The sequence below is a fragment of the Bombina bombina genome, chromosome 3, assembly GCF_027579735.1.
Source record: "Bombina bombina isolate aBomBom1 chromosome 3, aBomBom1.pri, whole genome shotgun sequence".
Lineage (NCBI taxonomy): Eukaryota > Metazoa > Chordata > Amphibia > Anura > Bombinatoridae > Bombina > Bombina bombina.
This window is the reverse complement of record NC_069501.1, coordinates 250,173,524-250,317,702: the sequence shown is the minus strand read 5'-3', so window position 1 is coordinate 250,317,702 and position 144,179 is coordinate 250,173,524. Positions and strand designations below refer to the sequence as shown.

At 38.3% G+C, this 144,179-nt stretch overlaps 3 protein-coding genes across 4 annotated transcripts; 2 read left to right on the top strand and 1 right to left on the bottom strand.

The window, feature by feature from the left end:
- Window positions 1-29,864: 29,864 nt before the first annotated feature.
- On the top strand, window positions 29,865-41,590 carry PRKRIP1 (PRKR interacting protein 1). Of its 2 annotated transcripts, none has more exons than XM_053706254.1 (6): window positions 29,865-29,994; window positions 31,941-32,019; window positions 33,174-33,274; window positions 38,732-38,817; window positions 39,252-39,301; window positions 40,909-41,590. In XM_053706254.1, exons 1-6 carry the CDS (start codon window positions 29,869-29,871, stop codon window positions 40,986-40,988), a joined length of 522 nt encoding a protein of 173 aa, XP_053562229.1. In that variant the 5' UTR covers window positions 29,865-29,868; the 3' UTR covers window positions 40,989-41,590. The 2 variants fall into 2 exon arrangements, with proteins under 2 accessions (XP_053562229.1, XP_053562228.1); XM_053706253.1 differs by having other exon boundaries at window positions 40,906-41,590.
- Window positions 41,591-66,192: 24,602 nt separating this feature from the next.
- ALKBH4 (alkB homolog 4, lysine demethylase) lies at window positions 66,193-77,462 on the bottom strand. The gene is made up of 3 exons (XM_053706252.1): window positions 77,251-77,462; window positions 72,546-72,740; window positions 66,193-71,385 (listed from the first exon to the last, which is right to left on the bottom strand). Exons 1-3 carry the CDS (start codon window positions 77,368-77,370, stop codon window positions 70,738-70,740), a joined length of 963 nt encoding a protein of 320 aa, XP_053562227.1. The 5' UTR covers window positions 77,371-77,462; the 3' UTR covers window positions 66,193-70,737.
- A 59-nt stretch (window positions 77,463-77,521) lies between these two features.
- Window positions 77,522-122,296, top strand: LRWD1 (leucine rich repeats and WD repeat domain containing 1). Its single transcript, XM_053704597.1, has 16 exons — window positions 77,522-77,625; window positions 80,298-80,430; window positions 81,735-81,969; window positions 85,162-85,281; window positions 87,291-87,440; window positions 89,017-89,121; window positions 91,587-91,883; window positions 93,398-93,524; window positions 96,192-96,277; window positions 99,260-99,467; window positions 99,579-99,651; window positions 106,850-106,990; window positions 107,616-107,719; window positions 108,068-108,229; window positions 110,134-110,252; window positions 121,904-122,296. Exons 2-16 carry the CDS (start codon window positions 80,351-80,353, stop codon window positions 122,042-122,044), a joined length of 2,148 nt encoding a protein of 715 aa, XP_053560572.1. The 5' UTR covers window positions 77,522-77,625; window positions 80,298-80,350; the 3' UTR covers window positions 122,045-122,296.
- Window positions 122,297-144,179: the final 21,883 nt, after the last annotated feature.

Below are 144,179 nucleotides of genomic sequence, written 5' to 3'. Positions count from 1 at the left end.
GTCAGCGTCTAATCTGAAGACAGTATTTGAGAGCTAAGCAATACTTGAATCTATCAGAAACAGCGTAGGACATTTTATAACATTGTCTGCTGATGACAAAACATTGCTCGCCAAGTTAAATGTATACCGGCCTTTTAAACCTTATAATAGTGCATGCACCATATCCATAAACAACAAAAAAGTGTGCAAGGGGGTTTATGTACAGTCCCTTAGCTGGATCAAGCTCGGAGTCTAGGTTCATATGTAAACGTTTGCAGAGCCAGCTTAACAGCATCATTTTGGTGAGGGTCTCAGGTTGTGGATTAAAAGTTGTAAAGTCTATAAAAGCTGGAGTAGATAGTTCAATCTGAAGAATAAAGATCAGGGCAATTCCGGTCATGTATACTAAGGGACTACTAATGGGGTCTACGGTAAAAGTCAGCCAACACCTGTCTTGCTGCTGATCTCACTTCTGAAAGGCAGCCCGGACTCCGGCACTATCCACTCTGTGTTGAGATCATTGGCAATAACGGCAGTACTGGGTAAGCATGGGGCCCCGGTGTGAAGCTCCTCTGCTTGTGTTGGTCTCCAGTAGATAAAGGTTTGAGGTCTCCCGGCTCTGTCATATAGCTCCCATATACTCACTGCCTTGTGGTTTGGTTTGTTTGCTTTAGGAAGTGTCCGCACCGCACCCAAAGGGCGCCTTCTTGGGGCCGCAGCAGAATCTCTCCTTGGCTTAGCTGACATCCCATGGAATGAGGGGCCATGTAGGAGGGGGCCACTTCCTCTGGAATTGTCCACCTTTGGGTTTTGTAAGGGTCGTGCTGTCTGCAGTGTCTGGTGTCTCCTGCGAGGTAGCGGCAGCGCCAACTTCATGCGCCTCCCGGTATCCACAGACCCAGCGCTCTGAGATTGTCGACCTTCATCAGCCCTCTCAGAAATCAGTAGGCTTTTGGAAACTAATCTGTAGAGCTGAGACAGGCTGTGCGTAAGAGCTGCTAAGGATCGGTCAGATGGATCGAGTGTCATGTCTGTTTCCAGGTCAGTCATGGCCATTTTAATAACCTGAGGTCGGGCCTAGCGTTCCGTAGTGTCAGCAGATTTGTTAGATGCTCAGGAGGTCCAGGTATACTTGAAATATCACAGTACTGGCCGCACATGTGGCCCCCTCTGGGAGTTTGTAGCATTCTGGAGTGAAGTACGTAGTCAGCTCATGGCCAGCAGGACCATCTGATGCCTGGGAGGGGATGCTGGATCAACATTGAAAGGCGGCCTTCTGGTGACAAGCCGATCAACTCTGGGCCTTGTAGCATTTAGCGTAGGATAGTTAGGATCGTTTGGTACCCCATCACTTGCTCTACTCAATTTGTGATAGTATGTGGCAGAGAAGTGTAAGATTGAGCAGATAATTGGTCGATTATAGTTCACACATGAAGAGCCTCAGATAATGTGACTGATCATGGCCGCTACTTGGACACGCCCCATGTGTAAAATCAGGATTATAAATATTTTATTATAAAATATATATTCACTTTTAAAAAATAATTATTATGTGGTTTTACTTGTAAACTGATATATTTTTGATTGCAATATTCTTATAGTCTGAAATTCACCATCACTTTAAGTTTTCACGTGCGTTTGTATGTATTCCCCCATAGAGATCAATGGAGAAAAACAAAAAAACTAACACCCGAGATTGCGCAAGCGCCATCACCTTTTCACATTCCCCATAAAAGTCAATGGAATAAAAAATTGTGAACTATGAAGTTTTCATGTAGCAGACTTTTAAGGGATGGAATGAAGGCCATAATGTTAAATAGTTAAAAAATATCAAGTAAAATGTGTAGAACATTTAACCGTGTTCTTTTGCTCAGTATACTGCCTTATCCGTTGTACAAAATGATACTCTTTTGAGTTATCGCAGGTGTTTGAACTGAGGACTGTTTTGGTCCAGGCACTGCTATAATGCAGATGGAATTGCAAACATCACAAATCATTTAGGCCTAGATTTAGAGTTCGGCGGTAGCCGTCAAAACCAGCGTTAGAGGCTCCTAATGCTGGTTTTGGGCGCCCGCTGGTATTTGGAGTCAGTGATTAAAGGGTCTAACGCTCACTTTTCAGCCGCGACTTTTCCATACCGCAGATCCCCCTACGCCATTTGCGTAGCCTATCTTTTCAATGGGATCTTCCTAACGCCGGTATTTAGAGTCGTTTCTGCAGTGAGCGTTAGAGCTCTAACGACAAGATTCCAGCCGCCTGAAAATAGCAGGAGTTAAGAGCTTTCTGGCTAACGCCGGTTTATAAAGCTCTTAACTACTGTACCCTAAAGTACACTAACACCCATAAACTACCTATGTACCCCTAAACCGAGCTCCCCCCACATCGCCGCCACTCGATTAAAATTTTTAACCCCTAATCTGCCGACCGCCACCTACGTTATACTTATGTACCCCTAATCTGCTGCCCCTAACACCGCCGACCCCTGTATTATATCTATTAACCCCTAACTTGCCCCCCACAACGTCGCCGCAACCTACTTAAAATAATTAACCCCTAATCTTCCGACCGCAAATCGCCGCCACCTACGTTATCCCTATGTACCCCTAATCTGCTACCCCTAACATCGCCGACCCCTATGTTATATTTATTAACCCCTAATCTGCCCCCCACAACGTCGCCGACACCTACCTACACTTATTAACCCCTAATCTGCCGACCGGAGCTCACCGCTATTCTAATAAATGGATTAACCCCTAAAGCTAAGTCTAACCCTAACACTAACACCCCCCTAAGTTAAATATAATTTTTATCTAACGAAATAAATTAACTCTTATTAAATAAATGATTCCTATTTAAAGCTAAATACTTACCTGTAAAATAAATCCTAATATAGCTACAATATAAATTATAATTATATTATAGCTATTTTAGGATTAATATTTATTTTACAGGCAACTTTGTAATTATTTTAACCAGGTACAATAGCTATTAAATAGTTAAGAACTATTTAATAGTTACCTAGTTAAAATAATAACAAATTTACCTGTAAAATAAATCATAACCTAAGATATAATTAAACCTAACACTACCCTATCAATAAAATAATTAAATAAACTACCTACAATTACCTACAATTAACCTAACACTACACTATCAATAAATTAATTAAACACAATTGCTACAAATAAATAAAATTAAATAAACTATCTAAAGTACAAAAAATAAAAAAGAACTAAGTTACAGAAAATAATAAAATATTTACAAACATAATAAAAATATTACAACAATTTTAAACTAATTACACCTACTCTAAGCCCCCTAATAAAATAACAAAGCCCCCCAAAATAAAAAATTCCCTACCCTATTCTAAAATACAAATATTACAAGCTCTTTTACCTTACCAGCCCTGAACAGGGCCCTTTGCGGGGCATGCCCCAAGAATTTCAGCTCTTTTGCCTGTAAAAAAAAACATACAATACCCCCCCCCAACATTACAACCCACCACCCACATACCCCTAATCTAACCCAAACCCCCCTTAAATAAACCTAACACTACCCCCCTGATGATCTTCCTACCTTGTCTTCACCATGCCAGGTTCACCGATCCGTCCTGGCTCCAAGATCTTCATCCAACCCAAGCGTGGGCTAGACATCCACTGAAGAAGTCCAGAAGAGGGTCCAAAGTCTTCCTCCTATCCGGCAAGAAGAGGACATCCGGACCGGCAAACATCTTCTCCAAGCGGCATCTTCTATCTTCTTCCATCCGATGACGACCGGCTCCATCTTGAAGACCTCCAGCGCGGATCCATCCTCTTCTTCCGACGACTAGACGACGAATGACGGTTCCTTTAAGGGACGTCATCCAAGATGGCGTCCCTCGAATTCCGATTGGCTGATAGGATTCTATCAGCCAATCGGAATTAAGGTAGGAATTTTCTGATTGGCTGATGGAATCAGCCAATCAGAATATAGTTCAATCCGATTGGCTGATCCAATCAGCCAATCAGATTGAGCTCGCATTCTATTGGCTGTTCCGATCAGCCAATAGAATGCGAGCTCAATCTGATTGGCTGATTGGATCAGCCAATCGGATTGAACTATATTCTGATTGGCTGATTCCATCAGCCAATCAGAAAATTCCTACCTTAATTCCGATTGGCTGATAGAATCCTATCAGCCAATCGGAATTCGAGGGACGCCATCTTGGATGACGTCCCTTAAAGGAACCGTCATTCGTCGTCTAGTCGTCGGAAGAAGAGGATGGATCCGCGCTGGAGGTCTTCAAGATGGAGCCGGTCGTCATCGGATGGAAGAAGATAGAAGATGCCGCTTGGAGAAGATGTTTGCCGGTCCGGATGTCCTCTTCTTGCCGGATAGGAGGAAGACTTTGGACCCTCTTCTGGACTTCTTCAGTGGATGTCTAGCCCACGCTTGGGTTGGATGAAGATCTTGGAGCCAGGACGGATCGGTGAACCTGGCATGGTGAAGACAAGGTAGGAAGATCATCAGGGGGGTAGTGTTAGGTTTATTTAAGGGGGGTTTGGGTTAGATTAGGGGTATGTGGGTGGTGGGTTGTAATGTTGGGGGGGGGTATTGTATGTTTTTTTTTACAGGCAAAAGAGCTGAAATTCTTGGGGCATGCCCCGCAAAGGGCCCTGTTCAGGGCTGGTAAGGTAAAAGAGCTTGTAATATTTGTATTTTAGAATAGGGTAGGGAATTTTTTATTGTGGGGGGCTTTGTTATTTTATTAGGGGGCTTAGAGTAGGTGTAATTAGTTTAAAATTGTTGTAATATTTTTATTATGTTTGTAAATATTTTATTATTTTCTGTAACTTAGTTCTTTTTTATTTTTTGTACTTTAGATAGTTTATTTAATTTTATTTATTTGTAGCAATTGTGTTTAATTAATTTATTGATAGTGTAGTGTTAGGTTAATTGTAGGTAATTGTAGGTAGTTTATTTAATTATTTTATTGATAGGGTAGTGTTAGGTTTAATTATATCTTAGGTTATGATTTATTTTACAGGTAAATTTGTTATTATTTTAACTAGGTAACTATTAAATAGTTCTTAACTATTTAATAGCTATTGTACCTGGTTAAAATAATTACAAAGTTGCCTGTAAAATAAATATTAATCCTAAAATAGCTATAATATAATTATAATTTATATTGTAGCTATATTAGGATTTATTTTACAGGTAAGTATTTAGCTTTAAATAGGAATCATTTATTTAATAAGAGTTAATTTATTTTGTTAGATAAAAATTATATTTAACTTAGGGGGGTGTTAGTGTTAGGGTTAGACTTAGCTTTAGGGGTTAATCCATTTATTAGAATAGCGGTGAGCTCCGGTCGGCAGATTAGGGGTTAATAATTGAAGGTAGGTGTCGGCGATGTTAGGGAGGGCAGATTAGGGGTTAATACTATTTATGATAGGGTTAGTGAGGCGGATTAGGGGTTAATAACTTTATTATAGTAGCGGTGCGGTCCGCTCGGCAGATTAGGGGTTAATAAGTGTAGGCAGGTGTCGGCGACGATGTGGGGGGCAGATTAGGGGTTAATAAATATAACATAGGGGTCGGCGATGTTAGGGCAGCAGATTAGGGGTACATAGGGATAACGTAGGTGGCGGCGGTTTACGGAGCGGCAGATTAGGGGTTAAAAGTGTAATGCAGGGGTCAGCGATAGCGGGGGCGGCAGATTAGGAGTTAATAAGTGTAAGGTTAGGGGTGTTTAGACTCGGGGTACATGTTAGGGTGTTAGGTGCAGACTTAGGAGGTGTTTCCCCATAGGAAACAATGGGGCTGCGTTAGGAGCTGAACGCTGCTTTTTTGCAGGTGTTAGGTTTTTTTTCAGCTCAAACAGCCCCATTGTTTCCTATGGGAGAATCGTGCACGAGCACGTTTTTGATGCCGGCCGCGTCCGTAAGCAACTCTGGTATCGAGAGTTGCATTTGCGGTATAAATGCTCTACGCTCCTTTTTTGGAGCCTAACGCAGCATTTGTTTGAACTCTCGATACCAGAGTTAAATTTATGGTGCGGCCAGAAAAAAACCCGCGGAGCGTTAACAGCCCTTTTACCGCCGAACTCTAAATCTAGGCCTTAATTTGGTATTTTGGTGCATTCTCTTTCAATTGCTGCACTTTAAGATACATTTCCTTTTCTCAAAGCTTAATCTTGCTTCTTCCATTATTTCAAACTAGTGTTAAAGCCTGTGTACACGGGCCAAAATGTGTAAGGAAAGACATATACCTCTTAGGAGGCATTGTGCATTTTTGCACTTTCATCTCTTTGTGACTGCCCAACTCTCTCCCCCCCTCCCTCATTTACCTACCTCTCCCTCCAAGAACCTTTTCCTACCCTCTGATCCCCCATCCACTCGGATCCCCTCTCCCTCATACCCCCTCCCTCCTTCCCCCTCCCTGCCGCTCTCAACATTTTTTTTTTCTGCCGCAATGTGGTCCCACCCGCTCCCGCACCCCTCCAGCAATGGACCACCTACCCGCCTCCCTCCTACGCCACCAACGATCGGCACCACCAATGCCCGATGCAGAGAGGGAAACAGAGTGTCCCTCCTTGCTTCGGTACCTCTGCCCAGAGAGAGGCCCAGGACAGCAGCGTCGTACATGGGTACAGCGCTGGTCGGTATGTTTGTCTCAAGCTTGTCTCGCACAGTCTCAACTGCAAATGACTGCGTCGGACAAACATACCTGGCCTTTTATTATATAGGATAAGTTGCACCTGTAATAAAAGAAAGTTTGAGTAATAATAATTACAAGTGTGTACACATTTTTGACACCCTGTAGATATACAGTACAATGTCATTTTTACTAGCATATGATTTTTTTTGTCACTTTAAGGAAAATGGCTTTGTCGAGTGCAGAATTGATCAAACCAGGATTTTACTCTTCCAGGATTACTCAGCAGAGACGGCAGCTAAAAGGAAGGAAATGGCTTTATTCTGCACTTGTTTAATCAATGCTAATTTTAATGCTAAACTACTCTACCCGGGTAAAATTCTACTCTCAATAAATGGGGTCCCGAAAACTGTAAATAATATTAGTGAGGCACATCTACTGTTTAAAGAACTGAAAATGTAATAAAGAGAAGGGGTAAAGAAAACATGAGTCAGATAGAGAAATTCCTCTAAAATTAGTAATAATGTTGCTCAGGAGAAATCCTCTCGCCTAGATTTAGAGTTCTGCGTTAGCCGTCAAAAGCAGCGTTAAGGGGTCCTAACGCTGCTTTTGGCCGCCCGCAGGTATTTAGAGTTAGGTAGGTAAAGGTGTACCGCTCACTTTCAAGCTGCGACTTTTCCATACCGCAGATCCCCTTACGCCAATTGCGTATCCTATCTTTTCAATGGGATCTTCCTAACGCTGGTATTTAGAGTCTTGGCTGAAGTGAGCGTTACAACTCTACCGACAAAACTCCTACCGCCCATGGAAAGGCTGTAGTTAAGAGCTTTCTGGGCTAACGCCGGTTTATAAAGCTCTTAACTACAGTGCTCTAAAGTACACTAACACCCATAAACTACCTATGTACCCCTAAACCGAGGTCTCCCAACATCGCCGCCACTATAATAAACATTTTAACCCCTAATCTGCCGACCGCACACCGCCGCCACTACATTATCCCTATGAACCCCTAATCTGCTGCCCTAACACCGCCGACACCTACATAATATTTATTAACCCCTAATCTGCCCCCCCCAACGTCGCAGCCACCTAACTACACTTATTAACCCCTAATCTGCTGACCGGACCTCGCCGCTACTATAATAAAGTTATTAACCCCTAAACCGCCGCACTCCTGCCCCGCAAACCCTATAATAAACAGTATTAACCCCTAATCCCCCCCCCCCCAACGTCGCCGCCACCTAACTTCAAGTATTAACCCCTAATCTGCCGACCGGACCTCGCCGCTACTCTAATAAATGTATTAACCCCTAAAGCTAAGTCTAACCCTAACACCCCCCTAAATTAAATATAATTTTAATCTAACTAAATAAATTAAATCTTATTAACTAAAGTATTCCTATTTAAAACTAAATACTTACCTGTAAAATAAACCCTAAACTAGCTACAATATAACGAATAATTATATTGTATCTATTTTAGGATTTATATTTATTTTACAGGCAACTTTATTTTAACTAGGTACAATAGCTATTAAATAGTTATTTACTATTTAATAGCTACCTAGTTAAAATAATTATAAAATTACCTGTAAAATAAATCCTAATGTCAGATATGAAGAAAAAACTTGTAAGCGAGTCAGCCAGTGTAAAAGTTAAAACATAACTTTTATTAGAAAATAATAAAAATAAACATCAAACTGTCCTGAGGCTAGTGCAACACCAGTCTTACATGTTTCAGCATTACGCCTTCCTCATAGACTGTCTATGAGAAAGGCGTAATGCTGAAACATGCAAGACTGGTGTTGCACTAGCCTCAGGACACTTTGATGTTTATTTTTATTATTTTCTAATAAAAGTTATATTTTAACTTTTACACTGGCTGACTCGCTTACAAGTTTTTTCTTCATATCTGACAAGCGGATTGGGAATCCTCCTTGCGGTTTGCAGCACAGTGTTTTCTTTGATACTAGTAGGAGAGCGGGCGGAGCAAATTTCAGTGTGAGACACTGACTGAATAGTGTGCAGCAGTTTGGAGCTCAGAAGTGCCTACGTACCCTATCAAGCAGGAGACCAACACTACACTATCAATAAATTAATTAAATAAATTAACTACAATTACCTACAATTAAATAAACTAAACTAAATTACAAAAACAAAAAAACACTAAATTACAGAAAATAAAAAAATATTACTAGAATTTTAAACTAATTACACCTACTCTAAGCCCCCTAATAAAATAAAAAAAAACAAAATAATAAAGGTCCCTACCCTATTCTAAATGAAAAAGTAATCAGCTCTTTTACCAGCCCTTAAAAGGGCTTTTTGTGGGAAATGCCCCAAAGTAATCAGCTCTTTTGCCTGTAAAAAAAAATACATCCCCCCCAACATTAAAACCCACCACCCACATACCCCTACTCTAACCCACCCAAACCCCCCTTAAATAAACCTAACACTACCCCCCTGAAGATCTCCCTACCTTGAGTCGTGTTCACCCAGCCGGGCAGAAGTCATCATCCAAGGGGCGCTGAAGATGTCTTCCTTCCGATAGAAGTCTTCATCCAAGGGGCGCTGAAGAGGTCTTCCATCCGATAGAAGTCTTCATCCAGGCGGCATCTTCAATCTTCATCCATCCGGAGCGGAGCCATCTTCAAAGCAGCCGACGCGGAGCCATCCTCTTCCACCGACGCCTACTCGCCGAATGAATATTCCTTTAAGTGACGTAATCCAAGATGGTGTCCCTCGAATTCCGATTGGCTGATAGGATTCTATCAGCCAATCGGAATTAAGGTAGGAAAAATCTGATTGGCTGATTCAATCAGCCAATCAGATTGATCTCGCATTCTATTGGCTGATCGGAACAGCCAATAGAATGCGAGCTCAATCTGATTGGCTGATTGGATCAAACAATCGGATTGAACTTCAATCTGATTGGCTGATTGAATCAGCCAATCAGATTTTTCCTACCTTAATTCCAATTGGCTGATAGAATCCTATCAGCCAATCGGAATTCGAGGGACGCCATCTTGGATGACGTCACTTAAAGGAATATTTATTTGGCTAGTAGGCGTCGGTGGAAGAGGATGGCTCCACGTCGGCTGCTTTGAAGATGGCTCCGCTCCGGATGGATGAAGATTGAAGACGCCGCCTGGATGAAGACTTCTATCGGATGGAAGACCTCTTCAGCGCCCCTTGGATGAAGACTTCTCTCGGATGGAAGACATCTTCAGCGCCCCTTGGATGATGACTTCGGCCCGGCTGGGTGAACATGACTCAAGGTAGGGAGATCTTCAGGGGGTAGTGTTAGGTTATTTAAGGGGGGTTTGGGTGGGTTAGAGTAGGGGTGGTGGGTTTTAATGTTGGGGGGGTTGTATTTTTTTTTACAGGCAAAAGAGCTGATTACTTTGGGGCATGCCCCGCAAAAAACCCTTTTAAGGGCTGGTAAAAGAGCTGATTACTTTTTAATTTAGAATAAGGTAGGGACCTTTATTATTTTTTTTATTTTTTATTTTATTAGTGGGCTTAAAGTAGGTGTAATTAGTTTAAAATTCTTGTAATATTTTTTTATTTTCTGTAATTTAGTGGGGGGGGTTTGTAATTTATTTTAGTTTATTTAATTGTAGGTAATTGTAGTTAATTTATTTAATTAATTTATTGAGAGTGTAGTGTTAGGTTTAATTGTAACTTAGGTTAGGATTTATTTTACAGGGAATTTTGTAATTATTTTAACTAGGTAGCTATTAAATAGTTAATAACTATTTAATAGCTATTGTACCTAGTTAAAATAAATACAAAGTTGCCTGTAAAATAAATATAAATCCTAAAATAGATACAATTTAATTATTTGTTATATTGTAGCTAGTTTAGGGTTTATTTTACAGGTAAGTATTTAGTTTTAAATCGGAATATTTTAGTTAATAAGATTTAATTTATTTCGTTAGATTAAAATTATATTTAATTTAGGGGGGTGTTAGGGTTAGGTTTAGACTTAGCTTTAGGGGTTAATACATTTATTAGAGTAGTGGCGAGGTCCGGTCGGCAGATTAGGGGTTAATACTTGAAGTTAGGTGGCGGCGATGTTGGGGGGGCAGATTAGGGGTTAATACTATTTATTATAGGGTTTGCGAGTGTGGCGGTTTAGGGGTTAATAACTTTATTATAGTAGCGGTGAGGTCCGGTCGGCAGATTAGGGGTTAATAAGTGTAGTTAGGTGGCGGCGACGTTGGGGGGGCAGATTAGGGGTTAATAAATATTATGTAGGTGTCGGCGATGTTAGGGGCAGCAGATTAGGGGTACATAGGGATAATGTATCTTGCGGCGGTGTCCGGAGCGGCAGATTAGGGGTTAATAATATAATGCAGGTGTCAGCGATAGCGGGGGCGGCAGATTAGGGGTTAATAAGTGTAAGGTTAGGGGTGTTTAGACTGGGGGTTCATGTTAGGGTGTTAGGTGCAGACTTAGAAAGTGTTTCCCCATAGGAAACAATGGGGCTGCGTTGGGAGCTTAACGCTGCTTTTTTGCAGGTGTTAGGTTTTTTTTAATCCCAAACTGCCCCATTGTTTCCTATGGAGGAATCGTGCACGAGCACGTTTTGCCAGCTTACCGCTACTGTAAGCAACTCTGGTATTGAGGGTTGAAGTGGCGGTAAATTCGGCTCAACGCACCCTTTTTGGAGCCTAACGTAGCCCTTCAGACAACTCTAAATACCAGCGTTGTTTGGGAGCAGCGGTAGGAAAAAAAGCTGCGTTAGCTACGCGGGTCTTTACCAACAAAACTCTAAATCTAGCCGTCTGTTTTTAACAAAGTTTTATTTTTTTTCTCTCTCCTCCTTCACCGAAGCCAACACACTATTTGTTATGGATAACTGCAATATGGCTGTACAACTTTTTATCATTTCTTAGATATGACAGGAAACAAAAACCTGAATATTTTATCTTGGAATGTGGGGGTGATCACATCCCCGATAAAACGGAAGAGGATATTAAAACATTTAAACAAGTTTAACCCCCAGATAGCATTAATTCAGGAGACACATCTGAAACTTTCCGAAATTGCCAAACTTAAAACGTCTTGGGTGGGAGAAGTTGTTTCCACTCCCTATTGTGGGCAGAAAAAGGGCGTTAGCATTCTATTCCATAAGAAATTAAACTTTAATATAATTTCACAAGATATAGATCCCCACGCCAGATTCATAATTTTAGAGATTGACATCCAAGGATTAAAGCTGGTGCTCTGCAATGTATATAGCCCAAATAAACTAGACTCATTATTTTGGGAGAAATTAAAGTGAATGTAAATTTTGATGATAAAGTGCCCGGTTTTTAAAAATTCAATTAAAAACAGGGGCACTTTAATTCATCAAAATTTACATTTCACTTGTGTTGTGAAAATACTTACCTTTTAAACTTGACAGCCGTTTCAGCTTCCTGCCGTCGTCGCAAGCCTCTTCCTACGTCAGAAATGACGGATTGGTCATCCTCAAATTACGGCTCCCCCCCCCCCCCCAGGGGAATCACTGTCTGATTCAACGCTGTGATTGGAAGAAGCCGGATTCCTCATTTTAGACCCAGGAAGAGGTTTTTGCGATGGGCGGAGGAAGGGATGCAGCGGCTGTCAAGATTAAAAGGTAAGTATTTTCACAACACGAGTGAAATGTAAATTTTGATGAATTAAAGTGCCCCTGTTTTTAATCTAATTTTTTAAAACCGGGCACTTTATCATCAAAATTTACATTCACTTTAAGAACAAAACTCATTAATTTAACGGGAAAAAGATTATAGTGGCAGGAGACTTTAATATGGCTGCGAGTCCAATTTTAGACAGGTTTTCAACATCGCAAAAGTACACTAGACTCAGACGGCTAGATTTGGAGTTTTGTCGGTAACGACCCGAAAAACTAACGCCGGCTTTTTTCTGGCCGCACCATAAAAATAACTCTGGTATTGAGAGTCCACAGAATGGCTGCGTTAGGCTCCAAAAAAGGAGCGTAGAGCATTTTTAACGCAGCTTCAACTCTCGATACCAGCGTTGCTTACGCAAGCGGCCAGCCTCAAAAACGTGCTTGTGCACGATTCCCCCTTCCTACGTCTGCACTTAACACTCTAACATGTACCCCGAGTCTAAACACCCCTAACCTTACACTTATTAACCCCTAATCTGCCACCCCCGCTATCGCTGACCCCTGCATATTATTATTAACCCCTAATCTGCCGCTCCGTAAACCGCCGCTACTTACATTATCCCTATGTACCCCTAATCTGCTTCCCTAACATCGCCGACCCCTATATTATATTTATTAACCCCTAATCTGCCCCCCACAACGTCGCCTCCACCTGCCTACACTTATTAACCCCTAATCTGCCGAGCGGACCTGAGCGCTACTATAATAAAGTTATTAACCCCTAATCCGCCTCACTAACCCTATAATAAATAGTATTAACCCCTAATCTGCCCTCCCTAACATCGCCGACACCTAACTTCAATTATTAACCCCTAATCTGCCGACCGGAGCTCACCGCTATTCTAATAAATGGATTAACCCCTAAAGCTAAGTCTAACCCTAACACTAACACCCCCCTAAATTAAATATAATTTTCATCTAACGAAATTAATTAACTCTTATTAAATAAATTATTCCTATTTAAAGCTAAATACTTACCTGTAAAATAAACCCTAATATAGCTACAATATAAATTATAATTACATTGTAGCTATTTTAGGATTAATATTTATTTTACAGGCAACTTTGTAATTATTTTAACCAGGTACAATAGCTATTAAATAGTTAAGAACTATTTAATAGTTACCTAGTTAAAATAATTACAAAATTACCTGTAAAATAAATCCTAACCTAAGTTACAATTAAACCTAACACTATACTATCATTAAATGAATTAAATAAACTACATACAATTACCTACAATTAAACCTAACACTACACTATCAATACATTAATTAAATACAATATCTACAAATAACTACAATGAAATAAACTAACTAAAGTACAAAAAATAAAAAAGAACTAAGTTACAAAAAATAAAAAAATATCTACAAACATAAGAAAAATCTTACAACAATTTTAAACTAATTACACCTACTCTAAGCCCCCTAATAAAACAACAAAGCCCCCCAAAATAAAAAATGCCCTACCCTATTCTAAATTACTAAAGTTAAAAGCTCTTTTACCTTACCAGCCCTGAACAGGGCCCTTTGCGGGGCATGCCCCAAGAAGTTCAGCTCTTTTGCCTGTAAAAAAAAACATACAATACCCCCCCCCCAACATTACAACCCACCACCTACATACCCCTAATCTAACCCAAACCCCCTTAAATAAACCTAACACTAAGCCCCTGAAGATCATCCTACCTTGTCTTCACCTCACCAGGTATCACCGATCCGTCCTGGCTCCAAAATCTTCATCCAACCCAAGCGGGGGTTGGCGATCCATCATCTGGTGGCTGAAGAGGTCCAGAAGAGGCTCCAAAGTCTTCATCCTATCCGGGAAGAAGAGGCGATCCGGATTCTATCAGCCAATCGGAATTAAGGTAGGAAGATTCTGATTGGCTGATGGAATCAGCCAATCAGAATCAAGTTCAATCCGATTGGCTGATCCAATCAGCCAATTAGATTGAGCTCGCATTCTATTGGCTGTTCCGATCAGCCAATAGAATGCGAGCTCAATCTGATTGGCTGATTGGATCAGCCAATTGGATTGAACTTGATTCTGATTGGCTGATTCCATCAGCCAATCAGAATATTCCTACCTTAATTCCGATTGGCTGATAGAATCCTATCAGCCAATCGGAATTCGAGGGACGCCATCTTGGATGACGTCCTTTAAAGGAACCGTCATTCTGCAGTTGGACGTCGCCGGAAGAAGATGGGTCCGCGGTGGAGGTCTTCAGGATGGAGCCGGTCGTCATCGGATGAAGATAGAAGATGCCGCTTGGATCAAGATGGTTGCCGGTCCGGATCGCCTCTTCTTCCCGGATAGGATGAAGACTTTGGAGCCTCTTCTGGACCTCTTCAGCCACCAGATGATGGATCGACAATCCCCGCTTGGGTTGGATGAAGATTTTGGAGCCAGGACGGATCAGTGATACCTGGTGAGGTGAAGACAAGGTAGGATGATCTTCAGGGGCTTAGTGTTAGGTTTATTTAAGGGGGGTTTGGGTTAGATTAGGGGTATGTGGGTGGTGGGTTGTAATGTTGGGGGGGGGTATTGTATGTTTTTTTTTTACAGGCAAAAGAGCTGAACTTCTTGGGGCATGCCCCGCAAAGGGCCCTGTTCAGGGCTGGTAAGGTAAAAGAGCTTTTAACTTTAGTAATTTAGAATAGGGTAGGGCATTTTTTATTTTGGGGGGCTTTGTTGTTTTATTAGGGGGCTTAGAGTAGGTGTAATTAGTTTAAAATTGTTGTAAGATTTTTCTTATGTTTGTAGATATTTTTTTATTTTTTGTAACTTAGTTCTTTTTTATTTTTTGTACTTTAGTTAGTTTATTTCATTGTAGTTATTTGTAGATATTGTATTTAATTAATGTATTGATAGTGTAGTGTTAGGTTTAATTGTAGGTAGTTTATTTAATTAATTTAATGATAGTATAGTGTTAGGTTTAATTGTAACTTAGGTTAGGATTTATTTTACAGGTAATTTTGTAATTATTTTAACTAGGTAACTATTAAATAGTTCTTAACTATTTAATAGCTATTGTACCTGGTTAAAATAATTACAAAGTTGCCTGTAAAATAAATATTAATCCTAAAATAGCTACAATGTAATTATAATTTATATTGTAGCTATATTAGGGTTTATTTTACAGGTAAGTATTTAGCTTTAAATAGGAATAATTTATTTAATAAGAGTTAATTAATTTCGTTAGATTAAAATTATATTTAATTTAGGGGGGTGTTAGTGTTAGGGTTAGACTTAGCTTTAGGGGTTAATCCATTTATTAGAATAGCGGTGAGCTCCGGTCGGCAGATTAGGGGTTAATAATTGAAGTTAGGTGTCGGCGATGTTAGGGAGGGCAGATTAGGGGTTAGTACTATTTATTATAGGGTTAGTGAGGCGGATTAGGGGTTAATAACTTTATTATAGTAGCGCTCAGGTCCGCTCGGCAGATAAGGGGTTAATAAGTGTAGGCAGGTGGAGGCGACATTGTGGGGGGCAGATTAGGGGTTAATAAATATAATATAGGGGTCGGCGGTGTTAGGGGCAGCAGATTAGGGGTACATAAGGATAACGTAGGTGGCGGCGCTTTGCGGTCGGCAGATTAGGGGTTAATAAGTGTAGGCAGATGGAGGCGACGTTGAGGGGGGCAGATTAGGGGTTAATAAATATAATACAGGGGTCGGTGGTGTTAGGGGGAGCAGATTAGGGGTACATAAGGATAACGTAGGTGGTGGTCGGCAGATTAGGGGTTAAAAAAATGTATTCAAGTGTCGGCGATGTGGGGGGACCTCGGTTTAGGGGTACATAGGTAGTTTATGGGTGTTAGTGTACTTTAGAGTACAGTAGTTAAGAGCTTTAGAAACCGGCGTTAGCCCAGAAAGCTCTTAACTACTGACTTTTTTCCTGCGGCTGGAGTTTTGTCGTTAGATGTCTAACGCTCACTTCAGAAACGACTGTAAATACCGGAGTTAGAAAAATCCCATTGAAAAGATAGGATACGCAATTGACGTAAGGGGATCTGCGGTATGGAAAAGTCGCGGCTGAAAAGTGAGCGTTAGACCCTATTTTGAGTGACTCCAAATACCGGCGGTAGCCTAAAACCAGCGTTAGGAGCCTCTAATGCTGGTTTTCACGGCTAACGCCAAACTCCAAATCTAGGTCAGAATGAATAAAAACTATAAATATCTTACACGAGATTTAAAATTACAAGATATCTGGTGCCTCCAAAATCCTGACAAAAAAGAGTATACACATGTGAGTCAAAGACACACAGGGCTTTTTCCCGGATAGAACTCTTCTTGATTTCTGATAATTTAATGGGAAATACTATAAAAACAGATATCAAAGAAATCCTTATTTCAGACCACTCTATGATTTCTTTACAAATACAAGGTCATTCATTTACATCTCCCAAATTCTCAAGTTTTTTCTTTCCTAGATATCTATCAGATAATTTCCATTTTAATAACTGGCTTAAAGAAAAATGGAAAGAATTGTCCTACAATAATAGAGAAGCCCTAGATAAACCGGAACTATTCTGGGAGACCTTTAAGGTGTTCATTGAAGGAGAAATCTTAGCCTATCTTTGTAAATGTAAAAAGAAATTTAAACTAAGGGATACACCGCTGGCAAAACAGGTCAAAAATAGCTATGAAAGATATATTGCATCTCCAACGAAAGCTACATGGGAGAAATATTCTACCAGTAGACAAGAGAGAGAAGATCAGCCAAATTCTTATCTACACTAATTAAAAATAACACTGATTATAATTCTATCCTGACACTTTGAGAAAATGGCCAGAGAATTTTGTATCAAAAGATGATAAGAGAGGGCTTTCTTAAAGGGACACTGTAGTCAGAATTGTAATGCTTATCTCACACTTGTATACATGTTAAATAAGCTTTTTGTAATGTGGATGCTGTATGAAATATGTGCCGTTTTCACAATATAGAATTTTAAAATAATTACTTTTTCCAAACCCACTGTTTTGTCTGCCGTTACGGATTCCCAATCGGGGCTGACAACTGCAGTTGTAAGATGGCGACTCCAAGACACATTGCACATGCGCGAGTTAGTGCAATGTCATAGGATACGTCACCATCTTATGTGTAAGAAGACACAGACAATCAATAGTGCACCAGAAGACTGAGTTGCGCAGTAGACGTAAGTACTTAGCGTTTGAGAGCTTTGAAAATCGCCCTAGAATAAACGGAAAAAAAAATATATACTTTGCTACATTATAGAATACAATAATTTTGTGGCCATATAACTTTAATAATCATTAATTATCTTTGTCAAAATAGAATCTCCCTAGGATGGACGAGCAAAATAACAAATTATTTAAAACAAATTTATTCTTTATAATGCATAAACAATAAAGCTAATAAAATAGCATACGGATCTATATAATTAATTCCTAATAATGAAAAGCACAATACTTTGATTGAATAAATATATAAAGCACATAACCTAAATAATTAATAGTATAGTATGATTTAAGAATAATATATATTAAATAATAGAGATGTTCATAATTGATCCAAAACCTATTGGAATATATATATATATATATATATATATATATAGTATTAGGAAGAAGAAAAACAAGGTACTGCAAACTCTGGTTCCAAAGTGGTTATTTTAATGAACAGTTAAGTGAGATACACAGTCACAGTGTGCAGGGTTGGATCTGACGCGTTTCCCGCATGCTCACATGCGCTTCATCAGAAAGCTGTCTATATATATATGTTATTTTTTTAATAAATAACACAATGTAATTATTTTTAAACGTTTAATAAAAATGTTTTTCCTATTTCTTATAGAGACTTAGACATATATAGAGTTTCATACAACACTTCTAGTTTATGTCTAGATGTTTGCAAGACGATATTGCGTTTAGTGATGCAAAAAAGGAGCACTAGCATTGAAGTATATTGTAGAGTGGAATGGCTTGAATACTGATGTAATCGATCTGAATTTGAAATGCGCATGTGTTTTATTTCCTGTTAGCTATCATGTCGGCTTGAGTACCTTAATATGCGCATGCGAGAGGAATTAAACGTTTTTGCGCATGCGTTGAATACAGATAATATATTTTAATGATATGCAAAAACAACACATCCGATTGGCTAGTTTCTTAGCCCTTAGACGGCCCACATTTGAGGGCTGGATAACAAGACATCATGAGGATAAAATTAAATATGATTTTAATGCAAAAGGGAGCTTTGTTTCAAAGAATAGCAAGCTACATTACATTGCTATTATATTTTAAAGGTAAATTCTTTGTTCCGTTTTACACTGAAAACAAAAAGTTAGTAATCCTTTAAGTATTACCAAGGAATATACACAAAAATAAAGCTAAATCTACAGAATAAAGAGAAGTTCTGGCACAGTTGTGGTACACCTAAACTTAAACCACAAGAACTTTTAGAACTAAATCTACCCATTTCTCTAGATGAAGTACTTGTGCATATACAATCGGCTAAGGGAGGCAAATCTTCAGGACCCATTTTTATTCCGGCAAAACTTTACAAATGCTTAAAGGATGAGATTTCCCCCACTTTAGTTAATCTCTATAATCAATATTTTATTGAAAACAAAATGAATTCAAATTACTTCACAGCCTCCACAATCACGTTCATTCTCAAAACAAATAAATATCCCGAAAACACAAGTTCTTATAGGCCGATAGCGCTGCTCATTAATGACTACAAAATCTTTATGTCTATCTTGGCAGACAGACTCAAAAAACACCTTGGGGTCTTGATTCACGAAGATCAAGTCTGGTTTATGAAAGGTAGAAACATTTCTAAAATTATTCGTAGGGTCCTCACAATTATGGAATATTATTGGAACAAAGAGGGTAAAAATAGAAAGACAAATAGACCTGACTTAGCAATACTTTTAGTTGATGCCGAAAAGGCATTCAACTTAATTTCTGGGACCATCTCGCTATAGCTCTGAACATATTTGAATTCCAGGGTAACTTTCAAACCTTATACAACTATTCTATCAACATCCTGTATCCAACCTGAAAATAAACAATTGTCCTACTGATAATTTTGTATTGGAGAGAGGGACACGTCAGGAATGCCCGCTGTCACCACTGCTATTCAATATATCTCTGGAACCCTTGGCAATTTTCTTACGCCAGGAGATGTCGGGTATCACTGTTGGACAAACTAAATCTGTACTGACGCCTTTTGCAGATGATCTGCTATTGTTTCTAAGCAAAACAGAGTCCTCTATAAAACAATTCATATATTTGGCAGATCTATTTGGATCATTTTCTGGATAAAAAAATTAATCCGGATAAATCAGAGCTCTAATGGATTAGACCCCCCAAGCTCAAGTAACTATCAGGGCCCTTTTAAAATAGTGGACTCAATTAATTATCTGGGAATTAAAATCTGCAGAGATCCAGTTAGGTGGTATAACTTGAACTTTGCTCCTCTATTTGCCAAATTAGAAGAAGATCTTAAAAGATGGGCCCAACTACCAATCTCTCTATCAGACAGAATAAATTTAATATTAGAAAATAAAAAAATTGTGAGTTACAACCACACATTTTTTTTGGTTCAAAGTAGACAGTAAAGTTTTTAACACTACTAGCCTAGGCCCTTGTTATCCAGCACAGTGCGATTAAAATTGATATTATATTGTTAATATACATATAATTTATGGTAAATATTTTTACCTTTGAGGAGCACTCACAGACTAAAATAGATCGGTGTGGATCCCACGGCCTGGGCAGCACTCTCTTGTTTGACTGAGCGCGCAAATATTCTCCTCGCCTCGACCGGAATCTTCCCCCCTCCCACACAAACTGAGTCTAGCCCCATCTCTCATCCCGGGCTAAGAGCTCCCCTGGGCGGGCCTATCTATGCTGTCAGCTGAGCACTGTGACTACTGACTGCGGCGGCTGAGGCTCAGCTGTGAATGAGTCAGTAACTGTGGCTGTCTGAGCCTGACAGCCTGGTGCTGGCGGCTCCGACTGCCACTGCGCTCCCTCACACAACTCAAGTACTCAACTGTGCTAATTGCTTGCTGCGCTCTCTCTCCACTGCAGCTGTCTGAGCAGCCTCTGCCTGCGGGCGGCCTACCAGGATTTTTCCCGGTATCCCAGCGGCCCAATCCGACCCTGCTTCTTTGCCTATCTTCAAAAGGGAATTTTTTTTATCAAACTACTAAGAACAATGAATCAAAATGGGATTTAGGTAACTTAGTTCCAGCAATCAATCTTTACAATCAGGGTTTATACTCTATATCTTTTCTATATAATATTTTAATCAATAATCTAGGTCAATCACATCTGAATGGTCTACAAGTAAAATGGAAAAAGGACTATCCATCCATAACTCTGGGCGAGATTAAAAAAAGTTTTGAAATAACAAATAGATCCCCTTTTATAGAATCCTGGAGAGAATCACAATGTAAGATAATAAATAGGACCTACGTAACACCAGCACAATTAGGCAAATGGGCTATAAATAATATCTCAAATTGTTCCAGATGCAATAAGGTATTGGCTGATCTTACTCATTGTTTCTGGTTCTGTCCAAAGATCAGACAATTCTGGAATAAAATTAATTACTGGCTCAGTAGGACTCTAGATAGAGACTTTTGTATTGACCCAAAAATATCTTCTTTTTACTGCGTACCAGATAGACACAGACATTACAAACTGATAAATACAGTCATACTTCTAGGAAGAAATCTTATTTTTTGAAATATTTTATTTTTATTGAGGGAAATAAAAAACAAACAGACAGTTTTGCTCGTAAAGCAAACATTCACAAATATAACAGTAAATTGCTAATTACAATCTGCGGGATACATTGTTCAAGAAGCAAACCCATACTTCCCTCTTTATTGCCCCGCTCGACAATCGAGACAGCAGCGGCCACTTTTGGGACCCAATGAAACCTTCTAAGCTAGGGGCTTTAGATACTATACATTCGCCCTGCAACGTCACAAGGACCGCGGGTGGGTCCAGGAAAGTAATACTGCACTAAGGGGGGGCATATGGGTGCAAGGAATCAAAGTTCACTATAGAAAGGCTCAAAGTACAGCAGTAGTACTCTGAGCAGGGCAGAGACTGCTTAACTCTGCCAAAAATACAGAGGTCGGAGAAGGGAAAGGGAGCATAAAACACTATGGGTGTGTATGTACGTCGTCTCGTTTCCACACAAGTTTTATCACTAGGTTTTCATGAGCGCAGGAGATCTATTATAAACTAGAGCAGTTTCAGTGTTATTAACTCCAAGCCTATATCTCAATCATCAGACATTGAAGTGTATTGATCTACCTATCACAGACCCCAGGGGATCCACATCTCACTCATTAGCATTTTAGATAGGCTACTATATCACCATAGGAGCTTAATAAGCCCTCAGGCTACATTTACGGATATAAATCCCCCAGAAACTACAGCAGGCAATTGTTCAAATACTATCCTATATCTATGAAAAAAACAGGGATGAGCTGTTTGATATGGATCAAGTGAGTGTCTCATGAACCAACCCCTCTTCCACATATAACTTACATGGTAATAATCACACATACAATGGTATAGATTAGGGTGCAGCAGCGGGGGACCACTGTGGTTGATCTAAATATCATCAGTTTGCATTATAAATAGTCTGTCATACCAAACACATGTAAGATACGCCATCAGACAGTAACGTCGTCATGAAACAGGGAGAAAGAGGATGTTCAATTAATTGTTTAAGACTGCACATGAGTTTGAGTAATACATAGTTAAAGGAGCTGCTGCTCAGTACACCGGGGTAGTCAAATCCACAAAAGGGTGTATCACACAGGTCCTCACAGGATTCACATTTCTAACCCACTCCGACTTTCTCCATTTGCACAACATAATTGACATTCAAACCTCTTTTTGCAGTTGGAGCCCGTATACCGTTCCATGTGCAAACCAGATCAGCGAGGTACAGCCTACACAGGGAATCCAACAGCCCTGAAGGCGCAGAGGTAAGTGATCCCCAAAACCTTCTCTGACTCAAAGGTGACCGGGGCTTCCCCTGACCTGATCGTCATGTGATTCTGGGACGGTCCAATTGCTTAGTGGACCTTTTTCCTGTTAGAGCTTCAGTTTCCCTACGCTGCAGGGGAGTCACTTTTGTGTACACTCGTCTGCTGCTTGTCTTAGCCAGAACGGTCCGCCTCTCAGCTACATCCACGATGTCCGGCAAGGTAATATCAGTAGAACATGGGGTTGCATTTATAGTGCCGCAGCTCTTATCTTTTATGCCTTCTAAAAGGTTGCGACTCTGAATGATTGCCTCTATGCGCTCCTCTAGCCTGCCATAATGATCCTTTAATAGTTTCTCTAGAGTCCCTCACGTCACTCCGGGGACCCGGTCCATTACTATTAGGTAGGGTTGGGAAATAGTCTATGGTAGGATGCTACTGAAGTATGCGATAGGAGCTTTCCCTTAATACTCTGTATGCGGCTCCTTAACCCAGGCAGCCGGGGGGGGGGGAGCGCCAAGTTCATGTAAGTAGGCCGCAGCCCTCCAAGTTTAGATATAATGACTTTAATATGGCTTAAAGTAGGTTTCCTCAGCTCGCCCTGAGCTCATGCAACGTTTAATAAGAGTTCTTGCTGTAGATGAAATCCTCAGATACCAGGATTCAATGGTTTATTAGTCAATTCTTGACGAGCTGCTGAATATGCGTCTTTCTGTAGCTGCTGCTTGGCCACGCCCCCAAGAAATCTTATTTTAGCAAACTGGAAAGCAAATAAGCCCCCTCCCCTTCTGTATGTTCTTAAAAGAAATAAGAAACCTTATAATTATGGAACAGCACCTTATCTCATCTAACATTGAGAAATCGTTAAATAATTATCTTGGGAAGTGGTTATGACCAATAAAAACATACCATTTAGAGCAGGGGTGGGCAAGAGGTAGATAGCGGTCTACCAGTGGACCGCTAGTGAATTTTGAGGTGACCCTCTGTAAGATTTTCAAAAGTCTGCATAATAAGAGAAAGATTTCTCACACATCTACGGCGGCGAGGCTCTTTACTCAGACTCTAGATTCTGAGTGAAGAGCCTTGCCACCGTAGATGTGTGAGAAATTTTTCTCTGTTATGCAGACTTTTGAAATCGGCTATGACTCTGAGTGTAGGACGGTGGTATGGGCACAGTACTTTAGCATGCGCGACCGAGCTGTAGCTGAACTCGCTGACCCCGCAGGACCTGCCCCATAATCAATCTGACATGGCGTCCAGCCAATAAAGCTACTTTGTAGAATGAGTCTCAAGCCGTCTTGATTGTGAGACTACTTATCATATGCAGGCGCGGAACACAGATAAGGTTGCTTGACGGTCCCAGCGTGATGTAAAGAGAGTAAAGACAGACATTTTTAACCCTTTATATAGCTGCTTCAATTGCTATTAAATATAAAAAGAAATACTCACTGGATAATACGGACTACTCCCACCACTCTATTGTCAGGCAATCAAAAACTTCCTCAAACTTTAAAACCAGAGTCATTTTAAACAGCACATGGACATGTTATTTTTCTTTTTAAATGGATGTTGTAATCACAATTAAACGTCTATGGTTCTATTTTTACAAACACACCAATTTACTTCTTTAGCTCCTTTCCACTGTAAACTGAGATGCGCTCATGTGTCTTGAGTACTATATGCATTATATTGTTGCTGCCATATGACTTGCAAGACACATGCACATTCAGGGCAAGATTACAAGTCGCGCGGCAAATCAGTTGCGAAAACCCCCACTCGTTATGGCTTGTGCGCAGCTATTACAAGTTGCAAAAAAAACTTATTTTGCGGGCCGTTAAGCCGCGTAATCCAAACAGCCAAATTGCGTGCGCGTTCACGTATTTCCCATGGAAGTCAATGGAGAAGACAAATAGAAAGAAAATCACACTAAAACCGTCATTTGTTGCGCAAAGCCGATGACGTATTCTCCTCGAAGTTTACATGAAAATGCGAATATTTCATATTGCGAAAATGTTTTAGTAACGGAATATGTTCTATTTATTTATTAATATATATTTACAGGGAGTGCAGAATTATTAGGCAAGTTGTATTTTTGAGGATTAATTTTATTATTGAACAACAACCATGTTCTCAATGAACCCAAAAAACTCATTAATATCAAAGCTGAATAGTTTTGGAAGTAGTTTTTAGTTTGTTTTTAGTTATAGCTATTTTAGGGGGATATCTGTGTGTGCAGGTGACTATTACTGTGCATAATTATTAGGCAACTTAACAAAAAACAAATATATACCCATTTCAATTATTTATTTTTACCAGTGAAACCAATATAACATCTCAACATTCACAAATATACATTTCTGACATTCAAAAACAAAACAAAAACAAATCAGTGACCAATATAGCCACCTTTCTTTGCAAGGACACTCAAAAGCCTGCCATCTGTTCACCATCAACATTGCGTGCAGCAGCAACCACAGCCTCCCAGACACTGTTCAGAGAGGTGTACTGTTTTCCCTCCTTGTAAATCTCACATTTGATGATGGACCACAGGTTCTCAATGGGGTTCAGATCAGGTGAACAAGGAGGCCATGTCATTAGATTTTCTTCTTTTATACCCTTTCTTACCAGCCACGCTGTGGAGTACTTGGACGCGTGTGATGGAGCATTGTCCTGCATGAAAATCATGTTTTTCTTGAAGGATGCAGACTTCTTCCTGTACCACTGCTTGAAGAAGGTGTCTTCCAGAAACTGGCAGTAGGACTGGGAGTTGAGCTTGACTCCATCCTCAACCCGAAAAGGCCCCACAAGCTCATCTTTGATGATACCAGCCCAAACCAGTACTCCACCTCCACCTTGCTGGCGTCTGAGTCGGACTGGAGCTCTCTGCCCTTTACCAATCCAGCCACGGGCCCATCCATCTGGCCCATCAAGACTCACTCTCATTTCATCAGTCCATAAAACCTTAGAAAAATCAGTCTTGAGATATTTCTTGGCCCAGTCTTGACGTTTCAGCTTGTGTGTCTTGTTCAGTGGTGGTCGTCTTTCAGCCTTTCTTACCTTGGTCATGTCTCTGAGTATTGCACACCTTGTGCTTTTGGGCACTCCACTGATGTTGCAGCTCTGAAATATGGCCAAACTGGTGGCAAGTGGCATCTTGGCAGCTGCACGCTTGACTTTTCTCAGTTCATGGGCAGTTATTTTGCGCCTTGGTTTTTTCACACGCTTCTTGCGACCCTGTTGACTATTTTGAATGAAACGCTTGATTGTTCGATGATCACGCTTCAGAAGCTTTGCAATTTTAAGAGTGCTGCATCCCTCTGCAAGATATCTCACTATTTTTTACTTTTCTGAGCCTGTCAAGTCCTTCTTTTGACCCATTTTGCCAAAGGAAAGGAAGTTGCCTAATAATTATGCACACCTGATATAGGGTGTTGATGTCATCAGACCACACCCCTTCTCATTACAGAGATGCACATCACCTAATATGCTTAATTGGTAGTAGGCTTTCGAGCCTATACAGCTTGGAGTAAGACAACATGCATAAAGAGGATGATGTGGTCAAAATACTCATTTGCCTAATAATTCTGCACTCCCTGTATATATGTGATGATTTTTGGACTGATATATCTATTTATAGAGCGATATGTATATGAATATTTATATATGTCTAGATATCTCGAGATCTATATGCGAATATCTCTTTGAAAATCACTCTGAGATATTGTTTAATGTGCATAAGATTGTAATGTAAAATCTTTTTATTATCTCCATAGCTAAACATATCTCTATACATATAAATCCATGTTTCTCTATGTATGTGTATGTTTATCAATGTAAAATCCCTGCTTCTGCTTTTTTTTTTCTAACACCCGCAATCTTGTATCGTTGAGCCCTTATAACTTTTGTGTGCAATATTTGTTTTAAATAATTTTTATTACACAGTGTTAATATGAGTGCTGTGTAACTGTACTTTGTAATGTATTTTTGAAGTGTTTTGAAACTTTTATGTTGTGCAAAACTGTTAACTACAGCTCTTCGAGCGCGGAAAGGATTGTTGCGTACAAGGCGAATGCGCGTGCAATCGCGATTTTTCAAGATTTGTGATAGCTGTATAATGGATATTGATTGCGAAAAAAACATATCGCACTCGGAAAACTCATAACACGCAACTTGTAATCTTGCCCACAGTATGTTCTCGTGGCAGGGAGATAAGTTTCAACAAGTAAGCTCTGAAAGGTCTTTAGGCATATTTAAAATGTTCTTGCAGGTCTGAGAAGAAAGTTGTGCAACGGTACAATGTTCTAATGCTCTATACCTTTTTACTATTGCACTAAGATGTTATGCAGCTCATGGGCGGAAGTGCATTGTTTAAACAAAGTTACAGGCAATCAGAACTGCACTCAAAGGGATAGTAAACACCAAAAATGGTATTGTTTAAAAAGATAGTCCCTTTATTTACCATTCCCCAGTTTTGCATAACCAACACTTTTATAGAAATATAATTGTTACCTCTGTAATTACCTTGTATCTAAGCTTTTGCTGACTGCCTCCTTATCTGAGATCTTTTGACAGACTTGCATTTTAGGCAATTAGTGCTGACTCTTAAATAACTTCACGTGTGTTAGCACAGTGTTATCTATATGAAACACATGAACTAACTCCCTCTAGCTGTGAAAAAAATGTCAAATGCATTTAGATGAGAGGCGGCCTTCAAGGGCTTAGAAATGAGAATACTAGGTACTAGGAGACTACCTAGGTTTAGCTTTCAACTAAGAATAACAAGTGAACAAAGCAAATTTGATGATAAAAGTAAATTAGAAAGTTGTTTAAATTTACATGCCCTAACTGAATCATGAATTTTAATTGGACTTTACTATCCCTTTAATAAAACAATATCACATTTTTTAATTTCTACCATAAATTTCCTCTTAAAATTGTGCTTTCCAACTGTTCCACTTCCACTCATGTCCACAGGGACATTAAACATAACACTATTCTTTAATGAATGGGATATAGAATACAATTTTAAACAATTTTGCTATTTACTTCTATTGTTAAATCTTCATTCTTCTGGTATCACTTGTTGAAGGTGCTCAATGCACTACTGAGGGCTAGCTGAGCATGAGGGGAGAGTCAATGACAAGAGGCATATATGTGCAGCCACCAATCAGAAGTTAGCTCCAAGTAGTGCACTGATGCTCTTTAGACTAACAATTATAAGATAAACATACTAAGTAACCTGGATTGTCACAACGTTTCTTCCTGGAGTGCTCTAATATAGTAAAATTCTTAATTTTGTGCTAGCAAAGTGACAATTTAAACGGACATTGTAGTGCAAAAATAATATGCTCTAAATTGTTAGACCCATGAAGGAATTAACGGCACATTGAACCCAAATTTTTTATTTTGTGATTCTGATAGAGCATGAAATTTTAAGCAACTTTCTAATTTACTCCTATTATCAAATTGCCTTCATTCTCTTTGTATCTTTATTTGAAATACAAGAATGTAAGTTTAGATGACGGCCCATTTTTGGTGAACAACCTGGGTTGTCCTTGTTGATTGGTGAATAAATTCCTCCACAGATAAAAAAAAGTGCTGTCCAGAGTCCTGAACAAAATAAAAAGCTTACATGCCTTCTTTTTCAAATAAAGATATCAAGAGAACGAAGAAAAATTGATAATAGGAGTAAATTAGAAAGTTGCTTAAAATTGCATGCTCTATCTGAATCATGAAAGAAAAAAATTGGGTTGTGTCCCTTTAACTGCATAAAGTCACACTCGAGATCCACAAAAAACTGCTGGTCCTGAACTGACATGGACAGCAAACCAATCACCAGCCATGCCTGCTCAGGATCAGCAGTTCTCTGTGGCTCCCAAACAGTATTTTAACTATGTGTTTAAACCATCTTCTATGGTTAACCACATAGAATGCAGGCTCTAACCAATTTAGAGCAGGTAAATGTTCCACTTTATTTTAAACGATACTTTCTAGGTAGACCTTTTCTAATTCAGTTGATATATGCTGGGAGCAAAATGTATCATAATTGCAGGTGGACAGGTTTGCAAGTAGAGAACCTACCCATCCTGCAAACGGTACTCATGATGCTGCATCACGTGGCACAATTTAACATAGTACAAGAGCTTTCTTGTGCAATGCCGCTCCCTTCTCACGCTCAACCAAATGCGTGAGAGCAGGGCATGTCAATCACCCTGAATGAGTAAGTGTGAAGGATGAGGGCAGAGAGAAAAAAGGCAGTTTCTGTTTCTAGCTCATGCTCAGCAAAATGTACCCCTATATGTGTGTATGAGACTTTAATGTCACTTTTAAGTTGTTTCTGTTTAAAATATTTTTAATCCAAAGTCATCATCCACAGTCCTCCGACCTAGAACATAGATTAATGCCTTCTGTATTCTCACAGCCCCACTATCAGGATATATTCCACACACCCAGAAAGTGCCAGTTTCACTGTAAAATATACAGGTTATACTTTTTTTCCCAATAAACACATATTTCAAACAATAAAGAACATTATCCTGAGTAAAAAAAAGATTGTTTGTATAAATGTTTTATGTGCCATCAATAGAATTATAAAATGTAATTCACTGGTCGTGCAAGCAAAAGAAATTAAACCAATCAAGAAATACTGAAATATAACATCGCTTCTCTTCTGAAAAAAAAAGAACATATCTTGGATTACCCATTTAGCCTTTGTATGTACGTACAAAACTTTCAAAAAAGCCAGCGAACCTCAAGGCAATCTAAAATACATTTATTCTTGAAAAACACAGGAAAACATGGGATCAAAAGCCATAAAAAACAACAGCACTCTGCCAGTCTATGTATGTACGTACGTTGTTTATTTGTATGTACGTACATTACTTTTCTTTTACATATACAGAATACAATTTTAAACAACTTTCCAATTTACTTATTTTATCTAATTTGCTTTGCTCTGTTGGTATCCTTTGTTGAAAAGCATCCCTAGGTATGCTCGGGAGCTGGTCGCCGATTGGTGGTTGCACTTATATGCCTCTTGTGATTGGCTTAGTACTGATGTGTTTAGCTATCTCCCAGTGGTTCATTGCTGCTTCTTCAAGAAAAGATACCATTACTAGTATTAAGCAAAACTGATACAAGTAAACAGGAAAGTTGTATAGAAATGTATGTTCCGTATGAATAATGAAGAAAAAAAAAAAAAAAAGTGGGGTTTCATGTCCTCGCTCAAAAGCTGTTGGGCAGGTGTTCTATCAGATTTTACTACTATCTAAATATTTATGGAAGAAAACGTTATCCTATCATTTAGGTTTGTATTATTTAGAGACTAGACAGACCAAGCAAACAGATCCCTAACAAACTACTTAATCGCCACTACAGATCCCTAACAAACTACTTAATCGCCACTACAGATCCCTAACAAACTACTTAATCGCCACTAAATAAACAGTCTAATGACCGCCAGCACCAACCCCAGCCCCATCTGATTTACAACTCCTTTTTCACTACAAAGCCCAATTGCAACAACAAGCTTTATTGATATGAACAGAAGCAGATTCGTGTCGTCATTATTGTGCGTCGATGTAAACAACATGGAGAAAGAGAAAGGTGGTGTTTCAAAGGATGTGCGGCCGAAAAAAGAGCCGCAGCCGTTGGTGATACCGAAAAATGCCACCGATGAACAGAGGCTAAAGTTGGAGAGGCTAATGAGAAACCCGGTAACTTTTTTTCTTTAAATATTAGCGGTGGGGAGATGTAATAGACCTTACTTTACCAGAGAGCACCAAGTCACAGAGTTTCGTGGGTCAGATAATGTTTGTGATGCCGTATATTAAACCCGAAATACCATAAATGTGTAATCTGAAAACATATCCAATGTTTCATTTATTTGAATGGAACAACCATAAAAGATCAGCATCCAGTTTAGTGTGGTAAACATGGTTGGTTGTTGTTTTAAAATTAATATTTTAAATAGGAGACTATGGTAAAGCGCCTGGCTTATGACACTATACTTAAAGGGACAGTCAACACTTACTTTAACATGTTTTTATATTGAAAATAACAAAACGGAGGTCCGCCTACACTATACCCCTCCTGCCTTGCCGCCTTGCTTCTGTCCTAATCAGCGGCGCTAACTACTCTAATAAGCAAATCAGAATCCAGTCCTCGGACTGAAATTGCACGCGCTTGCAATTTCTGTCCGATGCCTGGATTCTGATTTGCTTATCAGTTGAAGAAGAAGGCAGCTACGTAATGGTGGGGGGAGTCCGGCATCCATATTTACCGGGTATTAGAGTAGTTAGCGCCGCTGATTAGGACAGAAGCAAGGCGGCAAGGCAGGAGGGGTATAGTGTAGGCGGACCTCCGTTTTGTTATTTTCAATATAAAAACATGTTAAAGTAAGTGTTGACTGTCCCTTTAATACGCGCCACTAGACTCTTACACTAACGTTTTTTTAGCTACATACCAGAATAAGAATTAAAATATATACAGAACATCCGGCATACAGAGACCCAAACTGTCCCACAAGGTCGAACACGTATACATAAATCCGACCTATGCTAAAAAAATGGTATACATTTGACTAACAAGTTATAAACAACTGCGTTGAAACAATCCCCTGAGGTAATAACTAACTTGCAGACCTTGATGTCTACAAAATAAAATATAAAAGGGAGACTCCCCTGCCAAAAATATTAATACATTGCATGCAGTTAAGGTTGTTGGGACATGAAACACAATTTTTTTCTCTTTCATGATTCAGAAAGAGCATGCAATTTTGAACAACTTTCCAATTTACTTCTATTGTTTCATTTGCTTCCTTCTCTTGTTATCCTTCGCTGAAAGGTTTTATCTAGGTAAGCTTAGGAGCAGCAAAGAGGCTGATTGGTGGCTGTGTATATATATATATATATATATATATATATATATATATATATATATATATATATATATATATATATATATATATACTGATTGTCATTGGCTCACCTATCCCATGTGTTCAGTTAGCAGCCAGTAGTGCATTGCTGCTCCTTCAACAAATGATACCAAGAGAATTAAGCAAATTTTATAATAGAAGTAAACTGGAAAGTTGTTTAAAATTGTATGTTCTAGCTAAACCATGAGATGTCTCATTACAAATGTTGCTCATTTCTGTGTGAGCTCTAATGCATAAGGAAAAAAAAGATAAAACCAACAAAAACCTAGCCAATTCTCTGTAATTCCTAAGTGGGACTTTAACCCCTGCAAAAGGGGTTAAATACACAGGTAAACATACAGAGTTTTTGAGGATCAGTAGTGCCGGAATGACATGTTCTAATACATAAGAGTATGCTATTTTTGCCCTACATTATCCCTTTAACACAGAATCACCAAACTTACATAATACCTATACTACCTTTTCCTGCCATAATGCATAAATATAAATGTATTTTCTCATTCATATGTTTTTATTGTCCTTTATGGTTTGAAAAATTCTATAAGACGTTGTATGTCTGTAGGCATAAATCTTTCCTTAGCTCCCCAATATATGTATTTGATTGCTAGGTTTACTAACATTTTTCAAAACCTTTTGTATGGCCCCGTTCCATAGCAGTAACTATAATAATATATTATTTTTAATATAGATGAATCTCGCTAATTTTTTTTTTTTTCATTAAAGGACAAGGTAGCTCCTATACCTGATAGGCTAAAGGAATGGACTCCAAGATCTGCTCCAGAATTTGTCCGAGATGTTATGGGTAAAACAACACTTTGTTTTTATGTTTGTGGGGCATGTCACTGTCCACTAGTAGAACAATGGGCGTTGTTGCTGTCTTTTGAGTGGAAGTCTCTCACAACATGAATTGTGCAAAAATAAGCACTTCCTTTCTGTTTAAATATCAGTTTAAGGGACAGTAAACACCTTGTAATTATTAGACATTGCTGTTTTCTTGCTATAGACTAACATCAGTCCGGTCTAAATATTTTTTTAACAAAATAATGCCTTGTTTGCTGCAGTTGTTTTACAGCAGTCTTGCCTACAACAAGGTCACTCATTAAAGGACAACTAAATACAGAATAATGAAATAATTGACAAATACACAATAAAAGACAATGCAAAAGCCTTCTTTGAATTTGAAATAAGCAGTAGAATATTTTCTGTCAAATTTCAAAGTTAATCCAATTTTGCCTCCCCCTGTATCATGTGACAGCCAACCACAAAATGTATATACTGTGCACTTTTGCACATGCTCAATAGAAGCTGGAGCCTTAGAAAGTTTACTTATAAAAATAATGTGCACATTTTGATAATGGAAGTATATTGTCAATGTTTTACCCAGGACCTTTTTAGTGGGTGCACCACACGGCTGATTTTACTGACCACCCGGTTAAAATATTAGCCAACATGAAGTAAAAATGAGCTAATATTAAAAATGTTGAATTTTTATTGCACAAATTATCATTAAATTATGCCATTAATTTGTGGTTTGCAAAACAGTAAATTATATAATATTAGAAATATTATACCTTCCCCACCCTGCTGACAAAAAAAATCTTTGGTTAACATTGATTGTAATCCTACAATTTTAGAAGTAGATTAAATGAAGAGGGGCAAAATAAAAACTGAAAGTATATTTCAAAGTTGTTTTATTACACATAATTAAACATTTTATAATAAAATCTGTTTACTGTCCCTTTAACTTTTTACTCAATGTGTTTACTGTCTCTTCTCTAGTTATACTGTTAGTAGGTCAGTCTTTATTGTACAAGCATCAAGGTAGGGATAGCATTTATATCTTCCTTTTTTTGTAGTAAAACATGTTTTAATTAGAACAGGCTATGCTCAGCTAGCTTTCCAGATGTTTCTACTGGTAAATGCATTCTTGATTATCTCTGTACTTGATTATTTCAGGTTCTAGTGCTGGTGCTGGAAGTGGAGAGTTTCATGTATATCGACATCTTCGTCGCAGAGAGTACCAAAGACAGGAATTTATGGATTTAATGTCTGACAAGGTTATTTTTTTATGACTTTTTGTCTAATGGTAACTTATAGTTGACAATGTTCCCAAACCATTTAAACTTTCAAATTTAATGGACATAAAAATGCAAAAAGAAAATGTCCTAATGTGGTAAAGTAGGGGTCGACAAATCTGTTTAAAATTTAGGAGCCAATAAGAATATTTAGGAGCCAGATAGTGGTATTTGCATTCAGATATAATCCAAAAAGTTATGAGCCAGGAGTAAAATTCTAGGAGTCAGTGGCTTCCTGGCTCCAAGGTTTGTCGAGCCCTGTGTAGAGCAATGTATTATTACTGTTGCCTGCATCTGATTAGGTGTTTAAAGGGACATGACACCCCAAAATTTTCTTTCATGATTTAGACAGAGCATTCAATTTTAAACAACTTTCCAATTTACTTCTATTATTTAATTTGCTGTCTTCTCTTGTTATCCTTTGCTGAAAGGTTTATCTAGGTAAGCTCAGAAGCAGTAGAGAATCTAGGTTCTAGCTGTTGATTGGTGGCTGGAGATATATATAATAGGGCATTACTGCTCCTTCAACAAATTATACCAAGAGAATGAAGCAAATTAGATAATAGCAGTAAATTAAAAAGCTGTTTAAAATGGTATGTTCTACCTAAATCATGAAAGAAAAATACTGAGTTTCATGTCCCTTTAATTCCTGCATAGCTTAAAGGGACACTGAACCCACATTTTTTCTTTCGTGATTCAGACAGAGCATGCAATTTTAAGCAACTTTCTAATTTACTCCTATTATCACATTTTCTTCATTCTCTTGGTATCTTTATTTGAAATGCAAGAATGTAAGTTTAGATGCCGGCCCATTTTTGGTGAACACACTGTGTTGTTCTTGCTGATTGGTGGATAAATTCACCCACCAATAAACAAGTGCTTTCCATGGTCCTGGACCAAAAAAATAGCTTAGATGCCTTCGTTTCAAATAAAGAAAGCAAGAAAAGGAAGAAAATTTGATAATAGGAGTAAATTAGAAAGTTGCTTAAATTTGCATGCTGTATCTGAATCATGAAAGAAACAAAATGGGGTTCAGTGTCCCTTTAAGTCCGCCGCAAAACAGCTGTGCACTACTGAGTCAGCTGAACACATCTGGTAAGCCAATGGCAAGAGGCATATTTGCATAGCGACCAATCGGCAGCTAGCTCCCAGTAGTTTATTGCTGCTCCCGAACCTACATAGGTATGCTTTTCAACAAAGGATACTAAGAAAAAAATAAATTTGATAATAAAGGTAAATGGAAATGTCTCTTAGAATTGCATGTTCCACCTGCACCATTAAAGTTTTTAATATTGACTTTTATGTCCCTTTTAAGACGTTAAAGACTTAAAGGGACATTAAACACATAATGCTTTTGTGTAAACATTGTGTTTTGTCCCATGTTCCTTAGACTCTGAGACCAAAAAACAAAATTATGCAAATTGAAAAAAAAAAAAACAGCTGTTTTATTTGCAGCACTTGTTGGTTACAGAATGTTTTTTGGCCTCTCTAGAGTGTGGATAAGCACATTTTTTACACAAACACAAGAGATGTTTAATGCAGGGCCCAATTATCCAGGGTGGCTAAAAAAAATCGGCCCTGGGGCCCAAAAAGTGGCCTGGTATTACCCTTTGCTTGGTGTGTTTCCTTCACAATCTTGGCCTCCATTACATATGCATTGTCGCCCGCAAAATCCCCCGCCGCCAGATTTTACGCGATTTTGGTATTACATATACGGTGTAGCATACAAGTTACGTGCGGATATTTCACCCGTCGCCCGCAATTATTACACCCATAGGCTAACATAGAACCGCGTCGCAAATCGGTATCCAATATCCAGCGCAAGGACTTACGTGGTGAAAATGGAGAAATCTTACTCCATTTTTACCTCGCCATAAAAGGCAGCCGTAGCAAGCCTTGCGCTGAGTATGGGAGCACCGTAACTCCCTAAAATGCCTGCAAAAATCAACTAACACCTAACACATGCGCAATGTCTATCTACCTGTCAACCGCAGTCCCCCACTGTAATAACTAATAAAGTGTATTAACCCCTATATCCTCCATCAAACTCACACCGCAAGTAATAACTAAAACATTTTTTATTAACCCCTAAATCCGCCAACCCCAACATCGCAAACTACCTCTTAAAGCTATTACCCCTAAACCGCCATAGCCCACATAGCCTATTAAATGTATTAACCCCTAATCTGCCGCCGCCAACGTCGCCGCCACTATAATAAAGTTATTAACCCCTAAACCTAAGTCAAACCCTAACACCCCCCTAACTTAAATATTATTTAAATAAATTTACTATTATTAACTCAATTATTCCTATTTAAAACTAAATACTTACCTATAAAATAAACCCTAAGATAGCTACAATATAATTAATAATTACATTGTAGCTATTTTAGGATTTATTTTTATTTTACAGGCAACTTTGTATTTATTTTAACTAGGTAGAATAGTTATTAAATAGTTATTAACTATTTAATAGCTACCTAGTTAAAATAAAGACAAATTTATCTGTAAAATAAATCCTAACCTAAGTTACCCTAACACCTAACATTACACAATCATTAAATAAATTAAATTAATTAACTACAATTAGCTAAAATTAAATACAATTAAATAAAAAAAAACTAAAGTACAAAAACAAACCAACACTTAATTACAGAAAATAAAAAAAATATTACAAGAAGTTTAAACTAATTACACCTGATCTAAGCCCCCTAATAAAATAAAAAAGCCGCCCAAAATAATAAAAGTACCTACCCTATACTAAATTACAAATAGCCCTTAAAAGGGCTTTTTTGCAGGGCATTGCCCCAAAGTAATCAGCTCTTTTACCTGTAAAACAAGAAATGCAACCCACCTCCCACACACCCAACCTTACTCTAAAACCCACCCAATCCCCCCTTAAAAAAACCTAACACTAACCCCTTGAAGATCACCCTACCTTGAGCCGTCTTCACCCAGCCGGGCAGAAGTCTTCATCGAATCCGGGCAGAAGAGGTCCTCCAGCCGGGCAGAAGTCTTCATCCAAGCGACATCTTCTATCTTCTTCCATCCGACGAGGAGCGGCTCTATCTTGAAGACATCCGATGCGGAGCATCCTCTTCGTTCGACGTCCAACTGAAGAATGAAGGTTCCTTTAAATGACGTCATCCAAGATGGCGTCCCTTCAATTCCGATTGGCTGATAGAATTCTATCAACCAATCGGAATTAAGGTAGGAAAAATCCTATTGGCTGATGCAATCAGCCAATCGGATTGAAGTTCAATCCGATTGGCTGATCCAATCAGTCAATAGGATTGACCTCACATTCTGTTCCAATCAGCCAATAGAATGTGAGCTCAATCCGATTGGCTGATTGCATCAGCCAATAGGATTTTTCCTACCTTAATTCCGATTGGTTGATAGAATTCTATCAGCCAATCGGAATTGAAGGGACGCCATCTTGGATTACGTCATTTATAGGAACCTTCATTCTTCAGTTGGACGTCGAACGAAGAGGATGCTCCGCATCGGATGTCTTCAAGATGGAGCCGCTCCTCGTCGGATGGAAGAAGATAGAAGATGCCGCTTGGATGAAGACTTCTGCCCGGCTGGAAGACCTCTTCTGCCCGGATTCGATGAAGACGGCTCAAGGTAGGGTGATCTTCAAGGGGTTAGTGTTAGGTTTTTTAAGGGGGGATTGGGTGGGTTTTAGAGTTAGGTTGGGTGTGTGGGTGGTGGGTTTTAATGTTGGGGGGGGTTGTATTTCTTTTTTTACAGGTAAAAGAGCTTATTACTTTGGGGCAATGGCTCGCAAAAAGCCCTTTTAAGGGCTATTTGTAATTTTGTATAGGGTAGGGAATTTTATTATTTTGTGGGGCTTTTTTATTTTATTAGGTGTAATTAGTTTAAACTTCTTGTAATATTTTTTTTATTTTCTGTAATTTAGTGTTGTTTTTTTTGTACTTTAGTTTATTTAATTGTATTTAATTTTAGCTAATTGTAGTTAATTTAATTTATTTAATGATCGTGTAGTGTTAGGTGTTAGGGTAACTTAGGTTAGGATTTATTTTACCGGTAAATTTGTCTTTATTTTAACTAGGTAGCTATTAAATAGTTAATAACTATTCTACCTAGTTAAAATAAATACAAAGTTGCCTGTAAAATAAAAATAAATCCTAAAATAGCTACAATGTAATTATTAATTATATTGTAGCTATCTTAGGGTTTATTTTATAGGTAAGTATTTAGTTTTAAATAGGAATAATTGAGTTAATAATAGTAAATTTATTTAAATAATATTTAAGTTAGGGGGGTGTTGGGGTTAGACTTAGGTTTAGGGATTAATAACTTTATTATAGTGGCGGTGACGTTGGCTGCAGCAGATTAGGGGTTAATACATTTAAAAGGCTATGTGGGCTATAGCGGTTTAGGGGTTAAAAATTGAGTTATTACTTGCGGTGTGGGTTTGATGGCGGATACAGGGGTTAATAGTTTAAATTGGCATATTGCGTTGTGGGGGGTTGTCGGTCTATGGGTTAATACATTTAATATTAGTAATGAGAGGGGAGGTTGCAGACATAGGGGTTTTATGTGTCGGGCTTATTTTTGGGAGGCGTGTTAGACTTTTACGGGAGATTTGTTATTTTATTTACTTGTCTTAGGCGTCTGCAGTTTCTAAAGTGCTGTAAGTCACTGGTGACTCCAGAAATTTGTATTTATGCTCATTTCTGGACATCGCTAGTTTATCCGACTTACGGCACTTTATGACTTGCCGGTGGGGTTTATGTAATACCCCATGTGCGAGGTGAAATTACGGGCGGCGCAGGTTCCCACGCTTGCGCCGAAACCTGCTCCATATATTTGATCGCGCCTCTTGAGTCACTTCCTCCCCCACCTCTGCAGTTTCCCACCGTGTATAGCTCTGTAACTTATACTTTTTAAACTTCCATCTCTCCCACCCTTTAGAGAACAAATTAGGGCTGCAGTGTCTTTCTTTGCAATACATTGCAGCCACTTTGGAAGCCAGTGGGTTCACATTATCTACTTTATCTAGTAGCAGTGCAGAAGATACCAATGCAAATGATTTATTTCTCTCTCACAATACACTGAGTTGTGATACTTTGTAAAGCCAATCTGAACACTGGAAATGTAAACTATAAATACACCATTAAATATTACTTACAAACATTCTTGTGGCAGTGTATCTTTGAATATCATAAACTGTCTCAATATAAAAACAATACAATTTACTAACCTAATTGGTATAACTAAATTTAAAGCAGAAGGGTACAGTGTGCAGAGTAATTTTATACAATAAATACATATTTTTGCTCTCACTCATAGAAGAGCATTGATTTCAGCCTTATCCTGTACATTTTTTGTGATGCCATAATTGTGCTACTGATTACCAGCCGCATTATAAGACACTGTATATTAAAATTACAAAATTTGTAACTGCAGCAAAAATTAGATGTGGAATTTCAGAGAAAGCTGAAAGAAAACCAAATGAAATCAGAGGAGCGGACAGCAAAGCGTCGTTTGAAAAGGTGAGGGTGTTTTACCCACATAAAAATATTAGGGGGAAATAAGGCACATGCCTATAAAAATCAAATACATATTTATAAGTAATAATAATAAAAAATATTTATAATATGTATAGTTTCTGAAGACATCTAAAGTTTCTTTACCCAATTAAATCTGATCTTTTCCAGTATGCTCATTTAGATGTAACTAAGGCAAAAAAAAATAAAAAAAATTTGGCCCTTTTAGGATATTTTTTTTTGCGTATCATATGGTCATCCTTGCTTGATTTAGCTAAATGCTTTCAGTTCAGGGTGTTTGCATCAGGAAAAAAACATGCTGCAGAATCTGTTGACTCTACGAATAAATTATAATAATATATATGTGAATGTTTAATCACTTGGTGGTGTTGTAGGTGTGTTTTTCCCATTTTTACATTTTATTTTTTTTCCTTTTGTAGGCAAAAATTAAAAGAGAAGCAGAAAATGGCGAAAAAACCTAAAGCAGGAGGTTTGGATCCTATTAATAGCAAAATATTATTTTGCAAATATTTGATTGCAACAGTTTTATATTGTTAGGCGTATCAATAAAGTGGTTTAGAGGGACATCAGTGTATTTTAGATACAGGTATGATGCAAAAAAATACTTCTTTTAAAAGTTATCTAATCCTTGACCTGCCTTCTGCAATTATAGCAGTTGGTCACATGCATTTGTACTTTGCTTGTGCAGAATGCTGGTGATGTCACAGTACTAGCTTTCACAGTAAACTCCAGAAAAAAACAGGGGCAGATACTAGAGAAATAAGTGAGAGCGCTACAGAAGCTGAAGATATAAACATTACATTTATTAAAACAATTCATAGGGGAAAAAAATTAAATATAAAATAGGGACATCTCCCTTCAAAAAATAAACTATATTGAGCTGTAAAAAATATATCAAGCAATTTGACTTCAAATCTGCAATATAAGTAACAGTCCCAATTGATATTTGTGTATATAAAATAAGCTTCTATGAAGCATACCACTGTGGGCTCTGCCACCTTAAATTACAGTCCAGGTATCCAAACTCCCATCTTCTATTGATATAGTGAAGAAAGTATGAGATCCGTATAATCTAGACTAGTTTAAAGAAGTTGTAGTAAGCAGCGTGTTTTTAAATAGGCAACATAAGTAACTGTCTCAATCGATAATGAAATTTGAATATAAAGCTTCTTGGAAGCGTACCACCATGGACGCCCACGATATTTAAACAATACAAACAATAAAAGGTGATAACATGCGACAAGTTTCAATTATTTTGTTGACATGAAGAATAACAGATTTCTTCTTACATGAGTTACATAGGTCAGGTTGCTTACATAAGTTTTTGGTTAATAAAAAAGTGATGTTATAATTAAAAAAAAAAATTTTTTTTACCATAATGGTTAGTAGTGCTAATCTTAATTTGCATTTTACTTGGGTGAATTTATTGAAAAGGGAAAAACCAGATGTTACAGATAGAATTTTCTCAATTTCAGTTTTAACTGCTGCACAATAAGTTTGGGCGATGGGGCATGTCCACCATATGTGTGTATGGGTGCCTTCTGCCTTACAGCCCCTCAGATATATATATATATATATATATATATATATAAGGTAAAGCTTTGTAGGGTTAAGGTAGTGACAATTTCTTTCTCCCATTTCTGTGTATAGGAAGGGAGAGATGAGGTATATGTTTGCATGAGTAATTGATGTGTGAATGATAGGAGACCTTTGAGTGTCATGGAAGCATAAGCTTTCGAAGCTGGTTAGATTGCGTGAGAGTTGAGCTTTTTGGGATGTTTTGTGAGGAAATCAGAGAGTTGATTATATCTAAAACAATTAACATAGTATCGCTTTTTTTTGTTCAGTTACTACAACTGAAATTGGGAAATATAATTTTTTTTCCAGCCATTCTTGCTTGTGCTCAATATAATAAATACAATATATAGCCCTCAGATGACTAATCCATCACTTCCATATCATATTAACATATTCAGGCATGAGTGATAGAATAGTGATGCTGTTTTCTAGGTAACTTTTATTTTGCACATTTTTCTCAAATTAGATATAATTATAGTACATTTCTTTTCTAAGCAGAAAAACATACAGAACCTGAAAGTCCTCCTACTCCAGAGTCAAGCGATGGTGACCAATCAGATTCTGAAGACAGAAAATAGGCTGTGCAATGACCTTCACATCTGGCGTGAAGTAATCTGACTCATGATGGCAAATACAGACTATTTCCATTATTCCTTGTTTTAATTAAAAAAAAATAAATGATGTTGCATAGAACTTGTTAATGCAAAAAAATGTTAAGATACAATTTATAGTATTTTTTTTTTGTAAAGGTTAACTATGCACAATGTAAAGTATTCTTTTTAGAGTTGTTTTCTTTTTGTCCTATTTAAATGAAGTCTTTAAAATAATGTATGAAGGTCCAGAGGCAGGAATTTTACAGCATACATAGGTAGTGTTTTAATCCTGTTACAATAATTGAGTATTGTCTGTTATAAATGTGTTATTAATTTAGCTGCCATTTGCAATTTATAAATGGACTTGTCATATAAAGTCTGTAAACTGTTCCCTGCTGTCTCTCTGTAATCACTGGACCTCTGTGACAACCATGTCTAAAATGCACGTCTGTGTTCAGGTTATAGTCTGACTACTAATCATCTTTTATTCAACATCACCTGCAACTGTAACATTAAAGGGACACTTGACACCTGATAAAAATCATTAAAAGGATGTTTTCTTATGAATTAAAATCACGTAATCGCTACTGTCTGCTTTATTTGTTTAGCTTACCCCAAAGTGTTGAAAAAAAATTGATTTGAAGATGAATGCTAATAAGGTACTTGATGCTCCCAAGTAAGGTGCCATGTTGTAACATACATTACACTGGGGCACAGCAGTCATGTGACTCAATGCAGAGTCCACATGACACGCACTTCATATCTCCCTGCAATGTATGCATATAAGAAATACAGCAGCAGCAGCACTCAATATTATGCAGACAGAGCTTGTGCTACAGTTTATGTTACAAAGGTGTGTGAATGCATGGCACTTGGCAGGGTTATAAATGTAAATCTGACAAGGTCTGGAGAGGGAGGGGGTAGAGACGGAGAGAAGAAGGGGGAGAGAGACTCCAGTCCGTGGGAGGAAATACTGTATACTGAATAACTCATGCTGCAAATACTTTTTCCTGGAGAATTGTTCAATACAATATTTTATTTTCATACATCTACATTACAAATATACAGTAATATGTGTATATATGTAAGGTAGATGTATGAAAATAAAACTAAAAATTGTATTGAACAAATCTCCAGGAAAAAGTATTTGCAACATGAGTTATTCAGTCAATTTTCTTCCACGGACTGGAGTCCCTCTCCAGACTGGAGCTTGTCAGATTTACATTTATAACCCTGACGAGTATTCACACACCTTAGGAATGTCAGAGTGGTAAAGTTTGAAAAGTAAGCTCAGTATTTTATTATTAAAAGTTAGTTTGAATGATTTTTAGCAGTCGAGTGTTTAATGTCCCTTTATTTTATGGTTTTTGATAATGCTGCCCAAATCCTAAAAAGAAAAACGTAACGTCTTCAGGAACATTAGTTTAATTATTGAAAATATAATAAAAGCTTACACTGTATATGTTCAGACAGCCTTGTTTAGATGTAAATAGTAAATAATTATATTTTTATTTTCTGTTTACTAATAAAATTAATTGTAAAGGCAATTTCTAAATATTTTACGTAGTGATAATGTCTAAGATGTTAAATGAATTACAATTTAAGAAAGTGAGTTTGCATAGTTCAGTGTTTGGGCACTTTGTATAGCTTGTTGTAATACTCCTGGGATTCAAGTGATGGCCACTAGGAGGAGGCTGACAGGCCCATTTATCAAGCTCCGTACGGAGCTTGAAGGGCCGTGTTTCTGGCGAGTCTTCAGACTCGCCAGAAACACAACTTATGAAGCAGCGGTCTAAAGACCGCTGCTCCATAACCCTGTCCGCCTGCTCTGAACAGGCGGACAGGAATCGCCGGACATCAACCCGATCGAATACGATCGGGTTGATTGACAGCTCCCTGCTGGCGGCCGATTGGCCGCGAGTCAGCAGGGGGCGGCGTTGCACCAGCAGCTCTTGTGAGCTGCTGGTGCAATGTTAAATGCGGAGAGAGTATTGCTCTCCGCATTTAGCGAGGTCTTGCGGACCTGATCCGCAGTGTCGGATCAGGTCCGCAAGCCCTTTGATAAATGAGCCTGAAAGACCCAATATTCCAGCCGAGGAAAGGACAAAGCAGGGTAAAAAGTGCAAACTAAAGCAGCTGCCAATTGAAATGAATCATAAAATTAAAGATTTTTAAATCCTCTAATTGACATAAGACGAAGAAAATGAACTAGAATGTCCTGACTGAAATCATTCAATGGGGCCTATTTATGAAAGGCCTGTCGGACATGATCCGACATTGCAATACGCTCTCCCTATTCAGCATTGCATCAGTAGCTCTTGTGAACTGCTGGTGCAACGCCGCCCCCTGCAGATTTGCGGCCAATAGGCCTCTAGCAGGGAGGTGTCAATCAACCCGATCGTATTTGATCTGGCTGAATTGTGGCGATGTCTGTCCGCCTCCTCAGAGCATGCGGAAAGGTTATGGAGCAGCCGTCTTTAGACTCGCTGCTTCATAATTGGTGTTTATGGCGAGCTTGAATGCTCGCCAGAAACACGAGGCTTTAAGCTCCATACGGAGCTTGATAGATAGGCCCCAAAGAGAATACATTATCCTAATAGAAGGTAAGATAAGAAAGCTAACAAACCAGACACACTGCTGGGGCAAATATCGTATAACCCTAAAACCAATGTGGTTTTCAGGAAGAGAAAATCTCTAAAAGGGATATTAAACAGTAAATACATGCTAGATATAATGCTGTATTCAGAGCAAAGATCAGCCTTAGAATAATATGTAGATGCATTTTACAATTATAGGTTTAGTTTCTATAAAGTAATGAGCACCTCCATGTTTGAACTAGTTTCCTATTTATCTCTGCTTTTGCAAACAATGCTTTCTGGATTCCTTTTTCCGACAGTCTCTTTTATTGCCGGTTTTATATCTGTTCCTAATTGTCTTATGCAGGAGAAACAGATATGGATCAACTTAAGGCGCTCATTGCTTAAAATACTTTTAACCTCTGTAATTACCTTGTATCTAAGCCGCTTGACAGCCCCCTGATCACATGGCTATTTATTTATTATTATCTATTGACTTGCATTTTAGCCAATTAGTGCAGTGCCATGCACAACTCCATGGGAGAGAGCACAAAGTTATCTATATGACCCACATTGATTAGCAGTCTCTTGTAAAAAGCAAATGAAAAAGTATGTGATAAAGAGGCTGTGTGTAGTGGCTTAGAAACAGGCAGAAATGTAAATGTTATAAAGTTTATTAATATAACAATGTTAGTTGTGCAAAGCTGGGGAATGGGTAGTAAAGTTGCTATCTATCTTTTTAAACAATAACAATTTTGGTGTTGACTCTCCCTTTAAAGGGGCATTCCACTCAAAATTTAAATGCACATAGATGAAACATATTTGCAATATACATGCATTAGCAAAAATGCTTCTAGTAAAAGTTATCACTGTTTTAGAGTTAGTATTTTTCTCTGCATGTGCTGCATAGCTAGATATAGTCACTGCACCCACATTTTAAATAATGCAGCTGCTCAGATCATCACTGTTGCTTGTATCATGTGAACAATTAACAAATTGAGTCATTACTAGATGGTACAAGCACCTTTAGGCTCTCTGAGCAAGTGCTGTATTTAAAATGCTGGTGCACTGTGCATACTTAAATACACTTTTGAAACAGCTAAAGCTTTTATTAGAAGCATTTTTGCTAATGTATGTATATTACAAGATTGCTTCTGTTCAATACCGAAATGCACCCATGTGGTTTCCAATTTTGACTGGAATATCCCTTTAATATAACCATGTTGGCTGTGCAAATGGGGAATGGGTAATAAAGGGATGATCAATCATTATAAACAAACATTTTGGAGTAGACTGTCCCTTTAAGACACTAAGTGGAATTTAGAAAACCAACAATTTTCAAAGTTAAAGGACCAGTAAATACAGTAGATTTGCATAATTAACATATGCATAACAAGACAATGCAATACCACTTAGTCTGAACTTCAAATTAATAGTATTTTTTTTTTCTGAAAAATGTCAGGTATGTCTATTTCCACTTTACCTGTATCATGTGACAGCCATCAGCCAATCATAAATGCATATACGTATATGCTGTGAATTCTTGCACATGCTCAGTAGGAGCTAGTGACTCAAAGTGTAAATATAAAAATAATGTGCACATTTTGTTAATGGAAGTAAATTGGAAAGTTATTTAAAATTGCTGCTCTATCTGAAAGTTTAATTTTTTAAATTACAGAAAAGGGAACAAAATAAATAAGGTATATTGCAATTTTTTTTTTTAACTGCAAGTAAACATTTTATATTACAATTTCATACTGTTTAAGATCCCTTTAACAATTACACTTACTTTGATTAGATCTTGAACAAAAATCTGAATGACAAACTTGCTAGGGCTGCATTGCCTGAATAAGGTCTCAACTATATTGTTTAAAAACTTAGTTATGAGGGGGCTTTGTTTAAAGATGGCCGCAAAACTGGAAGCTCGAATGTAGTAACTTACATTCCACTGTGTAACTCAGCATTTGTAAGACATCCGGCATTAAGTTTACCAGTGTGTGATAGTGGCTATTCGGCTGGATTTGGACTTATCAATATTTTTACAATCCAGGACTTTCCAGGCCGAACCAATGAGGTCTTTGGTGGTCCAAAATGGGTAAGGCATCAGCATCCCCCTGGAAAATGGATATGGAGTGGATAGTAAGTAATACTCTGATATGCATTAATCTTGAAAATACTTAAAGGGACAGTCAACTTGAATTTTTTTATTGTTTTAAAAGATAGATAATCCCTTTATTACCCATTCCCCAGTTTTGCATAGAAAACATGGCTATATTAATACACCTTTTACCTCTGTGATTATTTGTTTTTAAGCATCTTCTGACGGCTTCCTGATCACAATACTTTATCTATTGACTTGCATTTAAGCCATTTAGTGCTGTGTTGTTAGAATTTAAGGCCCCGCTGCTAGGAAAAAAGCTGTTAGGAAAAAAGCTGATTACCAGCAGAAACCTGTATTCACAACAATGTATAGTAAGGAATTTAATGATATCTGTCATATTATCAAAAAGTCTCTCCCCATTCTTAGAGTTGATGAGACTATGGATAAAATAATTGAGGGAGGGTGTAAATATGTGACACGTAAATCAAGAACGTTGGCTAACATTCTTTCCCCATCCATGCTACCTACAAGTACTACAGGTAATTGGCTTACACCAAGAAATGTTTTTTTTCCACTGTGGAAGTAGGAAATGTACATCATGTTCTTATGCTCAATTGGGGGATACCTTCAAGTCCACGGGTGATGAAAAGTCTTTTAAAATTAAAGAGTACATAAATTGTAACACCTCGTACGTGATATATTTACTCACGTGCAAACTTTGCAATATTAAATATGTTGGTCAAACGATCAGAACTCTAAAAACGAGATTTTTGGAGCACCTGAGGTCAGTTGGAGATGAGGACTCAGATACCCCAGTTGCCTTACATTTTAAGAACGAACATAATGGGAACAAAAATTTATTGAGTTTCCAGGGTATACAACATGTAAGAAGACCCAAAAGAGGAGGAAACAGGCTTAAACTTCTAAGCCAGAAGGAAGTATATTGGATTTTCCAACAAAATACAAGGGTCCCTATGGGACTAAATTCTGACTGGGACATTAAACTTTATGTAGAGTAATTGGACTTAGACTTGGGTGGGAAATATGCACGCATTTATACTATATTAGAAAGCATTATGAATTTTGGTATGTACTTCCTTTGTTTGGGAGTCTTTAGTGCATATTTTGTTACTCATACCTAGTCACAAATATATGTAATAACTTAATCCATAAAGTATTGATGATGATATTGATTGGAAAAATTGGGAAGTTTCTAGGTTTTTAAGAATCTGATCTAGCAATATTCCTTCCTGCAATAAGGTGATAATCATATACATTTCAAAAATAAAAATTATTTAGCCCTTAAGCATGAGGATCTGTCATATCACATTTTCACTTGAGTAATACCTTTTAGTAAATGGTTATTTGTACTTAGTTCATATGATATAATTATAAGGTAGCTCTAGGTATTTAATATTATGGATGACTTTGATTTAGTTATTAATTTGGTATATACTAATAGAAATAAGGTTATGCCCCAGATATCAGTTAAATAAAAGACGTTTCAATAAACAAATGCTTTCACTTTAAAATGAAACTACATTTCATTTTACACTCTGTAACTATGTAAATATGATTATCTGTTAGAAATTATATATTGCATGTGTTGAATAAGATTGCCCTCCTTTTCTGATTCACCTGTACTATGATTTGCACCTGTAATGGGGGAGTGGTTAATACCTTTATTAAGGATGAGATTTCAGGTGTTGTTATAGGTCACTGAAGAAGTTACAACTATGAAACGCGTTTGACCTTGTTACCTTGCTGGCGTGTATGCCTTTTACGTGTATTTCTAAATAAAGGAGCTTTTTATTTTTAAGCCATTGGACTGGCGGTACGTTATTTACATTCACCCTATTTTCATAACCCTTATGTGTGCGGGGATTCAGCTGATCTAATAATTGTTCTCTTGAGGGAAAAAGGTGAAGTTCCCTGTACATATCCCTTTCTGCACCAGTCGGACCGGAACCTTTGTTTTAGCTACAGCTCCCGTGGGGAGCGCTGAAGAGGAGAGACGGAGCGGTGCTGCAGAGGCAGTGAAGACACAGCATAGCACGGCATTGAGAGAGGCGAATGGAATTGCCAAACAATTGAGCGCTTACTCACGGATTCTGGCACAGAATCCAAGGCATCAGCACAATATTATCTATATGACTCACATGAACTAGCTTCCCCTGATGTGAAAAGCAAATACAAAAGCATGTGATCTTGGGGCTGTCTTTAGGGGCTTAGAAACAGACAGATATTTAGAGGTTTAAACGTTATAAAGTATGTTATGTATAACCATGGTGGTTCTGCAAAGCTGGGGAATGGGTAGTAAAGGCATTATCTCTCTTTTTAAACAATAATAATTTTTGTATTGACTGTCCCTTTAACCCCTTAATGACCGATGACGTACAGGGTACGCCCTACAAAAAACGGTCCTTAACGACCAACGATGTACCCTGTACGTCTTCAGGGGTTTCAAGCGGTGGAAGCGATCCTGATCAATGGTTTGGAAATAGCAAAGTGCTACTTGTATTTATTGCCCTATAACTTGCAAAAAAAAGCAAAGAACATGTAAACATTGGGTATTTCTAAACTCAGGACAAAAGTATTCAGTCTCTGCTTACAGCGTTAAAGTGAAGGTCAATTTTTTCTGCTCTCAATACATCATGTTAAAGCTTATGTTATAAACATTAAAGTCGCTAACTTTATATGTATAAATTATGATTCCTTTTCGAATAAAATTAATATATAATGTACGTTCGTTATCACGCGTTGCTCCGCCCATTGTTTATTGCAAGCGGACTACGCTCGTGCACCCTTGTTTTGATTTGCAGTGCGCATGAGTATAGTTAGCTCAATAGCGCATGCGTTTCTTTCACGGCCGTAAGTTTGTATGCTATTGACCAAAGAAATAACTAATTGATATGTTAGCCCCAATCGAGAATAAAAAAATAATGCCATAAAGAGTAATAGATAGATTGTAAGGTTGCCCAATTCGTTAGTTATCTGCTCTGCCTCTTCAATCTTACAAGTTGTTATATATAACACAGCTAATTGCCGAGTATGCGAGTGAGCGATGCTGTGGATTCCAAGTGACAAGAATTCTGCGAGCGTACAACGCATGCGCGTAACATGGACGAGCATGCCGATGATGACGCAATATTTCCTTACACGCATGCGCGGAAGCTCTCAATGACGAAAATGAAAAGGGGCTGGACGCCACGGGGGTAGACAATAGATTGGAGTTAAACTCTGTCAATCAATAGAGGGTCGATGACGGGCGGAATATACCGCATAAACGGAGCGCATTCAACAGATCAAATTTACTACTTTTGATTTGATTTACTAAGTATTTGATGAATGAACATCATATTGAATTTTAAAAACATATTAGAAACTGATAAGCAGAAGCGCAGACTTGACCTTCACTTTAAAGGGACACGGAACACAATTTTTTTCTTTCATGATTCAGATAGAGCATGCAATTTTAAGCCACTTTCTAATTATCTCCTATTATCAATTTTTCTTTGTTCTCTTGCTATCTTTATTTGAAAAAGAAAGCATCTAAGCTAAGAAGCCAGCCAGCCAATTTTTGATTCAGAACACTGGACAGCACTTGTTTATTTGTGGGTGAATTTTTCCACCAATCAGCAAGAACAACCCAGGTTGTTCACCAAAAATGGGCCGGCATCTAAACTTACATTTGTGTTTTTCAAATAAAGATACCAAGATAATGTAGAACATTCAGTGTCCTTTTAAGGAGAGCCTTTTGGTCCTGCATACAGGAGCAATTATTTGGACTGGTCTATTTTTTTCAGGCCTGGCATTGGTTAAGCTGCATTAATTGAAGTGTGGGAACTGGACAGTAGAAACACCCCTTGCCCTTTGGGGTCTCTACTCCCTCTTGATAGTTAAGTTCCCCAGGTAGAACTAATAATAGACTGATGTTTTCATAAACTTGTGAACACATTTTATTTTTTTGTGCCTGACACAAATGATTTAAAGGGACAGTCTACAGCACTGGTTTTCAAACCTGTCCTCAGGCCTCCCCAACAGTTCAGGTTTTCTGGATTACCTTGAATGAGAGCAGGTAAAATTACCATGTTTACTAATCAGCTGATTGTTTCACCTGTGCTCCAGTTCAGATATACTCAAAATGTGGCCTGTTAGGGAGGTCTGAAGTCAGGTTTGAAAACCAGTGGTCTACACCTAAGTCATCTTAAAGTCTTACCTTAGATTAAGCTGCAAATAGCCTCCAGCACCCATTTTATATCACGCAGCAGTAACAGTAAAAAAGTTATTTTAAAATGACTATGGTTTCTGGTCAGTTGGAAATGGCTGCCAAGCCCAGCCCATCAATGACATCACGATCTGGGCTGCATCTAGACACTCTGCTGAGTAGCATTGACAGTCTGTTGAATCCAACTAGTAAGCCTTTTGTGATTGGATGCCATATGCAGCCCAGATCATGATGTCATCAGTGGGCTGAGCTTGGCAGCCATTTTAAAATAGCAAGAAACACTATTCATTTTAAAATCACTGTTTTACTGTTCCTGCTGCATGATATAGAAAGGCTGCAGAATACTTTTTGCAGCTTAATCTAAGGTAAGTTTAAGATGACTAAAGGTGTAGACCAGGGGTGTCAAACTCATTTGAGTCGCGGGCCATTTTCCATACAAGTACAACTCACGTGGGCCGTACACTACCTATATATCTTGTGATTGCTAAACATAGCAGTGGCATTTGCTATAACTGTATACACTTAAAAATATTGTGTTCTGTAACTCCTAATTAACTTACTCTAGCTTGATAAAAAGCACTCTAATGCTTTTAAGAAGGTGACACACACACACTATCGGGTTGCTCTCCCACAGAGTCTGTGCTATTTTTTCTATAGCAGCCCTGTTCCGGGCACACTCACAGTTTAGCATACGCATGTGCATAGTATAACATTTCTTCTGCATTATAAATGGTGGATCACAGTGCTGTCGGCATAGGACCAACTGTTTAAATAGTGATAGACATATACCTGTTGTATATAATATAAAATAAATACATATAAAATATATATTTATCAAAAATCAGATTTTAGTTAAAGAGAAAATTATGGAAAGGAATAGACAAAAATGATGCGTGAAATTAGTGCTGCCATAGTAAAGAACACCTATATAAATGTGTCAAATAAATCATTATGAACTTATATGTGTTTGTATTTGCCTTTTACTTTTTAATAACAATATTACTCGTTAAAGACTGAGGGGTTTTAATGTATGCGCATCCCTAACAGTAAGTGCACTCGCTCTTTAAGTAATTAGCATATTATAATTATTATTTTTCATGGAGGTGGTGTGGGCCACACAAAATTAGGTTAAGGGCCGCATGAGGCCCGCGGGCCGCTAGTTTGACACCCCTGGTGTAGACTGTCCCTTTAAAGTGTTGTTTTTTTTTTTGTCCTAATATTTAAACCAGATGTGAGGCATTCCCCTATATTATTTTCTATTACCCATAGTCAGCTATAGCTCTCGGGGTCACTTTATAAACCTGTTAAACTCTAGGGCATAAAAACAAGTATAATAGCAGTGTAAGTTTAGTAATTCATTACTGGGTATACAGTACAATGTGATTGTATTACAAGACCAGAGACTTCATATTTACTACTCAATGCAGCAGTTTAAATGCATTAAACTTAGTGAGAATATTATAGAATAAGATGAAACAAAGAACAGACATAAATAGCCAATGAAAAGGCTTAAAGGGACAGTCAAGTCCAAAATATACTTTCATGATTCAGATAGGGCATGTCATTTCAAACAACTTTCCAATTTACTTTTATCACCAATTTTGCTTTGTTCTCTTGGTATTCTTAGTTGAAAGCTAAACCTACGTAGGCTCATATGCTAATTTCTTATATGAATGCATTTTGACAGTTTTTCAATACTAGAGGGCGTTTGAGCAGTGTTATCTATATGACACACATGAACTCACATGTTGGATTACCTAGGAGTCAGCACTGATTGGCTAAAATGCAAGTCTGTCAAAAGAACTGAAATAAGGGGGCAGTTTGCAGAGGCTTAGATACAGGGTAATCACAGAAGTAAAAAGTGTATGATTATAACTGTTGGTTATGCAAAACTGGGGAATGGATAATAAAGGGATTATCTATTTTTTAAACAACAACAATTCTGGTGTGGACTGTCCTTTTAATTTGAACAAGCTGAAAATAATGACCAATCAGGGTAGCCGGAATTACCATATACTGACCATTTAGCACCACAACCACCTCTTTTGTTTTTGATGCTCATAGAAGAGAACTTTAAAACAAGGGGAACGAAACAATACAATCCTAAGAATAAAAGTCCAATGCAGGAAATCCAGAGGAAAACGTAGAGAACTTGACACGACAAAAGGTTCTTCCAGTTCACAGAAAAGAGTTTGATGGATCTTGACTGAAGAACAGACGAATAGATCAACATTGTTGGAACAAAGCCTGAAAGTTTGAATCCTGGAGCCAAATCTGTAGAACTCCCTTGAACAATGGAAACAAAGGGAGTACATAATTCTTTAGAGGAAAAACAGCATTAGTTAGAATTCATAAAAAGATCTATACAGAATTGCAAAGCTAAACTGTAAATCATAGAATAAGCTTGCAAATACACACTTAACCCCTTAACGACCGAGGACGTGCAGGGTACGTCCTCAAAAAAAAGTCAGTTAACGCCTGAGAACGTACCCTGCACGTCCTCGGTGTGGAAAGCAGCTGGAAGCGATCCTGCTCGCTTCCAGCTGCTTTCCGGTTATTGCAGTGATGCCTCGATATGGAGGCATCCTGCAATAACCTTTTGAAGCCATCCGATGCAGAGAGAGCCACTCTGTGGCCCTCTCTGCACCGGAGATCGGTGGCTTCCTTCGTTGGTGGGTGGGAGCAGTACCGGGAGGCGGGTGGCGGCCATCGATGGCCCTGGAGATGTGGAGGGGGGCGGGGATGCCCGGGGGCGTGCACGGACGTGCGCGCGTGCACGGGAGGGCGGGGGCGGGCGCGTGCACTGGAGGGAGCGGGTGGGAACCGCTACACTACAGAAAAAGGTTTAAAATAAATCGGTTAAAAAAGTGAAAAAACAAAAACGATAAACGATCAATGAGGTGGTGGTGGTGGGGGGGGGGGGTTTGGGGAAGCTACACTACAGAAAAAAAAAAACCTAAGAAAAAAAAGCCCTTTTTTGTGCAAGCTGGGTACTGGCAGACAGCTGCCAGTACCCAAGATGGCCCCCAATAAGTCAAATGGGGAAGGTTACAGAGCTGTTTTGGGGGGGATCAGGGAGGTTGGAGGCTAAGGGGGGTCCTACACAGCAGAAGAATTTTTTTGATTTTTTTTTTAAAAAACCTGAACCCCCCAAAAAGCTTTTATTTTAGTACTGGCAGACTTTCTGCCAGTACTTAAGATGGCAGGGACAATTGTGGGGTGGGGGAGGGAAGGGAGCTGTTTGGGAGGGATCAGGGGGTCTGATGTGTCAGGTGGGAGGCTGATCTCTACACTAAAGCTAAAATTAACCCTGCAAGCTCCCTACAAACTTCCTAATTAACCCCTTCACTGCTAGCCATAATACACGTGTGATGCGCAGCAGCATTTTGCGGCCTTCTAATTACCAGAAAGCAACGCCAAAGTCATATATATCTGCTATTTCTGAACAAAGGGGATCCCAGAGAAGCATTTACAACCATTTGTGCCATAATTGCACAAGCTGCTTGTAAATAATTTCAGTGAGAAACCTAAAATTGTGAAAAATTTAACGTTTTTTTTTTATTTGATCGCATTTGGCGGTGAAATGGTGGCATGAAATATACCAAAATGGGCCTAGATCAATACTTTGGGTTGTCTACTACACTACACTAAAGCTAAAATTAACCATACAAGCTCTCTACAAGCTCCCTAATTAACCCCTGCACTGCTGGGCATAATACACGTGTGATGCGCAGCGGCATTTAGCGGCCTTCTAATTACCAAAAAGCAATGCCAAAGCCATATATGTCTGCTATTTCTGAACAAAGGGGATCCCAGAGAAGCATTTACAACCATTTGTGCCATAATTGCACAAGCTGTTTTGTAAATAATTTCAGTGAGAAACCGAAAGTTTGTGAAAAAATTTGTGAAAAAGTGAACGATTTTTTGTATTTGATCGCATTTGGCGGTGAAATGGTGGCATGAAATATACCAAAATTGGCCTAGATCAATACTTTGGGATGTCTTCTAAAAAAAAATATATACATGTCAATGGATATTCAGAGATTCCTGAAAGATATTAGTGTTCTAATGTAACTAGCGCTAATTTTGAAAAAAAGTAGTTTGGAAATAGCAAAATGCTACTTGTATTTATGGCCCTATAACTTACAAAAAAAAGCAAAGAACTTGTAAACATTGGGTATTTCTAAACTCAGGACAAAATTTAGAAACTATTTAGCATGGGTGTTTTTTTCCATTTCTCCAACATAGGTGTGTCCGGTCCACGGCGTCATCCTTACTTGTGGGATATTCTCTTCCCCAACAGGAAATGGCAAAGAGCCCAGCAAAGCTGGTCACATGATCCCTCCTAGGCTCCGCCTTCCCCAGTCATTCTCTTTGCCTTTGTACAGGCAACATCTCCACGGAGATGGCTTAGAGTTTTTTGGTGTTTAACTGTAGTTTTTATTCTTCAATCAAGAGTTTGTTATTTTAAAATAGTGCTGGTATGTACTATTTACTCTGAAACAGAAAAGTGATGAAGATTTCTGTTTGTAAGAGGAAAATGATTTTAGCAACCGTTACTAAAATCGATGGCTGTTTCCACACAGGACTGTTGAGAGGAATTAACTTCAGTTGGGGGAAACAGTGAGCAGACTTTTGCTGCTTGAGGTATGACACATTTCTAACAAGACGATGTAATGCTGGAAGCTGTCATTTTCCCTATGGGATCCGGTAAGCCATTTTTATTACATAAGAATAAAGGGCTTCACAAGGGCTTTTAAGACTGGTAGACATTTTCTGGGCTAAAACGATTGATATATAAGCATTTTTAATACTTCATAGCTTTGAGGAATTATTTTATTCTTGGGAATTATGTAAAATAACCGGCAGGCACTGTATTGGACACCTTATTCTCTAGGGGCTTTCCCTAATCATAGGCAGAGCCTCATTTTCGCGCCTGTATTGCGCACTTGTTTTTGGGAAGCATGACATGCAGATGCATGTGTGAGGAGCTCTGATACATAGAAAAGGCTTTCTGAAGGCGTCATTTGGTATCGTATTCCCCTTTGGGCTTGGTTGGGTCTCAGCAAAGCAGATACCAGGGACTGTATAGGGGTTAAATATAAAAACGGCTCCGGTTCCGTTATTTTAAGAGTTAAAGCTTTCAAATTTGGTGTGCAATACTTTTAAGGCTTTAAGACACTGTGGTGAAATTTTTGAACAATTCCTTCATACTTTTTCACATTTGCAGTAATAAAGTGTGTTCAGTTTAAAATTTAAAGTGACAGTAACGGTTTTATTTTAAAACGTTTTTTGTACTTTGTTATCAAGTTTATGCCTGTTTAACATGTCTGAACTACCAGATAGACTGTGTTCTGTATGTGGGGAAGCCAAGGTTCCTTCTCATTTAAATAGATGTGATTTATGTGACACAAAATTTAGAGAAAATGATGCCCAAGATGATTCCTCAAGTGAGGGGAGTAAGCATGGTACTGCATCATCCCCTCCTTCGTCTACGCCAGTCTTGCCCACACAGGAGGCCCCTAGTACATCTAGTGCGCCAATACTCCTTACTATGCAACAATTAACGGCTGTAATGGATAATTCTATCAAAAACATTTTAGCCAAAATGCCCACTTATCAGCGAAAGCGCGACTGCTCTGTTTTAGAAAATACGGAAGAGCATGAGGACGCTGATGATATTGGTTCTGAAGTGCCCCTACACCAGTCTGAGGGGGCCAGGGAGGTTTTGTCTGAGGGAGAAATTTCAGATTCAGGGAAAATTTCTCAACAAGCTGAACCTGATGTGATTACATTCAAATTTAAATTGGAACATCTCCGCGCTCTGCTTAAGGAGGTGTTATCTACTCTGGATGATTGTGAGAATTTGGTCATTCCAGAGAAATTATGTAAGATGGACAAGTTCCTAGAGGTCCCGGGGCCCCCCGAAGCTTTTCCTATACCCAAGCGGGTGGCGGATATTGTAAACAAAGAATGGGAAAGGCCCGGCATACCTTTCGTCCCTCCCCCTATATTCAAGAAATTGTTTCCTATGGTCGACCCCAGAAAGGACTTATGGCAGACAGTCCCCAAGGTCGAGGGGGCGGTTTCTACTCTAAACAAACGCACCACTATACCCATAGAAGATAGTTGTGCTTTCAAAGATCCTATGGATAAAAAATTAGAGGGTTTGCTTAAAAAGATGTTTGTTCAGCAAGGTTACCTTCTACAACCAATTTCATGCATTGTTCCTGTCACTACAGCAGCGTGTTTCTGGTTCGATGAACTAGAAAAGGCGCTCAATAAAGATTCTTCTTATGAGGAGATTTTGGACAGAATTCATGCTCTCAAATTGGCTAACTCTTTCACCTTAGACGCCACTTTGCAATTGGCTAGATTAGCGGCGAAAAATTCTGGGTTTGCTATTGTAGCGCTCAGAGCGCTTTGGCTAAAATCTTGGTCAGCGGATGCGTCTTCCAAGAATAAATTGCTTAACATTCCTTTCAAGGGGAAAACGCTGTTTGGCCCTGACTTGAAAGAGATTATTTCTGATATCACTGGGGGTAAGGGCCACGCCCTTCCTCAGGATAGGTCTTTCAAGGCTAAAAATAAACCAAATTTTCGTCCCTTTCGCAGAAACGGACCAGCCACAAGTGCTACATCCTCTAAGCAAGAGGGTAATACTTCTCAAGCCAAGCCAGCCTGGAGGCCAATGCAAGGCTGGAACAAAGGTAAGCAGGCCAAGAAACCTGCCACTGCTACCAAGACAGCATGAGATGTTGGCCCCCGATCCGGGACCGGATCTGGTGGGGGGCAGACTCTCTCTCTTCGCTCAGGCTTGGGCAAGAGATGTTCTGGATCCTTGGGCGCTGGAAATAGTCTCCCAAGGTTATCTTCTGGAATTCAAGGGGCTTCCCCCAAGGGGGAGGTTCCACAGGTCTCAATTGTCTTCAGACCACATAAAAAAACAGGCATTCTTACATTGTGTAGAAGACCTGTTAAAAATGGGAGTGATTCATCCTGTTCCATTAGGAGAACAAGGGATGGGGTTCTACTCCAATCTGTTCATAGTTCCCAAAAAAGAGGGAACATTCAGACCAATCTTAGATCTCAAGATCCTAAACAAGTTTCTCAAGGTTCCATCGTTCAAAATGGAAACCATTCGAACAATTCTTCCTTCCATCCAGGAAGGTCAATTCATGACCACGGTGGATTTAAAGGATGCGTATCTACATATTCCTATCCACAAGGAACATCATCGGTTCCTAAGGTTCGCCTTTCTGGACAAGCATTACCAGTTTGTGGCACTTCCGTTCGGATTAGCCACTGCTCCAAGAATTTTCACAAAGGTACTGGGGTCCCTTCTAGCGGTGCTAAGACCAAGGGGCATTGCAGTAGTACCTTACTTGGACGACATTCTGATTCAAGCATCGTCCCTTCCACAAGCAAAGGCTCACACGGACATCGTCCTGGCCTTTCTCAGATCTCACGGGTGGAAAGTGAACGTAGAAAAAAGTTCTCTATCTCCGTCAACAAGAGTTCCCTTCTTGGGAACAATAATAGACTCCTTAGAAATGAGGATTTTTCTGACAGAGGCCAGAAAATCAAAACTTCTAAACTCTTGTCAAGTACTTCATTCCGTTCCTCTTCCTTCCATAGCGCAGTGCATGGAAGTAATAGGTTTGATGGTCGCGGCAATGGACATAGTTCCTTTTGCGCGAATTCATCTGAGACCATTACAACTGTGCATGCTCAGTCAGTGGAATGGGGATTATACAGACTTGTCTCCGACGATACAAGTAGATCAGAGGACCAGAGATTCACTCCGTTGGTGGCTGTCCCTGGACAACCTGTCACAGGGGATGAGCTTCCGCAGACCAGAGTGGGTCATTGTCACGACCGACGCCAGTCTGGTGGGTTGGGGCGCGGTCTGGGGACTCCTGAAAGCTCAGGGTCTTTGGTCTCGGGAAGAATCTCTTCTCCCAATAAATATTCTGGAACTAAGAGCGATATTCAATGCTCTCAAGGCTTGGCCTCAGCTAGCAAAGGCCAAATTCATACGGTTTCAATCGGACAACATGACGACTGTTGCGTACATCAACCATCAGGGGGGAACAAGGAGTTCCCTGGCGATGGAAGAAGTGACCAAAATCATTCATTGGGCGGAGTCTCACTCCTGCCACTTGTCTGCAATCCACATTCCAGGAGTGGAAAATTGGGAAGCGGATTTTCTGAGTCGTCAGTCATTTCATCCGGGGGAGTGGGAACTCCATCCGGAAATCTTTGCCCAAATTACTCAGTTGTGGGGCAGTCCAGACATGGATCTGATGGCCTCTCGTCAGAACTTCAAGGTTCCTTGCTGCGGGTCCAGATCCAGGGATCCCAAGGCGACTCTAGTAGATGCACTAGTAGCACCTTGGACCTTCAAACTAGCGTATGTATTCCCACCGTTTCCTCTCATCCCCAGGCTGGTAGCCAGGATCTATCAGGAGAGGGCATCGGTGATCTTGATAGCTCCTGCGTGGCCACGCAGGACTTGGTATGCAGACCTGGTGAATATGTCATCGGCTCCACCATGGAAGCTACCTTTGAGACGGGACCTTCTTGTTCAAGGTCCGTTCGAACATCCGAATCTGGTCTCACTCCAACTGACTGCTTGGAGATTGAACGCTTGATTTTATCAAAGCGAGGGTTCTCAGATTCTGTCATTGATACTCTTGTTCAGGCCAGAAAGCCTGTAACTAGAAAAATTTACCATAAAATATGGAAAAAATATATCTGTTGGTGTGAATCTAAAGGATTCCCATGGAACAAGATAAAAATTCCTAAGATTCTATCCTTTCTACAAGAGGGTTTGGAGAAAGGATTATCTGCAAGTTCTTTGAAGGGACAGATTTCTGCTTTATCTGTTTTACTTCACAAAAAGCTGGCGGCTGTGCCAGATGTTCAAGCTTTTGTTCAGGCTCTGGTTAGAATCAAGCCTGTTTACAAACCTTTGACTCCTCCTTGGAGTCTCAATTTAGTTCTTTCAGTTCTTCAGGGGGTTCCGTTTGAACCCTTACATTCCGTTGACATTAAGTTATTATCTTGGAAAGTTTTGTTTTTGGTTGCAATTTCTTCTGCTAGAAGAGTTTCAGAGTTATCTGCTCTGCAGTGTTCTCCTCCTTATCTGGTGTTCCATGCAGATAAGGTGGTTTTGCGTACTAAACCTGGTTTTCTTCCGAAAGTTGTTTCTAACAAAAACATTAACCAGGAGATAGTCGTGCCTTCTTTGTGTCCGAATCCAGTTTCAAAGAAGGAACGTTTGTTGCACAATTTGGATGTAGTTCGTGCTCTAAAATTCTATTTAGATGCTACAAAGGATTTTAGACAAACATCTTCCTTGTTTGTTGTTTATTCTGGTAAAAGGAGAGGTCAAAAAGCAACTTCTACCTCTCTCTCTTTTTGGCTTAAAAGCATCATCAGATTGGCTTATGAGACTGCCGGACGGCAGCCTCCTGAAAGAATCACAGCTCATTCCACTAGGGCCGTGGCTTCCACATGGGCCTTCAAGAACGAGGCTTCTGTTGATCAGATATGTAAGGCAGCGACTTGGTCTTCACTGCACACTTTTACTAAATTTTACAAATTTGATACTTTTGCTTCTTCTGAGGCTATTTTTGGGAGAAAGGTTTTGCAAGCCGTGGTGCCTTCCATCTAGGTGACCTGATTTGCTCCCTCCCTTCATCCGTGTCCTAAAGCTTTGGTATTGGTTCCCACAAGTAAGGATGACGCCGTGGACCGGACACACCTATGTTGGAGAAAACAGAATTTATGTTTACCTGATAAATTACTTTCTCCAACGGTGTGTCCGGTCCACGGCCCGCCCTGGTTTTTTAATCAGGTCTGATAATTTATTTTCTTTAACTACAGTCACCACGGTATCATATGATTTCTCCTATGCAAATATTCCTCCTTTACGTCGGTCGAATGACTGGGGAAGGCGGAGCCTAGGAGGGATCATGTGACCAGCTTTGCTGGGCTCTTTGCCATTTCCTGTTGGGGAAGAGAATATCCCACAAGTAAGGATGACGCCGTGGACCGGACACACCGTTGGAGAAAGTAATTTATCAGGTAAACATAAATTCTGTTTTTTTCCTCATATTTTATAAAAAATTTTATAGTAAATTATAAGATATGATGAAAATAATGGTATTTTTGGAAAGTTAATTTAATGGCGAGAAAAACGGTATATAATATGTGTGGGTACAGTAAATGAGTAAGAGGAAAATTACAGCTAAACACAAACACCGCAAAAATGTAAAAATAGCCTTGGTTCCAAACGGACAGAAAATGGAAAAGTGCTGTGGTCATTAAGGGGTTAAAGGGACACTGAACTCAAATTTTTTCTTTGACGATTCAGATAGAGCATGCAATTTTAAGCAACTTTCTAATTTTCTACTATTATCAATTTTTCTTCATTCTCTTGCTATCTTTATTTGAAAAAGAATGCATCTAAGCTTTTTTTTGTTCAGTGCTCTGGACAGCACTTTTTTTTATTAGTGAATGAATTTATCCACCAATCAGCAAGAACAACCCAGGTTGTTCACCAAAAAATGGGCCGGCATCTAAACTTACATTCTTGCATTTCAAATAAAGATACCAAGAGAATGAAGAAAATTTGATAATAGGAGTAAATTAGAAAGTTACTTAAAGGGACACTGAACCCAAAATTTTTCTTTCATTATTCAGATAGAGCATGCAATTTTAAGCAACTTTCTAATTTACTACTATTATCAAATTTTCTTTGTTCTCTTGCTATCTTTATATGAAAAAGAAGGCATATAAGCTTTTTTCTTGGTTCAGTACTCTGGACAGCAGTTTTTGATTGGTGGATGAATTTATTCACCAATCAGCAAGGACAACCTAGGTTGTTCACCAAAAATGGGCCGGCATCTAAACTTACATTCTTGCATTTCAAATAAAGATACCAAGAGAACAAAGAACATTTGATAATAGGAATAAATTAGAAAGTTGCTTAAAATTTCATGCTCTATCTGAATCACAAAAGAAAAAATTTGGGTTCAGTGTCCCTGTAAAATTTCATGCTCTATCTGAATCACGAAAGAAAAAATTTGGGTTCAGTGTCCCTTTAAATAAAGAGTTAATGGACCAACAAGGGGTTGTATAGGGTCGCTGACTTTGTCGCTAACTCTCGGATTCTCTCATTCAATCAATTGCAAGAAAAACTGCACCCACACAAATTACACTGGTTCTTGTACCTTCAAATCCTTTCAGCACTTAATAAATATGATATATCCTGGGGGAAAAATCCACTTACAGCGATAGAAAGAGTGTGCTTGACTCCGCATAGGGAAAAACAACTCATATCGAAACTATATATAGCACTTCAAGACATACATCACACCCATAAATCACCTATAGTTATGAAATGGGAGGAAGATGGGGCGGACCAGCTCTCTAAGAGTGAGTGGGATCAGGTATACTTTGACTCTTGTAAAGGCTTAATTAGCGCAGACCTGAGGGAGAACACCATAAAAACAACATTTAGGTGGTACCTCACACCAGTGCGGACTTCACACTACTCTCTCAACAAATCTAAATTATGCTATAGGGGCTGTAAGGAGCAAGGTTCATATAGGCACATGTGGTTGGACTGTAGACTTATTAAATGTATCTGGCAACAGGTTAATGACTTGCTTAGTAAGGTCTTAGATGAGAGGATATCATTAACGATTACCCAGGCACTTTTGAACAGATATCTAACTTCAACTCGACAATCAATAAATTTATTAAGATAATATGTACAACCACTAGAATCTGTATAGCGAGGCATTGGAAGGAAGGGCCTCCTAGTTGGAAAGAAGTTCTAGATAAGATACAGGATATATATGATATGTCTGAGAAAGTAGCCTGGATACAAGGGGATACGGAACAATTTAATAAAATTTGGTTTTACTGGATAATGAACTACTCACAATCGAGAGGTAATGGGCAGCAACGGTGAGGGACCCAGGTGGAAGATTTCCTTACATTGATACACTGGATATGATTAAGATAGTTGAAAACTGTAGATGCTGTGATACTTAGGAATAACTTCAATCACGAACACTGATCTTAAATTGTTGTTTCTTTTTGTTTTATTTTATTGTTGGTTCCATGATTTTGGGTTTTTCTTTTAAAAAAAAAAAAAAAAAAAAAAAGTTCATTGCAAGCTTTTCTTTGATATTTACTGTATATTGCCTGTTTCTGTATCACTTAAAGATGAAACATTGTCTGGGACACTAGGTTATTGTTCCCAGGATGTAGTGAATGATGTAAAACTGCTTTACGGAGACAAATAAAAGAATTTTCAACATAAATAAAGAGTTAAGTGATAAGTGGATCTACTTTCTAAAACAACTAAATGTATATAAATGGGGTCAGTTCCAGCATGTTTCATGATGTATACAGATAAAAAGACAAATAAATACAAGACCATCAAAACAACTTTACTGTACAAATTTGAATATACACAACAGTAAATAAACTATTTTGCAATATAAAAAAATAATAATATTACCCTCTCCACATCATTGATAGGTAGAGCACAGGTAAAGGGTCTCAGGTGAATTAGTAACAATAGCGAGATTGCGCTATTTCTGCATGCCCCACGAGTAGGGCACTGCAGAAATAGATTTGCAGAGTTGTCGATGCAGAGAGGCTTTTATTTTCATACTGGCAGACTTTCTGCCGGTACTCAAGATGGCGGTGACAATTGTAAGATTGGGGGAGGGAATAGAACTGTTTGAGTGGGGTCAGGGAGGGTTCAGACGATGGGATGTGTCAGGTGGGAGGCTGATCTCTACACTAAAGCTAAAATTAACCCTACAAGCTGTAAGCACAAGAAAAGAACAGAGCGCAACCGCGACTCAAGGTAAAAGTTTTTAATTACTTCTTATGCGCTAAAAACAAATTGCACTTACAAGATAATAAAATATTCAAGCCTTTGTTTAAATGTTCAATGGACCGCAATCCAACCGACAGCTCTCCAAGCTGAATTTCGGAATAGCGTCTCTGTGAAATCCAAAGGCACAGGTAATGATGACCCCAGATTGCGACTATACTTGTAACCGCAATGGATGAAAAAGTCTGCAATAATGTCCCTCTTTATGTCGGTCTACGCGTTTCGTCCTTTTCCACAGGACTTTGCCCTACAAGCTACCTAATTAACTCCTTCACTGCTGGGCATAATACAAGTGTGGTGCGCAGCGGCATTTAGCGGACTTCTAATTACCAAAAAGCAACGCCAAAGCATATATGTCTGACCAAAGGGGATTCCAGGGAAGCATTTACAACCATTTGTGCCATAATTGCACAAGCTGTTTATAAATGATTTCAGTGAAAAACCTAAAATTATGAAAAAGTTAACTTTTTTTTTTTTTGGATCGCATTTAGCGGTGAAATGGTGGCATGAAATATACCAAAATGGGCCTAGATCAATACTTTGGGTTGTCTGCTAAAAAAATTATATATAGTTTTGATAGGTAAATATAAAAAAGGCTCTATTTCTGTTTAAATGTAGTGATGGCAAAAATGCTTGTCTTTTAGGGAAGTTTTTGTCTGAAATGCTCGGTCCTTAAGGGGTTAAATAAAAAAAACAGTGGAGTAAAAACTGCTACAGAGCCCGCAGTCTTTACATAACATTTATCAACAACTAAGATAAAGCAGAAAAGAGCTTTAGCTGTCTCACTACTCTAGAATAGTTATTAACCCTTCTGACTTCAATGAAAAACAGACGGGGAAACAAATAATTTTCTTTATTCAGAAAAATAAAACTTAAAATGGACACCACTCGCAGAAGAAATAAAAGGGCGGAAGAACGGAAAGAGCGTGGTGGGAAATAATTAACTATAGTACCACCGACTCTAAGAGCAGTTCACAAATACACTAATAGAAAATATAAGGTGCGCTACCAGAACCAGAGTGTGTTTCGGTAATGTGCTAATAGCCATAATGCACTATTGATTACCATCTGCGCAATGTATATACGGAAAAAATAAAGCTGCTGAGAAAAATCTTTAAAAACGACTAATATATATATAGCAAAAATAAATATATACAAGTGTTCCCTCACTCAAATGTTGTACTGTATATGATGGCAAGTGTATATAGAAAATGTAGGTCCCCTGGCTATGATATGCATACTTGTATAGGTGGCCCTCGGTTTACAACGGTTCAATTTGCACTGTTTCAGAATAACAACCTTTTTTTTCAGTCATGTGACTGCTATTGAAAAGCATTGAGAAGCAGTGCATTGATTAAAATAGCCAGTAGGTGGACCTGTCCGCTTGTGTTGCAGCAAAGATATGCAAGCTGAAATCAGTTTAACCAGACCTGAGCTATCAAACAGCTTGCAAAGGAACAAGATCTTCCTGTCTATAAATCAGTCCAGATTGGAATGCATAGAAAGAACGGTTTGCAGAAAAATGCAAGTAAAGTCTGTGTTGTATGATTATTTTATTAGGTTTATAATGCTGTTTAGCAAATGTTTTTGTTCATTTAACTTAGTTTAATTATAAATGTTGTGTTGTGTGATTATTTTATTAGGTTTATAATGCTGTTTAGCATTTAAAGTCTTCATTTCAAAGCTTTAAAAATAATGTATTAGGTGTTACTTATGCCATGATGGGCCTGGAACCTAACTCCCTCACTTCCCATTGACTTACATTATAAACTGGGTTTCAATTTACAACGGTTTCGATTTACAACCATTCCTTCTGGAACCTAACCCCAGCGTAAACTGAGGGCTACCTGCTAATAACCCGCAGGCTATGCGATTGCCTGAGGTACGTACCTGAGAAGCATCCAATCTACCCTGCTTTCAGTAGAGAGCCCATCCAGTGGTGTGCCAGCAAGAGCGGAAGATATCACAAAGCGCACGATGACAAGCCAACAGAAGACAAACCCAACAGAAGGAGACTAAGGGACAAAATTACCCAGACACCTGTGGCAGACTAACCCAACAGGAGGAGGCTAAGGGACAAATTAACCAGACACCTGTGGCAGGCTAACCCAACAGGAGGAGGCTAAGAGACAAATTACCCAGACACCTGTGGCAGGCTAACCCAACAGGAGGAGGCTAAGGGACAAATTAACCAGACACCTGTGGCAGGCTAACCCAACAGGAGGAGGCTAAGAGACAAATTACCCAGACACCTGTGGCAGGCTAACCCAACAGGAGGAGGCTAAGGGACAAATTAACCAGACACCTGTGGCAGGCTAACCCAACAGGAGGAGGCTAAGAGACAAATTACCCAGACACCTGTGGCAGGCTAACCCAACAGGAGGAGGCTAAGAGACAAATTACCCAGACACATGTGGCAGGCTAACCCAACAGGAGGAGGCTAAGGGACCAGTCCCCACGACACTTGTGGCAGACTAACCCAACAGTAGGAGGCTAAGAGACAAGTCATCCAGACACCTGTGGCAGAGTAACCCAACAGGAGGAGGCTAAGGGACCAGTCCCCACGACACTTGTGGCAGACTTACCCAACAGTAGGAGGCTAAGAGACAAGTCATCCAGACACCTGTGGCAGAGTAACCCAACAGGAGGAGGCTACAGGACCAGTCCTCACTACACCTGTGGTAGGCTTGTGATAAACTCCTGCAGGGGAATTACATTCACTGCCTAAGTATAATATTACTCCTTTCTATGTAAAGCCAGTGTTTGAGGGAGAGAATGGGTCTCACATAGATCTAAGAACCCCTGTTCACAAAGAAAAGAGCATCTAATTTTTTCAACTTCCTCCTGTAAAGCCAAATAAATGACTGGGATACCAGAGAGGTGAGAAGGATTAAAAGTTCATGGAATATTGGGTGTGGCAATGGTTGAATCTGAGGAGTAATGTCTTGTGGACTTTCACCACCTTGTGAAAGAAAGATTTAAGTGGAAACCTAGGTTTCAATATGGCGGCACCCTTTGCTATATAGAAAAAGTGAAATTGGAGAGCTCGCAAATTTCAGTTAAGTTGCAGGGAAAGGGGAGAAAACACATTCCTTTAACGGTTATTCATATTTAATAAAATACTGAAGAACATAAATTATAGTAAAAATACACAACAAAAGTACTATTTTAAATATATTTAGTGAAGTATTAGCGTGTTTGAAAACATTTCTATCAGGGTAAAATTTTTAATACGTAGAAGTAACCTGGTATATAACGTACACAGACATCATACATACACACACACCACGTATACAAACAAATACCAGAGATATCAGTTTTCATTATTTCATACTTAAAATAGAAAAAGCTTTTAAATATTTAAAAAATGAAAATCAAAAGTTATTTATTGTAATTAATTGGAAAACAATATACATGAATGAATAAAAACTGTATCCTTTAGCCAACAGTGTTAGGCTTATTATTCAATTCCTTAGGTTCTATTATTGAAAACAAACATTCTTTCAAACAGATAATCTTGTGTTTCAAAATGAAGAGATGTAAAATGACATAATAATAAAGTGCTTTATGTTCGCAAACAACCTCAAGAGAATCTGTGACTCACTTTAGATACCATCCTACTATTCTGTGTGCAATATGATCTAATTAAAATTACATTCAAATGTGTTATCACAAATCCTCTGACATTTCTTAGATTAAAGTGAATGTAAACTTTAATGAATAAGTGCCAGTTATCTAAAAACACGGGCACTTTCATTCATTGAAGGGACATGAAACCCAAAAGTTTTCTTTCATGATGTAGTAAGAACATACAATTTTAAAAAAAACTTTCCAGTTTACTTCTTTTATTAAATTTGCAACATTCTCTTGGTATCATTTGTTGAAGGAGCAGCAATGCACTACTGGTTTCTAACTGAACACATGGGTGAGCCAATGACAGTTGGTATATATATATATATATATATGCAGCCAACAATCAGCAGCTAGAAGCTAGGTTCTTTGCTGCTCCTGAGCTTACCTAGATTAACCTTTCAGCAAAGGATAACAAAAGAAGGAAGCAAATTAAATAATAGAAGTCAATTGGAAAGTTGTTTAAAATTATATGCTCTGCTTAAATCATGAATGTTTGATTATGACTTAACTGTCTCTTTAAATCCGGCTTCCTCATCGATCTGCTAACTACAGCAGGAGCTGCGGGCGGGGGATCGCCAATCAGTTTTCCATAAAGAAAAGGTATTTTAAAAAAGAAACTTCAATGTAAAGTTTAATGAATGAAAGTGCCCATATTTTTAGATACCGGGCACTTATTTATTAAACTTTACATTCACTTTAATAATACATGAAGGGAAGACTTTTTTGCTAGTCTGTATTACAAACCTAGAATAAAGCAGTAAGAGGGACAGTAAAGAATAAAGGGGCAGTGTACTGTAAAATTGGTTTCCGCCTTAATGAGTATACCATGTATGGGAAATTGCTTTCTAAGCTTGCAGAGGGATCAGACATCCTTATTGTATCACTCAAATGGTTCCCTTTATTATATCTGTCTCTATACAATACTTATAAATAACTATTGAAACATTTTAGAACTTTATATCTCCTACTCCCCACTGGGAGTATAACTTATTTAGCTGGCTGTGTTTACACAGGTTGTCAATAGCCTATACTTAAGTATAGAAAATTTCAGTATAGATAGTGACACAAGAGACAAAATCAGCTATTTAAAATGCGGATATAAACGTAAAGGAGCCATTAGTACACAGTTTAATACACTTCAGCAGGTAAAATGGATAATTGGGAACAAATTAAAGGGGAGAAACATTTAGGGTAAATAGTCCCTTTAAGCTTTCACAAATTAGATAGAGCATGCAATAAAAAATAAAAAAACTTCTATTACCATGTTTGCATTCTCTTAAAATCCTTTGCTAAAAAGTAAACCTGGGTAGGCTAATTTTGAAAAGGTAGTATAGTTTTGACTTTCCTTTCAAGGGACAGTCTACTCCAGAATTGATATCGTTTAAAAAGATAGATAATCCCTTTATTACCCATTCCCCAAGTTTGCATAACCAACATGGTTATATTAAAGGGACAGTCAACACCAGAATTTTTGTTGGTTAAAAAGATAGATAATCCCTTTATTACCCATTCCCCAGTTTTGCAAAACCAACACTGTTATATTAATACACTTTTTATTTCTGTGACTAACTTGTATCTAAGCATCTTCTGACCGCCCCTAATCACATGACTTTTAGTTATTATCTATTGACTTGCATTTTAGCCAATTAGTGCAGTGTCTGCCACTAGCCACGGGCGTGATCACAATGCTATATATATGGCCTACATGAGCTTGCTCTCCCCTGCTGTGAAAAGTAAATAAAATAGAGGCGGCCTTCAAGGGCTTAGAAATGATCATATGTGCCTCCCTAGGTTTGCTTTCAACTAGAATACCAAGAGAACAAAGCAAAATTGTTGATAAAAGTAAATTGGAAAGTTGTTTAACCCCTTAACGACATACGTCGTACAGGGTACATCTTGCACAAACTGGTCTTTAAAGACCAGCGACGTACCCTGTACGACGTTGGGGTTGAAAGCGGCTGGAAGAGATCCTCATCGCTTCCAGACGCTTTCCGTTTATTGCAGTGATGCCTCAATATCGAGGCATCATTGCAATAACATTTTTCCCCATCCGATGCAGAGAGAGCTACTCTGTGGCCCTCTCTGCACCGGACATCGGTGTCCGCAATCGTTGGTGGGTGGGAGCCGACGTGGGAGGCGGGTGGGCGGCCATCGATGGATTTTTAAGTGCAGTGGTGGGCAGGGTAGTTAGGGGGCGGGTGCGTGCACGGGGAGGGAGCGGGTGGGAACCGTTACACTATGGAACAGTTAGTTAGAGGGAGAGAGGGGGAATAAAACATTATTATAAATCATATATAATCGAAGTGATCTGGGAGGGGGTGGGGGTTTAGTCTTTAAGGGGGGGAACCTACACTACAGAAAAGTGGCGCCCAATAATGTAGAGGGGGAGGGTTAGCATATGTAAATATGCTATAAAAATAATAATAAAAAAAAAGATACCTTTTATTTTAGTACTGGCAGACTTTCTGCCAGTACTTAAGATGACGGGGATAATTCTGGGGTGGGGGAGGGAAGAGAGCTGTTTGGGAGGGATCAAGGGGTCTGATGTGTCAGGTGGGAGGCTGATCTCTACACTAAAGCTAAAATTAACCCTGCAAGCTCCCTAATTAACCCCTTCACTGATAGACATAATACACGTGTGATGTGCAGTGGCATTTAGCAGCCTTCTAAGTACCAAAAAGCATCGCCAAAACCATATATGTCTGCTATTTCTAAACAAAGGGGATCCCAGAGAAGCATTTACAACCATTTGTGCCATAATTGCACAAGCTGTTTGTAAATAATTTCAGTGAAAAACCTAAAATTGCGAAAAAATTTAAGTTATTTTTAAATTTGATCGCATTTGGCGGTGAAATGGTGGCATTAAATATACCAAAATGGGCCTAGATCAATACTTTGAGTTGTCTACTACACTAAAGCTAAAATTAACTCTACAAGCTTACTACATGCTCCCTAATTAACCCCTTCACTGCTGGGCATAAAACACATGTGGTGCGCAGTGGCATTTAGCAGCCTTCTAATTACCAAAAAGCAACGCCAAAGCCATATAAGTCTGCTATTTCTGAACAAAGGGGATCCCAGAGAAGCATTTACAACCATTTATGCCATAATTGCATAAGTTGTTTGTAAATAATTTCTGTGAGAAACCTAAAGTTTGTGAAAAAGTGAACAATTTTTTTTATTTGATCGCATTTGGCAGTGAAATGGTGGCATGAAATATACCAAAATGGGCCTAGATCAATACTTTGGGATGTCTTCTAAAAAAAAAATATATACATGTCAAGGGATTCCTGACAGATATCAGGGTTCCAATGTAACTAGCACTCATTTTGAAAAAAAGTGGTTTTGAAATAGCAAAGTGCTACTTGTATTTATTGCCCTATAACTTGCAAAAAAAGCAAAGAACATGTAAACATTGGGTATTTCTAAACTCAGGACAAAATTTAGAAACTATTTAGCATGGTTGTTTTTTGGTAGTTGTAGATGTGTAACAGATTTTGGGGGTCAAAGTTAGAAAAAGTGTGTTTTTTTCCATTTTTTCCTCATATTTTATAATATTTTTAATAGTAAATTATAAGATATGATGAAAATAATGGTATCTTTAGAAAGTCCATTTAGTGGCGAGAAAAACGGTATATAATATGTGTGGGTACAGTAAATGAGTAAGAGGAAAATTACAGCTAAACACAAACACCGCAAAAATGTAAAAGTAGCCTTGGTCCTTAAGGGAAAGAAATTGAAAAATGGCCTTGGTCCTTAAGGGGTTAAAATGACATGCCCTATTTGAAAAATGAAAGTTTTTTTTTTTAACTTGACTGTCCCTTTAACATACTTTTTACCTCTGTAATTACCTTATATCTAAGCCTCTGCAGACTGCCTCTTTATTTCTGTTTTTTTTTTTAAAGACTTGTATTTTAGCCAGAGCTGACTCATAAATAATGCCACGTGACTGAGCACAATGTTATCAATATGACACTAATGAACTAGCACTGTCTAGCTGTGAAAAACTGTTAAAATGCACTGAGATAAGAGGTGGCCTTCAAGGGCTGAGACATTAGCATATTAGCCTACCCAGGTTTAGCTTTCAACAAAGAATACAGGAAGAACAAAGCAAATTTGATGCTAAAAGTAACTTGGAAAGTTGCATGCGCTACCTGAATCATGAAAGTTTAATTTTGACTAGACTGTCCCTTTAATCATTAGGTACTTAAAAGTGTTATCCCTGCGTTATGCTAGGGATAATGGATACAAAAACAGTTTGCATACTCTTCCTATACAGATTTTCCCTGGAACCCAATAGCTATTTGAAGCAACATGTGCCCAAGCTTTTCCTCCTTTCCACCTGCACTGAACTCCTCTGAAAGTTCTCTAAAAGTGCAACATATTCTGCGGTTCTCAATGTATTCACGGCGAATAGCATGTTTCCATTTGTATCGTGCATCTCCATATAAAACAACCAAGGATCTTTGTGGCAAACAAATAGCTACTTCTACTTCCCCGTATGGAACATGATTAGTTTGCAGTTTATTATCTACATGACAAAAAGGTTGAGTAATGTTCATATTATGGCTTTGTTTAAGGTTGGAGGTTATGCCATTGTTTGATTCAGTTCTTTGTTCTAAGAGAGGCATCAGTTGAAATGTGTCTAAAGAATCACATGTCATTGTCAGCACAGTCTTTGAAAGAAGATTTAAACTCACTAAACGTTCTCCCCAAAGCCAAGAGTCATCGAAATGTGGGTCAATAGCGGACCCTCTATCTGAATTGTAATCTAGGTTACACTGCTCGACTGGCATAAATCCTTCCAGAGCAGAATACGGCTTCATCCTTTGCCACAGTACTTGGCTAAAACTTGGAAGACCCGTAAAATTGCCAAGTTTTAGCTTCTGTTTCTTAAAGTTCACCTTTGGACCATAATCCTGTGGAGAGGAAAAATAAATAAATGAATATATTAATTTACAATAAACTATATTTGACTTTGTAAATTATAGCAAGCACATATAGGTCCATTTAACAAAAACAATGATGGCACATTAAAGGGGACATTTTACTCAAAAAGTTTCTCCCCTTTAATTTGTTCCCAATGATCCACTTTACCTGCTGGAGCGTATTTCCATTACCCTTATATTGCAAGTATTTCCATTACCCTTTTATTGGCATTTGAAATAGTTCATTTAGCCTGTGGTATCTCCACCCACCCTGAAAGTTTTTGGCCTCAAGGCCAAGTTGTGTTAACACAGCCAGGGGAAGAAATTACACTCCCAGTGGGTTATAGAAGAGATAAGGTAATAAAATGTTAATTTTCCATTGTTCTCTCCAAGTGATTGGTTTATAGACAGATATAAGATAAAGAAGCAGGTATATGTACACAATGTGATACAGTAATGAGATTTGATTATACCTACAAGCTCAACCCATTTTACTAGGCTGTGGCTTCAAAAGACAAAATCAGCTAATTCATATACACAAATAAGCCTTAAAAAGCAAATCTCATACATTTTATACTCTGTAGCTGTTAAAAAAGTAATTGGAAACACATTAAGGGAAAAACAATTTTATATTATACTGTCCCTTTAAGAATCCCTAGTAAATACGTTTTGAAGGTAAAATTTTTTGTAAATTTGGTACATGTTAATACAAATATATCAAACTAAACAGCACAGACATTATCTAAAGAAGAGATTTAGCCTTTATAAGTCCATGTTTGGCACCTTGTGGACAAATATGCTGATCTTGGAGCTTATACAGGAGTAGATTGGTGAACACATGCACTAGTTTGCCTGTTAATCGAGATAGTGCACAAGAGTGTCCTTACCAATCACAGGCTAAGTATACTCTCAAATCAACACCTGATGGTTTCAGGGATTTTTTTTAAAAAACAATTTGTATTTTAAATGTGCTATGCAGTAGTATGCAGGAGCTGTATAGTGACAAAATACTATTGATTATAATGTCCATTTACAAATTGGAGACATTTTGGTGGCAATGTAGGCATTATGTATGCAGATTTATGAAAGTACTACTCATATGTGGATATATCTATGTTACAATTGTCACAAATTACACAGGTGCATTATACCTGCTTCCGTCTCCCAGACTGTGAAAGCTTCCATTCGTCTTTATCCATCAGATTCACCATCTCCTTTTCTTCCTCTTCTGTAACAAAATCTGGTATTAGACAAACTCCAGGGAAGGGAAACCAGTAACCATCTGACTCTGTATTTTTTATTCCAACAGCTACACCGTCTGCTGGATTATAGATAAAAGATTTTCTCTGAAAAATAAATAAAAAGAACAACTAAATAATAAAGCTATAGAGAATATTTGGAGAAAAATAAAATAAATGGTGCATATTTAAAGAGACTTAAAGGGACAGTCAACACCAGAATGTTTGTTGTTTTAGTAAATAGATAATACAATAAAATGACATGCCCTATTTGAAACATTAAAGTTTTTTTTTGGACTAGACTGTCCCTTTAAAACCCAACATTTTTCTTTCATTATTCAGATAGAGCATACAATTTTAAAAAAAGTTTCCAATTTACTTTTATTATCAAATTTGCTTAATTCTTGTGTTATTCTTGTTGAAGAGATACCTAGGTAGGTAGGGTGCTCATGCCTAAAGAACTACATGACAGGAAATAGTGCTGTCATCTAGTGCTCCTGCTAATAAATGACAATGTTGCAAAACTGCGGCCATATAGTGCTGAAGACAAGTGCACGCTTACATCCATGCTTTTCAACAAAGGATAACAATAAAACAAAGAAAATTTGATAATAGAAGTCAATTGAAAAGTTGTTTAACATTGTATGTTCTAGATTTTGTCCCCTGGAAATTAAAGGGACACATTACAAAAAAACATCTATATAATGCATATAAAAGAGCAGCTGTAAAACAACATGTTAATATATATTTTGTGTAAAAAAGGTTAAAGGCCTCCTGTATCATGTGACAGCCAATCACAGAGTCATACACATACACTGTGAAATCTTAAAGGAACATTAAATCCAATTTTTTTCTTTCATGATTCAGGCAGAGAATACAATTTTAAACAACTTTCTAGTTTACTTCCATTATCTAATTTGCTTCAATCTCTTGATATTATTTCCTGAAAAGCATATCTAGATAGGCTCAGTAGCTACTGATTGGTAGCTGCACATAGATGCCTCATGTGAATTGCTATTTCTTCAACAAATTATATCTAAAAAATGAAGTCAATTAGATAATAGAAGTAAATTGGAATGGTGTTTAAAATTGTATTATCTGTCTGAATCATGAAATACTTTTTTGGGGTTTAATGTCCCTTTAATACTGCATGTTCTGAATCATAAAAGTTTATTGTTGACTTTAGTGTCCCTTTAAGTAAAAGCAGTTTGTATTTAATGTGAAACTAACACTAAGTATCTGATTGAGTGAATCCATTACTCTTTGGCTGATGACGCAGCTCTCACATAAAAGGTTAGTTTATTTAGCATAGGAACATTATTTCGCCCCCCCCCCCCCCAAAAAAAAATAATTAAACACTATAATACATTTTTAAACGTGCTTTTAGATTGACCAGAAAAAGTGTATTCTGTCTCTAAGAATTTTCCAATTCGGACAAGTTGACAACACACAGCTGGATTCACTAGCCTAACCCTGCAACATCTGTCCCTAAGTGGCATCTGTCGAGAATATCTGATAAAGAATGGCAAAATAATGGTAATTCGCTAACAAAATGACAGTGAAAGCTACATCAAAAAGATGTCAGCTGCAGAAATCAATCTTGCACTGGGGAGGGGGAGAGCTCACCCTATTTAAATGGTGTTCCTGCAGCTGCTTTGAATACAGTGAACTCTTATCAGTTGCTTGCTTTAATGCGCTACCCAGGGTGCTGAGCCAAAAATAAGCTGGCTCCTAAGCTTACATTCCTATTTTTTTTTTTCAAATAAAGATACCAAGAGAACTAATAAGAATGTATAGGAGCAAATTACAAAGTTGCTTAAAATTGCATGCTCTATCTGAATTATGAAAAAACAAATTTGGGTTTCATTTCTCATCTGTAAAACATGTATATGTATTTTTTTAATTGTCACCACAACTGTTACTGGTTGATAGGCAATGCAACAACATACTATAATACAATTTGAAAATAACAAAGAAAAAATGAGTACATGTAACTGTTTTATTAAACTAAACACAACAACATGGGTTATTTATTTAGAAGCAACATTAAACATCACATGTGAGCAAGTTTTAAGTTAAAGTGTAGTGAATGTAAACTTTTAATGAATTAAAAGCCCGGGATCAAAAAGTAATCTTAAAAACAGGGGCACTTTAATTCATTACAAGCGGAGCGGCATGCAGCGTTTAGATGCGGCTGTGCGCGCTCAGTGTGTCCTGCCTTTTCTTCTCTGAGCACTCTGCTGCGCCAGGTCGTGTAGCTGAGCGCTCAGAGATAAAATATCTGAACTTCAGAAGCAATGCGAATCAGCTGCTTCGCCTCGCGCCACATTGCTTGCAGTGTGTCACAGCCTTTATGGTTTTAAAATACTTACCTTTGTGTTATGGTAAACATAGCGCCGATCCTCCGGCCGCAGCTCCTGCTTTCTTTAGCAGGTCGATGACGAATCCGGCTTCCTCCAATCGTTGTGTGCCCCCTTTGGCATCCAGCTTGTTGGGCACGCAACGATTGGAGGAAGTCAGATTCGTCAACTATACGCTAATGAAAGCAGGAACTGCGGCCAGAGGATTGGTGCTATGTTTACCATAACACAAAGGTAAGTATTTAAAAAAAATAAGCATCTTTGTAAACTTTAATGAATTAAAGTGCCCCTGTTTTTAAGATTATTGTTTGATCCTGGGTTTTAATTAATTAAAGTTTACATTCACTTTAATAAAACTGCAAATAAAGCAAAAAAACTAAGCAAAAGGACACTAGATGAATGGCGGGAGGCAGTGGATGATCTGCTGGTTCTTGAGAGACTGCACTACACTAAGACTAACCAATTGGTCAAGTATGAAATGATGATGGCCTGTTGGAAGGGGACACCTATTTAGGTGGCAGGACGAACGTGTATTTGCACGCGGGAATAGGGTTGGTACTGGAATCCCCCCCTTTCTTTTTTTTTTTCCTCCCTACCTTAGTGAACTTTTCTTCTCCTTCTTCTTCAGCTCCCTTTGGACCTTTAGGTCCATGATAAATCTTTCTAACACGCTTAATATGCTATTTGATTTGTTTATTGTTGAGAAACTACTTTTGTTGCATTTGAATTTTTTTTGAAAAATCAAGCTTACAGATAAGACACAAGAATTTGGATAACCTTTCCTTTTCTCTTCAGAAATGTACTTCCATTGGGACTAGTTTTTTTTTTCTCTTTACTTTTTTTTTTTTTAACCATCAGGCCACCAATTTGGCCCTAGGATACTCCATTGGACTATACTGGCTTGTATGGACCTTTTTTCTCCCAATGTACTAATTATTCTGGTTGTCGATCTTCTTGTATTGTGAAATGCCTGAAACAATAAAGCTTGTTTGGAAAAAAAAAAAAATAAATAAAGCAAAAGAGCATCAAGGAACCATCGGACAAATTGTAATGTTTATGTATCACTAAGCATAATGCAAATTAAGCTTTTTTGTACATTTAAAGGGACATAAATACTCTGATTATTGCACTAGTTATTGCATGTTTAACGCCTGCAAAGGAGTTAAACCCATAGTTAAAGTCTGCCCCAGATCAGCAATGCACTACTGCGAGTTAGCTAAACACATCAGGTGTGCCAAAGACAAGCGACATGTGTGTAGCCACCAATCACCAGTTAGCTACCAGTAGTGGAATTGCTGCTCTTGTACCTACCTAGTTTCCCTTTTCAACAAAGGATACCAACAGAAGTAAGTAAAGCTGATCACATAACTTAAAAGGGGTCTTAAAGCTGCCCTTCTGGCTGAATAATGGAAGTAATTTTGGCTTTAGTTTCCTTTTAAATGTTTACTTAAAGGGATAGTCTAGTCAAAATTAAACTTTAATGATTTAGATAGGGAATGCAATTTTATACAACATTCCAATTCACTTTTACCAACAAATTTGCTTTGTTCTTTTGGTACTCTTTGTTGAAAGCAAAACCTAGGCAGGCTCATATGCTAATTTCTAAACCCTTGAAGGCATCCCCTTATTTCAATGCATTTTGCAGTTTTTAACAGCTAGAGGGCGTGAGTTCATGTGTGCCATATAGATAACATTGTGACCATGCCTGTGGAGTTACAAGTGAGAGGGCACTGATTGGCTAAATGCAAGCCTGCCAAAAGAATTGAAATAAGGGGGCAGCCTGCAAAGGGTTAGATAAAAATGTAATCACAGAGGTAAAAGGTATATTAATATAACAGTGTTGGTTATGCAAAACAGAAGACTGTGCATTGTGTTAATGGAAAAAGTAAATTGAAAGGTTAAAATTGCTGCTCTAACTGAATCATAAAAGTTTAATTTTTACTTGAGCGTCCCTTTAAATAAACCTCATAATAAAGTATTATTTAAAGGGCTCATGCTATTTCTTTTGTAAACAACAGACTTTTGGTGTAACTTTATAGATTGTCCTACTTGTATTTACATACAAACATCCGTACTTGGTTACTAATAGAAACAGCATGGGGCTGGCTCCTCTGTTTCCTTGCTGTCTACTTTATCCCTGCAGTAAATATCATAGATTCAGCGCTGGTCCCCAAAACTAATGTAACAAGTCCCTTTATGATGCTGATTAGACAACTGTGCCATATACACTACCCGTATACACATCCTAACTTATATACCTTGTGCGGCTCATGCTGTAAAAGCCCACGATCTGGTAGCCCAGGGCGCTCGCACAGCAAACAGGATCGGATTCCTTTACACCCGCAGCTGTCCATGTAATTCTCGGGGACCGTTGCCATTCAAACCCGTGATACCGACGAGCTGCAGCCTGTGTTTTATCAGACGAATTCGCTGGTCTGTTAGAACAGCTGCAGCAAGCACACCTAGGGTGAGAAAGTGAAACAAAACTGTACCGGAAGTGACGACACTGTACGGAACTTTGTACAGTTATGTGACTGGGATATAGAACGTGCAGTGCACAAGGCAAGAAGCAAAGCAACAGTTCGTGAACTAGGAGCTGAACAGTGCAAGAACATTGTTTAAGTATCCACACAGTAAGTAACTGAGGTTTAACGACTGTGCATGTGGCTAAAATCATCTCTATTAAATGGCATGTCTCTATATAGCAGTAACATATAATACAACTGCATAGTCTTCAGTACTGTAATCAATCTTCTGTTTCCTCTTACATTAGGGTATATTGCAATAGTTTATTATTACTATAGTAGTCTGAATGTTTAGATCTTCTACTGTTGTAAACATTGCTATTATTGTTTGCCTATAAAGTATCAAACTTTATTTGTATATTGCATTTAAAAGAATAGTCTAGTCAAAATTAAACTTTCATGATTCAGATAGAGCATACCATTTTAAACAACTTTCCAATTTACTTCTATTATGACATTTTCTTTATTTTCTTATTATCCTTTGTTGAAAAATCTGAGATGTAAGCTCAGGAGTGTGCATGTGTCTGCAGCATTATGGCAGCAGTTTTGCAACAATGTTAGACATTAGCAGGAGCCCTAGATGGCAGCACTATTTCCTGTCATGTAGTGCTTCAGGCATGTGCACGCTACCTACCTAGGTATCTCTTCAACAAAGAATAACATGAGAATGAAGCAAATTTGAAAACTGAAGTAAATTGGAACATTTTTTTAATTGTATTCTCTATCTGAATAATGAAAGAAAAATGTTGGGTTTTATGTCCCTTTAAGCAACGTTCTAATTTACTCTTACTATAATTTTTTCTTCGATCTCTTGGTAATCTTTATTTGAAAAGGCAAGAATGTAAGCTTAGGAGCTAGCCCATTTTGAGTTGAGCACCCTGTGTAGCGCTTGCTGATTGTTGAATTACATTTAGCCACCAATCAGCAAGTGCTACGCAGGTGCTGAAACAATATGGACAGACTCCTAAGCTTACATTCTTGCTTTTTCAAAATAAAGATACCAAGAGAAAGTGAAAAAAATAAGATAGTAAGAGTAAATTAGAAAGTTTAATTTTGACTAGACTATCCCTTTAAATGGACATTTTCATTAATTTGTGTATAATAAAGTAAAATCTGTTTAATGTGTTTATATTTAAAGGGAACTAAACCCAAAATGTTTCTTTCATGATTCAGGTAGAGAATACACTTTAAAACAACATTCCAATTTACTTCTATTATATAATTTGCTTAATTCTTTAGATATCCTTTGTGGAAGAAATAGCAATGCACATGGGTGATCCAATCACATGAGGCATATATGTGCAGCCACCAATCAGCAACTACTTAGCCTATCTAGATATGCTTTTCAGCAAAGGATATAAAGAGAATGAAGCAAAATAAATAAATATATATACATAAAAGTAAATGAGCAAGTTGTTTAAAATTGCATACTCTTTCTAAATCATGAAAAAAAAAATTGGGTTTCATGACCCTTTAAGTCATCTTTTTAAAACGTTTTGCAAAGTGTGTTTTAATAAAATTGGAGCACATTCTATATGGGATACAATTACAAACTCAATTAAACACCCATATTTTGTGATGGATTCTGTAGAAAGGTGTTGATAAGCTTTTCAATTACAATTGTATTTTCGCATTTTGTTTACTTTGAAATTCACATTTCTGCACTTTGCATACCTTTAACAAGCTGCAGTAATGTGGGTTCTCCATAACGGTACTTCTATGTGTATTTCATATTTCCATAGACTGATATTTTCATAGTTAAAACAATTAAATGGAGCTACTGTACTACACTTTTTAATCAAAAATAAGGAATTATACTAATTGAAGTGAATGTAAAGTTTCATGAACGAATGCCCGATTTATTAAAAACAGGGGCACTTTCTATCATGAAACTTTACATTGCAGCGTTTTTTTTAATGCTTACCTTTTTCTTCAGCAAAGCCGGACCGCGATCCCCTGCCCACAGCTCCTCTTTACTTACGTCAGCAATGATGAAACCGGTTTCCTCCAATCATGGCGTGCATCCCAGAGCGTTCATCTTGTGAGGTCACGACGTGATTGGAGGAAGCCGGTTTTGTCATTGCTGTGCTAAGTAAAGAATGAGAAGCAGGCGGGGGATCGCCGGTCTGGCTTTGCTGAAGAAAAAAGTAAGTATTTAAAAAAAAACGCTGCAATATAAAGTTTCATGAATGAAAGTGCCCCTGTTTTTAATAGTATTTTTAAAAAACAGACACTCATTTGTGAAACTTTACATTCACTTTAAAGGGATATGAAAGTCACATTTAAATTTGCATGATTCACTTAGATCATGTATTTGTTAAGCCACTTTTAAATTCACTTCTATTTTCAAATATTCTTTGTTCTCTTGGTATCCATTGTTGAATGAAATGTACTTATTCCACACTCGTGGGAACTTGATGGGGATTGGTACCTTTACACATTTGTCTCTTGTGATTGGCTGATTAAATGTGTTCAGCTATCTCTCAGTAGTGTATTGCTGCTCCTTCATCAAAGGATATCAAGGGTATGAAGAAAATTGAATAATAGAAGTAAATTGGAAAGTTGTTTAAAATTGTGTGTTCTATCTGAATCCTGAAAGAAAACAGTGTTTAGATTTATACAGACGCTTGCAGGCTGAGCCCATTGCTGCACGTCTTTATGGTCCAAAACCAGATCAGTTTCAGAATTACAGCAGTGCTGTGAAGTGCCAGCTAAGTTTTAAATGTAAGCATTAGTTCTTTTTTTTCCATGTAAACTCAACTTTTTTTATATAATCCCAGGAAGAAAAGAAAAACAAACAACATTGCCTTTTGGGGATATACTGGAATTCACAATGACCAAACTAACAACAGACATCTTGTTAAAGAATGGGCTTCCAAAATCCACTAGGCTGAAAGATATTAAAACTCTGAAGTATGTTTTTTTTTTTTTCTTTTAATTTTCAGTTTTACAAATGTTTATATAACATTAATGTGCCTTACATTCTTTATAACAAGACAGTGAAATGCAAGTACCTGTAAGTCCACGCAGCAGTACAGAATGGTATAGAACTCTTGTGTATAAGAGCATTGTGTTTTCAAGGAAATGTGGGGGATGTTTGAGGTATAATTTGAAAATATATCGTACCCTATGGGAAACTCATCAGAACTGCTGATTTGATATGTTTTATCTTATTGGAGCCGCTCTATATTTGGTAACAATATTGTGTCAGACGACATTTTAATGAAAGCATCAAAGCCACGCAGATTTTGTCACCAATTTTAAATAACTAAATAATAAATGAGTTAAAAGTCAGATGAGACAGGGTATTTGTTCCAGACAATAAGTACAGCAAGTGATGCCTTGTAAGTGATTGTATCAGTAGACAAAAGAGGAGATTGGACATAGCAGGGGGCACATTGAGTGTAGAGCTATGATAATGAAGGGTGTAGTTTTGATAAGGGTTTTGTGTGGGTGTGTTTCTGTATCCTAGGTGTAGACCGTTTCTTTCCTGCATTGTAGGATAATGCAATTATATTTATTCAGTCTGTTAACATGTCAATAACTCTTTGTAAGGAACTTAAAGGGACAGTCAACCATAGAACTGTTATTGTTTTAAAAGATAGATAATCCCTTTATTACTCATTCCCCAGTTTTGCATAACCAACACAGTTATATTAATGTACTTTTTACCTTTGTGATTACCTTGCATCTAGGAACCTTCTTCCAGCCCCCTGATCACATGACTGTGACTGTTTATTATCTATTGTCTTAAATGTAGCATTGTTTTGTGCTAAATCTTAAATAACACCCTGTGCCTGAACACAGTGTTATCTATATGGCCCACGTGTACTTTCTGTCTCTTTGTGTTGAAAAGAGATTTAAAAAGCATGTGATAAGAGGCAGCCCTCAAAGGCTTAGAAATTAGCATATGAGCCTACCTATGTTTAGTTTAAACTAAGACTACCAAGGGAAAAAAGCTAATTTGATGATAAAAGTAAATTGGAAAGTCGATTAAAATTAAAAGTCCTATCTGAATAATGAAAGTTTAATTTATACTTGACTGTCCCTTTAATTCTAGGGTATCCATGTGTTACACACATTTTGTTTTAGGGAAATTGGATCTAACATTATTAAGTGCTATACAAGAACAACATTAAATAATGTGCTGCATGCAAATATTAAGATGTTATTCATTCTAAAACAAGCTATTATTTTTGCTCCATTTCTAATATCAGGCTGTCAAAGATGAACCTACAGTCAAATAACCTGGACCCACAGCTATTTTCTCAAATGGAGAAACTTGAAGAACTTGATATCTCCAAAAACTTACTGTCTGAACTCCCTGAGAATCTCAACCTTGTTAACCTGAGGGTTCTAAACTTCGCTGATAACCAGGTTGAAGAAGTCACTACCTTGACTCAGTTTCCCAACTTGGAGGAGCTTATATATGAAGAAAATCTATATTTGACAGTAAGTGCCAATTTTCCAGATTTGCGATCACGCTGTTTATAAATAAAGATAATGTTTTATAATGGGTGGTATAATGAGCAAAGTGTGATACACTGTCACATTTCTACTCATCAGGGGCGCGATCCGATATACGGCGTAGTTTTCGGTGCAAGCGAGGGAACCCGCGCCGCCCGTAGTTTCACCTCGCACATCGGGGTATTACATATACCCGGCCGGCAGTTGCTAAAGTGCTGTAAGTCAGATAAACTAGCGATGTCCAGAAATGAGCGTAACTACAAATTTCTGGAGTCGCCAGTGACTTACGGCACTTTAGAAACTGCCTGCACCTAAAAAAACTAACAAAAATATTAAATCTCCCGTAACTGTCTAACCTGCCTCCCAAAAATAAACCCGGTAAGTATACCCCTATATCCGCAATCCCTCCTCTCACTCCTAATAATAAATGATTTTAACCCCTAGACCGACAACCCCCCACAACGCAATAAGCCTAATTATTAACCCCTAAACCGCCATAGCCCACACCGCAATAAACCTATCCTAGTATTAACCCCTAAACCGCTGCTCCCGGACCCCGCCGCCACCTACATTATATGTATTACCCCTAAACCACTGCTCCCGGTCCCCGCCGCCACCTACATTAAATATATTAACCTCTAATCTGACCCCCCTACACCACTGGCACCTACATTAAATATATTAACCTCGAATCTGACACCCCTACACCGCCGCCACCTACATTAAATTTATTACCCCCTAAACTTAATTCTAACCCTAACACCCCCCTAACTTAATTATTATTTAAATAAATCTAAATAATATTACTATTATTAACTTAATTATTCCTATTTAAAACTAAATACTTACCTATAAAATAAACCCTAAGATAGCTACAATATAATTAATAATTACATTGTAGCTATTTTAGGATTTATTTTTATTTTACAGGCAACTTTGTATTTATTTTAACTAGGTACAATAGTTATTAAATAGTTAATAACTATTTAATAGCTACCTAGTTAAAATAATTACAAAATTACCTGTAAAATAAATCCTAACCTAAGTTACAAATACACCTAACACTACACTATCCAATAAATTAATTAAATAAATTAACTACAATTATCTAAAATAAAATACAATTAAATAAACTAAACTATAGTACAAAAAAAACAAACACTAAATTACAAAAAATAAAAAAATATTACAAGAAGTTTAAACTAATTACACCTAATCTAAGCCCCCTAATAAAATTAAAAAAGCCCCCCAAATAATAAAATGCCCTACCCTAAACTAAATTACAAATAGCCCTTAAAAGGGCCTTTTGCGGGGCATTGCCCCAAAGTAATCAGCTCTTTTACCTGTAAAAAAAAGAACAACCCCCCCCCCAACATTACAACCCACCACCCACACACCCCTACTCTAAAACCCACCCGATCCCCCCCCTTAAAAAACCTAACACTACCCCATTGAAGATCACCCTACCTTGAGCCGTCTTCACTCAGCCGGGCCGAAGTCTTCATCCGATGCGGGCACAAGTGGTCCTCCAGCCGGGCAGAAGTCTTCATCCGATCGAGGCAGAAGAGGTCCTCCATCCGGCAGAAATCTTCATCCAAGCGGCATCTTCTATCTTCATCCTTCCGGCGAGGAGCGGCTCCATCTTGAAGACATCCGACGTGGAGCATCCTTCCTACACGACGACTACCCGACGAATGGCTGGTCCTTTAAATGACGTCATCCAAGATGGTGTCCCTCGAATTCCGATTGGCTGATTGGATTCTATCAGCCAATCAGAATTAAGGTAGGAAAAATCAGATTGGTTGATTTAATCAGCCAATCGGATTGAAGTTCAATCCGATTGGCTGATTGGATCAGCCAATAGAAATGACCTTGCATTCTATTGGCTGAGCCAATTGTATTTTATTTTAGATAATTGTAGTTAATTTATTTAATTAATTTATTGATAGTGTAGTGTTAGGTGTATTTGTAACTTAGGTTAGGATTTATTTTACAGGTAATTTTGTAATTATTTTAACTAGGTAGCTATTAAATAGTTATTAACTATTTAATAGCTATTGTACCTAGTTAAAATAAATACAAAGTTGCCTGTAAAATAAAAATAAATCCCAAAATAGCTACATTGTAATTATTAATTATATTGTAGCTATCTTAGAGTTTATTTTATAGGTAAGTATTTAGTTTTAAATAGGAATAATTTAGTTAATAATATTAATATTATTTAGATTTATTTAAATAATAATTAAGTTAGGGGGGTCTTAGGGTTAGACTTAGGTTTAGGGGGTAATACATTTAATGTAGGTTGCGGCGGTGTAGGGGTGTCAGATTAGGGGTTAATAAATTTAATGTAGGTGCGCTCCGGGAGCGGCGGTTTACACTTTATTAGGTATTGCGGTGGGGGATTGCGGTTGACGGGTAGATAGACATTGCGCATGCATTAGGTGTTAGGGTTTTTTTTGCAGGCATTTTAGGGAGTTACGGTGCTCCCATACTCAGCGCAAGGCCTGCTACGGCTGCATTTTATGGCGAGGTGAAAATGGAGTAAGATTTCTCCATTTTCGCCACGTAAGGCCTTGCGCTGGATATTGGATACCAAATTGCGCGTCTTTTATATGTTAGTCTATGGGTGAAAAAACTATGTCCGACGGGTTAAATATACGTGCCGCATTTATATGCAGCGCTGTATATAGGATACCAAACCCGCGCAAAAACCGTCGTCGGCGGCTTTTGCGGGCGACGCTGCATATCTTATGGGGCCCCAAGTCTTCTTGACCTTGTATCAATAAAATTAAAAAAAAATTGGAGTAAATTGTAAACTTTTTAAAAATGGTGTGTTCTGTCTTGTTCAAAAAAGAACATTTTTCGGATTCATATCCCTTTAAGTTTTCACAGGCACAGGCCTTCATAGCATATGTCCATATGCCACTGAAAAACAGAAATAGCGTTTAGCTAATGGAAGTATATTGCAAAATGCTTCTATTTAAAATTCAAAAAGCACTCATGCACATTTCAGTTTTGACCTTTCTATCCGTTAAGTGATTTCCTTTACTGTACATAAAAGAGAATGTTTTGTTGCAGATAAGGAGGAGTAAATATGCCTGGTATATTTGTAACTGTGCTATAGAATTGTTGAAATTCTTCCATACTTTTAACATGTTTATATATTTTTGTTTCCAGGTGAGCGATAACTACAAGGTTTTTTGTCTTTTACCTAAGCTACGAAGGCTAAATAACAAAGATATAACATCTTTAGCCAATCACGTAAGGTTTGTCAACCACAGGGAGCTTAGCAACAGAGTAAGTTGTCCTTTTCCACTAGCATTTTACTTCTTTTTTTTAAACCTTGTTGTTTTTTGTTTTTGTAAACTACTACCCTTTTAACGCAGTTAGGACGTTGTTTCCGTCCGAATTTTGCTGGGCGTTAGCGCCGAAGGCCGGAAAACAACATTTCATAAAGCCATTGGCGCTTCCCTGATGGGATCGTGGTCTGGAGGGCGTGCCTAGCATCATAGGGACACCCCCCTGACACGATCCCATCATTGAAATCACATGCACGATCGCAAAATTTCAATTTGTTTACATCGGAACAGTTAGAATATTAGTCTAGAAGTTTTGTTTGTCATCATGTACATTGTAGGGATAAAATATAAAAAGAAGGGCAGATGTATAAAGAGACCTGGTGCAAAATATACATGCTTTAGTTCGTTAGAAAATGTCATTTTAGCAACTAACACTACTGATTGGCTCACTTGCCCTATCTGATCGGGACCAACAGTTTTCTGTGGCTCCAGAGCAGTACTTTAATTATGTGTTAAACATGTTTGGTGGTTAAATGCATAGATGTGCAAGGGTGATAGTGCTAAAACAACATGTTTTAATAAATTAGAGCATTTAACTGTTGCACTACAAGGTCCCTTTAAATATTGTATTTCTTCCTACATCTTTGCGCTTACACATTTCTTGATGGATATTGTTTTAGCCAATCAGTGCCCTCTCATAAGTAACTCCACGGGCATGAGCACAAGGTTATCTATATGGCACACATGAACTAAAGTCCTCTAGCTGTGAAAAACTGTCAAACGTATTGAAATAAGAGGCGGCCTTAGAAATTAGCATATGAGCCTATCTAGGTTTAGCTTTCAACTAAGAACACCAAGAGAACAAAGCACATTTTATAATAATAATGAATTGGTAAATTGTTTAAGATTGCATGCGCTATCTGAATCATGTAAATTTAATTTTGACTAGACTGTCCCTTTAACATTCTCTATTTTGCTAGAGTGGCATATGCTTTGGCTAATAGACCCAGATCTGTTAAATCAATGTACAATTAAAAATACATTATCCGTTTGTGGGGTTAGGCACACTACCTTTTTAGTCTCTTAATTCACACCAACAAAACAGTAGCCTCATAGTAAAAAATACTGCTCTATTTATTTATTTTACTTTTATGTCTGTCATAAGCACCAATGCTGTTATGGATGGGGGCATAGACTAAATGAACCAGTAACTCCTATAATTTTACTTCTGGATTATAACACTTTATTAGCAAACACTTGTTGGGCTCCTAAAATATGTGTCTGGTTTTTCTATATTCTTGTTTGTTGCTAAGATTGAAATTTAACTTGTACTACCCATGTATTTTTCTATTTCATTTTATTCTTTTTATCTAAAATAATGTTTATTGATGTTTAAAAAAATAATTAGAAAAATATAAACAGAAAATAGAAGGAACACCAAAAGGAACTGAATAGTGCAAATAAGGTCCAAAAAGAGAAGTAAAAATGAAGAATGGCGTAGATGAATGCAATCAATCTCTATGATACCAAAGTGTCATTACCAGTATAAATAAAGAGATACTAGGTATCTTACATCATATTATTTTACATCCACAAAGAAAAACATACCAGGCGTTCAGTTTGATATATATGCTGGTCTAGGCAGAGAGCTCAGACGAGTATTACAAGATTCCCACATCTTAGTGCACCCCTGGTTTATTTAGAAATATTAAAAGTTCAAATGAAATATATATAATGCTAAAATATGGGACATGGAGGAGAAAGATGATACTTATCCTCTATAGAAAGTGTCTGACTAGTGAGGGGAGGTGGCCATTCATATTTTAAAAGTGTTGACCACTAGTGCTCTATCATCTCAATATGGTCCCGTTTCAGACAACTTAGCTTATTTATTTTGTAGAAATATAGGCATGAATGTAGAAAGCCCGCTATTAGATTTCACTCATCAAAACTTCATGATAGCAATGCTTTCTTTCTGTCCTTATAATACCTTGTATGATATTGTAGGTTGAAGCTTACTGGAAAAATTACAAAGACAACCTTCTAAGCCATCCTTCTGCTGAGGAGATCAAAGCATTCAGAAAAAACTTTATGAAGTCTGTAGTTGAACATGTTCAGTATGGACCAAATTCTCTAAAGGATTTCACCAAATGGAAAGTAAGAAACCTAATTACATCTGTAATGCTTGCAAGTACGAAGGGATAAAGCCTAAAGTACTTATACTGCTTTGAGAGTCAGCTTCTGCCAGTAACAAAGATGGCAGCTACCAGCGGGAAGTGGGGGGTTAGAGTTGTTTCGGGCGGATGAGGGGGTGAGAGGAGTCAGGGGGGAGGGTAATCTCTATACTACAGCAAAAATTAACGTTATAAGCTACCTAATTAACCCCTTCACTGGTGGGAATTTCAGACGTGTGGTGCGCATTTGCAATTAGCAGCCTTCTAATTGCTAACTATAATTGCAAAGCCATACATATCTGCTATTTCTGAACAAAGGAGACCCCATAGAAGCCTTTACAACCATTTGTATTATGATTGCAGCAGTTGTATGTAAATTATTTTAGTGAGAAACCCAAAGATTGCTAAAAAGCTAGCAATGTGTTTATATGATTGTATTTGGCGGCCAAATTGTGGCATCAAATATACCAAAATTGGCCTAGATTAACACCTTGGATTGTCTACTTTTAAAAATGAATAGTTTTCATAGACAAATAAAGAGCAAAACAAAGGCTCTATTTCTGTTTAAATGGAGTGATAGCAAAAATGCTAAACATTTTCCGGTATTTTGGACAAGTTTTTGTCTGAAATTCCTGGAAGCAAATTAGTTAAAGGGACATAAAACACAATTTTTTCTTCTTCATGATTTAGATATAATATTTAAACATATTTCCATTGTATTTCTATGATCTAATTTACTTAGTTCTCTTGGCATCCTTTGTTAAAGGAAAAACAATTTATTACTGGGAGCTAGCTGAGCACATTGGATGAGCCAATGAGAAGAGGCATATAAGTGCAGCCACCAATCAGCAGCTAGATTCCAGATTGCTTTTAAAGGATACCAAGAGAAGGAAGCTTGGAAAGTTGTTTAAGATTACATGCTCTGTCTAAATCATGAAGGGAAATTTTGGGTTTTATATGCCTTTAAAAGTTGGCATTTAAGTAATACATTATAGACCCATGCTGCGTCCAACATTTTTTTTAACTGAGCACTGTACAGCAGGGTCATCTCCCCTTTAATGTGTCCCCAATGACCCATTTTATCTGCTGGAAGGTATTACATTGTTTCCAAATAGCCTCTTTACCTTTATTTGTCAATTGAAATAGCTGTTTTTCATGCTGAAACTGTCACCTATATGGAAAATTGTTTACTACCGTATTGAGTACAGAAAATCTATGTAAACAAGATTCAGCAGAAGAAATTACACTCCTGAGATAAGGAAGTCGTTTTTTTTATGTAGATTGATAAGATAAGGATATATCTTCTCCCTGCAAGCTCAACCCATTTTAATGAATTGTGGTAGCAAATGTATATTTTAAAAAACAACAACAAACTATTTCAAATACATAAATAAACATAAAGGGGCTCTGACTATTTTTAAAGTCTTAGCAGCCTGGGTGTTAAGGGTAGTGTGTACATCACTTAGGAAGCATTTTTTTAATTAGAAAGCTTAGCACATTTTACAACAAAAAAAATTCCAGTTGCGGTATCCTGTGAATGTTTTATTTTTATTATTTAGGTAAAAATGATTGCGCAAGATCTCCTCTCTTCTGTGTTGGATAACAAGGAAAAAAAGACTCCATCTAAGACTGAACCAACAACAAAGGAAGATGATACCATTCAGGTAAACAGTGACGTGCAGTGATTTGCTAATTTTGTAATATATGCAACATATGTATTTTAAATGGACGTTTAACTAAAACCTCAGCAAAATGCTTAATCAAACATGGTAATTAATAACCAATTAATCAAATGAATTATTTAGACAGTATTTCCCGGTAGGTCAGAGTTTGTATAGCAAATTCAAGCATCCTGCATTTTGCATGACAATGCAACATGCTACATTGTTATCGGTCAGATCAGTGTAGCTGCTCATATAGATCTGGTTTTATTTCATCACAATGAAAGAAGACATGAAGAACTCAAGAACCTTTTAGCAGTAAAGTGATTAAAGAGACTTTAGACATAAAATTGCAGCCTCGTGTCTTAAATACATTTTGTAATGAATCTTTGTTTTTACAAATCACTATAATATTTATGCTCCTTATTCTTTTTCTTTTCACTTATTCCCCTGTCTCCCAGAAAAAAAGTAAATTGCTAATAAAGGAGACAAAGTGAACAGTCAATTTGAGAAACAGAAAGTCTCTTAAAATGTTATGCACTACCTGAACCATTTCAGGGTAGAAGCTACTTAATGAGGTGCGCTCAGGGAAGAAAACAAAAAATCCAAAATATCCAATGTGAAGGCAGCTCTTCCGAAATGTAGAAGGACGATGGAAAGATCTATAACAGGAAACAAGAAGGCGCCAATAGGGTGATATCGCCACAAACAATTGTATGTGCTGAGAAGGTGAGAGCAATACTCACAAGCGGGGCGGCACTATTGCGTGCCTGGAAAAGCAGACCGGGACCTCAAAGTCGCCCGGAAGACCACAATGGCAGCAGCGAATCCCAGCCAGGAACGTACTTGGTGTGGCCAATCCAAATCCTAGTTTGATTACACACCTTCCTCTCTGTACTCCAAAATTCTGAATACTTGCAAAAGGAAGTATAGTGACGGTGGGCAAGGAAACACACTGCGGTCACTCAAATATGGCATAAATCAGTGTTGGAAAGAGGGGAGATCAAACTCCAGCAGGATAAACATAAAACAAATTTATTAAAATGTCTTAAAATCAAGCAACGCGTTTCTCGGCTACACAGAGCCGTTTCATCAGGCTGGATTACAGCCTGATGAAACGGCTCTGTGTAGCCGAGAAACGCGTTGCTTGATTTTAAGACATTTTAATAAATTTGTTTTATGTTTATCCTGCTGGAGTTTGATCTCCCCTCTTTCCAACACTGATTTATGCCATATTTGAGTGACCGCAGTGTGTTTCCTTGCCCACCGTCACTATACTTCCTTTTGCAAGTATTCAGAATTTTGGAGTACAGAGAGGAAGGTGTGTAATCAAACTAGGATTTGGATTGGCCACACCAAGTACGTTCCTGGCTGGTATTCGCTGCTGCCATTGTGGTCTTCCGGGCGACTTTGAGGTCCCGGTCTGCTTTTCCAGGCACGCCATAGTGCCGCCCCGCTTGTGAGTATTGCTCTCACCTTCTCAGCACATACAATTGTTTGTGGCAATATCACCCTATTGGCGCCTTCTTGTTTCCTGTTATAGATCTTTCCATCGACTATCTGAACCATTAAAGCTTCATTTTGACTTCCATGTCCCTGTAAAATATATTGGTACTGGCTGAAAATACACCCACTCTTTGTGCTTCATTTATTAATGTGCTAACGGAGAGGTTCCCAGTGATAAAATCCGTCAGTGGTCACAACTAGTGGGCAGTATCACATTGGCCACATTTATCATTATGGAACACCGCCCCTGCTATCACGCATCCAATCATGTGAGAGTACCCCAATCGGACTAGTCTGCGGTCATTTTAAACCACCAGCTCAGAGCTAGTGGATAGGTTGAAACACAGCACTGCTTTTTAAAGGTACAATGAACTGCAAAAATGCTATTGTTTAAAAAGATAGATAATCCCTTTATTTACCATTCCCGGGTTTTGCATAACCAACGCTGTTATAGAAATATACTTTTTACCTATGCAGAATCTTAGATATGAGGTAATTACAAACTGCCTCCTTATCTCAGATCTTTTGACAGACTTGCATTGCAGGCAATTAGTGCTGACTCTTAAATAACTCCACACGCATGAGCACAATATTTATATGAAACACATAAACTAACGCCCTCTATCTGTGAAAAACTGTCAAATGCTTTCAGATAAGAGGCGGACTTCAAGGGCTTAGAAATTAGCATATGAGCCTACCTAGGTTTAGCTTTCAACTAAGAATAACAAGAGTACAAAGCAAATTTGATAATAAAAGTAAATTAGAAAGTTGTTTAAAATGACATTCTCTATCTGTATCATGAAAGTTTAATTTGGACTTTACTATCCCTTTAACTATTGGCTGCACTACATGAGCTCCAAAATGCATCGGCAGCTTGGTAAACAGAGGTCTTTATGGGTAATAAATAAAAGCAAAAAAAAAACTACCCCTTACACTTTTAATATTGCTTTTTTCCCCTTAAGGCATTGGGAAGTCCCAATAAACATAAACGTGATCGTGCAAAGGATTGTACAGAAGACTCTCCCACGAAGAAGATAAAAACAGTGTTTGATATTATAAATACTCCGTTGTCACCCAGAAGATCCAACAGGTTGCACGAAAGCCCACTTAAATGTACTCCAGTGAAGAACAAACATAATATGACTTGTAAAAGCGGTGAAGATGGATTGCAGAAAGTGAGACTAAATAACACCCCTTCAAAAAAGCAAAACATAGAAGTCAAAAAACAAATTGTGCAACAAAGTAACTTAAAAACCAGTGTAAGTATTGACCTCTAGTTTTGTGCAATATTTCAGGTTCTCATATAGACCAAAACTATTATCAGGAAGTTTCCAATAGTCTACTAGTATAATATTTCTGCAGATAGGCAGGAAATCTGTATATTTAAAGGGACATTGTACACTAAATTTTTCATTGCATAAATGTTTTGTTGATCCATTTATATAGCCATGCAGGTTTTTTTTTTGCGTGTGAAAATAAATAGTTTTGCTTATCGATGCACTCTCTCAAATTTCACAAACTCCTCTTTCTGACCATCATCTCCTAACTTGCAACATCACTTCCCTCCCTACAACCCCCCCTTCCTCTACCCCTCACACCAAACTTCACAGAAGCACCAAGTCATTAGCTCAGCAACAGCTTGCTAGCTCTCTCTCCCCTCTGCCATCAACCCCTTTTCCTGCCCTGACCAATCTGCCACTATAACTCCACCCTTACATCGGTCATTGACACTCTGGCCCCTCCTACCATAGCTCAGAAACCACGCTCTCATCCTCAGCCCTGGCATACTCCTCTGACACGGTACCTACGCAGATGTTCCCGTACTGCTGAGGGACACTGGAGAAAAATCTCAAAGTTCAGTGACTTTCTTCACCCTAAACTCCTACTATTCTGCCCTTAATCTTTATATGCAACAATACTTCTCTAATCTCATCTCTACTCTTTCCTCTAACCAAAAATGTCTGTTTTCCACGTTCAATACTCTTCTCCGCCCACCTCCGAATACAACTTCTCTCAGCTCAAGATTCTGCCAGCCACTTCAATAACAAAATTGACTCCATCAGAAATGAAATCAGCTCTCAACATACTACCAATCTCCCACCCCCTCAAAAGCTCACAATCTTCCAAATACCCATAAATGTAGCTCTTTTGCCCCGTTACAGAGGAAGAAGTTTCTGCCCTTATACTGTCCTCCCACCTCACTACCTGTCCCCTCAAGCCCATCCCTCACAGCTACTCCCCTCCCTCTCTACTACCCTCACCCCCATACTCTAACACATTTTCAACCTCTCCCTCAGCAGTGGTATATTTCCCTCATCTCTAAAATATGCAATGGTCACACCTATTCTCAAAAAACCTTCCCTCGATCCAACCTCCCCATCCAACTACCGTCCTATTTCCCTACTCCCTCTTGCCTCAAATCTCCTCGTAAAGCTAGTATATGCACGTCTATCCCATTTCCTTACACTAATCTCTCTTCTTGACCAACTGCAATCTGGATTTCGTCCCCATCACTCCACAGAGACCGCAATTGTCAAGGTTACCAACGACCTACTTACAGCAAAATCCATAGGCCACTTTAATGTAAAGCTGATTACTGACTTTTACACACTTCTTTATTTTACTGATAATCTCTAGTGTTATTTTTCCAGCCCTGTGTTGCTAAATAAGGTACAAAGAAATAACTAGTGTATCATGGTGACATGTTATAGATTTATGAATTACAACCCCCGGTGGATGCTTTACTAATTCTAATGTCTGTGTTTTCCTACAGAAAAGACTTGAAATGGAACCACTACATTTTCTTCAGTGCCACAGTAAAAACAACAGTTGTGAGGACTTTAAAACGCAGTTGTGGGCTTGTGCGTTTGAACCCAATGTAGATGCTTCGTCAAGCAGAGGTGAGTCATTGTTAGGGTCAGTATTATAGTGAGGTAGAGTAGGCACGTGCCTACAGATGCCCTCCATAGAGATGGAACAGAAATAACTGCACTGTGCATGCTTGGCTGCGCATGCTTTGCTTTAAGATCGATGCAAGTATTATGTATGTGATGGATCCAGCTTCCCCGCGCATGTGTGGTGCTGTTATTTCACTGCCGGCGGCCATCTTAGTTAAGGTCGCTGGTACAGCGAGGAATCGCGGGGGGCTTCAGATTTTGGTACCTTCAGACACCTGGGCTGTAAATCCGGCCCTGGTCATTGTGATGTGCATTTGTAAAAAGTCTGACTTTCTTTCATTAAAGGGTTAATATTATATTGTCGTCAATATCAGTATTTTTCCTCCCGTATTACAACATATTAACATAGTGGAGGAATTTGAAATAGTTTTAAATGCATTAACATCTAATTTGCTGCATTTATTTTTGAATTGACAAACTCCACCCACTGTTTGCCTTATTTGGAGGAGCCAATCCGAACTTGCACCTGGAGTAGACTGTAACGTTTTCATTGTTTTGCAGTTCTTATCTTAAAGGGAAAGTCTACTTTGACCACTGTTATATTACAATAATTCTTATCTCTGATTAAATACCTGTATTTAATTTTTAAGCCCCTGCAGACTGCCCCTTATCACAGTGCTTTTTACAATCTTGTATTTTAGGTAAATAGTGCTGGTGCTTGTATAACCATTATCATTCTCCGCGGGAGTGAGCACAATGTATATATCTATATAGCACACATGAACTATCACTGTCTAGTTGTTGTGCAAGATTTAAAAAGCACTTTAAAAGGGGCGGTCTGCTGATGCTTAGAGAAAGGCAATCATAGAGGTTATAAAGTATATTAATATAACAATGTTGTTTATGCGAAATTGGAGAATGAGTAGAAAAGGCGTTATCTATCTTTTTAAACAATAAAAATAATCAAGTAGACTGTCCCTTTAACATCTCTGCTGAAACCCATTAAGGACAGATATGTGTCAGGGATAGGCTAGAGAAGACTGACATATTTATTCATGATACAGAAAGAGCATGACATTTTAAACAACATTCCAATTTACATCTGTTTTAAATTTGCTTTGTTCTCTAGTTATCTTATGTTGAAGAGTAAATGTAGGTAGGCAGATAGGACCGTGCATGTGTATTTAGCAGTCTATGGCAGCAGTATTTGCAACAATATATAATTCTGCTATAAACATTGTCACAAATACTGCTGACAGATGGCTAAAGAGTCGACATGTGCACACTTCTGGGCTTACTAAAGATTAGTCTTTAAAGTGAAGGTAATGTTAATACCCCTAGAATTCATAAATGCTTACCATATAATCAGTTTACTATGATCGCAAATTTTTTTTGTCATTTTTTGGAAAAAAATAGTTTTATTCATTATGTTTGTTCCTACCGTTACAGGGCAAACTCCTCCCATCCTTTACTTCCCATTTTACTGTTGTGTGACGTATAGAGCGGTCCCACCTGCTCTATACGTATCTCTAATGTGCGGTCACGAAGATACTTTCTAATGCGCATGCGCGAATCGGCAGTTTCTCAGTCTACCGCACATGCGCGTCACGGCAATACCAGTGTCTCCAATGCGCTAGAAACATAGTACTCAATGAATAACAATAATTTGTTCATTGAGTACTATGTTTTTTGTGAACGAGAGCCGATTTTTATTAGTTTGAGCCGTCCGTGACAGCAGATGCTGTTTCTTGGGTAAGCTATCCAATGCGCATGCACTAAACAGGAGCGCGCTCCAGACACCATTTACATCATTGATAATGGTTGAGCATGCGCAGGCTAAGATGTGGGCGGGTGGCGTAGTTCCACGGCCGCCTATCGGCCAGGATTTCAATAGGTTATTTGAGCAACGTGACCTAGGGAGAAAAATAAATAAAAATTACGGGCTGATTTAGGCGATGAATATTGTTTATATGGATTACGGCTATAACTTTGTTTAGAGTGAATCTTATAAAAAACGATGAATGAAACTTATATTGATTTTTGGAGAACAATATTACTGTGGATCGTAAACATGGTAAGTTTACTTTCACTTTAAGATATTTTTAATATTTACACAAAAACTGGAATCTTACAGAACATTCACTTATTATATTTATTAAGTACCAACATGTCTCTATGTACTATACATGATGATAGTGTAATATTCACAAGTGTGAGTTGCTATCCAATGCGCACCCCCTTTACACAAAAGTGTTCTACAAGACAGTTGGGCTTTCATCTTTGTTGATGTTCCAAGGGCAACATTTGGAAACATAGGTGAGGGATCTGAGGAGAGAAATCAGAGACATAGATTACTGTAGGTTAAAAGCATTCCTAAACACATATGTTTAAGAATGCTTGAAACAATGAAAGATTTAGGCATGCGTTATAGGATGACAACTGATAATGATGCACTTCTAAAAAATATCCTGTAGATGGCAGTATAATGAAAAAAGTAGACCTTGGTAGAGTGAAGGAAGCGAGTGGCAAAACATTCAAAATAAAGGAAACCAGGCTGGCAGTGCTTCTACTGAATTGTAATACCATAGAAAATGATGCCCAAACATTGTTTTGTCTGTACAATGAATGTTAAAAGGAAATCTAACATTTTGTGAACTTTTTACCTTATAGTTGTTGCAACCTGTGGTGGGGATTCTGTCTGTCTCATTGACTGTGAGACCGGAAAGGTTTTGAAGAAATATAAAGTGGCTGGTGAGGTAAGTTTTATTCATTACTTAGGTTCTCTTAGATGATATTCCTTAATATTTGGAACTAAAATAGTTTTTTACTCGCTTTTTAAATGGTTCTAAGCATTTTTATTTTCTCAAAGGAATATAGAAATGAATTATTGTGAATTCTACTTTTTAAAGAGGCTTTTTTGTTTACTCAAAAATTAAGAAAACATTTGATTTTAATAGAGACAAAAAAAAATGGATCTTGTGCAGCAGTTATTTTTGTGTCCCTTTAATTGCTCCGTTGCAACTCGTCGCTCTAATTGCGCCCTGTAAGTGCATTACAAATACTTTTTCGTCATTTAGAGGGATTGTTGATCAAAAACTGTTTTCCATGATCCTCCGTATTACAGGCCGGGGATTGTTGTTGGCCTTGTGAAGCCTGGGAGTGCTGGAGACATCACATACGCACGTGGTGACGTCACAAAGGGGGCATTACTAAGAAGCGTAGTCACTAATCCTTAGTGTAGCTGCAAGGGAGCTGTATGGGATAAATTCTTTAAACCCCTCAATCTCAGCTCCCTTAGTAGCTACAACCCTCCAAGACCCCTCATTTGAAAAGAAATACCTGGTATTAGAGAAGTAATATGAAAAGATGTTTATAAAGTGAAAATAACAGATGGGGATATTTTTGGGATGGGGACATTATATGATCAACAACAAAAAAATCTGGTCTCTCTAAAGACTATGAATAAAGTTTATTTTCTAGTAAACAAGTGCCTTCTTATAAATTATATTAGTTTTCACCTAGATTACAAGTTGTAAATTATAAGTTGTGCGCTATACTGGGTGCATAAAGAAAGCAAAAAAATGAGCGGTATCGTACTTTCCATAGCGCTGCCATTACAAGTTACTGAAAAACCTCCTTGTGCTGTGTGTTATGGTGCGACAAGCTCCATACCGCACAAAAGCCAAGGGCTGAGTTTATGTGCTTGTGCACGCTTTCCCCATAGACATCAATGGAGAGAAAGTGTAAGAAAAAACTAACACCTGCGATCGCGTAATGGAGATCGCTATAACAAACCCCATTGATGTCTATGGGGAAAAGAAAATTACGTTTAAACCTAAAATAAACCCCTAGTCTAAACACCCTTATCCGCTGCCCCCCCCCCACATTGCGACTATTAAATAAACCTATTAACCCCTAAACTGCCAGCCCCCCACATCGCAACTAATAAACTAAACCTATTAACCCCTAAACCTCCAGCCCCCAACATCACAACTAATAAACTAAACCTATTAATCCCTAAACCACTGGCCTCCCACATTGCAAAAGACTAAATTAAACTATTAACCCCTATACCTAACTTTAAATTAAAAGTTACAAAATAAATACTTACCTGTGAAATAAAAATGATCAATTAACCTAACATAACTATTCTAATAATATTAAATAAACTACCAATTAAAAATCCTAAATTACATTAAACCTAACACTACAAAAAATAAAAAACTTAAATTACAAATTTAAATAAACCTAATACTACGAAAAAATTTAAAAAAATCTAACATTACAATGTTAGATTTTTTTTTTTCCGGAGTATTAGCTTTATTTAAATTTTTAATTTAGGTTTTTTATTTTTTGTAGTGTTAGGTTTAATGTAATTTAGTATTTTTAATTGGTAGATTATTTAATATTATTAGAATAGTTATGTTAGGTTAATTGATCATTTTTATTTCACAGGTAAGTATTTATTTTGTAACTTTTAATTTAAAGTTAGGTCGGCTGGAGGTTTAGGGGTTAATACTTTATAATAGTGTTGGTGATGTGGGGGTGGAGGTTTAGGGGTTAATAGGTTTATTTTAGTGTCAGTGATGTGGGTGGGCGGCAGATTAGGGGTTATTAGGTGTAATATAGTATTTGCGATGTGGGAGGTTGGTTTATAGGTAAATAGTTTATAGGTGTTAGTGTACTTTGTAACATATTAGTTATGAGTTTGTGAAACATTTTTGTTTCGCAAAATCCATAACTACTGGTCTCAGATTGCGGAATGGCTCAGAGCGGAATAGGCTGTAATGCAAGCATTTTAGCCGGACCGCACAACCTGTAATACGGCGATATGGAAAATCCTGCACTCAAACGTCATTTTTTGAGTGCGGAATGGAAAGTTGCGTAAAGGTTAAAATGCTTGCGGTATAGCTATACCACAGCGACTTGTAATATGCCTTACCTGCCATTCCACACGCAATGGCCAATTTTTCAGCGGTATAGCCATACTGCATCATAACACAAAACTTGTAATCTAGGTGTCAGTTTGTATAGTCAGGTGATCACTATGGTAACAATGAACAGATTGCAAGAAAATAGTTCTTTTATTTCTGTTCTGCACAGTGGGGCTCTCTCCTCTATTATAACCCCCTGTTTGGGCCCATATGTCACATGTGGCTACTCTTGATGACAAATTAGTAAGGTGATAAAAGAAATGGCAGTGGTCACTGGGCCATTTTCAATATTATTTACTAAAATCTAGGCAAAAATTAAACATTTGTTATACTGTTTTTGCTGTAGCTATCTCACATGCCATGAATTATAATATTGTGAATCTGCTGGGCCTGCTGAAAGAACAATATATAATTTGTGTGGGTCACTCACTAAAATGTAACTTACAATGTAGGTAGCAAAAAAATGAAAAATTGGCTCAGCACTGGGGTGAAAAAAAGTTTAGCAGTGAAAGGGTTAATATAACTTTTTTTTTCTTTTTCTAGTGCAACTAATCACAGTTTATAATCCCAAAGAGTGTTGCATTGTTTGTCTCTCATTTAGATGTTTATTATGCTTAAGTATGGTAATGTATTATTCCTGTTATTTAACCTCTTAAGGACATATGACGGAATTTTTCCGTCATAAAACAATTGAGCAAACTGAAAGCTGTGTCCTTAAAGGGTTAAAATCGTAATATAGTCACCGGAGAGTACAACCAATTGAAATTCTCATGCAAAAGATTATTTTGTGTGCAAATATTCTAGGAATTTTTCACATTGGCTTGGACAACTTTAACCATGGTAACCAAAGATGGAGCGAAAAGGAAAGTCAATGTTTTAGGAGCTGGTGGTAAACTTGGAACTGTAAAATTAATCCAGGCAAAAGTCAATTTCTGCTACGGTGAAATAAAGGCTCACAAAAAGGCAATATCGTTCATGTGCTTCAGCCCGAAACATGATACCTTCCTCTTCAGTAAGTCATTATACAAGGCCCACTTATTGTATTTTTTTTGTGTTTTATTTAAATAAAGTTGTTGACATTATTAGGAAAAATTACATATTTTTTGTTTGTTTCTCTTTGTAGCTGGATCCTATGACAACCGAATTATATTATGGGATATTGGTGTTCCTGACGACGAATACAATTTCAGAGCTAGGTATTTACAGATTTAAAAAGTCCAATATTCTTTATTAGAAGTACAGTGCAGATAATGTTTTATTTTTCTATTGTAAGGATGACTTTAGTTAACTTTAGATGGCGCTACAGCTTTACAGCACTGCTTGTAAGTTGCAGTACTTTTATACCTTTAGCAATATAGTGACAGTGTGTATCCTTAATATTGAGAGCTTGGGAAAAGCCTATTCAGCCAAAATATATGAAAATAAGACTTAAATCATATTAAATCAAGTACAGGTAGCCCTCAGTTTACGCCGGGGTTAGGTTCCAGAAGAAATGGTTGTAAATCGAAACTGTTGTAAATTGAAACCCAGTTTATAATGTAAGTCAATGGGAAGTGAGGGAGTTAGGTTCCAGGCCCCTCTTAAAATTGTCATAAGTAACACTTAAAGGGACACTGTACCCAAATGTTTTCTTTTGTAATTCAGAAAGAGCATGCAATTTTAAGCAACTTTCTAATTTACTCCTATTATCAATTTTTCTTCGTTCTCTTGCTATCATTATTTGAAAAAGAAGGCATCTAAACTTTTTTTTGGTTTCAGTACTCTGGACAGCACTTTTTTATTGGTGGATGAATGTATCCACCAATCAGCAAGGACAACCCAGGTTGTTCACCAAAAATGGGCCGGCATCTAAACTTACATTCTTGCATTTCAAATAAAGATACCAAGAGAATGAAGAAAATTTGATAATAGGAGTAAATTAGAAAGTTGCTTAAAATTTCATGTCAATCTGAATCACGAAAGAAAAATTTTGGGTACAGTTTCCCTTTAATACATTATGTTTAAAGCTTTGAAATGAAGACTTTAAATGCTAAACAGCATTATAAACCAAATAAAATAATCACACAACACAGAATATATAATTACCCTAAGTTAAATGAACAAAAACATTTGCTAAACAGCATTATAAACCTAATAAAATAATCACAGAACACAGACTTCACTTGCATTTTTCTATAAACAGTTCTTTCTATGCATTGCAATCTGGACTGATTTATAGGCAGGAAGATCTTGTTCCTTTGAAATCTGCTCGATAGCTCAGGTCTGGTTAAACTGATTAATTTCATCTTGCTTGGTTTTGCTGCAACACAAGCGGACAGCTCCACCTTTAATAAATGCACTGCTTCTCAATGCTTTTCAATAGCAGTCACATGACTGGAAAAAAAGGTTGTTATTCTGAAACGGTGTAAATTGAACCGTTGTAAAACGAGGGCCACCTGTATTTTATATATATGAATATATCAGCAGTCAAGCACAACATTCCAAGAGATCTGCATACCAAATAAATGCGCTAAAAGCATAATTTGCATGACATTGCAGTCTAGGGACATACAACTTGAAAACCCTCTTCTGTTCTCATTTTGCTGTGACCAGTTAGATATACAGTAAATGAGCTTTAACAAACATCAAGGAATCATTTAGAAGAATGTTGCAAGGTTAGAGTTCAGGAATATCTGATATCCTTTCCAACATCTCTGACTGCAGTGTTTAATTTTTAATTTTTTTTAAAAAAATTACTGGAAAAACAAGCAGATAGAATAAATAATAAAAATATAGTCCAAAGTTGTTTTACTCTACACATAATTAAAGTGAAGGTAAACTTTGGTGAATGAAAGCCCATTTTTTAAAAAATACTATTAAAAACAGGGGCACTTTCATTCATCAAAGTTTACAAAGCATCCTTTTTGATTAAAAACTTACTTTTGTTTCTTTTCACAGCCAGAGCAGCTTCCCCCTCCTGGAAATCCTCTCTTCACACGTCAGCCATGACTAATCTGGCTTCCTCCAATCACGGCTTTCCCCCCAGGGTAGTCATTGCCTGAGTCCATGCTGTGATTGGAGTAAGCCGGATATGTCATTGCTGACGTGTGAAGAGAGGATTTCCAGGAGGGGGAAGCTGCTCGGGCTGTGAAAATAAAAAAAGGTAAGTTTTTAATCAAAACGGCTGCTTTGTAAACTTTGATGAATGAAAGTGCTCCTGTTTTTAGTAGTACTTTTAAAAAACTGACTTTCATTCACCAAAGTTTACCTTCACTTTAAAACTTTTTCTGTTACGCAAAACAAATAGTGCTTATAACAGGCTTAAATTAACCATCTGACCACAGAGATTTTGACTACCAGGCAAAACATAGCGGGCAAAGTCTTTATTATTATTATTAGTAAGTGAGCTTTGAGAAACAGCCCTCCTGACTTTCTGTGTGTGTCATACCAGTGCCATATCAGACTTTGAAGCAATTACATTTGATATCTTGTTCCTGCTATTTGTATATTGCATTTATTGTATTCATACATTTTACTTGATATGTTCTTATACATGTCTCATCCATTGTCTCTTAAACTGACATAAAACAGTATTAACGGTATATGCATAATATATAATAGTAATGAAGCACTGCATTACATGAACTCTGCATACATCATGTCCAGGAGAATATACTTTTAGCCTTTTGTCTCCTCTGCTGACACCAATTAGGGACAGATATACATAGGCTACAAAAGTGACCAAACAGCGACTCTTTAGACTGTAGCAGGATGAGACTTCAGTGCCAGAAGTGCATTGGCCCTCCAGAGCTTACTTTAAAGGGACATATAACCCCACATTGTTTCTTCATGATTCAGATAGCTGATTACATTTTCATGCTCTAGCTAGTTTACTTCTATTTTAACATTTTCTTGTTATCCTTTGTTGAAAAGCAGGGAGGTAAGTTCAGGAGCGTGTAGTTTTGCAACAATGTTAGACATTAGCAAGAGCACTAGATGGCAGCACTGTTTCCTGTCATGTAGTGCTTCAGACATGTGCAACCTACCTACCTAGGTATCTCTTCAACAAAAAATTACAAGAGAACTAAGCAAATTTGATAATATAAGTAAATTGTAAACTTTTTTAAGAGAGTATAATCTATCAGAATCATGAAAGAAAAATGCTGGGTTTCATTTCCCTTTAACTTAGTATTTTACCCTGTGTAAAAACAGTTATGCGCTACAACAGTGCAATAAGAACATGCAGTAGCATTGTATGATTGATTCTTTAGTAGTTCAGTTAGTGCATGCAGCTTCAAGAGAGATATTTCAAGACCTATTTTTATCAAATTTACTTTGTATCCTTTGTTGAAAAAAAACATACCTAGATATGCTGATGAGCAACAGTACATTACTGGAAGCGAATTGTTAAATTATAACTACACTCTCATTAGATCTCCAGATGTGTTAAGCTAAGTTTCAGACATGCATTGCTGCTCTGAAGCTAATTTTACCTATGTGTTTAGCCCCTTTGCTGTGCAATAATAAAATGCTCACACTTATCAGACATTAGAGCATTTTTTTGCACTTTAATGTCCCTTGTTTTATTCATATATATTTGAGAGTCAGTGATAACAGAAAAAGAAAAAACATTTTTAACTGCCCAACCCCAAGGTGGCAACTCTATATCTTATCTCCAAAATACATAAAAATCAGTCAAACCCCCCAGGAAGACCGATAATGTCTGGAATTGGGTGTCTAACAGAGAAAGCCAGCCAGTATGTGGATTATCGATTAAGATCGTTTGTGCATGATTTACCGTCCTATGTACAGGACACCGTGGAAGTTTTACAAAAATTGGATAACATCTACATTGAAGAAAACACTTGGCTGGTCACAACAGATGTGGAAGCACTGTATACCTCTATAGAGCATAACAAGGGGATACAGGCAGTTAAATACTTTTTAGATCGGAAATCTGAAGAAAATGAATCACACAATGAATTCATTATTAATTTATTGAAGTTCATCTTACAGTACAATTTTTCACTTTTGAGAACAAGTTCTTTTTACAAACAAGAGGAACGGCCATGGGGTTGGCATGTGCCCCTACTTATGCCAATTTGTTTTTGGGATGGTGGGAGGCGGAACATGTATTTACAGAACCCAACACTGAGTTTACAGATAAGATACCCCTGTGGCTTAGATTCATTGACGATATCCTATTTATTTGGGAAGGAAGTCAGGAGAAATTGTCTGATTTTTTAAATATATTAAACAAAAATTATTTAAATATTCGAGTAACATCTGAATCAAGTAAAAAAGAAATTACTTTTCTAGATCTTAAAATTATAAAAGAACAAAATGGAAGAATCACAGCAGATTTGTATAGGAATAAAACAGCGACTAACAGTCTGTTACACCAATCAAGTGCCCACGCACCAGGAACCATACGTGGCCAACCAACAGGAGAATTTTTAAGGATACAGCGTAACTGTACAGACTTAAGCACCTTCAAAGAGAGAGAAACAGAACTGGAAGGAAGACTGATAAAGAGAGGGTACAGTAAAGCAAGCATTAAAAAAAGCTAAATCTAGAGCTTTTCAAACTAACAGGAGGGAACTACTAACAAAGAAGATAGAAGACTATAAAATAAGACTAATTCTCACTTACAGTTCACAAACTCCACAAATAAGTGAATTAATAAACAAATACTGGCACATTCTACTGTCGGATCCGATACTCAAAACCCAATTAGGGGAAAGACCAGAAATCGGATACAGACGCTCTAGAAACATAAAGGACATGGTGACACAGAGTTACTTTAGCAAGAACAAAACAAAGACATCATTCACACCTGGTTCATTTAAATGTGGAACTTGTTCCTGCCAATACATTAAAAAAACCAACACAGTAACTGACAGATTTGGACATACTCACTCTATCAACAGATATATAAGCTTCAACACTCAGGGAGTAATATATGTACTGCAATGTACATGTCAGAAGTATTATATTGGCATGACGACTCGAAAAATAAGAGTAAGATTGATGGACCACTTGAGGAATATCAAAAATGCCCAAAAGGATACAGCTGACGGCAAAACTATTACAAATGTAGCATCCCATTTTATGTTACAACACAATTCGAACCCTAAACACCTACAATGTTGTGGGATAGAACAAATTACTCTGGGCATTAGAGGGCGAGATCTGGAAAAGGCCCTTCTAAAAGCAGAGAGTAAATGGATATATCTGTTGAATTCTGTACATCCAAGCAACAATTATGTGTTTCTATGAATCTTGTGAAGAGAGAACCTAAACAAGGTCAAATTTGCATGGTTATGAAGTAAAGCATGCAGGTTTATCTAAGTACGAACTGGTTACAGAAAGTAGGATGTAAGATGAAATTGCAGACTATGAAAAGATACATATTTGAAAAAATATGTCATAAAAATCCCAAAAATGGCAACATAACAGTGAGGTGGTTTGGAAACCCTAAAATGAGCTATACATAAATGACAATAAACACTTTGGAGAACAGCACAAGAATCACAGGGGGATATAAACACACTTATTTATTAGAGTTAACGTATACAAATACGAGCTAATAATTCCAACAAGGGACACAATGTACCCAAACACAACAAAGATCACATCGCAACATAAGTTTAATATAAGGCTTGAATCACAACACTCCAACAAGAGTCACATTCAAAGTCACTATCTTAATACTTCACACACAGGGAAAGTATATTATATCAATGAGAGTAAGGGAATCTTGAGTATGAAGCCCACAAAGGAATAGGGGTGACACACAAGGTAGTGAGTTAATTATGGTCACTTTAACAACATATATTCGTTAGCTATGTCGCTTTTTGTCACTTTCAGTAAGCGCGTATCGCAACATTCAGAGGTCATGGATATCACACCAAGTAATCACACAGTGGAATAGTTAATTTTACTCTCCATTATTTTACAAATTTTTTTATATTTTATACACAACCAGTATTTGTTAGTTTCCATATATGTCATTCTATTTTCAAAACAAAACTTTAACTTAACTAATCACAATTATGTACATAATCATATTCACAGGAGTAGCTAGTTATCACTTATTCAAGGATCGCTACTGTAATTACACTTGTATCAGGAATATGCAAATTTAATTATCATCCAAACCAAAATCATAATAAATTAGTTTAAATATCAGTCAAAACCTTGAAAACTGACCTTAAACGCGAATTAGAGAAATGCCTATGTGGATTCTGGCAAAAATATAAACACATAATAAAACAATTTCAATTCAAATATGACATGATGAAAGATTCATAAAAACACTCACAATGTATAGCAATTACGATGTCCACCATAAGAACATAAGTAATTCATTAAGTTGGAAATGAACAACACTAACTAAACAATGAGAAGATATTAGTTACTTATATTAGTCACTGTGTATTAATTAAAGTAGACTAGTTACAGACATTGCTTAATCTTATGATCACTGTTGTGGCTGATACCATATGCTAGCCAAACATTAACTAGTTGAATTACACACAACATTTGTTATAGCGGTAACGCATGGCTGTGGTCTAGTATTATCATGGTGGCAAGTATATAGTATATGAACAGTCACTAAATGAAACGCATATAATTTACACAATCACAACATATAAGTCTGCCAAGGCCCAACCGCAGGTTAAGGTGTTGGAATCACATTATTTTAGACCACTTAAACATTAGATTGTTTATATAAAGGATCCAATAAGAATAGGACATATGATTTAAAACAACTTTATTTATCTCAAATACAAAACATTATTATAAAGGTCCATCTACTTGGATAAACTTCTTGTAACAATTTAATGAGACCATTTGGGTATTGAATATTAATGAATGTGTGCCATATAACCTTAACTGATATAGTTACTGTTGCAAATGTTGACAAATAATTACTGTGTTGCCAATGTGATTATTGAAACATAACACAACATTTTGGAACTCATGCGGCTCAATCACATATTACTTGTACTTACATGAAGTCAAGACAAGCACATGACTCATGAACCAATATACATGTGAGATTGCATTTACATAATTATTTACTTTGTATCAGTAACAGACGCCCCACTTACAGCCATATTCGAACATACAGTGTAAACATTTAATAAATCCCTGACTACGTGTGTTGCCTGATATAATAAGGACACGATATAGGCCAGATAGCGATTAATTCAGGGACACGTTTATACCTCTGCACTAACATTTCCTTGTGATATTTGATTTTAAATTTTTGTCACCCATATTTTAAGAGTAAAAATAAAGGTTATATTTTATTTTATCCTGCTTTAATACTAGTCTGGGCACAGAGTGCTGACAAAGCATTTTCTTTTTTTGGAATCTCTTTCCAAAGTTGTTTTGTTTGTTTTCCAGTCAGTTGCTGACACTTGACACAACATCTACGCCTTTGAGAATGTGTCCAGTCCCTGCTTATCCAGATGAGTACCTGTTAGCTGCTTGTGATAAAGGCTGCTTCTTGTATGACATCAAACTCAACAAGCAACAAGGAAGACGGTAATACCCCAAGCTTATCATAATAACCAAATGTTTTTAAACCACTAACTGTTGATATCAGGGCAGGTATCCAAATAAATGTATAAGTATTTGGGATGTGGAAAAAACAAGATACTTTTACAGAAGAAGCACTGAAATTAGTGTGTAAATGTAATTAGTGTAAATAGCTTAAAATGACTGAACGGTTAAATTACTATGTTGCAGTTTCAGCATTCAAAGTGTCTATAATAATCAACTAGAACACGTATTACCCTAGCATCAGATGGCGTTTATCCGTTTACGTAAAGGACCTGTAAATGCAGTAGATTTGCACAATCAATAAATGTATGATAAAAAGACAATGCAATAGCACTTAGTCTGAATTTCAACTGAGTAGTAGATTTTTTTTTTCTGACAAATTTCAAAGTTATGAGTATTTCCACTCCCTTTGTATCATGTGACAGCCATCAGCCAATCACAAATGCATATACGTAAATTCTGTAAATTTTTGCACATGCTCAGCAGGAGCCAGTGACTGCACATTTTGTTAATTGAAACAAATTGGAAAGTTGTTTAAAATTGCTGCTCATTAAAGTTTAATTTTGACTTGAGTGTCCCTGAAATGTTTTGCTTTTTAATTGGTCAGATCTCATGTGGCAGAATTCAATTTCCCAATTTACAAGAAAGAGAATAAGGAGGCTGACTATCACGTTATAGATGGAATGGCTTTCCTAAATGAGGACATAGTAGGTGAGTTTGTGTATACAGAATTTTTATTAATGCAAATGTTGATGTTATAAAGAATGTGTGTAATGAAAGTTAGAAATTAAGCATGAAAAGCAAGACATTTTCAAATTCTGCATATTTAGACGCATGATAGATTTTTCTTTTAGTTTGTCTCATTAGGTATAGCACTACCAGTGCACTGAGTATGCATTTATCATATTCCCTCATTCTTAATTGGTTATGTTTAAAAATGTAATTTTTGTTGAAAAATCTTATTTTAAAGTGCTTTCATCTTTTATTTAAAATCTGTCTAGGTGCCTTTAAACATAAACTTCTTATTTTTTGAATTTATGTCTTTTTTTTCCATGACAGCTTCTAAAAGCTCAATGCAAGGATCTATATACCTGTGGAGTTTTGAGAAGTCTTATAAAGGCCAGAAGTCAAAAAATAGGAAAAATTATGATGCAGTTATTCTCACTGAGCTGAATTGGTCAGATACTGAAGAACCTTATATAACACTCACTACCTGTTTAGGTAATTTTCATACATATAATTTCTATTTTTGTGTATAATATTATGGAAGGAAATACATACATTTATTGCTTAAAACAGCTTCCTAACAAATGATCTTCCCTACAAAATTCCTTTATGGGGTATGCCGTGGACAAAAAGTATATTTAACCCCTTGCGCTATTTGGACATCCAACACAGAGGCTCATGCCACAGCCCCTACTGTCAGCTTAGACAGCAGAGACTGCAGCTGAGGGCAGAAAGCATCTACCTTTATGTGGTTAGGAAGAACTGATCTTGCTCCCTTACCATATGAAGCAAGATCGCTGATCGTTACAGAGAGTGTTACTTTCTGTAATAATCATTGTTGGTGCAGAGCGGGAGGGAATGAGAAAGGTGGGTAGATCGGCTCAGCGGAGGAGGAGATGGCAAGGTTCCCTACGCTACAGAAAAATGTGAGGTCGGGAAGAGGGAGGAATGGAACCATACACTAGGACCCTACACTTCAGAAAGAAGGGATCGGGGAGGGGGCCGCTACACTAAAAAAACAAAAACAAAGAGGTTTGTTACTGGCATATTGTCAGTAGCAAATATAGCAGTGGGAGTCCGAAGAGTAAGAGAGCTGTTGCGGGGGGAAATCAGATAGATGGAAGGGTGAGGAGGGCCCCCTACTTTACAGGAAAAAAAAGCCCTTATACTAAGATGGTGGTGAATAGTGTGAGGGGAGAGCTGTTTTGGAGGAATCGGGTAGGGATCGGGGTGGGAGGGTAATCTATACATTAAAGGAAAACTTAACCTCATAAACTAACTGATTAACCCCTTCACTGCCGGGAATTTCAGAATTGTGGTAAGCATCTGCAATTAGCGGCCTTCTAATTTCCAAAAAACAATGGCAAAGCCACGCATTTCTGCTGTTTCTAAACAAAGAGGATCTCAGAAAAGCTTTTACATCCTATTGTTTTATGACTCCGGTAGTTGTGTGTAAATAAATTCAATGAGAAACCAAAAGTTTGCAAAAAAGTTAATACTTTTTTTTTATTTGATCGTATTTGGCGGTCAAATAGTGGCATCAAATATTCAAAATAAGCCTAGATCATAATCTTTGGTTGTCTACTTTAAAAATAGATCGTATTCCTTAAAGCTGATTTTAGGTGCCTAATAGCAAAATAAAATAAAGGATAATTATGTTAAAAAAATTGATAGAGAACCCTGCCTGTAATTTGTCATTTGATGTACAGAACCTTTATCAAATCCCTTAGTTTAAGCCGTGTTATTCATTATTGCCCTGTTTGCATATAACTGGGTGTTTAACCCCTGCAAAAGTTTTAATCCAATAGTTAAAGTCTGCTCGAGAGCACCAATGCACTACTGGGACCTAGATTGTGATTGGTTGCTATGCAGCGGTGCCTCTTGGCTTATCGGATATGTTCACCTAGGTGCTAGTAATGTGCTGCTGCTCTGGAGATAACTTTACCTATGTTAAACACACAGATAATAGCAATATATTGCTTTAATCTCTTTCTGCCGGTACTAATTTGTTACATCAGAACAAAAGTTCAGATGTAAACAAATAAATAAATAAATTAAATCACGCGATCGTACATGCAATCACGTGTTTTAAATGATGGGATCGGGTCTGGGGGAGTGCCTATGATGCTAGGCATGCCCTCCATTCCGCAATCCCAGTTAGGAAGCTGTAGCTGCTTCAGTAAAGCAGAACAGCTAGGACGTTCCATTCCACGGCTCTAAAGCCCAGCGGGGTTAGGACGGCATGGAACGTCCTAATGGCGTTAAGGGGTTAACACACAAATCCAGGAAGCAAGGTTGTCATTGTCACAAGAAATAACTATTATTAGTGGCTTGTGAGTTATGCCAAGAGCTATATTCTGTCTATTTGTTTTATTCTCAAAAAATTGTTTTTTCCTCAGAGAGATGCTGTGTGTTCTGTGGTGATGAAGCTGGAAAAGTTTGGATATATGATCTTGATTCCTGCAAAGCCGAAATTATTAAAGGAATTGCATCCAATGGGTTAAAAGAACCAACAAAGGTACTCCACCATATTTTTAAATGCTTATTGTATTTTTATAAAAATTTTATTCAGTCAATTTTATTTGTTCCTGTTACTCACCTAAGGGAGCTTTTCAGCAAATACTATTTAACTAATGCTCTGTTATGCTACACCTGACTATCGCCTAGATTTAGAGTTTGGCGTTAGCCGTCAAAACCAGCGTTAGAGGCTCCTAACGCTGGTTTTTACCGCCCGCTGGTATTTGGAGTCAGTCAGGAAAGGGTCTAACGCTCACTTTCCAGCCGCGACTTTTCCATACCGCAGATCCCCCTACGCCATTTGCGTAGCCTATCTTTTCAATGGGATCTTTCTAACGCCGGTATTTAGAGTCTTGGCTGAAGTGAGCGTTAGAAATCTAACGACAAAACTCCAGCCGCAGAAAAAAAACAGGAGTTAAGAGCTTTTTGGGCTAACGCCGGTTCATAAAGCTCTTAACTACTGTGCTCTAAATTACACTAACACCCATAAACTACCTATGTACCCCTAAACCGAGGCCCCCCCACATCGCCGCCACTCGATTAATTTTTTTTAACCCCTAATCTGCCGACCGCACACCGCTGCCACCTACGTTATACTTATGTACCCCTAATCTGCTGCCCCTAACACTGCCGACCCCTATATTATATTTATTAACCCCTAATCTGCCCCCCACAACGTCGCCGCCAGCTACCTACAATAATTAACCCCTAATCTGCCGACCGCACCTCACCGCTACTATAATAAAGTTATTAACCCCTAATCCGCCTCACTCCCGCCTCAATAACCCTATAAGAAATAGTATTAACCCCTAATCTGCCCTCCCTAACATCGCCGACACCTAACTTCAATTATTAACCCCTAATCTGCCGACCGGATCTCGCCGCTACTCTAATAAATGGATTAACCCCTAAAGCTAAGTCTAACCCTAACACTAACACCCCCCTAAGTTAAATATAATTTAAATCTAACTAAATAAATTAACTCTTATTAAATAAATTATTCCTATTTAAAGCTAAATACTTACCTGTAAAATAAACCCTAATATAGCTACAATATAACAAATAATTATATTGTAGCTATTTTAGGATTAATATTTATTTTACAGGCAACTTTGTATTTATTTTAACCAGGTACAATAGCTATTAAATAGTTAAGAACTATTTAATAGCTAAAATAGTTAAAATAATTACAAAATTACCTGTAAAATAAATCCTAACCTAAGTTACAATTAAACCTAACACTACACTATCAATAAATTAATTACATACAATACCTACAAATAACTACAATTAAATAAACTAACTAAAGTACAAAAAATAAAAAAGAACTGTTACAAAAAATAAAAAAATATTTACAAACATTAGAAAAATATTACAACAATTTTAAACTAATTACACCTACTCTAAGCCCCCTAATAAAATAACAAAGCCCCCCAAAATAAAAAAATGCCCTACCCTATTCTAAATTTAAAAAGTTCAAAGCTCTTTTACCTTACCAGCCCTGAAAAGGGCCATTTTTCGTGGCATGCCCCAAAGAATTCAGCTCTTTTGCCTGTAAAAAAACACATACAATACCCCCCCCCCAACATTACAACCCACCACCCACATACCCCTAATCTAACCCAAACCCCCCTTAAATAAACCTAACACTAAGCCCCTGAAGATCTTCCTACCTTATCTTCACCATGCCAGGTTCACCGATCCGTCCTCCGAAGTCTTCATCCAAGCCCAAGCGGGGGCTGGCGATCCATAATCCGGCTGAAGTCTTCTATCAAGCGGCGGCTGAAGAGGTCCAGAAGAGGCTCCAAAGTCTTCATCCTATCCGGGAAGAAGAGGAGATCCGGACCGGCAACCATCTTGATTCAAGCGGCATCTTCTATCTTCATCCGATGACGAACGGCTCCATCTTTAAGACCTCCAGCGCGGATCCGTCCTCTTCTTCCGACGTCCAACTGAAGAATGAAGGTTCCTTTAAGGGACGTCATCCAAGATGGCGTCCCTCGATTCCGATTGGCTGATAGGATTCTATCAGCCAATCGGAATTAAGGTAGGAAAATTCTGATTGGCTGATGGAATCAGCCAATCAGATTCAAGTTCAATCCGATTGGCTGATTGGATCAGCCAATCAGATTGAGTTCGCATTCTATTGGCTGATCGGAACAGCCAATAGAATGCGAGCTTAATCTGATTGGCTGATCCAATCAGCCAATCGGATTGAACTTGAATCTGATTGGCTGATTCCATCAGCCAATCAGAATCTTCCTACCTTAATTCCGATTGGCTGATAGAATCCTATCAGCCAATCGGAATTCGAGGGACGCCATCTTGGATGACGTCCCTTAAAGGAACCTTCATTCTTCAGTTGGACGTCGGAAGAAAAGGACGGATCCGCGCTGGAGGTCTTCAAGATGGAGCCGTTCGTCATCGGATGAAGATAGAAGATGCCGCTTGGATCAAGATGGTTGCCGGTCCGGATCTCCTCTTCTTCCCGGATAGGATGAAGACTTTGGAGCCTCTTCTGGACCTCTTCAGCCGCCGCTTGATAGAAGACTTCAGCCGGATTATGGATCGCCAGCCCCCGCTTGGGCTTGGATGAAGACTTTGGAGGACGGATCGGTGAACCTGGCATGGTGAAGATAAGATAGGAAGATCTTCAGGGGCTTAGTGTTAGGTTTATTTAAGGGGGGTTTGGGTTAGATTAGGGGTATGTGGGTGGTGGGTTGTAATGTTGGGGGGGGGGGTATTGTATGGGTTTTTTTACAGGCAAAAGAGCTGAATTATTTGGGGCATGCCCCGCAAATGGCCCTTTTCAGGGCTGGTAAGGTAAAAGAGCTTTGAACTCTTTTAATTTAGAATAGGGTAGGGCATTTTTTTATTTGGGGGGTCTTTGTTATTTTATTAGGGGGCTTAGAGTAGGTGTAATTAGTTTAAAATTGTTGTAATATTTTTCTAATGTTTGTAAATATTTTTTTATTTTTTGTAACTTAGTTCTTTTTTATTTTTTGTACTTTAGTTAGTTTATTTAATTGTAGTTATTTGTAGGTATTGTATGTAATTAATTTATTGATAGTGTAGTGTTAGGTTTAATTGTAGATAATTGTAGGTATTTTATTTAAGTAATTTATTGATAGTGTAGTGTTAGGTTTAATTGTAACTTAGGTTAGGATTTATTTTACAGGTAATTTTGTAATTATTTTAACTATTTTAGCTATTAAATAGTTCTTAACTATTTATTAGCTATTGTACCTGGTTAAAATAAATACAAAGTTGCCTGTAAAATAAATATTAATCCTAAAATAGCTACAATATAATTATTCGTTATATTGTAGCTATATTAGGGTTTATTTTACAGGTAAGTATTTATCTTTAAATAGGAATAATTTATTTAATAAGAGTTAATTTATTTTGTTAGATTTAAATTATATTTAATTTAGGGGGGTGTTAGTGTTAGGGGTTAATCCATTCATTAGAGTAGCGGCGAGATCCGGTCGGCAGATTAGGGGTTAATACTTGAAGTTAGGTGTCGGCGATGTTAGGGAGGGCAGATTAGGGGTTAATACTATTTCTTATAGGGTTATTGAGGCGGGAGTGAGGCGGATTAGGGGTTAATAACTTTATTATAGTAGCGGTGAGGTGCGGTCAGCAGATTAGGGTTTTATTATTGTAGGTAGCTGGCGGCGACGTTGTGGGGGGCAGATTAGAGGTTAATAAATATAATATAGGGGTCGGCGGTGTTAGGAGCAGCAGATTAAGAGTACATAGGGATAACGTAGGTTGCGGCGGTGTACGGAGCGGCAGATTAGGGGTTAATAATAAAATGCAGGGGTCAGCGATAGCGGCGGCGGCAGAATAGGGGTTAAGTGTAAGGTTAGGGGTGTTTAGACTCGGGGTTCATGTTAGGGTGTTAGGTGTGGACTTAGGAAGTGTTTCCCCATAGGAAACAATGGGGCTGCGTTAGGAGCTGAATGCTGCTTTTTTGCAGGTGTTAGGTTTTTTTTTCAGCTCAAACTGCCCCATTGTTTCCTATGGGGGAATCGTGCACGAGCACGTTTTTGAAGCTGGCCGCGTCCGTAAGCACCGCTGGTATCGAGAGTTGCAGTTGCGGTAAATATGCTATACGCTCCTTTTTTGGAGCCTAACGCAGCCCTTCTGTGAACTCTAAATACCAGCTGTATTTAAAAGGTGCGGCCAGAAAAAAGCACGCGTAGCTAACGCACCCCTTTGGCCGCAAAACTCTAAATCTAGGCGTATGATTCTTTAATATCAACATTTTTGTTGAGGTAAAAACCTTTAAAAGTCTAAGCTCCAAGTCATTCAGGTGTTTCTGCTACATCCATAAGTCTCAACAAAGGTGTCAATGCACTGTGAGGCGTCAAAGCCCTTTGCTGTAAGTAAAAAGGAATATGAAACCCACATTTTTTTATTTCATGATTTGTAGAGAGCATGCAATTTTTAACAACTTTCCAATTTACTTCTATTAACAAATTTGATCCGTTCTCATGATATCCTTTGTTAAAAAGAAAACCTTGGTAGACCCAGCTGGCGGCACACACATGCCTTATGTTATTGGTTCACCCACGTGCATTGCTATTTCTTGAACAAAGGATACTAAGAGAATAAAGCAAATTAGGGAATAGACATTAATTGGAAAGTTGTTTAAAATTGTATTCTCAATCTGAATCATGAAAAAATGTGGGTTTCATGACCTTTTAAGGTAAAAATATATTTGTGTAATGTGGATGATGAGGTACTTAATGGATGAGTCCTGATATAGATCATATCTTACATTATGCATAAACGTATAGTATCTTATTGTGCATAAAGTCTTACATGTGTTACAAAAAACTCTTAGGAATTGACTCTAAGGTTGTTATTGTGGTAGTCAGCCATGACCTCTTCCCCAATGTGCTGTAGAGGGGTATGGCTGTTGCCCTCTGTCTAGCACAGTACACTGTAATTCTACTACACGAGATGTGTAAATGTAGATCTCTGTATGTTTTGTCAGCTATAGTGATATGATCTAATGAGTAATGGACAATAATTTGAAAGTTTTCTTCTCCTTTGTGGTAAATCTTAAAGGGACAGTCAAGTATAAATTAAACTTTCATTATTCAGATAGGACTTTTAATTTTAATCGACTTTCCAATTTACTTTTATCATCAAATTTGCTTTTTTCTCTTGGTATTCTTAGTTTAAACTAAACATAGGTAGGCTCATATGCTAATTTCTAAGCCTTTGAGGGCTGCTTCTTATCACATGCTTTTTAAATCTCTTTTCAACACAAAGAGACAGAAAGTACACGTGGGCTATATAGATAACACTGTGTTCAGGCACAGGGGGTTATTTAAGATTTAGCACAAAACAATGCTACATTTAAGACAATAGATAATAAACAATCACAGTCGTGATCAGGGGGCTGGAAGAAGGTTCCTAGATACAAGGTAATCACAGAGGTAAAAAGTGTATTAATATAACTGTGTTGGTTGTGCAAAACTGGGGAATGAGTAATAAAGGGATTATCTATCTTTTAAAACAATAACAATTCTATCGTTGACTGTCCCTTTAAACTAATGATAAATCCTATTGTTTTAAAAAAACGCTAGGATTTACCAGCACTAAAAAAATAAATGGGACCTTCAGTCATTAGTTTTAAAAAAAGGTATGTTAAAAGTATGTTTCTTCTGTTATGTGTGATCAGTCCACGGGTCATCATTACTTCTGGGATATAACTCCTCCCCAACAGGAAATGCAAGAGGATTCACCCAGCAGAGCTGCATATAGCTCCTCCCCTCTACGTCACTCCCAGTCATTCTCTTGCACCCAACGACTAGATAGGATGTGTAAGAGGACTATGGTGATTATTCTTAGTTTTTATGACTTCAATCAAAAGTTTGTTATTTTACAATGACACCGGAGTGTGTTATTGCCTCTCTGGCAGAGTTTGAAGAAGAATCTACCAGAGTTTTACTATGATTTTAGCCGGAGTAGTTAAGATCATATTGCTGTTCTCGGCCATCTGAGGAGAGGTAAAAACTTCAGATCAGGGGACAGCGGGCAGATGAATCTGCATAGAGGTATGTAGCAGTTTTTATTTTCTGACAATGGAATTGATGAGAAAATCCTGCCATACCGATATAATGTCATGTATGTATACTTTGCACTTCAGTATTCTGGGAATGGTACTTCACTGGAATTACTCTGTAAAAAGTACATAAGAATTTTTTTATATGTATTGATTATGTTAAACGTTTTTGCTGGAATGTAGAATCGTTTACATTTAGTGAGGTACTGAGTGAATAAATGTTTGGGCTATTTTTCCACTTGGCAGTTGCTTATTCTAATTATGACAGTTTTCGTTTCTCCCTCACTGCTGTGTGTGAGGGGGAGGGGCCGTTTTTGGCGCTCTTTGCTACGCATCAAAATTTCCAGTCAGTTGCTCATTGTATTTCCTGCATGATCCGGTTCATCTCTACAGAACTCAGGGGTCTTCAAAACTTCTTTTGAGGGAGGTAGATTCTCTCAGCAGAGCTGTGAGAATTATATATTGACTGTGATAAAAAACGTTACTCTGTAATTTAATTAATTTTGCTTTGCTAATGGGAAACCTTTGCTAAAGTTGTGTTGTTTACAAGGATTGATGCTATAACTGTTTTTCAGTTTATTATTTCAACTGTCATTAATCGTTTAGTGTTTCTTTGAGGCACAGTACGTTTTTATTAAATAAAATTGTAGCCAAGTTGCAAGTTTATTTGCTAGTGTGTTGAACATGTCTGATTCAGAGGAAGATACCTGTGTCATTTGTTCCAATGCCAAGGTGGAGCCCAATAGAAATTTATGTACTAACTGTATTGATGCTACTTTAAATAAAAGCCAATCTGTACAAATTGAACAAATTTCACCTAACAGCGAGGGGAGAGTTATGCCGACTAACTCGCCTCACGTGTCAGTACCTGCATCTCCCGCTCGGGAGGTGCGTGATATTGTGGCGCCCAGTACATCTGGGCGGCCATTACAGATAACATTACAAGATATGGCTACTGTTATGACTGAAGTTTTGGCTAAATTACCAGAACTAAGAGGCAAGCGTGATCACTCTGGGGTGAGAACAGAGTGCGCTGATAATACTAGGGCCATGTCTGATACTGCGTCACAGCTTGCAGAGCATGAGGACGGAGAGCTTCATTCTGTGGGTGACGGTTCTGATCCAAACAGATTGGATTCAGATATTTCAAATTTTAAATTTAAATTGGAGAACCTCCGTGTATTACTAGGGGAGGTTTTAGCGGCTCTGAATGATTGTAACACAGTTGCAATACCAGAGAAAATGTGTAGGTTGGATAAATATTTTGCGGTACCGGCGAGTACTGATGTTTTTCCTATACCTAAGAGACTTACTGAAATTGTTACTAAGGAGTGGGATAGACCCGGTGTGCCGTTCTCACCCCCTCCAATATTTAGAAAAATGTTTCCAATAGACGCCACCACACGGGACTTATGGCAAACGGTCCCTAAGGTGGAGGGAGCAGTGTCTACCTTAGCTAAGCGTACCACTATCCCGGTTGAGGATAGCTGTGCTTTTTCAGATCCAATGGATAAAAAACTAGAGGGTTACCTTAAGAAAATGTTTGTTCAACAAGGTTTTATATTGCAACCCCTTGCATGCATCGCGCCGGTCACGGCTGCTGCAGCATTCTGGATTGAATCTCTGGAAGAGAACATTAGTTCAGCTACGCTGGACGAGATTACGGACAGGTTTAGAGTCCTTAAACTAGCTAATTCTTTCATTTCGGAAGCCGTAGTACATTTAACCAAACTTACGGCTAAGAATTCAGGATTCGCCATTCAGGCACGCAGAGCACTGTGGCTAAAATCCTGGTCAGCTGATGTTACTTCTAAATCTAAATTGCTTAATATACCTTTCAAGGGACAGACCTTATTCGGGCCCGGGTTGAAGGAGATTATCGCTGACATTACAGGAGGTAAAGGCCATGCCCTGCCTCAGGACAAAGCCAAAGCTAAGACTAGACAGTCTAATTTTCGTTCCTTTCGTAATTTCAAAGCAGGAGCAGCATCAACTTCCTCTGCACCAAAACAGGAAGGAGCTGTTGCTCGTTACAGACAAGGCTGGAGACCTAATCAGTCCTGGAACAAGGGCAAGCAGGCCAGGAAACCTGCTGCTGCCCCTAAGACAGCATGAATCGAGGGCCCCCGATCCGGGACCGGATCTGGTGGGGGGCAGACTTTCTCTCTTCACCCAGGCTTGGGCAAGAGATGTTCAGGATCCCTGGGCGCTAGAGATCATATCTCAGGGATACCTTCTGGACTTCAAATTCTCTCCCCCAAGAGGGAGATTTCATCTGTCAAGGTTGTCAACAAAACAAATAAAGAAAGAGGCGTTTCTACGCTGCGTACAAGATCTTTTATTAATGGGAGTGATCCATCCGGTTCCGCGGTCGGAACAAGGACAAGGGTTTTACTCAAATCTGTTTGTAGTTTCCAAAAAAGAGGGAACTTTCAGGCCAATCTTGGATTTAAAGATCCTAAACAAATTCCTAAGAGTTCCATCGTTCAAAATGGAAACTATTCGGACAATTTTACCCATGATCCAAAAAGGTCAGTACATGACCACAGTGGATTTAAAGGATGCTTACCTTCACATACCGATCCACAAGGATCATTACCGGTATCTAAGGTTTGCCTTTCTAGACAGGCATTACCAATTTGTAGCTCTTCCATTCGGATTGGCTACGGCTCCAAGAATCTTCACAAAGGTTCTGGGTACTCTTCTAGCGGTCCTAAGACCGCGAGGAATTTCGGTAGCTCCATACCTGGACGACATTCTGATACAAGCTCCAAGCTTTCAAACTGCCAAGTCTCATACAGAGTTAGTACTGGCATTTCTAAGGTCGCATGGATGGAAGGTGAACGAAAAGAAGAGTTCTCTCTTTCCACTCACAAGAGTTCCCTTCTTGGGGACTCTGATAGATTCTGTAGAAATGAAGATTTACCTGACAGAAGACAGGTTAACAAAGCTTCAAAATGTATGCCGTGTCCTTCATTCCATTCAACACCCGTCAGTAGCTCAATGCATGGAGGTGATCGGCTTAATGGTAGCGGCAATGGACATAGTACCTTTTGCTCGCCTACATCTCAGACCTCTGCAATTGTGCATGCTAAGACAGTGGAATGGGGATTACTCAGATTTGTCCCCTACTCTGAATCTGGATCAAGAGACCAGAAATTCTCTTCTATGGTGGCTTTATCGGCCACATCTATCCAGGGGGATGCCATTCAGCAGGCCAGACTGGACAATTGTAACAACAGACGCCAGCCTACTAGGTTGGGGCGCTGTCTGGAATTCTCTGAAGGCTCAGGGTTTATGGAATCAGGAGGAGAGCCTCCTTCCAATAAACATTCTGGAATTGAGAGCAGTTCTCAATGCCCTTCTGGCTTGGCCCCAGTTAACAACTCGGGGGTTCATCAGGTTTCAGTCGGACAACATCACGACTGTAGCTTACATCAACCATCAGGGAGGGACAAGGAGCTCCCTAGCAATGATGGAAGTATCAAAGATAATTCGCTGGGCAGAGTCTCACTCTTGCCACCTGTCAGCAATCCACATCCCGGGAGTGGAGAACTGGGAGGCGGATTTCTTGAGTCGTCAGACTTTTCATCCGGGGGAGTGGGAACTTCATCCGGAGGTCTTTGCCCAAATACTTCGACGTTGGGGCAAACCAGAGATAGATCTCATGGCGTCTCGTCAGAACGCCAAACTTCCTCGCTACGGGTCCAGATCCAGGGATCCGGGAGCGGTTCTGATAGATGCTTTGACAGCACCTTGGACCTTCGGGATGGCTTATGTGTTTCCACCCTTCCCGATGCTTCCTCGATTGATTGCCAGAATCAAACAGGAGAGAGCATCAGTGATTCTAATAGCGCCTGCATGGCCACGCAGGACTTGGTATGCAGATCTAGTGGACATGTCATCCTGTCCACCTTGGTCTCTACCTCTATAACAGGACCTTCTGATTCAGGGTCCATTCAAACATCAAAATCTAACTTCTCTGAAGCTGACTGCTTGGAAATTGAACGTTTGATTTTATCAAAACGTGGTTTTTCTGAGTCGGTTATTGATACCCTGATACAGGCTAGGAAGCCTGTTACCAGAAGGATTTACCATAAGATATGGCGTAAATACCTATCCTGGTGCGAATCCAAAGGTTACTCTTGGAGTAAGGTTAGGATTCCTAGGATATTGTCCTTTCTACAAGAAGGTTTAGAAAAGGGTTTATCGGCTAGTTCATTAAAGGGACAGATCTCAGCTCTGTCCATTTTGTTGCACAAGCGTCTGTCAGAAATTCCAGACGTCCAGGCTTTTTGTCAAGCTTTAGCTAGGATCAAGCCTGTGTTTAAAACTGTTGCTCCGCCATGGAGTTTAAACCTGGTTCTTAACGTTTTACAAGGAGTTCCGTTTGAACCCCTTCATTCCATTGATATAAAGTTGTTATCTTGGAAAGTTCTATTTTTAACGGCTATTTCTTCGGCTCGGAGAGTCTCTGAGTTATCAGCCCTACATTGTGATTCTCCTTATTTGATTTTTCATTCAGATAAGGTAGTTCTGCGTACAAAACCTGGGTTCTTACCTAAGGTAGTCACTAACAGGAACATCAATCAGGAGATCGTTGTTCCTTCTTTGTGCCCGAATCCTTCTTCAAAGAAGGAACGTCTTCTGCACAATCTGGATGTAGTTCGTGCCCTCAAGTTCTATTTGCAGGCAACTAAGGAATTTCGACAAACGTCTTCCCTGTTTGTCGTGTACTCTGGTCAGAGGAGAGGTCAAAAGGCTTCGGCTACCTCTCTTTCCTTCTGGCTTCGTAGCATAATTCGTTTAGCCTATGAGACTGCTGGACAGCAGCCTCCTGAAAGAATTACAGCTCATTCTACTAGAGCTGTGGCTTCCACTTGGGCCTTTAAGAATGAGGCCTCTGTTGAACAGATTTGCAAGGCTGCAACTTGGTCTTCGCTCCATACTTTTTCAAAATTTTACAAATTTGACACTTTTGCTTCTTCGGAGGCTATTTTTGGGAGAAAGGTTCTTCAGGCAGTGGTTCCTTCTGTATAATGAGCCTGCCTAGCCCTCCCGTCATCCGTGTACTTTTGCTTTGGTATTGGTATCCCAGAAGTAATGATGACCCGTGGACTGATCACACATAACAGAAGAAAACATAATTTATGCTTACCTGATAAATTCCTTTCTTCTGTTGTGTGATCAGTCCACGGCCCGCCCTGTTTTTTAAGGCAGGTAAATATTTTTTAAATTATACTACAGTCACCACTTCACCCTTGGTTTCTCCTTTCTCGTTGGTCCTTGGTCGAATGACTGGGAGTGACGTAGAGGGGAGGAGCTATATGCAGCTCTGCTGGGTGAATCCTCTTGCATTTCCTGTTGGGGAGGAGTTATATCCCAGAAGTAATGATGACCCGTGGACTGATCACACAACAGAAGAAAGGAATTTATCAGGTAAGCATAAATTATGTTTTTCTTTGCCGCAGCCTCCTTACAATTTTAATTTGTACCCAGTTGTTGGGTTTTCAAGAGCTTTTAGTAACTAACTGCATTTTTTTTCATTTTGTTATGCTCTTTCCTTATAGATTCTTCAGTGGCCATCTCTTACCTGCAAAAATGAAACTTTTGATGGAGCGTTGATAAACACTGTGGCTGTAGATGCTGCATTGCAATACCTTGTGGTGTTAACTGATAAAAACATAGTTTCAATATGGAAAGTATTATGAAGAAAGACAATTACGGATGCAACGTTTGGTTCTCTGAGACAGGGACTTTGTTAAAGAATTTACATTTTTATTTGCTTTTATGATTGTAAATCAAGACAGGCATCTAAATATTTTATTTTATATTTTGTATAACAAATGTACATATGTCGTTCTATAAGTCATTTATTACTTTAAGTAGTACTGGTGTTTGTTTTATTGATTTTTTTTTTATATAAAAAAAAAGGAAAATTCCCTAGAACATATTTTACAACATCATGGAAGTTGCGTTTTTGATCAATTTTGTAACTAAAGTAGTCATTAAAATAAAAGGGAATTTGGTATTTTAAAAAATGTAAAAATGGATTGTGCTTTTTTACTGTTTATTTTCTCTCTGCTAGATTACAAGTGTTGCGGTACTGCTTTTAACGCTGAAAAAAATAGCCATTCCAGCGTAATGGCCAGGAACGCATAGCTATACCGCAAGCATTTTAGCCTGTAATGCAACGTTCATTCCGTACTCAAAAAAAAAAATTAAGTTTTTGTGTGGGATGTTCATATCGCCGGTATTACAGGTTTTGCGTTACAGCCTATACCGACACGAGCCATACCGCCATCTGAGAGCAGTAGTTATGGATTTTGTGAAACAAAAATGTTTCACAAAACTCATAACTAAAGTGTTACAAAGTACACTAACACCCATAAACTATTAACCCCTAAACCGCCGCCCTCCATCGCACACACTATTTAAAACTTATTAACTCCTAATCTGCCGCCTACCTACATTGCGACTATTAAATAAACATATTAACCCCTAATCTGCCGCCCAACCACATTGCCAACACTATAATAAAGCTATTAACCCCTAATCCGCTGCTCGCCGACAGTATAATAAATAAACCCCTAAACCTCCAGCTTCCCACATCGCTGCAACTAAATAAACCTCTTAACCTCTGGCCCACCACATCACCGCTACTAAATAAACCTATTAACCCCTAAACCGCCAGCCCCCTTACATCGCAAAACACTAAATTAAACTATTAACCCCCAAACCTAACACCCCCTAACTTAAAATTACTATATAACTAGCTTAAAATAAATAGAAACTTACCTGTGAAATAAAAATAAACTTAACATTAAACTATAAAATTTACCTAACATTACTATTCTAATAAATTTAAAAAATACTACCAATTAAAAAAATCTAAATTACAACTTTAAAAAAACACTACGAAAAAATGATTTTATTTGAACAGCCAATAGGATTTCAGAAGCTCTCATTCTATTGGCTGATTTGAATTTAAAGAATCAAATCAGCCAATAGGAATTCAAGGTAAACCATTTAGAAATGGCTACCTTGCATTCAACTTCAGTGTACGACGGATACTGTATGAAGAGGACGCTCCACACAGCATGGGATCGGCTTCCAGGATAGCTCCGCTCCGTGCCGTCGGGATGTAGATAGATGACGTCCCCGAGATGAATGAAGGTGTCGCCACCTGGATGAAGACTTCTCGCCGCCTGGATAAAGATGGATGTCCGGACTTCAGGAACCGTGAGTAGATTTTATGGGGTTAGTGTTAGGTTGTTTTTTTTTTCATTTTTGTAGGTGGGTGTTTTTTTTAGATTAGGGCTTCTGGCTTTTGTAAAAGAGCTGAATGCTCTTTTAAGGGCAGTGAAAAAGATCTGAACGCCCTTTTAAGGGCAATGCCCATACAAAATGCCCCTTTAGGGGAAATGGGTAGCTTAGTTTTTTTTAGAGTTAGGTTTTTTATTTTCGGGGGTTGGTTGGGTGGTGGGTTTTACTGTTGGGGGACTTTGTATTTTTGTTACAGGTAAAAAGAGCTGTTTAACTTAGGGCAATGCCCCACAAAAAGCCCTTTTAAGGGCTATTGGTAGTTTATTGTAGGTTAGGGGGTGTTTTTATTTTGGGGGGGCTTTTTTATTTTTATAGGGCTATTAGATAAGGTGTAATTGTTTTTATTTTGGATAGTTTAGTTTATTATTTTTTTGGAAGCTTAGTGTTTTTTATTCGTAATTTAGTGTTTATTATTTTTTTGTAATTTTAGATTTTTTATTTTTTTCATAGTGTTAGGTTTTTTTAAATTTGTAATTTAGATTTTTTAATTGGTAATATTTTTTTTATTTTATTAGAATAGTAATGTTAGGTTAATTTATAGTTTAATGTTAGGTTTATTTTGATTTCACAGGTAAGTTTTTATTTATTTTAAGATAGTTATATTATAATTTTAACTTTAAGTTAGGGGGTGTTAGGTTTAGGGGTTAATAGTTTAATTTAGTGTTTTGCGATGTGGGGGGGCTGGCGGTTTAGTGGTTAATAGGTTTATTTAGTAGCGGCGATGTGGGGGGCCGGATGTTTAGGGGTTAATAGCTTTATTATCGTATAATACTAAATAATTCAAGCCAATGAGTCTTAGCAAATCTAATTGCTAAGGCTCATTGGCTGGTATTATTTAGTATTATATTATTATTGAGTCATGGACCAGACTCTATCCCGTGCCTGAGCATTTGATATTTATTAGGGGGTGCGGTCACTTTTTTGTTACTATAGCTTTATTATAGTGTTGGCAATGTCGGGGAGCGGCGGATGGGGGGTTAATAGCTTTATTATAGTGTCGGGGGCGGTAGATTCAGGGTGTTTAGACTAGGGGTTTATGTTAGGGTGTTTGGGTTTAAACGTAACTTTTTTTCCCCCCATAAACGTTGTGTTACGGAGATTTTTCATTCTAACACCCTCTCCCCATTGATGTCTATGGGGGAAAGCGTGCACAAGCACGTCAAATCAGCCCTTGGATTTTGTGCGGTATGGAGCTTAACGCCACCATATCGCACGCACAAGGAGGCTTTTCAGTAACTTGTAATGGCAGCAATATGGAGAGTGAAATAACACAACTTTTTTGGCATTAGTTTCCTACCGTGTTTAGCGCAAAGCTCGTTATCTAGGTATCTGTTTGTAAATATGATTAACCTCTTGATTGCTATCTATAAATTCACATGCCGACCCTTCCATACTGTTTGAGGTGCTCTGAGTTCTCATATAGTAGAGGGATGATGTATTCTTTTGTATAGGTTTACCTATCACCTTGATTTATGTATACATTTTGTGCAGCCTACTAATGTGCACATCTGGTTTGTTAAAAGGACCAGTCAACACCAAAAATGTTATTGTTCAAAAAGATAGATAATCCCTTTATTACCCATTCCCCAGTTTTGCAGAACTAACACTGTTATATTAATACACTTTTTACCTCTGTGATTACCTTGTATCTAAGCCTCTGCAGACTGCCCTCTTATTTCATTTCTTTTGACAGACTTTCATTTTAGCCAATCAGTGCTGACTTCTAGGTAACTCTACGAGCGTGAGCACAATGTTATCTACAGTATCTCACAAAAGTGAGTACACCCACATTTTTGTAAATATTTTATTATATCTTTTCATGTGACAACACTGAAGAAATGACACTTTGCTACAATGTAAAGTAGTGAGTGTACACCCTGTATAACAGTGTAAATTTGCTGTCCCCTCAAAATAACTCAACACACATCCATTAATGTCTAAACCATTGGCAACAAAAGTGAGTACACCCCTAAGTGGACATGTCCAAATTGGGCCCAATTAGCCATTTTCCCTCCCCTGTATCATGTGACTCATTGTTACAAGGTCTCAGGTGTGAATGGGGAGCAGGTGTGCTAAATTTGGTGTTATCACTCTCACTCTCATACTGATCACTGGAAGTTCAACATGGCACCTCATGGCAAAGAACGCTCTGAGAATCTGAAAAAAAGAATTGTTGCGCTACATAAAGATGGCCTAGGCTATAAGAAGATTGCCAAGACCCTGAAACTGAGTTGCAGCACGGTGGGCAAGACCATACAGCGGTTTCACAGGACAGGTTCCACTTAGAACAGGCCTCGCCATGGTCGACCAAAGAAGTTGAGTGCACGTGCTTAGCGTCATATCCAGAGATTGTCTTTGGGAAATATATGTATGGGTGCTGCCAGCATTGCTGCAGAGGTTTTATGGGGTGACGGGTCAGCCTGTCAGTGCTCAGACCATACGCCGCACACTGCATCAAATTGGTCTGCATGGCTGTCATCCCAGAAAGATGATGACCAAGAAAGCCTGCAAACAGTTTGCTGAAGACAAGCAGACTAAGGACATGGATTATTGGAACCATGTCCTGTGGTCAGATGAGACCAAGATAAACTTATTTGGTTCAGATGGTGTCAAGCATGTGTGGCGGCAACCAGGTGAGGAGTACAAAGACAAGTGTGTCTTGCCTACAGTCAAGCATGGTGGTGGGAGTGTCATGAGTACTGCCGGCACTGGGGAGCTACAGTTCATTGAGGGAACCATGAACGCCAACATGTACTGTGGCATACTGAAGCAGACCATGATCCCCTCTCTTCGGAGACTGGGTCGCAGGGCATTATTCCAACATGATAACGACTCCAAACACACCTCCAAGACGTCCACTGCCTTGCTAAAGAAGCGGAGGACAAAGGTGATGGACTGGCCAAGCATGTCTTCAGACCTAAACTCTATTGAGCATCAGTGGGGCATCCTCAAATGGAATGTGGGGGAGTGCAAGGTCTCTAACATCCACCAGCTCCCTGATGTCGTCATGGAGTAGTGGAAGAGGACTCCAGTGGCAACCTCTTAAGATCTGGTGAACTCCATGCCCAAGAGGGTTAAGGCAGTGCTGGAAAATAATGGTGGCCACACAAAATATTGACACTTTGGGCCCAATTTGGACATTTCCACTTAGGGGTGTACTCACTTTTGTTGCCAACGGTTTAGACATTAATGGCTGTGTGTTGAGTTATTTTGAGGGGACAGCAAATTTACACTGTTATATAGGCTGTACGCTCACTACTTTACATTGTAGCAAAGTGTCATTTCTTCAGTGTTGTCACATGAAAAGATATAATAAAATATTTACAAAAATGTGAGGGCTGTACTCACTTTTGTGAGATACTGTATATGGCACACATGAAAAATAATGCCCTCTAGTTGTGGAAAAACTGTCAAAATGCATTCAGATAAGAGGCGGCTTTCAAGGGCTAAGAAATTAACATATGAGCCCATCTAGGTTTAGCTTTCAACTAAGAACACCAAAACAACAAAGCAAGATTGATGATAAAAGTTAATTGGAAGAGGGCGGAGCTAAGCCATGCTGGAAGATGGCTGCATAGTGAATTAGCTCCTAAGCCCTATATCCTACAGGCATCCACAAACCGTTCCAACAAAGCCTACAGACACAATCGGAACATAGCATAACTGCACTGGTGACCTGGAAGGAGCAGACAGTCTCGGATCCCCCTACAAGACCAAGTTTGGACCGTAATCAAAATGCGGCCTTACATGGCACTTAGCACACTGCATCTGCATCTGCACTATAGATCTGCCGCGTTTGACACACAGCCTTTGAAAGACACCTGCCTGCGATCTGGTCACACGAACAGGATTCCGTCACCACACAGCTTCAGCCATCAGCTATTTGGTAAGAGCGGTAGAACCCAACGTTCAGAAGAGACTTCAGCAGAGAGGTATAATAGCACAGATACCACTGCGCACCCCACACTGCCTGCCTGCCTGCATACTGGGTTAGAAATATATACAAAGGAAAGAGAAGTTGGACAGTTTCAGAGCACTCAAAGAGGTGTATAGCATGTATACAATTTGGTGGCAGGGGAAACCACCAACAAGGGTTCAAGATAAATAAAACTTAGCATTTAATGACAAATAAAACTATGTGTAGCAGCAGTGTGTGTGTATTAAAACTTAGACTAAAAGGAATTGAGAGTACCAGTAATCACAAAAAAGGACTGAATATAATATATAATTATGCGAGGGACACCGCACAGCTCAGTACAAACAAACAGGCTCATGTACTGCACAGTGAATCGTATCTAAAAAAGGAGGATTGACCTCACCACAAGTAATATAATAAAGTGCAGTCAAGGAGCAAGTAAGTAAAGGTCTGTGTGATAACCAACGTCAAAAATGCAAGTAAAAAAGCTATGTATAATAGATATTTGAATAACAGGATCTGAGAGCAATTAAACGTGACTACTGGTCTCTAAGTACGCCTGATGCGCATTTCACCACAACACGGCTTTCTCAAAGGCTAACCTGAGATGGGAAAGCCCCCCTGCCTAAGAACTATCTACTAGCCAATCAGGGGTGAGTGTAGTTACACCCCTAGAAAGAGCCTATCACGGTTACCGTGATGTGATTGAAAATTGAGACATCACATGATTGGGAATAGCCAGACAACCAATAATACGTTATTGTGTGAGGGTCAAAATATCAGTCAGTGAATGAATGCACTGTTTATCTATTAAAACAAGGTGTATAGCTGAAAATAATATGTGTATCAATAACTGTGATTAATCATATACACTTAAACAAACATCCACAGCCAAAGACCTCAAAAGAGCATGTGTAATGTAAAACAGGATGTACCATAATATGAACAGCCAAGAGACGACCAGTTACGTACCCAAAAATATCTTAGCCAGTCACTTATATTAAGCTATGATTTTTATGCCCAACCAAAAGCACATTATATTATTCTTTCCATCTTGCATTGTCACAGAACAAAATCACTGAGTAAGTAGAAACAATAATGTAGACAAATCAAAGCTCTTTGTCTATGTTATGTCCCAACATAAATTGTTAGCTTGTTTATGAAGAAGTCTCAAGTTTGCTAATAAAGGGAACCGATCTTAAAGACAGATAGATCCAGGCATATACTTTTAAGGACGTTACAATAAAATAAAAATGCCTAACAAGGGGCATATTGTATCATTATGTCATCCTGACTGTTCACCACTTTACTACAAAGCAAAATGCCAGTGCAATAGGAACGGTAGTGTAAGCAATTGAAACCAAGCATATTGTCTATAGTATGTATCAATCATCATTCTAAAAGGCAGAACATATAGTACCATCCAGCATAATCATATATATGAAGGAACCTTATGTCTACAGGTTAACATATCTGAGTAAAACTAAACTTGTCACCATATGTAACAGAAAAAGGTACATTATAAGTTCAGGGATTTAAGAATATTTCAAAATTATCTCGAAAGCAAAGGTCAATGTGAGTGTTGTATTGGCTAAGGTGGAGGAGTTCTATAAACAAATTGACCCAAATAAGAAATAATAAAGTAAAGAATAATAAAGATTATATGTGTATGTTCACACAAGGAACCATCTGTACGGTAAAAATTTAGTGTGTAAGCATTATCAACCTTATGGGATATGTGGCTTGGATATTATTAGTAAACATAATTCTTAAGTACAATTATATCCAATGCTAGCTATTTATTTTGAAAGGGTTTCATTCTTCAACGTATAATGAGTTCACCATGTTTAAAAATATAGTGAATGTATTATATCATAAAAAAGACCCATATCCATCTTGTTCATTCAAACATCCTGGTGTGAGAGTATTAAGCCAAAATATCCACCTACATTCCGCTTGCTGTAGCATTGCTTCAACATTTCCACCTCTTATGCCTGGTTTAATAACCTGTAGGACTGATACTTTCAAATCCGGTTTAGTACCATGTTTTTTAAGGTAATGTTGGACCACAGGAGTTAAGTTTTTGTCTTTTTTCTTGTCATTTTCACAATTTTTGATACTATTTATATGTTCGCCCAATCTTGTTCGAAGGTGTAGTGATCCATATATATCTTTTGCCACATATACACAATAGGCAGTATACAACATTTTTAGTCCTACAATTGGTGAAGCCATACATTCTTACTGGGAGAGAAAACTAGCAACTAAAAGAGGCGCAGCAAAGGCCGTTAAAAAGGCAAACAACCCTGATAGCCGCACCACACTGTTAATGGCACCACGTGCAAGCACAGGAGTGTAATAAAGTTTACAGAATTATACAACAACACACAGCCAGACAAGCTGAACAAGGCAGTGGAACACCAATCAGCCTAACCCCTAGCTACCGCATAGGCCTATATAATTCTACCCTGCCCATTGCTTCATAAGGGAATACACTAGGCCCAATAAATAACAACTTGGACAAAAAACAGACTCTTGGGGGGCGGAGCCAACTGCCTATGTGACCGGCCGCACTTTACAGGAACTCCGGCTCCCATTTCAGAATATCAAGTCAAAATTATGCCTTAAGACATACTATCACTATTTTATTGATTGCCTATGCGTGCTTTCTACATAAGTTACCTGCCTAAATAGGTTTGAATAGCCTAATAGCACGTTTCAGCTCTCTTGGATCTCACCACGTGGCTTGGCGGTGAAAGAGATACAGCAAACCTCCCATCCATCGACAAGGAGGGTCATTGTCTACACCCAATCTACTGATCGATATTGCTAAGGACTCCTCTGTAGCGATCTTAACTGCTGTTTCAACACCCTTTCAAGAGACATGGAGGCCGTAGAGGAGTGGGAGGAAACAGCTTTCGGCTTTCTAGAGGCCTCCTTCCAGCTTCTAAAGGCGCTTGTGACAAAGACCCACGCTGCGAACACCCACAATCACCTACCTACCAACCAAGCCATACAACACTGTGGGGCATATGAGGAGGAGGTGCGCTCACTTACCACGGCCGTTCACAAGCCCATTGCCGAGGCTGCAGCCATACAGCAGAGAGCACAACTAGTCCAGCAGAGCCCAGCACAAAGATGGCGGGCGGTAGCCCGACAGACATTATTCCCCTATTTGGCCCAGGTAGCGCCCGACTTCAACAATGACAGCGGGGGTCCGGGAGAGACCCTAGGATTTGGCTGGCAGCCTAACATACAGGCATCGCGCTCAAATCTCCTGGCGGAGATATCGGGTGAGCTCAAGCATATTAGCAGCAATGTGAGACTCCTATACTTCTTTGTCCTGTCAGACCTGTCTCCTGCGCCTCTCATGTTGATCGAAATAGTTGACAGAGATCTGCCTGTTGGAGTAACTCCGGTTAATAATGGGCTCGCAAGATCTGGAATGGGCTAATAAGATAACTCCCTACTGAAGCTGCCTTCATGGCTGAGTACCTGTTTGCCGATGTTCGGAACTATCGCATCTGGACATGGCCATAATATCTGGCAGCTTGCTTACCTATCTCAACTGTAATTTTGCTTGTTTCTCAATAGATTAGCCATTTTAGAGTCATCTCACCCATGGTAACTGCCCCTCAGTGGGGTCACCTATGTTGACTGACTTTCATATTGCACCCTGATTTATTAGTTTCTACGGACCCCTTATAGAATGAGAGACATTTCATTTCATCCCACAGTACTGTTGGTTAAATACTCTATTACTGATGTCTATTCTTTATGTTATACTAACTGCATGGTATGGGTTATTTCATATATAGTTAACAAAAGATCCTTAAACATTATATTATATACTCTAAAGTTATTACCCAATTACCTATGTCATACTGTTTATTATATATGTTCCTATTTTCCCATGGGGTGCCGGACATAACTTTGATGTGACTATTTTCTGCTTTCCTTTATTGTGCTCATAAGTGTTTACAGTCACAAGACATAGGATATAATAATCTAGCTGCAGTATAACAGGATTAGCCTTGATTAGGGTTAAGCCGCTTATATACCTACTGCCTATAATTAATGCCTGAATGGGATTGAAACAGTCTTACGCTTACTGCCGATGGGCAAAGGGCCCTTGCCCGACGGCAGTCTTAATTTCCTCCTAAAGTCCCTACTTGTATTTAAGAGGCTGCTAGGCTTCCATGCATAATACGAGGCGGGTCCTTGTTTAAAATACTGCTCAGATAACCAGCACTTTGAGATTTATATGGTTGCATGTCAGTTTATATGTTTTCATCCCATATGGGCCAGAGTTCAGGTTGCTCATACGAGACATACTTATGTTCCAAATTAATATATATTTGTTGGAAGCAATGCCTAAAGGTCAATAAGCCCGCTGGTTAATTAAACTTATGGATTCCACTATACGGAACATATTTCCCATTTAATTATCTACTTCATTCTAACTCCCACCTCCCCCCCCCCCCACCACCCCCCACAATAAGTCTCCCAATTTGGGAGAACTCTCTGCGCGGTTTATCTTACCCATACCGCATAATAAATTTTATACCATATCCATATATCATATTATGTCAGCTAAGGAATGGCGCCCTTACTGTATCTATTGTTTGACATTCTAATTGCCATCCTACTCTAACTCACCATGTTTTATATACTGCACCATACCTATATATTCTATTGTGTTTTCTAATTATTTAAGTGGTGATCTTTTGGTTGCTATTCGCTGTTTACCTTATATGTTTACATATATACATGGATTATTGCATTCAGTTTACCATGTATACCTATATATCTACCGATTATTGCACTATACCTACATATCTTATTACATTATTCAATTCTAGAAAGAACCCCTATAATGTCAAAATTATTCAACAGCATAAGTGTTCAATCACTATATTTTTATAGGTCCATTTACATTTCTCACTTTCCTCTCCTATAGTAAGTACAGAGGGTGCCTAAATACTAAGTGAGGAAATTCATCTTGTTTAGCATATGTTTTGTTAATGTTGCTTGTAACATATCTTGTTAATCTACTTTAACACATATTTATAGAAAAGAGGTTCCTGACTCTTCCATAGTATAGCCTATGCTGTAGATCTTATTTATCTAAATGGAAGTAGTATATGTGAAAAGTACCATCTATGTATGTTCTGTATGATATTCTTTTGCATAAGCTGTATTGGTTTTTCGCACAACCTCAATAAAAACTTTATAAAAAAAAAACAACAACAAAAAACAAAACAGACTCTTCATCACGCACTGAGCGGTAAGCAAAGATCTTTTAAAACCTTTTGCAAATACTGCCCACAGTTTTCAGTAGTGCTTTAAAAAAAAAAGGGGGGGGGAGTCTAATAAATTGAAGCAATCCTTACCTTAGATCTATAACACAAAAAATACTGCTGACTTTAGCAACATATAAGCTCTTAGTATACACAGATTCTAGCCACAATTGGCTATGCCTTGCATGAAACAAACTAAACCTGATAACCAGCAAAAATCTAAGATGATTAACCAATACCTAATTCAGGCTGAGACCACCCCACAACAAATGTAAACTAGGCCACACAGCGCAGCTCCAACCCAGTGGCGGCTGGTGAATTTTGAAGATGGTGGTGCACGTGGCCCCGCCCCTGACCCCGCCCCTTGAAATAGAGCCCCGCCCCTCCAATGGCTCAAAATATTTGAACCGGTATACACTAGTCCCACTGTTCTTTAAAAGAATTTTAAAAAAAATGGAACCAGGGAATTAACTATGTTTTTCATATATTCATATTCCTGATAAGAATTTGTTGTACATATTTACAGTGAATTTTATTTTACATTTTATCTATAAGACCAGAAGTGCTTAGTGCCACTAAGCAGTCAGAGTTGCAATGCATTGGACCCCCATGTTTCCAGGACAGATAAACTTATTGAAGCAGCAATTACAGTAAATACCCATAAATATGAATGAAATGTTTTATTATTGCAAAATACATTTCTTGACCCTGTTGCACATTTTTAAACACACAGTGACATCACATATTTTATTTTTATTTTGATAAGTGACAACAGATTACCTCATTTATGGCAGATGAGACTCCTAGCCCACCAAGGACAACAGTATTGCTTAACCCCTTCAATGTCAGAGACGTTTGTGGGACACTTGAACACATGCTGCATTCCTTATTACCAGTCTGCTCAGTAATTTGTTATAACAGCTTTTAGAGTTCTCAGAGTCAGGCTGTGCAGCAGTGGTCCCTAGATTATATCAGCACTGCTGTTCACAGCCTGGCCGTGTGAGCTCTAAAATATGTTATAAAACAGATTACTGATGGCTGACTGGAGATGAGGAATGCAGCATGGGAAACGGAGAGTACACAACTTCAGACCCATCCCCCCACACCACCGTTCAGAAAGCTCCAGCTCTGCATCTAACACACAGGTCCCATATTCTCCTTTACAGCTGCCTGTTCTCTCGCCTGTCAGCTGTCAGGACAGGCATCCGTGAGCTTCCAGATGTCAGCAAAGGCTGCTACAGGCAAGTTCTCCAGCATTTAAATCTCTGTTTCTCTGCTCACAGCATTTCAAGCATTGCTAACACAATGAAAAGTGCCGTGAGCAGGAGAACTGAGAATTAAATGCAGGAGACCTGGAAAGTGCTGTGTAATGTGCAGGGTCTCTGTCTGGGGCTAACAAAATATAACATAACTAATCCTTACAGCCACAGAGTCTCTGAGCATATCTTTCCTACAGGCACCGGAGCCTGATACAAACACACCCACATATCCTGCTCCAGCAACATTTTGCAGTTAACACGCAATTTGAAGATGGAGCTGCGTCACCATTTACAAATTTCTAACATCCCTTTACTGCTAATAGCAAAACATAACGGATCTACCTATTCTCAGTTTTCTGTCAACTCTGCTCCTTCTCTCAACTCTGCTCCTTCTCTCAACTCTGCTCCCTCTCAGTCTCAGGCTCGCTCCTCTCTGCTCAACGGCTATCTCCACAATGAGATTTCGCGCCGTTGAGCTGGGAGGAGCATGCCAAACGTCATCACATGACTGTGAGAGATGACGTATCCTGTATCACTGCCTGTCTGATCATTAAACACCTCCCCCCCTCGCACAGTCTGAAGTGTGCGAACAAGAGAGTATGGGGATGGGTGGAGGCTTAGAGCGGTGACTGCAGGAAAATTTAATTTATGCATAGACACTGCCATATGTTAGCTACCGCACGTGCGGTTAGGGGTTAGAACATATAAAAAAAACTTAATTTTTTTTTTTTTACATTTAAAAATAAAAAACAATTTGGCTTTTATTTTTTTTTGGGCTACAAATTAAATATAATTTTTCCAATAGGTGGGCTATTAGAAAAATTATATTTTATTCAGATTTTTTTTCTTCTTCCTGTGGTCCGGAAGGGGGGCACGTGCGATTGTGCTCAAATGGAGGAGCCTCCACTGCTCCAACCATAGACACCCAGACACATCATGCAGAGCACACAGCAACAACTGACGTTATCACTAAAGAAGACTTTAAACAGCTGTCAACCAAAGAAGACATGAAATAAATGATATCTGAAATGCGCTCAATTTTTGGACAACTAAAAAAGGACATTGGTAAAATAGATTGCAGAGTCTCCACCTAAGAAAACAGCCATGAACTGACGAAACAAGACCTACAACAGGTAACCCACGATCTTTACTCACAAGAAGAGACAATACGCTTCCTGATGGACAAAGTCGAAGATTTGGACAACAGGGTGGACACAAGAACAACATGCGTATCAGGGGAGTACCTGAGTCAATCCAGCCCACAGCAATACATGGCTATCTCCAAAACCTATTTAGAACTGTGAATGGCACACCAAATTCCCCAGACATCAACATAGAAAGAGCACACAGGGCACTTTGTGCCAAACCTCCCAATAAGGCTCAGACAAGAGACATAGTAATCAAGCTCTTACAATTTAAAGATAAAGAAGAAATTCTGAAAAACGCGCGAAGGAGACAAGATAGCTACTTTCAACACCGTAGACAACCTACAAAACGTCTGCGAAATTCTACAAATAAAAATAGATCTACATGAGAACCTACCTGCCAACAACCAACCCTCTGAGACATCAGGAACACTCAGCCTAGAAGCAAGAGAATAACTTCTCACACTCTACAGTCCAACTTCTAAGAAAGGCTTCTAACTTCAAACCTGGAAAGAATACAAATGTGACCTACAAACTGCTACCTATCTGTGAGAACTGGACATTGGCCTTGAAACCTCCAAAGGGCAAGTACTGCTAAAATATTAACATGCCTTATTACAAAAGGTCACATGTACATTTCTACTGACTTATATACCAATAGGAGATGTGCACTTACAAGCTCATTTGTAAACAGACATGAAGACTTAATTAATATTCAGCTAGATTACAAGTTGTGGTGTTATGGCTGCTCGCTAATATCGTGTACGTTATTTTCATTGCGCATCTTTCATAATGTAGGTAATGAAAAACAGTCAGCTCAAATGTACAAACAACAATCGCTCACTCAACAATGCACATACGCATTCAACATTCATAATCGGAAACAAAATTAATACACAACATTTACACTAAACGAGGAATAGGAAAATACGTTGCGATCTGCAACACAGAACAAAACATGAAGACAAAATAGCACACTGATACACAAACAAAACATTTGCATTGGCGATTACGAAACATTATTACAAATAAAAAACATTTACAACACTTAACAAATACCCATCCCATAGTTAGATTTTGTTTGATTTATACCAACTTATTGTTTACATATCCTCATTTTCATCTTTTTTTACCATATACGTTTATCTGTTTAATACTCCTTACCCTTTTTTTTTTTTATCCCATTCACACTTTGAACACTTTTTATTTTTAGTTCATTATTTTGACCCCCTTTCATTTGGGCACCTTCACATTTTGATTGAGTATGGCGGGATAGGGGGCAGATTAGCCGAGAGCTATTAGAGCTCATTAGACATGAGTTTAGGGATGAGCTTATGGAGGAGGTTAGGCAGGAGAGATGGAGGGGGAGAGGACTTAGAGAGGAAGGGGGGAGGGAGAGGAAGGGGTAGGTGGACCCAGCCACGCTGTGGAAAACGAACAAATAGCTGGGCCCAGTGGTGTGCAGCATAGACAGGGCGCTTCAGAGTCCGGGGGAACAGAGGCTCACATCGCAGGGGAAGCCCAGGCAGATGGAGGAGAGATATACCATGAAGGAGAAGGAGGCTCTTATCGAAGCTTATATGGAGAGGGCTACAAGGCTGCAGGCACAGAGGGCCACCCTTTCGGATAAGAGGAAGTTGAGGATGGAGATCACGAATGCCGTTAATGCAGTGGGGGAATATAAGAGGGATGTCAAGTCTATCCAGCACCGTTACCGGGACTGCAGAGCTGAACTTAAGAAGAAGCTCACAAGGGAGAGGGAATACCTTGCAGGGACCGATGGCAGTCCGGAACAAACCTTTGTGTACTGCCGCTGGGAGGAAATGCTGCATCCCAACATCTGAGGTGGCCATAGTCGGTATCGGAGGAGTTGATACCGGGAACCTGCGCCTCTCATCTGCCGGTAAAATAATTTATTAATCTCTTTACATCTACCTCATAACCCATTCACACGCAAAAAAAAAATAGGGATATGACTAACGAAATACCGCTTTTTTAAACATTATTACGTAAACGCATTCAGAATTACCTTGAGAAAGTTGTATTTGAAGAAAAGCCATCACATTAGTAGCTAGTCTACAGATTAGGTGTGCATTTCAACAGATTTAAGACAAACACAAAAAGACATTCATATTGACCATATAGATATCAGAAAGACGGGTTTGAAAATACGTATTGATAGCTTTGGCTTACAATTGAATTACAAAAGCAAGCCTCATTAACATTTACATCTTTATTCTGAATTGTGCTAATATATTGATTTCTTTCTTTTTAAAATATACAGAGTCTGAAGCCAGGGAGGAGGAAGCACACCACCAACAGGCTCCTCCGTTACCCAGGCATGAGAGTGTTGCAGATGACTCGCTACCTCAGGGAGAAATGGAAGACATCCCTGAAGAAGCACCCCCTGAAGAAGCCCCGGCTGCAGAAAAGATTCCTGCAGCAGCCCGCTGTGCACCAGCAGCCCGCCGTGCAGCAGCTCATCCTGAGGAGAACATCCCCCCAGAGGTGCCAGAGCTGAAGCTCATGAGAAACTTCCTTGAAGAGAAGCGTGCCTCCCAGAGGGAACAGGCAGAATACAGGGTGTTTATGATAGGAGTAAAGAACCAACTGTTTGAAGGACAAACTTATATCTTGAATACTCTAAATAATATGTTGCAGGTCCTCCAGAAGGTGCCAAGCGGACCTGGGGAAAGAGCTTCTGCTCCTGGGCCTCCATCTTCTCCTCTGCCTCAATCTCCTCCTTAGCCTGGTGATCCCTTAACCACTCATAGTACTCCTCCTCCCCTTCTTCCCCAACCATCTCCTATGAGAACTCATTGGAGGGGGCAGTTTCCCTCCCCAGAGACTCCGTCTCGTGGGAAGAAGGTGGAAGTAATTGTATATATATATATATATATATATATATATATATATATATATATATATATATATATATTATTTAATTTAATGTGTAAAGAATAGGTATGTGATGATGTTGTCTTCTTACACTTGTGGAGCACAGCTCTGCATTTAATAGGCTTCTATGGGACCGGGTCCATTGTTTGCAGAGTGTGTTTTACAAGTGTGTGGCGACAACATTATCACATGCGGTCCTTGTTGATTAGATTGATTGGTTTTTGCTTTGTGATGTCCAAACTGTTCTAATACAAAATATTGACCATTACAATTTGATAATAAGCCTGTATGCCATATTTCTCTAGATGTGTTAAATAAAGTGTATATTTTTCAAGCTACATTATAGTGTTTGACTAATTTTTTGAAATCTATTTAATTTAAAAGGTGTATGAAAGCAGACCATTCACTTACATGATTTTGACAGAGTATAACATTTTAAATAACATTCACGTTTACTCATATTCTTTGCCAAGTTATCTTGTTAACCTTTGCCGAAAGGTTTATCTTAGACTGCGCAGGAGCAGTCAAGAACATAGCTTAGATCTGCTGATTGGTGGCTGCATATATCTACCGATTGTCATTGCCTCACCCATGTGTTCAGTGTACTGATGCTCCTTCAAAACATTATAGCAAGAGACTGAAGCACATTTGAGAATAGAAGAATTGGAAACCTTGTTATAATTGTATGTTTTACATAACCCTTACGTGTATGGAACAACTGCTGGAAAGAAATTCTGTGCTCATGCAGATTGTGGAAACTGCCTGTTCCACCTAACAATGTTCCAAAAATGTAAATGTCCACAGCACCAGTATAATAAAATGTCTTTATTGACAACAAGACAGCAACTTTTCGTGATAGAAATCAGTTAATCATGCTATATACATCATACACTGAGAAGCCTCTTTTATACTGTTAAGTTTGGCACCATTCATTTATGGCCTCTAGCGCCATCTAGTGTCATTAAATTATTAAGTTATTTCATCTCTTTTAATGAAGAAAAACTCCTTTCATCATGGATTCATTGTTACAAATTCATTGTTACATTATATATATCTTACAATCATTGGATAACTATATACATACACTTTTAATCATCTTCAAAATTGCATTACTACCTTAGATACAGACCTTATATTTTTATATGGACAATATTTCTACATAATGTTTTCAGCCATTTTACCAGAATATTGACCAATCAAAATCCCTATTCATACCATAAGGGGCCATTGACCCCAAACTATTAATCCAGTACATTTATTTTTGTTTAAGTAATTTCTCACGGTAACCTCCCTTTCTTTGTGGGCCTACATGATCTTTTATTTGCCACCTGAGTTGGCTTACATTGTGTCCCTTTTCCAAAAAGTGATAGATGTGGGGACAAGGAGGCCCCTGTATCCCAATATTGGAGTGGTGCTGACTCATTCTATCTTTGACTTTTCTTACCGTCTCTCCAATATAGATGAGGGAACATGGACACTTAATTAAATACACAGCATAAGTTGTATCACATGTGAAGAAATTTCTAATTATTAGTTTTTGGCCACTTCTAGGATGTACAAATTCCTTTCCTCTAATTATCGAGTTGCAGCTTATGCATCCCAGACAAGGGTAACAACCTAAATTATTTTTATCCATATAGCTTTGTTGATTTTGTCTGGCTGGACCTATATCAGACCTCACAAAATGGTCCCTCAAATTCTTGACCCTTTTGTGTGCTATAATTGGTCTCTCCTTAAATTCTTCTACCTGGCTATTACATTTTTGTAGTATGGGCCAATGTTTATTTATCATTTTGGCTATCTGGTTACCATGAGAGCTATACTGTGAAGAAGAAAAAATATTCTGTTTTTATTTTTATCTGTCTTAGGTTTTATTTCTCCCAGGGCTTTGCTACATTTGTCTATAACCACTTGTGGATACCCTCTATTAAGACATTTCTTTTGCACCTCTTTGAATCTTTTACTGTAATTCTCAGGTTCTGTAACTATCCGTTGTACCCTCATGAGTTGGCTTTTAGGGAGAGACTCCACTAAATTTCGTGGGTGGAAACTATCGTATTGAAGGAGTGTGTTCCTGTCTGTTTCTTTTGTGTGTAAATCAAATTCTAGCTTTGTGTCTTTCTTATATACCCTGGTGTCCAAAAACATTATACTCTCCTCACTATAGTTTAGTGTGAATTCCAAATCTCTGACTGCCAGGTTTAAATCAGCAACAAATCTGGTTAGGGTGTCCACGCTGCCCCACCATACACCAAAAATATCATCTATGGAGCGCCACCATGCGCCCCCCCAAACAATTTAAACAATTAATTTTCATAGATAATTTTTTCTTCAACCATATTCATAAATAAATTGGCGTATGATGGGGCAACGTTGGACCCCATGGCTGTCCCTTTTATCTGGATAAACCAGTCATCTTGAAACATAAAGTAATTCCAATAAAGTATAAGCCTTAGAAGATCCTCAATAAATGCACATTGTTGTTGTGAAAAACCTCTGTCCACACTCAATATCCTCTTTATAATGCCTATACCTGTTTCATGTTTGATGCATGTATATAGGCTCTTAATATCTAATGTGTACAAAATAAATTGATCATTTAGTAAATACAGTTCTTTTACTTTCTTGAGGAAATCTCCTGTGTCTCTAATATAGGAGCTGCATTTCATTACCTCTACTTGTAACAACTTGTCAATAAAAATCAACACATTTGAAAAGGCAGAATCTATACTGGAGATAATTTGCCTGCCTGGAGGAGCAGCAAGATTTTTGTGTATCTTTGGAACCGTATTAAAAAAATTGGCATCCTTGGTTCTTTATTATACAAATACTCTTTTAATTTTATATCAATAACACCAATCTTAACTGCTCTCTCCAGGCAGGCCAATAACTCCCTCTGTATTTTGTGGACTGGATTTTTAGCCAATTCTTTATAAGTCCCTGTATCATTGAGCTGTTGTCTAATCTCTTCTATATAATATTTCTTGTCCATTATAACTGAGGCTCCTCCCTTGTCCGCCCCCTTCAGTATAATTTGATTCAACTTTTAAAAGTTTGCATTGCCTTCTTTTCTATTTTACTGATATTACTTTCTCTGGCTACTTGCTTCTGTATTTTGCTTACATTCATATTTACTAATTGAATAAATGTGTTAATGCTATCATTGCGTATAACAGGGTTATAATTACTTTTTTCCTTAGCCCTATATTTTTTAAAGTCCATATATTAGAGTCTTTATCTAGGACATTTCTATTGCTTACATCACCTGCAACTTGTAATTTTAGTTTGATGTTGTGAAAAAAACCTGTTTATGTCCTTGTTAATCTTAAAGAAATCTGTTCGTGCATTGGGGCAAAAAGATAATCCCCTGGGGGGCGGAGCTTGAAGCCGAGGCAGCAAGTCGCATCTAGAGGAGGCTCCTGACATTATTCTACTTTTAAATATAATAATCTAACTTTCTGCAAAGATTTATGGTGTGATCTTAAAGGCAATTGCACCCTGTGATGAGGCACTGCTGAGGTCTTTAGTTGGGGGCCAAACGACAGAGGCTTGAGGAATCTAACTGCGCCAACGGCCTCCTCTCTGATATGGAGAACGCCACCTTTTCTGAGATACAGGCCTTGTTTGCCGAGTATGAGAGGCAGATACTTAATAGGTTTGATTCCTTGATAGCAGCTGTAGGAGCGGATTACCCTGACGCAAAGCGGTCTGTGTCTGATGTTAAGGAGGAGGCAGTCCTCATTGTGCAGCCCGATACCATACAGACAGCTGTGGAGGACGCTCCCTACACGCCTATCTACCCTCAAGGAAAGCGAATACAGGCTGAAGCTCTGAGGGATAGTTTCGGTGGTGCTAATAGACCACCCCTTGAGCTGGATCGCAACTTACAGGCGCTTGAGAACGCTGTCAGTATGAGCAGAGAGCACTACTTCCCTTTGAAAAGAGTGAGATTGAGAGATCGAGCTTCGGTCTGGGACACCACTCAGAGAACCTTTTGCCAGCTCATAGATTGTGTAGACGCACTTTACTCCCGCCGGCCGTTTGACCCTGGGGGCTCCCAGACAAGTTTCCATGTTTTAACAATCCTGTCACCACTCGAATCTGGAAGTCATCCTGATCCCATCACCGCTCTGTGGCTCACCTGACAAGGCCAAATCCTTCAGTACTGACCGTCGTTCAGTTCGGATCTGCATCAGAGTAAGCTGAAATACTAAGTGCAGCTCAAAGTTGAAATTTATATATGGCCCGCGAGACTTACAAGTACAAGATTTAGCATTCGAGCTGCTGTTAAAGTGAGACTGTTTTTTTTTATACGGGGGGCATTACACCCTATTAAGCTGTTAACCAATCCTTGTGTTAATATCGCTGCCGGAATACTGCTGTCCTAACGAAAACATACATGTTTATGCTCATTGCAAAGGGCAGTTTGTAAGATTTGGTGACTTCTTATATGGACTTTAATAGCTCTAAATTCAAAGTGGCAGTGGTTTCAATGCTATAATAATACACACTATACGTTTTTTGAACTTCCCAGCCCGCCAACATGTATCACAGCTCTAATGGCGGCAAATGAAAATGATCTGAATGGCGAGTTGGCTTCTCCATGCACTCTGTTTATGTTAATATAGCTATGCTTTAATGTTGATAATATACCTAAGACTGGTTAGTCATATTTTGCTTTGTTTCCCTATTGTATTCACCACTGCTTAGAGACCAGACTAACACAAATCTATTGGGGTAATCTCTCATAAACAAGCAATATATGCTAGACTCTGTTTATTTTGGAACTTCTATAGTGGGTTATATATTCCGTAAGTACCTTTTGAAGGCTTATATACTTTAAAGCTATCAGATATGCAATTTAAGGGCTACAGCACCTGACAGGGTCAGATGACCCCTTATGTACCTAATATGAGATCCCAGCGTGAACAAGCCATAGGTTTTAGCAATTTATAGTAGGGTCTGTTTGGTTCTTTTAATTGAATACAGCGCTAGCTATTAACATTATAGTGATGTAGTGAGTAGAGGGGGCCCTTTAACCCATGACTGCTGCACACAATCAGTTTAATTTCCTAGCATGCGGTTACATATCAAAATATGCCTGATTTCACCTAACTTCCCCTAAGAAGTGACACTATAGTGACAGTTAGATGCAGACTAAAACTCCCTTGATGTCTCCCCTGTGTACAAGATAAATGTAGTTCTTACAGAAACGGTTCTTAGGTTTGGTAGTTTTGCTTGACTGTGTTGACTTTATGTTTATGATTGAGGATTCTAATAATATGTATCCAGTTCTCCCAGCTTCCATTTAGATTCAGTATTGTTTCACAGGGCCCTGTTCTCTTCGGTGAGTAGACCTAACTGGGATTTCTTACCAATAGTTGTAAATAGTACGTTAACCTAATACATTTAGCTCCCACCTCTGAGAACTGTGAGTCACCTTTAATTGCTCCCCTATACCCAGCTTTAACTGCTGTTGAGTTGCCTCACTAATTATCTATGTTTTCTAGCGTAGTTTGAGCATATTATATACAACATAGCTTTCACATAGGTTTGAAGCAGCCACTTAAGATGAATACTAAAGCTGTTAGATATATACAATAACAATAGAACGATACGCTATTTGCCACCTACCCTCCACCCCCCACCACCTCTGTGCGGTTAGGGATGATTTCCTTCTTCCCCGCATATCTTTTGACAGAGTTAGGTAGTCTCTGTCCAACCCGTAGAGCCATAACTTAGTTTTTCCTGCATTTCCATAGAACGGCTCTCGGGGTTTCAAAACAGGTAATTAAACTTTGTTTATAATTTCCTGCGTCCCTGTAGTTTATTTAAGATAGTAGTCCTAGTCACCCATACGTTTTAATACTAGTTCAGTGGTAACAGATAATAGATTTAGAATAGAATCTGAAGTTTGTTTTATTTGAATATTGTATGTTCATTCCATATTTTGTATCATTCCATATATGTTGAAACAGTGATTGGTACTATTATCTCTGCCA

Coding starts and splice junctions, on each gene's coding strand:
- PRKRIP1 (XM_053706253.1), top strand. CDS start 29,869: ATGGAGAAAGAGAAAGGTGGTGTTTCAAAGGATGTGCGGCCGAAAAAA. Junction 38,818..39,251: donor GCAAAGCGTCGTTTGAAAAG/GTGAGGGTGTTT, acceptor TTCCTTTTGTAG/GCAAAAATTAAAAGAGAAGC. Junction 39,302..40,905: donor GAAAAAACCTAAAGCAGGAG/GTTTGGATCCTA, acceptor TTCTTTTCTAAG/CAGAAAAACATACAGAACCT.
- ALKBH4 (XM_053706252.1), bottom strand. CDS start 77,370: ATGGCAACGGTCCCCGAGAATTACATGGACAGCTGCGGGTGTAAAGGA. Junction 72,741..77,250: donor TACAGCATGAGCCGCACAAG/GTATATAAGTTA, acceptor TTTATTTTTCAG/AGAAAATCTTTTATCTATAA. Junction 71,386..72,545: donor AGTCTGGGAGACGGAAGCAG/GTATAATGCACC, acceptor TCCTCTCCACAG/GATTATGGTCCAAAGGTGAA.
- LRWD1 (XM_053704597.1), top strand. CDS start 80,351: ATGACCAAACTAACAACAGACATCTTGTTAAAGAATGGGCTTCCAAAA. Junction 93,525..96,191: donor AGATGCTTCGTCAAGCAGAG/GTGAGTCATTGT, acceptor TTTACCTTATAG/TTGTTGCAACCTGTGGTGGG. Junction 107,720..108,067: donor CCTAAATGAGGACATAGTAG/GTGAGTTTGTGT, acceptor TTTCCATGACAG/CTTCTAAAAGCTCAATGCAA.